This window comes from Haliotis asinina, chromosome 9 (genome assembly GCF_037392515.1).
Source record: "Haliotis asinina isolate JCU_RB_2024 chromosome 9, JCU_Hal_asi_v2, whole genome shotgun sequence".
NCBI classification, from domain to species: domain Eukaryota; kingdom Metazoa; phylum Mollusca; class Gastropoda; order Lepetellida; family Haliotidae; genus Haliotis; species Haliotis asinina.
Window position 1 is genome coordinate 4,653,910 of NC_090288.1, and position 126,062 is coordinate 4,779,971.

General features: G+C 38.7%; 3 protein-coding genes across 13 annotated transcripts; 1 reads left to right on the forward strand and 2 right to left on the reverse strand.

The window, feature by feature from the left end:
* Nucleotides 1-2,962: 2,962 nt before the first annotated feature.
* On the reverse strand, nt 2,963-9,791 carry LOC137296020 (protein CFAP276-like). 2 transcript variants are annotated; one of them, XM_067827648.1, is made up of 4 exons: nt 9,649-9,791; nt 7,904-8,136; nt 6,404-6,522; nt 2,963-5,759 (listed from the first exon to the last, which is right to left on the reverse strand). In XM_067827648.1, the coding sequence occupies exons 1-4, from the start codon at nt 9,724-9,726 to the stop codon at nt 5,689-5,691; spliced, it is 501 nt and encodes a 166-aa protein (XP_067683749.1). In that variant the 5' UTR covers nt 9,727-9,791; the 3' UTR covers nt 2,963-5,688. The 2 variants fall into 2 exon arrangements, with proteins under 2 accessions (XP_067683749.1, XP_067683750.1); XM_067827649.1 differs by having other exon boundaries at nt 2,963-4,111; nt 9,649-9,752.
* Nucleotides 9,792-11,834: 2,043 nt separating this feature from the next.
* Nucleotides 11,835-77,104, forward strand: LOC137296025 (endosome/lysosome-associated apoptosis and autophagy regulator family member 2-like). 9 transcript variants are annotated; one of them, XM_067827659.1, is made up of 25 exons: nt 11,862-12,137; nt 25,647-25,770; nt 29,984-30,185; nt 41,398-41,412; nt 42,098-42,245; nt 45,291-45,380; nt 45,943-46,048; nt 46,731-46,880; nt 47,197-47,285; nt 47,736-48,021; nt 48,907-49,124; nt 49,633-49,697; nt 50,012-50,206; nt 51,165-51,383; nt 51,720-51,852; nt 54,582-54,623; nt 55,825-55,925; nt 56,821-56,909; nt 57,189-57,228; nt 58,322-58,564; nt 59,101-59,170; nt 64,872-64,954; nt 69,350-69,521; nt 70,478-70,544; nt 72,241-77,104. In XM_067827659.1, exons 1-24 carry the CDS (start codon nt 12,048-12,050, stop codon nt 70,511-70,513), a joined length of 3,006 nt encoding a protein of 1,001 aa, XP_067683760.1. In that variant the 5' UTR covers nt 11,862-12,047; the 3' UTR covers nt 70,514-70,544; nt 72,241-77,104. The 9 variants fall into 9 exon arrangements, with proteins under 9 accessions (XP_067683764.1, XP_067683762.1, XP_067683757.1 ...); XM_067827655.1 differs by having other exon boundaries at nt 70,478-70,498; XM_067827661.1 differs by lacking the exon at nt 41,398-41,412 and having other exon boundaries at nt 11,861-12,137.
* A 2,206-nt stretch (nt 77,105-79,310) lies between these two features.
* LOC137296236 (muscle M-line assembly protein unc-89-like) lies at nt 79,311-114,201 on the reverse strand. Of its 2 annotated transcripts, XM_067827975.1 has the most exons (9): nt 114,089-114,198; nt 111,156-111,261; nt 104,626-104,694; nt 93,960-94,025; nt 93,416-93,562; nt 90,311-92,770; nt 87,681-87,762; nt 86,262-86,418; nt 79,311-85,263 (listed from the first exon to the last, which is right to left on the reverse strand). In XM_067827975.1, the coding sequence occupies exons 1-9, from the start codon at nt 114,130-114,132 to the stop codon at nt 84,978-84,980; spliced, it is 3,417 nt and encodes a 1,138-aa protein (XP_067684076.1). In that variant the 5' UTR covers nt 114,133-114,198; the 3' UTR covers nt 79,311-84,977. The 2 variants fall into 2 exon arrangements, with proteins under 2 accessions (XP_067684076.1, XP_067684077.1); XM_067827976.1 differs by lacking the exon at nt 104,626-104,694 and having other exon boundaries at nt 114,089-114,201.
* Between the last annotated feature and the right edge of the window lie 11,861 nt (nt 114,202-126,062).

Sequence of the window (126,062 nt, forward strand, 5' to 3'; positions counted from 1 at the left end):
TGGGCACACTTGCTCAATCTTTACGCTACAATGATTGTAACTCCCACTCTCCAACATAGGCTTAAGATAGGCGTAGCGCCAAGATCGCTTTGTGCAAGTTTTCGTCAAAATTCGTGAGACGAAGATTATCAGGCAGCCATTAGATCACTCTGCCTCCTCCCAGCTCAGTGCCAGTGTTGATTGGTTGTGTTCAGAAATGGTCAACACACCTGGCTACTTCTGACCTCTACACACAGTTTTCAAAATAATTCTTTCATATAGTATTTTCTGTTGAAACTACAGTTCTGTCACTTTTTATCAAATAGTGTTGCATGCCACGTGATTAAAATTTCTAAAAAATTGTTTTCACTACGGATAATATTGTATTTTGCATTAGTTTCCTTAACAGACAATGCCCGAGCTTTACTATTCACATAATACTTTTAAAATGAATTCGTGTCATGAGCTAATTGTACATTTTAGATACTTTGGAACTAAAGCGGTGTGATTTTTAGCTATAGTTGAATAAACGATGATTATTATGTACACTGTCGTTTTGTTGTGTACAAACACATGTACGAGGGTGAGTATGGTTCATGATCTCCAGTTTTGTACGTAATTGCATGTCAAGTTGATGTAGCAGGGAATCTCTAAGGAATTTCCAAACAAGGAAGTGGACGAATCATAAATGCTCGCGGCCGTGAGCACGTGTTTCCGTCGTAATACTGGTGCTCAGCTCGGAGTATTTGGGTGCTTTATACGAGGTGCCATCCCATGCCCCCAAATTAGTTGACCTTTTGTGATTTTTATATAATAGAACCTCAGCTGTAACATGTTTTGGAAACTGACTGGGCCCGGAACAGACAAACAAGAAATGATTTTGTGAACAGATGACGGTACTGATGACAGCCTTCCCATTGGGCTACCCGTAAATCTGGAATTTATACACATATGCGCGTTAATCAAGCACCACCTACTTTTTGATAAGATAAATAGGAAAACACTAGATGTTGTTGTATATGCTTTAGCAAAGACATTCTACATACTGAAATAGTAATGACACATTTTATTTTACTCTGATTATTAAAAGCGAATTTGAAGTTTGGTAACGATTTAATGGCAGACTGTGAAGATTACCTCTGAAGGTGACTATCAACAATGTTCGAAAATATTGCCATAATGACTACTCCATCTGAGACATTCGGGTTCTCGGTGTGTTTATTGGGGTTGCTTGAACGGACTTGGATCAAGATGTTGGAATTGCCCAACTAACGAAGGCCGAAAAACGTGAAGCGATCGTAAAATATCCAGTGTTACAACTGCAAGTCAGGGGCATGGATTTCGGATGCTCTATTGAAAATTCCTCAACTAATTTGGCTTGAAGACTACAACAACGGTTCGAAGCAAAAAACACCTTAATATCATAAAACTGCTCTTAAATGTTCTCGGGATTCTAACTTTATATGGTTTAGAGTTGGACACTCACAGTGCTTTGTTTCAGTGAGTGAGTTTATCTATATGGCGGCAATCTGTAAATAATTGAGTCTGGACAGGATAATCCAGTGAACAACAGCATGCGTATCGATCTACGCATTTGTAAACCGATAACAAATTTCAATCAAGTCACTGACCACCTGGTCTCGCTTACGACAAACATAGGTCAGTGAAGATCAGTTCTAACCTGGATGTTCACTTGAATGCAGGAACGCAACATCAGAACTCAACATTGTTTTACTTTTGGGTCTGTCTCCAAAATTTTGTCAGTGAATTTATGATAGACATTTCAGACGAATAACTAAACACCATGTTGTCATTTTCATAAACATAACAGCCAAGTGATTAAACGTTTGTCACATCAAAAGCATAGGTTCAGTTCCGCAAGAGTATGTAACGTGTGAAGCCCTTTCGTGGTGACATTACTGGAATGTTGCTAATAGCCTCCATAATAGCACTTACTAGCACAAACCTCGTATTGGGCTATGCCAATCACCGTATGTGAAGTGATGGGGAAACAGCTGAGCGGATTGACGCGTCACTTATATTGTGTGTAAATAGGTAGGTACGGAACTTAATAATGACAAAGGGCAAAATACTTTGAAATAATGAAATCTGTATACTTCGTTTTGTATTTTGTTGATCATTTTTAACAAAGTGGCTGTAATAGTCATAAACTTCCTAGGTGTACCACTAACCTGTAAGATCATCCTGACAGGGCACTGACGACCAGAAAAATTACTTTCGTGAAATTTTGTCTCATAGATAAGACGACCCCACTCTACAGACAGCATTTTTGGTCCTCAAAATCCGGCCTATGGACGGTAATATTCGGTAACAAGCTCACTGTTCAGTCTTGATATAACAGGATCACTGTTCAGTCTTCATGTAACTGGATCCCTCTTCAGTCTTCATATAACAGGACCACTGTTCAGTCTTGATATACTATTAGACATGTGAAGGTCCGTGGTAGAATAGGCCTTCAGCAATCCATCCTTACCATAAAAGGTATGCTTGTCGTAAGAGGCGACTAACGGACTTGTATGGTCAGGCTCGCTCACTTGGTTGACTCATGTCGTATCCCACTTGCGTAGGTCAATGCTGTTGATCACTGCTTTTTCTGGTCCAGAATCGATTATCTACAGACGCCACCATATACCTGGAATATTGCTGTGTGTGGCATAAAACTAAACTCACTCGCTCACTCACTCTTGTGGGGATTATTGTTCAGTCTTGATATAACGAGATCACTGTTCAAAGCAGTGTTAAAACCAACTCACTCACTAAGAACCTGATTTGGAGGAATTATCTCAATCTTCAACCTGTCGTTTGGCCCTTGTAGGTAGGTACGATGGGAGAGTTCATTATTGACCTGTTTGGTCTGTCTATCACCTCTTACCACAAGCATGGGTTACTGAAGACCAATATTCTAATCCGGACATTCATGGGTAACCAATAACATAAACAGAAATGAAAACAAAATAGGAAATTGTATGGAATATTTTTAATGCATTCAACTGCTTACACAGTCAGTATCAGAACAAACATCATGGTGTAGGATAACATGTAGGAGGTATCACAGCTGATATAACAGTACATATACACCAGTACTCACTTGCTGGATCAAACTGACTTAAGAACAACAAGCTTCAAAATGATCAATCTGCATTGACACTGGATACACTTGATAATACTTTCTATGCCAATTCAGCCAAGCTGTTCCATTCTGTTTACTAAACAAGAAAATAATCTGTGTTTGGAATACTGTTTGGTCCGCTGTGGCACATTGCGTTTGGCAAAGTTTGGGTGATTAACAGTATTACAGGATAACCTGACACTTACAATCCTAGAGTGTCTACAGACTTCCAAACAGGTGCTATTTGTCATGTTAGAGTTCCAACTGAGAACACAATCATGACTTTCCTTCCAAGAATTTTACCAAAACCTCTTTCATTTCAATTTCCTTTAAGTTTCCATCTATTATTTGAGAACACCTCATTACCACTGAAAGAGAACATCAGGTCATGGTGTTGCTAAGACTTCGTTTTGGATCATTTTCCAAACACAAAAATAGGCTTGAAATGCTTTTCAGGGTGACAAAAACTCTGAACAAGCTGAAAAACTTCAGTATGGATTTTGCAATGACTTCTGATAGTGTGCAATAAAAAAACGTAAAAACTGTTGAGTATGAAAACTTGTTTGAAGGATTAATTACTGATCTGGTATGCCCGGAATATATTAAAAGCTTGCATAATCAAACAATTGTTGATGTAAATATGTGGTATAATATATGCATGTATATCACAGAAAATAAATGTATGTAAGAGCAATTCTTCCAAACAATACAAAACAAAATATACATATGTACATAATCTTTTTCGTTATAAGAATTCAGTATCGCATAATAATCACACTTAAATTTACAAATAAAAATACCGGGTTACGGTTTCTAAAACCCACAAAACTTTATTAAAAATGTTGAAACGGTTAATTTTTTTACATGATATTTTTAGTAGAAATTAAGAGATCTTGTTTATAAGCTAGAGGCAAATGTGGACTGCTACAAGTTATGTACTGTAGAATCCACCGTCGTGTTTCCTGGAATAGCCGCCATTGGTGCCAGCGCTGTGGGGGCTCTCTACAGTGACAGGGGAGATAAGTACGGTGGGATTAGTAAGTGAAGAGGGGCAACTCCATCAAACAGGCACCTGACAACCAGACCACAGTTTGAGTTTTATGGGATGAAATATATCCAATACATTTTCTTTAATTAAATTTATTTGTTACATCTTGATATTGAAGGGTCAAAAATAGCTGAGAAATGTTACATTTTTCTCAAATAGTTTAGAAAAAATCTCTGAAATCAAAGTCGATTTTGACAATTCTTTTATGAAGAATTCTGTTCTAGATTCAAATTACTAACTGAACTGTTAATTAAGAAGGTCCAAATCAAACATCTTGATCAAACGAAAATTGTTTTTGTTCTGAAACATCTGCAGAAAATCAGCAAATTTCACTCTCAGTTTTAAATTCATTGAAATTTTCTTTCTCTTTTCTCCATCTAATTTTATTGATAGGATTTAATACAAAGGCAGGTTTTCATGTTGTATCCCATTAGACTTCATCAACTGATGGCTGATGGGTGAGATGCTTGGATGAAGGGGGCCAAAGAAAGGAAGTCAGTCAATGCAACTATTGAAAGGAACATTCATTATGAGAATAATTTTACTCCAAACAAACAGAGATTTCACTGAACTTTTTAGGTTTCAAACTATCAAATACATATTGATAATGAAACATTTTGAGTATCTTTTCAAAATTTTAAATCAAAACTGCTACAAAATTTGTCCTAGTTTTTCACTCATGTCAAAAAAGTTTGAAAGAAGGCACAAAGTTAAAACTAGTTCTACTGACTAGTAGCATCTAGCTCAAAGGGACATTAAGGACAAAGTTCACATTGGAAATAAGTTCTTGAATGTCCATGCAAGTCGTCTACAGCAGTTAGTACTATGAACAGACAAGAAACTGAAAGATGAAGGAGGTTAAATGCAAGAGGTTATCAAAGCCATGGATGTTTGTTACACTGAGCTGCTTGTATCAATCAGTGTGATTAATATACAGCATACCCTGTCTGATGAGGTGACCTTGAAGCATTTTCAGTAATATCATATTTCATAAAATTTCCTGAATAAAGAGTTTACTGTGATTTTTGTTTAGATGATCAAAAATTAGTAGTGCTTGTTGTTGATTTCATCATGAAGGTGAAAATGCTGGTTTCAGATATACTACTCAAGAATTTTAAAAACACCTGATTTCTGTATGGTGATAGTTATTACTGCCATGGCAATGCAGATTAGTAAATGAGGTTAGTTTTGTGCTGCCGTTAGCAATATTCTAGGAATATCACGGCAGACACCAGAAATGGGTTTCACAGGTACCCAAGAGGGGAATCGATCTTCAGTATGACAAGCAAACACTTTAACTACCCGACTGCCCTACTGCCTCTCATGACAGTTTAACTAAAGTTGTACATAAAATCAGGTGTTCAGGAGGAAAATGTGTATCCAGCAAATGGATATCTTAAATGATGTGTGGATGTGTCTGGTACAAATTTGCTAGTTTCAGTTAGAGCTCCAGCAAGATACTGGGTGTGGCCAGTTTCAGAAGATGTAAGCAGTCAGACAGAGGATTGTGAGTGTTTAGACAGAAAGAAAATCAAGAGCAAAAAAATCCTCCATCAGGTTTTCTAGAATAGCCTTTGTTTGTTGTCTGTGTATGGTGGCTCTCTGAAATAGACATCACAACATCAGCAAATAAAAGTGAAGTGAAGAGAGGTTCAACTTTGTGATCAAAATTACTGCATTCATATCGTGACATGCAAGGTGTGTGAAAGACTGCCTGGACAAGTTTCTGAGAAATTCTGGTTTTATAGTGTTAGCCAACTGAGATACACCTCACAACAATTCAGACATAGATATCACACTCTGTATTTTAACTTTAACCATGTTGGCCTTGGTTTATTATCCCATAAAAATTCATAAACCCAAATATATTCATAAAGTATTTCCAACATACATTTCAAAATCAAAACTACCAGGTCCTCAGGTCCACCAAAATATGAGATTAAATCTTAACAATTCTGCTCACCCTTGCTTCTTGCTATTTCTAAAACTATCCATAGCACATATCAAACAACATCCTATTTATTTTTAAGACTGTAGTTCCTAATGTATAAATGTAAACAATCAAAACCATGTCAAAATTTGCAATGAGAAAATCTGATAAATATATGGAAATATTTTTCTTATATTAAAATATGAAGATGTAAATGAAAGACTTGTGAAACTGTTTTTGTAAAATAAAGATACAAATATGGTGATTAGTGTGATGCAAACTATTGTGACATACTGAGAAAGAATTTTCAACTCACCAATTGCATTCTTGATACAGTGGATGCTCTCCCTCTTCGTCTGTTCTGAGATGCTGATCGGATGGTCCATCAAGGGTGCTTCAGGAATCACTACAACTGTTCTGTTCTTTAACACTCTCCTGTAACAAGTTACAAGCTGACATATCCAGTATGGACACACGTATATCACCTAGGGCTGGAACGGTTTCAAATTTTCTACCCAGATACCCCACTACCTATTCCCTACCCTACCTGGACACCTGTTACGTTCATTCCTGACATTAAATTTGCAAGACATGGCAACCCATTCTTCAGCCCAGAGGCTATAATTTTGAGTTTTTCCATATCTGTATTATATTCAAAAGAGGAGACAGTAAATTATGTCTAAATCCTCAAAGACAATACCACCTTGTAATCATAAAGGAATGACAGATTACTTTGTTTAATCTCTCAGTCAAATGATCGTAACCAGTCAGTTGTGTTGAGAATACCAGGGTCATTACCCACCCGGCCCGGTTATCTGGGTTACCTGTCCCAGCCCTAATATCAATAGTCTGGACACCAACTGCAGACCTTCTCTTGAAGGTCATTTTGTTCAGCAGCTATGATTTTACTGGTCAGTATCACCAAACAAACTGATCCTAGTCAAAAAAGACTGGCTTTCAGATTGCATTTTCAAGTTAACTAACTGGAGTCCTCAATAATTTCTCAACAAGTATGATAATACAGAAGAATGTCCTTTCAAAATGAAAGAAATTTTGAAATGTCCTGTTTCGCCGATTATTTCCCTTTAAGCAAGACCCATTTATTTCACGCATGTTTCAGGCATGACTGGTAAGTGGAAAACTGTCATATCATAACCTTTTTATCATATCATTCTGTGCCAGTGTAGTAGCCAGGCAATACAGCTGATATGGATTTTCAGCGCCTGGGCTGATATGCCCGATATACATTTTCTGCTCAAGTGGTCAGTATAGACATGTGCTGATAGCCAGTACTGCATGTGCAATAGTGTCCATATTATTGATAGGTATATGATAAAAGCCATTATAAAACTCTGCTTTAAGATTTATAATAGGATGTAACTATATCAAGTAATCTCAACAGTGACAGTTAAAAGTTTATTTATATTGGTCAGGCCTCCATGAAACTGACTTGAATGTTTGCTATTGCTCTGGTCAACACATTCACAGGAAAGGGAAATCTGTGTAGATGTTGTGTGAAATGCTCCTTATGCATGAATCAAGTGAAACAACATTTGTATCAGTTTCCACCAGTGATGTTAGCTGACAGAGGCAACAACATTCCATGAAATAGCTAACAGAGCAAAATGAGTTAACAAAGTCAACATTACCAGGCAACTGATGTGAATGAGCGTGGTTACCAAGGGTACAACTGACTTTGAGGAGCCAGACAAGAGTGGCATTGAGACAACAACTCAGTGTGATGTAATGAAAACGTGTACATTCTGCCCTGATACAAAAAGTACTGTCAGTGCCTTTGATTAATTTTATAACTGACCCGTGTTCCCTGCCAAGAGTCTCAGGCTGGAGAAGAGTTTCATTCTTATCCATGAGGAACTCTGCATGATGGTTATATTCTGACTTCAGTACAAAGTCCAGGCTGTCCTGGGGTGCTACAGGGTCGTAGTGTTGAATCTCTCGCCTTGTGCTGCTGAGGGTGTGCTTCGTGTTCAGACGGTTCCAAGGGTCCTGCTTCTGGGCCAGATGTGTTGGAACACCATACGGTTCTTTCTGAAATGGGAGTAAAACACTAGACTTAGATGTATAGAACATTTATCTTACCTACATGTGTGGTTAGTGATAACGGAAATGAATGGGATTTAGATTTTTAAAATCCTTCATGATTTAAACCCAGTCAAAAACATGGAAGTGCACTGAAAAATGGTCTAAGTAAACATAGTCTCAGTATTTTTTGTTACACTAGTAGGAGGTAATCTTAGAGTGACCTATGAGTGAGTGAGTGAGTTTGGTTTTACGCCGCTTTTAGCAATATTCCAGCGATATCACGGCGGGGGACAAGAGAAAATGGGCCTCACACATTGTACCCATGTGGGGAATCGAACCTGGGTCTTCGGCGTGACGAGCGAACGCTTTAACCACTAGGCTACCCCACCGCCCCAGAGTGACCTATGACCAACCAATCGAACGCAAAATGGTCAAACAAATTTAACCAATCAGACAACGGCTACTGTTTAGGGTTTGGCGGGACATACAAAATTACACACTGTTGACAGCGTTGTAGCGTGTTCCGTGTGCATTGTGCAAAAGCGAACATAAGGAAAATAGCATTCGGAATTGTTTGGGTACAGACATTTTCTAGGTAAAACTTCAAAAAGGTATGTACAAATGTCCACTTTCACGATACGGTAAGCTGTGTTCTGATTGGTTAGTCTGAAAGGTTACCTGACATGACCTCCTACTAGGGTTTGATAGACTCAGTAGAGGAGTGTAATGAATAATACTGAGACTAAGTTTACTTAGACTGACTATGAAAGAAAATGCTTTAAGTGCATATGTCAGTCTAAGAAATTTTACTTGGAAAGGCTTCCACCCTTATCCCCTCTTAAGCTTCATTCTAGTCAAACGATACACCAGAATATATGTTCCTCATCTGACAAGGATGAGTTTTAACATGTTGTTTTAATTGTATCTTAATAATATTAAAAGACATAACAAAATTTTTAAAATGCCACTCCAAGAAAATGTCCTTCATAGTTAAAGTTAGGTGGGGATACAGGCGGAAGTCTTACACTCAGCGTATCAATGGATGAGGCACATAGATGACACCACCCAGGATTTGTTATCAATAAATACACAGTATAATTTGTGAGCTATGCTGAGATCAGTTATCCAACGATAAAAAAAACAAATAGCGGTAGCTTAAAGACAGTTCAACCCTGAAACGGGTCAGTTATTATCTCCAAACAAATGTTTGTAAGCAAACACATGTATGACAACACTGTCAACAGTAGTTTGCCAATTATTATGAATAAAATATATGCATTATTACTTGTTGCTATGGGGGATACATTCTGGTCACAAGAAGTTGAGCAATGTTCAATTATGCCCTAATTGTAACATAATTACACAAACAAGTAATGCAGACACTGAAATGAAAAAAAAACAAACAACTTGGGTGATAACTTGTGTTGAGCGTGTTCTGAGATTGAAACTATTCAAAGTGATGACAGGCCAGCATAAGTTTGAACAGTTTCGGTCTTTCAATACATACTATATACTTACCATGGTTTGTCGAGGTCCAGCGAAATTTTCATCATTCTGCAGCTTTGGGAAAGGGTATGGATCGCGTAGAGACATCATCTTGACAGAGAAGTGAAAGCACAATGCTGACTGATCCACTCACAACGTTGTATTAAATACTATAGCAACCAAGAGAATCATGGGTAATCCATGCACTCGAAAACAAGTCCTTTAATGATACATTATTTTAACTCGTTGCAAATTGTTTAGTTTGCTGTCTTAAACGATATGTTTCAACGATATGTTTCAGACAAGATATTGTTATTCCTATGCCTAGTTATTTTGGATGAAAATAAATATCATCCGGAATTTACCGAACGATGACGAGATTCAAACTACATACACCTAACAACTAATCTTAGCTTATGATGCGTCCCAACGTCTTCTGGTGAAATTCTTCATCAAGCTTAACTTCTATTCCCAAAGCGCGTTTGAGTCTTCGTAAAATTATGATATAGTCTTCCTGGTCAAAGACACCCTTTGTGGTTAATTAAAACCCCATCGGTATTTTCTGTTTCCTTTCCGCTCAGTAAGTGTCACATCGAAATGAAGTGGTGTGTTATCTTGTCAACTACTTTTCTATAAGAATGAAGATTTTATGGATATCAACTTCTTTATATGAGAACACAACGTTTCAGAGTTAATGCTTACTCCTTCATCAGGTGATGATGAAGGAGTAAGCATTAACTCTGAAACGTTGTGTTCTCATATAAAGAAGTTGATATCCATAAAATCTTCATTCTTATGCATTTCACTTCTAAATGCCCTTCAAAGACTTGATACTTTTCTATATACTTTAACATGTACTTACTATACTGAACCCACATAAGGGATAAAGGATAGTCAGGGCTATCAAACCACGACCAGAGATTTTGCAAGTTGCCCTTCCTATGTCTTATCCTTTACTTACCAAAAGTAAAGGCGGTCCGAAGTAGCGAGAATCACTACTGGCTGTTTCAGATAGACCTGGCCAGGTATATATTATGATAAAGAATTTGTATTTCCATAGAATTATCTCCCAGGTCCATCACGTCAACATTCAAAATGCCATTAAAACACCAAAAAAAACCCCGGGGTATCCTAATTCAGTGGGGCGAAATAATCATCAGTCAGATATCTCCCCTCATTAAATTCCCTCCTGAGATGCCATATTCCAGTTAAGTACATCAATGTTCACGCTGTTGATCAGTGGATTGTCTGGTCCAGCACCGATTATTACAGATCGCCCCCCAAAAATGCAATATTGCTGAGTGAGGTGATAAACAAACAAACAAACAAATCACCCGTTCTTATTGTTCAGTTCTGTAGTGCACTCGGATACAGAACTGATTCTACAAAATGAACCGTCAGTACATTTTCAAGCTAACTGTTGTAAACGGAGCGTCTATATATGCTATATACAGTAACTTAGACTGAAGCAGTGTCTGTTTTATTCATGTCTCCTGATATTATTTGTTATTGCTGAGTTATTGTTTCATAAACCGTTTCATTAACTGACATGGCTACAAGCGAAGTGACCGTCCAAACAAGCAAAGAAAAGCATTTACACATGAATTCAGATTATTAAATAAACGAAGCCAAATGAGACAGACAAAGACAATGGCACTCACCTATATTAAATAATGTAAGTGTGTGCACAGAGTGCTTTCTGCGCCAAGCCCAAGAGGTTCTGTTAAGGCGTCCGGCTTCGGATCAGATCGTTCGAATCCCAGCACGAGACTCGGAACTTTTGTGGCCGCCACACGTGCATTTAGGATACGATGACCACCCGTTAGATTCCCCTCATAAAAGTAGGATGTTGAAGTTCAATTATAATTCAGTTCTTCTTATAATCGATCCGTCATGCTAAAATATTTTGCATTGTGTTAACGGACATAAAGTTTCGTATAACACAGGCGGGTTTTTATATACTCGAAAACTCATTGTGGAACGTAATTCGAATTCCCATAACGCGCGTTTGTTGTTTCCAATAACAGTAACAGGTAATAATATTGGAATTCGAGGGAACGAGCATCCCTTTAGACTGTTGATAAATTACAGCTGTCATTTATAGGCTGGAATCGTGAAGATCGATCAAATTTGGTAATATGCTTTATTTTCAGTAGACGCTTATTGTAAAGGAATAGTTATGAAAGGAGTGGTTAAGAAGATAGTATTATATATTTTCCCTTCTGCGCAAGTCTCTAGAAAGGGAGAGCCGTACTTTATTTTTAGCACGGTTTGGCAAGTGTAGGGCATCCCTCTCATATCGTCCAGTGAAATACAAGCCTGCTCGTGAGCGTTGGGTGTCACATACTTCCCTGCTTGTATTTCGGGGGTAAATGCAGAAAGACAAGATATCTACAGCCTAAAGTGGACCTAATTACTGTTATTTTGGTGCAATGTTTAAAACCAACTTGTGGCCATTTGCAATCGCATATTTTCTCCTGGTAACGCATACTGTTGCTGACCAGGTGCCAACTTGTCAACCGGTAAGATTTTAATAAATTATATATGTTTTTTTTATTTCCTATAATTAACGGCAGATATCTAGAGGGCGTCTTGTGATAATATGCTTACTTAAAAACCACAAACTACGCATTTTGCAAGGCCCTCAGTCCACAGATCCAGTGGATGCAGAATTTCTGCTGTCAAAGTCTTGTATATTTTGAAGTCCATATAAGCATAAGTATGAACGAGACAAAAGTCTTTTCTCTGTACCATACTGATCCATGACTCTTTACATGTTAACACTATCCCATAGTCTTTTCCTAATGTACAGAGTTGAGGTATCATAAGGACAAAAGGACTTGTCATATAGAAATTTAGTATTTAAAGGATCTTGCAATGTGTTGCCATTACTAAGACTACCCTAAGTCTGGGAGGAAAAGCTCAGGTACATGGGTCAGTCAGAATTAAGTATAAAAGCAAAAGGATCCTTTTAATCAGAGAAACGATTCATGGTTTAAGCACTATAAGAACGCCAGTAGAGGCTGGGATGGATAGATCCTTGTCGTGTCAGCTGTGCTTTATAGGACACCTCATTCACACTAGAACACGACCTTATTATGTATAAGTATGACCAGCCATATTTCCCTGATACTGCGTGTTTATAGCATAAAGGACTTGTTCTCATTCTTCTCACAGATCAGGAACAACTGAGTCATCTTACTAAATTATAAAAAAAATATTATTTTGAAGTAAAAGTAATTATCCAAGAGTTTACAACATGTTACACAACAGACCTTTTCATAGTGTAAATAAACACTGCTGTCTGACAGTGTGTGATGTTCTAAAACTTACAATATGGTCATGTACCCTGATGAAGTAACAAAAATGTTTTTAATGATGTATATACTTTTTACACTAACCATATCAAGGTTAAATAAGCAGTATTTCAAAGCACATATTTTAGGCATATGTCCAATATATGACAAGAAATGTTGTGGATAAGAGCTTGTTCATTTGACGAAAGGGCAAAACGTTGAAGAGAATTGTGTATGTATTATTAAGAAATTCCTAATATCATCCATATATTCTGCTTATTACAAATTTCTAAAATATTGAGATTTCTATATATTTTATTCTTAGTGCCTGTTGTTTGCTCAGAGTTTGATATTCAAGCACTGATTAAACAGCGTTATATCGAGGGCTGTTTAATGATTAGTTCTTATAGAGACTATGGCTTAAATACCAAGCCATTATACACAGATAGAAGCTTCTAGAAAGTGATAGAGTAATTTTCATTGTTCATGCTGCGCCTCCAGAGTTGAACTTTGACATTTTGTACCCTATTGTTCCCAATTACAGATCTTTATCCTCAATTTGCATTGCTGTTGTTGAATTGCTAGCCTGCTGACTCATGTGTAAGCGTTGCAACCTGAAAATATATGAATACTACTCAGCTGTTGCAATCAATATTCATCTGCTTAAAACTCAACTTGACATACTTTCTTAGGTGTGACAATGATCCTAGTACTGCAGGATTTGAGTTCAACCATATCACTGCATATGTTTGGAGTTCTCAGACTGCATTGGATCGAATGCATTCCTTTATTCTTGTTACCCGAGTTTACTGTAGTTAAGCATATAACAATGTTTTATTTAGCCTAATCTTTTACTGACCAGAAAATTAATAAAACAAATATTTGGCAGGTGTTATTGAAATGATTTGAAAGCTTCTACATCATGACGTTTGATATGTTAAGCCTATGTATCATTATGGTTCACAGAGATGAATAATTGTCATTAAATTTTTATTGTTTTGAAACATTGAGGAAAAAATGTATGGAAAGGTCTGAGACAATTAACATAATTCATGTGACTGGTAATCCATTTATGCATGGTTTACTGATAAAAACAGCACTCTGAACAACATGTAGAAATGAACCTTAAATAAAGACATAACTCTTTGTATTGTGCAGGTAAATGATAACGTTATTTCCTCACAATAGTTTATAAGATATTATTGCAGACAAATGTTTCATGTCAATACTCATTAATTATTCTTCCCATTCGTGATGTTTCTGATTATTGATTGTTTTATTCAGCCATATTATATGTGTCCTCGCACTGACACAGTTGACTGACTCTAGTGAAATGAATTGATTGATTAATTGTTGGCTTAGCAGGAAGATTCCATTTTACACAGATCCTGTATGTACATGACTTGAATGATGCCTCACATTTGCCAGATACTTCTTTGTCAGGCAGCTTATAATAACTGTTCTTATGGCTGGGTGGATTACAAATCCATAAGCTGATTCCTTCGCAGTAGGATAGATTCATCAAAAAAAAGTTAGCTGACAGGGCACAGGCACTATGTTTATATCATATATTTAAGATTAATAGTGTTATTTCATCGGATCATTCTTCAAAATGTATCAAATATATTCATAGTCTGGACAAAAATGGTTAGGGATATATGTAGATTTTTAAATTATGAATAATGATTTATCAACTCTTTGACATACTGTTAAAATATCAGTCATCAAAATATCCTTAACTTATTTTGTCCAGCATATGTTAAAATTATGTTAATGACTTGCTAAGTTTTTATTAAACGGTCTTTCATCTTTAAATTTGATAATGAATGTAGCATGTGCTATATTTGGCATTACATTTTTTCAGTAAAGTACAGATTGTAATACTTTCGTTAGATTGATGTACAGTATTGTACTGGAATCTGTACTTCATTGAGAAAGTATAATCCTAAATATAAGATATGTTACATTTGCCCACTTTCTGAATGGCATTGTGTATTTATTATTATTACCTACGAGGGCGAACATATCAGGGTTCATATTTTTAATACAATGCCCAAGGGCAAAATATCACTCTGTCATGGTGACATAACGTCATGAACAAGTAGCCAACCTGTACATGTGTTTGAAAGTAGATTTGGGTTTATTTTCCCCAATTTGATGACTTTGGTAATAAACGGAATATTATATTTGTGCTCATATGATACTATGTATAGGACACAAGTGCCTAAATAATGGTATATCCCTCGCTCTCGCTCAGGAAATACCAACATTTAGGTACTCTTGTGGTAAACATAGTATGACATGGGTACACACATAATATCTTCTATTTATTTTATATTTCAATGGATCTTACGATAGTTGTTTTCCATGATGTATTGAGACAACTATGGCAGCCTTCTAGATCATTGTTCTCACTCTGGTTTCTATTAATGAGTAATTTCGTATCAAATAGAACTGGCTAGTTTCATCTAATGAGTCCATTGTTCGGGTGATCAAGGGGTTAATCTTGGACAAACTGACCAATGAGCCTTTGTTCAGTGATAATGATCACTGGTGGGCTTGATCCAGTGGGGTCAAGGATGATTTTCCCAGTGAAAGAACCTCAGGATATTAACATGATTAAACTTCAGATTGGACATTGTCATATATGATTACCAACACTGAACAATATCTTTTCATATTCTCTGTCTTTTATTTTTAAACTCGACAAAAGGCCAGGGTTGTGTTTCTTTTGCCGGTCAGTATATGATCCACCAGTGTCTAACTATTAGATCTGTACTCGGCCCAACATTAAGTTGACTTTTACTACTAATCTAAATGCCTTGCAGATATTTCACTAATTTGAAGCCAAGTGTAGTAAAAGTCAGCTTGGTTTAGGAAGTGCAATTTCATATAACACTGATGCCAAGAGCCTTTTGATGCATGCTGCACCTATAACTTCAGTATGTTCCTGTACAGTGTAGCATTTTGTGAAAGAATATGTCTGAAGAAAATGAGCAACAATAAAACAGGATCATATATCACACTTTACATTTTAAATGAAATAGCCATACCGGTTCCGACCTGTGAAGGTCCAGGCAGGCCAGAACAGGCCTTCAGCAATCCATGCTTGCCATAAAAGGTGACTATGCTTGTTGTAAGAGGCGATTAAATTGATCAGATGGTCAGGCTTGGTCACTTGGTTGACATGCTTCATCGGTTCCCAAATGCACAGGTCAATGCTCATGCTGTTAATCATTGGATTGTCCTGTCCAGACTTTATTATTTAAAGACTACCTCCATATATTTTTCTCTATAATGATTGTGTAATAAGGGACAAAGGGTGTGTGTACATTATCCACTTCTCATAAACTACTGAATGTAATTCATTTAGATTGCACATGTGCTTTAAAATTAAAGGGGCTCCAGAGATGTGCATCTCATGCTTTGATTTTGTATTTCGTTTATTTTTTCAAATTTAATGCCCTTTGAACTTGCAAAAAATTTGTTTAATTTCTCTCTGGATATAGTGTTATAGGGGAAGTGTACATTATCCATTTCTCCCCCAAAACTACTTTATGGAATTCATTTAGGTTACACATGTGCTTTATAGGGACACTAAAGGTGTGCATGTCATATTTTGATTTTAATTTTGTTTGAACTTAGTTGAATTTGGTTCCATTCACCCTGTTCATCCCATATAACATGGGGTGTACTTTATCCACTTCTCAAAAAACACTGCACAAAACTCATTTAGCTCATATTTTGTTTTTTGTATTTTATGGGGATTTTTATATGATTAGAGACATTTGAACTTTGTGGAATTTCTCTCTGATGATAGTGAAATAAGGGATTAAGTTTAACTACTTTTCCACAAAAACTGCTCAACAAAATTGATTAAGCTTATACATGAGTGTCACTGGGACTCGAAAGGTGTGTGTCTCATAGTTGCATAGATGTTTATTGAATTTGTTTAGTAGAAATTAATCACCAGAGCAGTTTCAGTGTAGGGGACACTTCCTACAGCATCTGTGTCCCTGTACAAAATTTTGTCTTGTTTTAATTTTAGATAGTGAATGAGTGAGCTTTATGCTGCACTCAATAATATTCCAGCTAGATGGCAGCTATCTGTTACACCTGCAAACCAGGGGCATGGAGCTGTGATCCTCCATTGAAGATTCCTTTGCCAACTTGTCTAGAAGACCGCAACAACTGAGGATAAATATTCTCTGGGTTCTAGCTTTTCATCATATATATTGGAGACTCATGTCAGGCTCATGTCAGGCACCTTTATTGCTGGATGTGCTCCTGACATTGCTTGATCTAGTGAATGGGCGATTTATTCATATGGCGTCAATCTGTAATTTTGTAAATAATCAAGTCTGGACCATGCAACTGGCATATGATGACGTGTATCAACCAAGTCAGCGAGCCTGACCATCCGATCCCTTTAGTCATTTGTTATGACAAACATGGATTGAACATGGAATAGAACATCTGAAATTGTTTCTTTGTGTCATTTTCATAGGTTTCAGTTTATATGTGAGACTACTGGACCAGACAGAATGTTACTTGATCCTGATTTCAGACTAGTGTCTCAAGTTTCATACTCAGTGCTAAAGCAGGGACTTGAAGTGACCAGGCAGTCACCTGTCTTCTACCATATATTGATTATCAAACATGGTGTCTGGACTGTTTCAGATATTTGAGAATACAAGGATATTGTCATGTTGTGCAGGGTTTACAGAGTATTGTTTCTGTTTGATGAAGGATTGTTGATCAACATTTCTCTAAGAAAGTGTTTGAAAAGTACTATATGAGCAGCTGTAAATTGGCATTGTTTCAGTATATCAGTGAATCGTGACACCCATCGAAGTGCTTCAAACATTCTGGGAAAAACTGACTGACTAATATAACTGAGTTACTGTATTCAAAGCTACATTTACACACTAGCTACAAGTCTAACTGTATCTGTTGGCATGCAAGGAAACAATGAATATTTGGCTTAGAATTGGTCTACACCAAACCCATGTTTGTCGTAAGATGCAACTGATGGGGTCAGGTGGTCAAGCTCCATGACTAGGTTGACATAGGTCAGCGTATTCCAAATGTATAGATGGATGCTCTTGATGTTGATCACTGGATTGAGACCAAATAATATACTGGGATTGCTGCCATGCAGCTGGAATATTGCTGAGTGTAGCGATAAGCAATAGACAATGAAAGATATGCTAGGAACATTGTCTTCTACCCTCTAAGACTGAGTCATTGAGCGAATGTGGGTATTATGGTTTTGACTGTGTTAAAGGGATGCTGTGTGACAGTGTTCCTCTAGCATAAGTGAGTTTTTCTTATGTTAATGAACCCATGTTGCTGGTATTAATATGTCAGGGCTTAAATGTTATAACTCTTTGGACTTGTGTTTCACTGCATCATGAAATCAATATCAAACAGTTGTTGAATGGTAGCCTAGTGGTCAAAGCATTTACTCGTCATGCTAAAACACAGATTTGATTCCCCACATGGGTAAACTGTACAAAGGTCACTTCTGGTATCCCCTGCCATGGTATTGCTGGGATATTGCTAAAAGCAGTATAAAACACAACTCACTCACTCATGGAATACATAGTTTTTTATGCTTGAGTGCCTTGCTCATCAGATCTGGTAATGGCAGAGATATTTCAAATGGTCTGTCATGTTGGACAGTTTTTCATAGATATTTCAAAGCTTACCAATATCAAACTAGGATATTGCTAAAAGCAGTATAAAACACAACTCACTCACTCATGGAATACATAGTTTTTTATGCTTGAGTGCCTTGCTCATCAGATCTGGTAATGGCAGAGATATTTCAAATGGTCTGTCATGTTGGACAGTTTTTCATAGATATTTCAAAGCTTACCAATATCAAACTTAGAAATTTGATTTACATCTGTGCTATAGCTGTTATGGGATTCAACAAGTACACCTTATTCCTTGTCCGGTAAATTCTGGTAAACATTTCTACTAATGAATAGTCTGTGTGTTTATTGATGTGGCAGTTGGCAACTGAAGGTAAGGTTTTGCTCATCAAGTATCACTCCCCAGGCATGGAAAGATAAGAACCTGGTGAATGATGGAGAAATGTTGCTAGCAGGAATGGATTCTTGATTAAATCAATGAATTCTACACACTTTCCGCAGGTTTCATTTTCTCTGAATGATATTCGCCTAGCAACTATATGTACATTGTATTCTTGATAAGGCTGGACAATGACATTCAGTCTGTAACAAAATTTCTTATTTTCAGTAGTGAAAGATTACAATGATTTGTCTGGAAAAAAGCATCTATTTGAGTGAATGTCTCGATCACATCTGTTGAAGGCCTTCGTCTCTTTCATATGAATGCAAGAGAGGTATTAGGCAATGGTTTTGTGAAGTAGTCTTCCCTATGAAAAAAAAGAAATTGATCTCTGAAAACAGGAAAAGTGACTTTGCCAGGACCAATCAACAACTCTCAGCAGCATTTTATTTTAATATATAAAACATAAAAATGGACATTTTGTATTTCCTTATATAGCCTGAATATGCTCAAAGTACAGCCACTGCAGTGAGTGTGTCAGATTGTTTTTATGAAACGAGTGTCAGAAAAAATACATATTTCCCTCGCTCTCACTCGGGAAATATGGATTTATTTTGACACTCGTTTCATATGTGTTAATTTCTTTATTATCCATTTGTATCTAACTTTTTATTTCTAAACAACTAAGTCCACGTGAAACAAAACCAGCTGTTGTCACTTGACGTAAAGGTCAAGGTTGCTTAAGAATACAGTGACATGACACTATGGACATAAACTCCCTGTGTAATGCTACTAAGAAAAGAACGCGATATATTGACAAGCTACTCTTGTACGAAGACAAAAAATACAAACACATTTTGAATTGAAATTTAATCTTTATCAACATAAGTAGCTGTAAGAATTGTATAACTGGAAACATTATTAATGGGAAAGTTTTTCCTCATCAGAAGAGTCAATGAGAGGAGAGCGAGCAACACTGTGACGGTTTGTAACAGCTCGGTCTCACTCACTTCCATAAGAGACTTGTCAAGTTTGATGTGGAATGTCCCCCCTGTTTATTAAACCTCCGAAGATAGTGTGAACAACATCACTAGACAAGGCTTTGCTTGTGTTTGTGTACAACATGCATTGGGATGATTTATTTCGGACAAACTGCGGATGATGGAACGATTGATCACGTGCGATGCGAACATGGAAACATGGCAGGCTGATTTCCGGTTGAAGACAACAGATTTCCCACTTTCCAGTGTTGTGCATCAGAAAGGCATGAATAATTGTTATAAATAAAAAAAAGTTATGAATGAAAAAATTAGTTCCACATTCCAATTGGGTCATGGAGGTCATGTTTGGATAACTGACCAATGAAATTTGTTTTTGGGTTTATTACATGAGTGCAACGTATGATTCTTATGTACTCTGTTATGTTTCACTGTATGGATAATAAATGTTCATATTTCCTGAGCGAGAGTTAGGGATATACCAACATTGGCACCCTGCTGCCGCCACATGTAGAATGCAACATCACAGAAGAACCACGATGTCATTGTTCATGAATTCACGTTACAATGACAGAGTGATATTTTACCCTTGGGCAAAGTATGAAAAATATGAACCTTGACATGTTCGTCCTCATAGGTAATAAATATATGTATTATAGTTGCCCCAGTGGAATCCTGATGATTACATCCCCAGCACCTCAGTCTTGTCTTGCAGTCAGTGTGTGTTCTCTGCATGACCTACTGGATCATGTGATACCTTGATTGTATGAGATGATGCTGGTGCTATCAGTCACTGGTTGAGACTTGATTCATTACAGGCTTCAGTTATGTTGCTGTTACTTGCTGAATCTCTGAAACAATGTTCACTTATTTATAACCCATGCTTTTGCACTAAGCAATACAGATTAGTATTCACAATTTGAAAACGCCATTTCACCTAGATTCTACCTCTACATTATATATTTGACAAATGTAATGGAAATGCAGTTAAATAGTGAATCATTGTACCACAGTTACTCTAAGTATGACTGTTACCAAATGTCCCATCTCTGTAGATAAATGATGGTTATTGGTGTTGTCTTGCAACAGTTGTGTTGTATCGAAGTGTGGACTTGTGAAACTCAGTATGTTGAGACCAGGAGAAATCTATAGATACTGGAAGTAGGTCAGAATTCTCTCCCAGTGAGTCCCAGGATCTCTAGTATTCCACATTGCAATCTCCTGTTATACTGCTTCTCTTGGATGAATAATTAACCAATCATACCAACTTGAACGATTTGCTGGTGTTTGGCATGCTGCAGTCCACGTGGCACGTTAGACAGCAATGGCTCAGGCATTATCCTTCCTGTTGCTTCTTTATACTATTGGATTAAACATGGTCCGTTGTCTGGACATTTGTGATACAGTGAGTATGTCTGGTGTTTCAACATCATTGGACTCTCAGTTCAGTACTTTGTGTTGTCATTATGGCATTGTGAATTCATTATTGGTTGTGAGCTTGGTCATGTTCTGTTTCCAGTACACATGCAGGTTTAGATTTACATACATCTGCTAAGAAGAGCCTGGAGAAATCCAAGCACTGGTTACTATTCATTGTGTCATTATGTATGCTTCAAACATTAAGCCAGTTGTTTTCACTTTCACCTAAAGCACTCTCCATGTGGTTTTGGGAAGTATTAACATACCAACTACTGCCAGTGGAAGATTTGTTGCTACTTTGACTTTCAAGGGTGCTTACTTTGGAATCCTAGATAAGACACCGACACACAGACATGGCTTGTGGTAGTGTTACAGCCGTGAGTCTGATAGTTGTGGCTGTGGTACAGACAGGTGGTGCTTGCAGACAAGAGCAGTAAGGCATCTGGTCAATGTCTCCTGTCTTGTGTCTGTAGGATTGTTTCACTCCAGATTCCGAACATTGAATGAATGGAATAGATGTCGTGGTTTCAAGAAGCAAGCTGCAGTGTGTTGGCTTAATGGCTAATCAGGAGTGTTGGTACCTGACACTTGCTGAGAATATTGCAAGCAGCTCTGGGCATGTAAAACTGTTTAGGGGATTATTAAAAGATACATATGCATGCAATGGCTTCATTCCAGGCACCAACACTGGCGACTTCAGTTTGCAAATTGTTCATGTTGATAATACAAAGGTCATAGAGTTTGAATTTATTCTTATCTAATAAAACAAATGAAGTATCCTGATGCCAAAACAAGGCAGGTTTAATTTGATTGTGGCTTCCTTAACTGGAAAAATCATGCTCTGACAAATACTGCCATACATTAAGTAGGAGAGCCCTCTCTGTGTGTGGTGATGTATGGAGCTGTTGCTGGTTTGTACTTGGCAGGCTAATTAACAGTTATTATACACAATGAGATGCCAAATTAATGCGGTAAGGTAACTGCACCAGACCACCATGTATTGAGCTTGATGGTTATTTCACTTCACCAGCAGTAGGCGGTTCTATTTTAAGATGAAATTTCCATGAAACTGGCAAATGACTCTTGTTTTTAATAGTGGCAGGATTGTCATTGGTCAGAGGTCACACTGATATGATGGTGAGGTTCTCATGTTTTCATTCTTTTCCAAGAAATTAAAGGCAAAGCACGACCAGGATGAAACAGAAATGGTATCCAGCTGTCAGATATGTTGCATGCTAGCCTTTCAAGTGAGGGCCTAAACACAAGTACATTATACCTTGCATGTTCTTGATGTCCCTTCTTGTGTACTCACGTGGATACTGGTGTTATTGCTAGTGGTAGGTATTTAGTAATGTTTTAAAAAGGTACAAACTATTTCATTCTGAACTGCTGAGAGGTTTGGTTGTCTTTCTGGTACATTGTTATGGTGAGGGATGATGGTATTTTCAGTACATTTTAGCCTTTATATGGTTCAAGTAGTGGAAGGCTTGTAGAGTCCAATCTCACTGAACTAACAGGCAGTTCACTAGTCCCTGGCTTCGGGTCAGTGTGTTGCGGACTGGTTCTCTGTTGGTCTGTTATTTTAGTCTTAATTTGAAACCTGAATCTTGTGAAGTTTGCTGAAAAAAGTTCAGCTAAAACTTTTGCCACGGGGTGTGCCAGCAGATTAATAACTATTCTGGGTTTTGTTCAGCGTTTATATATTGAAACCCTCCAATGAAGTATAAATCTGATCTTTATACATCAATAGGTAATTAAGTTGAACAATAATTACAACAAATATTGATGTAACCATGGTGACAAAACTGGGAGCTGGGAGCTTAGTAATGAAACTAATGTCCAATGGCCAAGCGGATGTTATGACACTCAGGGGATGCATCATCGTTGTCACTTTAAATTGAATCACTGATGCTGATGACTAGATGTACACAACGCTACAGAATAGTGTTTGAATCAAGGGACCATTAAATCTGTAGGTATATGGGATTGTGACAAGAACTTTGTTGATTTCTAATTCAGGTTACCAAGTAGGTTTGTGATCTAATTTTGAGCATTTTGTGAGTACTGAAATGACATTATACGAATATTGCTATGAGATGTGGAAACTCACTCACTCCACTCATTCCGCTTATTCCACTCACTCTATTCATGCACTAACTCACTCCACTCATTCCACTCATTTCACTCACTCTGCTCATGCACTCATTCCCCTTATGCACTCACTCCCCTCATGCACTCACTCCACTCACTCCTCTTATTCCACACGCTCCACTGACTCAACTCACTCCATTCATTCCACTCACGCCATTCACTCCACTCACTCCACTCATTCCACTCATGCACTCATTCACTCATTCATTCCCCTTATGCACTCACTCCCCTCATGCACTCACTCCACTCACTCCTCTCATTCCACACACTCCACTCACTCCATTCACTCCACTCACTCCACTCATTCCTCTCATTCCACTCACTCCTCTCACTCCATTCTTTCCACTCAGTCCACTCATTCCCTTCATGCTCTCGCTAACTCCACTCATGCACTCACTCCATTCACTCCTTTCATTCCACTCACTCCACTCCACTCATCCACTCACTGCTCTTATTCCACTCCACTCATACACTCACTTTCCTCATGTATTCACTCCACTCACTCCGCTCATTCCACTCATGCACTCACTAACTCCACTCATGCTCTCACTCTACTCATTCCATTCACTGCACTCATGCACTCACTCCACTCATTCCCCTCACTCCACTCATTCCACTCACTCCACTCATGCACTCACTAACTCACTCACTCCGCTCATCCACTCATGCACTCACTCCAATCCACTCACTCCACTCATGCACTCACTCCACTCATGCACTTACTCCACTCACTCCGCTCATGCACTCACTCCTTTCAACCACTCACCCTACTCACTAACTCACTCAAGGGAGAACCATTTTAGTACAAGAGGAAGTTACCAATACCCCACTTCCATGTATAGCATAGGAGCAAAAACACATCTCTGCTCAAAACTTCTCAGCACTGTGCACTTGTATATGTGTAAACCAGGATTCATGTGAGAACCATGCAAACATGGTTAAGTCCTTGGTACTTGAACCTCCAGTAGCAGTGCAACAGGATATCCCAGGATATAGCTCCTGTGTTGATAGCACTTATTGTTTGACTGTGCTGGCAGGAAATTAACATCATGGAGATCATGATTAACAGACTGCTGGTGGAACTTGGGGCTTGCTTGATATATCTTGGTTGATTGTTGTGGTCAGTTGTAGGGTTGTAGTTAAACATGTGGCAGTCTGTAACTGCCTCCATGGTATAGTGGAGAAACATGTGATAGTCAGTACCTATCTCTATGGTATAGTGGAGAAACATGTGATAGTCTGTAGTCTGAATAGTGAACTCATGTTACATCTGATAGTCTTGATGAGCTCAGTCATCATCATCATCATCATCCATTCAAATTATGGTCAATATTAATCACTGACATAGAAGTGAAACCACTTGTTTCCCTTTTGTATACTTAGATAACTTATGTTGTAACTTAAAGTGGACATGAAAGCATTAAATACAATGTTTATTTTTAAGGAGAACAGAGAGCATGTGATTGGAAGCTATGTTGTATCTGGATGTGATATCCATCTTTTGTATCACAATAAGCAATGTAGAGCTAGAATGAGTAATAGTATGAAGTAAGGTAATCTTGATGTCAGAAGACAAAATTATGTGTTTTTCTCCTGAGAATACATCCTACCATTGCTCCCTTTTGATTCCAAAGAACACATCCTTATGATTCCAAAGGATACATCATTCTGATTCCAATGGACACATCGTACCATTTATTTTTTCTGATTCAAAAAACACATTTTACTATTGATTCCTCCTGATTCCAAAAAGCACTTTCAATGATTGATTCCTTCTTATTCCTAAGAACATATTTTGCAATGGATTCCTTCTGATTCCTAAGAACACATGCTACCACTGATTCCTTCTTATTCCCAGAAACATACTCTACCTTTGATGCTTTCTGATTCCTAAGAATACATTTTACCATGGCTTCCTTCTGATTCCAAAGAACACATTTTACCATGGCTTCCTTCTGATTCCAAAGAACACATTTTACCATGGATTCCTTCTGATTCCAAAGAACACATTTTACCATTGATTCCATCTGATTCCAGTGAACATACTTTGCAATGGATTATTTCTGATTCTGAAGAACACATTTTACAATAGATTTCCTCTGATGAGGTATTTGTGTTTGTCTTCCAGAATGACTTCCACTATGAGTACACAGAGTGTGACAGCGAAGGGATGAGGTGGCGGGTGTCAGTGCCAGAACACAACAAGTGTGTAGGGGGAGCTCCCAATGCCCCTGTGCGAGGAAAGGACTGCAGTAAGTATCTTCCTCTCACAAAACCAGTACAAGTACTAGGGGTGAAACGGTTACCGTGATACTAGTAGAACTGCAGTATAGTATTTTGCCATCAGTTCAGCATATCTTAATGCAATCCAAAAATCCGGTGTTTTCATGCCATCATTTGTTTCTTGTCAAATAATGACAGTTTTGTTCATTCAAAATAGCAAAGATTATGGTTATTTGTTTTCCATTATATTAAAAAGTGTAAGATTTGGAACTTGTAAATTCTCTGCATTATGATCATATCTGATACTGCGAACTGAAACAAACCAAACCAAAGGCCTTGTGCTGCAATTTGTACAGAAATGTGGTATGAACGTACCATTTCACCCCTAACACAGTGACCCTAGTTCTATTTTCAGCAATCCTGTAGACCTACTAACCTTGTGCTTACTGCCCAGGAAGAAGGATGCAGGAAATAGATTGGATGGTCCAGCTAATTGTGTTGGTTCATTATGTGTGAAGATATTCTGATAGGGCATTGCTAATTCAATAACTGATTTGTCTAGTCAGGACTTAATTAGTTCCAGGCTGTTCTCATATTGCTGGGTAACAAACAAACTTATACAGGCATTCTCTCACCGTACAATCGGAACTGGTCATATATAAAATTCACTGTTAAGTTGAAACATGGTTTTGAGTTTTAACAATTGATATATGAACAATTTAAACAATTTAAAGACACCTTTGAAATGAGAATTTTTGGAGACCACTCCTTGATATATAAACGGGATTTTGAATTTTACTAATGCTTAATGCTAGGCTGACTCTAATACAGACATCTTACCTGAGGTAATGTCAGTGTCATCTTATGTTCAGGTCTCTATTCAGTATCATTTTCTTACTGAATGTTTCAGTTATCTTTATTTTTATCAATGCCATTGGACCATGACCAGAAGGAATTTTGAATCTTGTATGACTTCTTTGACAATGCTTAAGAAAGGCTGTTTCAAGAGCCTTTAATGTCCTCTAAATATTTTCCCCCCCCCCCCCCCCCCCCCCCCCCGTCTTAACACTGTAGCCAGTTACCATGTTAGTGTTTGTGTTGACCTACTTTTTCCATTATTTCAGCCATTGATCAGATGTGACAGACATTTGCTTTAAACAATGTCTTTAAGAAATTCATGAAGCCACAATTGCCAGCTTGAGAGTTGATGTTTCTTTTATGCTGATGTGGGCTTGTTTATTCATTGTTTTTCCCTCCGGTTTTGAGAGTTGTCGTCACTTCGTGAAGTTTCTGTCTTCTGTCATTATGAATTGTTTGCAATGCCACTGAAATCTTAAGTTGTTTGAGTACCAATACACAGTCTATTTAATATTAAGTATTCTTTGTTCATTACTTGACACAGTGGGATTAGCATGATTAGAAGAGTTGGTGCTCGGAACAAATATTTAAGAACCTTCAGTGCCTTGATCAACCCATTAGATCTTTACACCAACAAATATGTAATGAAAATAATTTTGTCTAAATGCTTTCACCTAGTTTCTTGATCCATTAGAAAACATGAATAATAGAATGCAAGTGGTTTTATCTGGAGCTGATTAAACATGTCAGGTTATGTTGTAGTTTTGTGGTGAGTCTGTACCTTTTAGAGTTATGAAGGTATCAGTGCGTGTCACTGTAAAAATTCTATGATATATTAAGTTTAAACTTCAACTAAAATTGTTGGGTACAATGTGTGAAGCCAATTTCTGGTGTATCCTGCCATCATATTACTGGAATATTGCTAAAAGCAATATGAAATGTAAGTATCTCATGGATAATCAGGGTCTTGAATTTTGAAGCTCTCTTAATGTTAAGACAGTCGTAAGTCAGTGTTAATGTATGGCACTTGCGACTATCTTAGCGCTAAGAGAGCTTCAGAAATCTAGGCCCAGGACATTTGCATAGCACTGATTTCCACACCTTATGAACTTGCTCTAAGCACATTTTGATATCTCCCAAAGAAATAGGTCTTGAGATGAGCTTTGAAAATATCAAGTGAAGGAGACTGTCCCAGATCTTGGGGAAGAGAGTTTCCCCCCACGCAAGTTCATTAATACACCAGTCAGGGCTTTGTGTAGATTCTCTGTGCCACAGACTACTTAGACTTGGAGTTTTGATCTGTAGCACCTGTTGCGTATGTCATATGTATGATGTTACATGACAGAATACCAACCTTTACAGGAAATTGTATTACTTGTGATCTATGGAGGGAAATTTCTAAGTATGCCCTGAGCTGGTGTCTTTTGTTGTTGACTATGTTTTGTGTGTTTTGATGGCAGCTAGTTGGATTTAAGTTCAACTGAGGATGGGATCATTCCTGTAGCATAACTGTTTCTCATTTATGGAACTTTATATCAATATGAGTCAAGTGCTGAACTGATGACTTTTGATGTTTATCTTTTACTTTTAATAAGGCAATAAGAGTTTGCCTAAGATTCAAACTTTGTAACCACATACATATCATACATCATGCAATCCTTTTAGAGTTTTGATTTAGAACACATTGCCAGCAGTCATTGCTTGTTTTGAAGGGCTTTGAAATTAATCCAGTGACAGTGCTTGGAGACGTGTTTGCCACTGAGACCTGACTGAGTGCTTATAATTCAGTGGGCATTAAAAACAAGCAAAGCATCATGCACCATCTGTGGAATAATTTCATTATGTTGCTGTTTTGTCATGGAATTGTGATTCTGAGTTTTCAAATATTCATGTATTGTGATGCATATTCATTTTCATATGAAAAGCACCGTTTATCAAATACTTCTTAACCATTCCTAGTGTCAATTATAGGATGCGTGATTGCACAATTCGTGCTAATAATGATCAAATCGTGCCTCATAGAATTAACAGAGCGCACACTGTCACGCATAGTAATTTGCTCCCTAACTACCTAGCAAAAAACATACAGAAATTTTGACAAGGTATGACTTTTTAATTCGGAGTCGGTCAGAGTCAAGTTCGAGTGACAACATGTAAACATAACAGAGTAACCTCCCTTGGTTAAAACCAGTATCGGCACTGGGGAAACGAAATTCCATTCATATCAGTATGAAAATAGATAACATTTTTTGATGAAGTTATGATTTGATTAATTAATTAATTGAAAATGTTAGACTATGAACATAGTGCTTGTTTACAGCACTTGCAAAACACAGTTTTGTCGATCTGTTTTAGAACATCAGTTTGTTTTAGCTTCGTTTTCAAAATCAGACAATATCATCACTTGAAGTTGCAGACGACAAATGAATACGAAATTCTTATTTACAACGGTTTGTGGTAGTGTTGCGTGAATAATGCCACGCAAAAGAATGAAAATGACTGACATTTTTAGCACAAAATACCACTGAGAAAGCAACAGTGTCTGCTATGTCTCCCCAGACCGATACATCTGTTAAGGAGACGTAATCGAAAGGCGAGCAAAACCCCAAGACTGACCCCAGTCAGGGGGACTCTAAAAAAAACAAACCCAAACCAATGATTTTTCATAAAAAAATGGTTGCAAGAATGGCCATGGCTCTCTCAAAATGAACTTGGTGCTATGATATGTGACTATTGTAGCCAATATGAAATGAGCAATGGTTTCACTGGTGGTGGTTGCAATAACTTTCGTACATCCACACTATTTGGGAAGACAGTAATACTGGTATTCCCCCCTACATTTTCCAAATCCCCCCTCCTTTATTTGTAAGGGGGCGACAAATCCCCCCTACATTTTCAGTTCTAGAATAGACACTGATTCCTAATTCATGATTTTGAAAGGCAAAAAGCATGTCATGAATTGAAGGAGTCATTTTGTTCAGTCATGTCATGACGTCAGTTGTTCTCACAAGCTGTAATATGAATTTTTCTTTGTCTAGTGAGGTATATGATTTGTATTGTGTGTTTGTTATGCACATATCACTCAATTTGTGACTTGTGAAAATCTGGGTTAGAATTGGTCTTCTGCAACCCATGCTTGTTTTAAGAAGCCACTGACAGGGCTTGCTGTCTTGATTCACACACATTAACAAATATAAATGCCAAGATCAATCCTCATGATGTCAATCACTAGATTGTCCGTTACAAATTTATTGTTTTCAGACCTCCTACATATGGTCGTAATATTGCTGAGTGCAGCATTAAACACCAAACAGGAAACTGACTTGGTCTGGTTATTGGGAATATTCACACCTAGAGTTGCAAACTATGATTCTTCTGTTTCAGCATTCACATGCAATGCAGGTCAGTTTCTGGACATTCAAGGGGACCAGGAGTGTCACCCCTGCCCGGCAGGCACCTACTCCCTAGGGGGAGGAGTCCGGTTTGATGACTGGGACAAACTCCCAACAGGGTTCACCATCTCATCAGAGGCCTTCGGTGGAGGCTTTATGTGGAGGAGCCACAAGCGGGATGTCAACTGCAGCAGGTAAGCAATACCAGAGAGTTTTTCTTATTTATAGTGCTAGCCCACTGACATCCAAGATGCCACAGATACACTCATATAACCCAGTCAGCTCTGTGACACCAACCAGTCCTTGTTTTATCCCCTTTCTCCGAAAGGCCAGGCATGTTAACTGCAAATATCATGGATGAACTTTAATACTGACACCCTTTCAGTCTCTATCCACAAGACAATGGAGGCAGTTTACCTCTGTGTTGAAGCCTGAAATACCTGTAGCCAGTGAAGGATAATTTTGATCTGAATCAGATTTGTTGTTTTCCTGATGTACAGAGCTTATGCATTTGCTTACATCTGAAGAGTGGTTTCAGATGGGGCTTCATCTGCATTACAGTGATGCTCCATAGTACTTCTGCATAGCGTTTGTTTCCCCATAAGATTGATGGACCTCTCCTTGACTCTGTAGAAGAAATTTCTCAGGAGCTAGGTGTCTACAATCTCATTAAGCACCTTGAAAGATGTCATCATGTTGCTTCTGCTGATCACATGAAAACATAAAAATGGAAAATATATTGATGAGTCTACTCATGATTTCATGTTACCATGGATGCTATCAAAACTGGATTTATTGATCATTCCCTCAGCAAGCTTTCTTTTCCTCTGTGAATGACTTTGTTGTCAGATAATAGTACTTGGTTGTTTGGGAGCAGTACTTGGTTGTGAAAGAGCAGTACTTGGTTGTTAGGGAACAGCACATTTTTGTGGTTGTTAGGGAACAGCACATTTTTGTGGTTGTTAGGGAACAGAACTTGGTTGTCAAGAATTGTAAGGGAACAATATTTACTTGTCAGATAAAAGTATTTGGTTGTCAGTCAGGAAAGGGTACCGATAGCTGCCTTTCCTCGGTTACGTTTAAAACTACTCATTCTAAAAAGTTTCTAATAATTTCCAAACTGACATCTGTAACCCAGTAATATTTGTTGTTTTCTTTATGAACTCAATAACACATTCACAGTCTGATATGTTCAGAATAAAATAATTAGCAACAGTTTGCAGCAGCCTGTTAATGATGTAACAAAATGTATGTCAATCCTGAATGGGAAATAATACCATTGGTGTTAGTCAGGATAGATTGTGAGTTACTGTCAGCTTTGGACAGTTCAAACTAGCATGGAAGACTTTTGGAATATTTTGGTGTGATAAAAACAGTTAATTGGATATCAAAAACAGCTTTAGTAAGACGATTAACTGGTTCAAAATTGTCGCAGCCTTATCTCCACATGACACTGATACCATTCAAACACAGCATGACACGATGCTGGTCACGTGTTGTTGGAAACTGATGTACGTGTCAGACACATCTGTTCCTACTGTCCTGGTGCCTACAGACTGGAGCAATGTCACCGAGACCTCTATGTGATTGAAGCATATAGGACAAGATATTATAAACATGTTCTCAACTTGTTTCCATTTGCCTGTTAATTCTGGAAGATGAAACATAAATGCATAGCAATTCAAAAAATGAAAATAATTATCTAGTTAATATTTATGTGGCAGATTTCTGTAATACAGAGGACTTTCGTACAAAGACACATAGAATATCAAATAGAATTTTTAATTGCCCAATAAGACTATTTAAGAGGGATTCATATTAACAATTCTTAGGCAATGAAAATGAGATAGCAGCCATGTAACAAAGAGATCATGTTCACACACATCTCCAAAAGGGTTAACACACATTTGCCACAATAAGACATTGTAACAAGCATGTAGTAGAGTGGTTTATCCATCTCTGCTTACCAACTGAAGTAAAGGACCCAAAAATTTCAATGACAATAACAAAATGAAACACATTTATTTCCAACTTTTACCCCAACCTACATGTATAGCATAAACTTACGAGTGAACTATTTTCAATACAGCAGCAAGATCAATCTGCAGTTTGTTACTATTTGCAGACATTGTGATTTAGTTGACTGATATTTGGGTATGTGATTTAGTCTTTATATTTGTGTATGTTTTATCAATAAGCATTTCCATTGTAAAATCTATCTGCTGTTGTTGGTTGTAGCCAGTCAGGGAAACAGATGTTGGCACTAATACTGGGCCTGTGTTAAGGGAGTGTGTTGCAATCCATATTTGCTGCTATTCACATGGTTCAGGGAACATGCAAGAAACCTATTTCACAAGCTGGGGTGATTCAAAGTAGTCAGTTGACTGAAATTCCACATTTAACATTCATCATCATGTTAGTGTGTTTATTCCGAAAGCTTTGTGTTTCCAGCAATGTAATCACCTTGATTCCCCTTGCTGTATTTAAATGTAAAACACATTCTGTGAATTTGTCACTTGTCATTTTTTGTGTCTGTATGTTAATATGGTTATATTCATTGGCTTATCAGTAAGATCAACGTTTCTATGGTAACACCGAGAATAAAGAGCCAATCATGTGAAATATGCACTGAACTGGTTACCTTTCATGATTAGCAAAACTATGGGTTTTAATTAGACAGTGGTATTAGTTATTAGTACTGATAACAATTCTATCTTCCAATACGCTCAATACATTAGACTGCATAGACTACAATACACTGAGACTAAGTTTACTTAGACTGTGTGTCATTAGAGTTGCTCCTTTAGTGCCTGCATATGGACATAATAGGGTTTTTCATGACTGAAACATGCCATATATGTCAGCCTACGAAACATTTTCTTTTTTCATACAAATTACAGACATAGCCGATAAGTATCTATTGCTCTAAGACCTGCCAGAGAGTTTAAAATTTTTTATGAAAACTGTAGACAAAAGGCGCAAGGATGCAATTGTATATATGATCCAAAATTATTCTTCCATTTTGTGAAGTTATAAACAGTTAAGAATATGGCCTGGAGTGGCTGGGATGTCAGTGATGTCATTAGAGTGTAATGTCATGGTAATCTGTGATGTCACAATAGTCTGACATGTGATCCATTTTCATGGAAGCAAAATCTGTTTTGAGACATTATTGCCTGACCAGCCTGAAGAACTGTATCAGCAGATGACAATGTAAGGTATTATCAACATGTTTTGAGTCTATTTGAATAAAATGGCAACGGACTACCTTGTGTCAGCGATTTTATGAGCTAAGTCATGGCATTGTCCATCAGTGATTATTGTGTGGTACTACAAATTTGCATATATTGATGGAGTATATAGAATGGAATATTCAACAGTAAATCGATACCACAGGTCGTCAGATGTGTAGATGAGGCATTCAGATGAGATATTCTTGAACTGGCCAAATTAATGGCCATGTTAATTAGTGTCTGTGTGACTAGTAGGGTAGTCCCCAGACACCATGCTGGTCCTAGAAGGAGGCTTATCTCCCGGTCATGTGATGTGACAGCTGGTCAGTGAATACAGGCATTATTGTCATTATACTGGGGTCTCTCAGATACGTGGGACATCTGATGTGCAGGCTGCAGCTCAGCTGAAAACACAAATTCGATACAGTATAGGACACATAAGCATAACAGCTAAAGCCCTGAAATTCTACTGATTTTTTTTTTCAGGATACATTTATTATAATTTAATGTTTACAGTATCGTACAAGTGTTACGTTTGTGATTGCACTTACTTTGTAAAGTAAAGATTCTATTACTTATGTTGGGTTTAGTGCCATCAAGGATTAGAACCCACATCCTCAGGCAGCTAACCACTATCACACAAAGCCTGAGCTGCCTAACCCATTCAGGATCCGCGGCATCTCACTGCTGCAAAGTTGCATGTAACTCTGACTTGTGTGACAAAGAATCTGATATTTAACTAAGAACATGTTACACTAGAAACTGTTTCTTTTGTAATGTGTGACAGTAATGTGAAAGTGTCAGTATAAATCTATGTGTTACCATACAAAATCATTAGCTTAATGTAACTAATGGATCTAATAAAATATTTTAGCATCGTAACACTTTTCAGTGTTTACCTGTTTATCATTACAATTTCTTACCAAATGTTGAATATTTAATATTTTCATTCAGCTTTTTGAAAACCACCTGCCATGATCATGATGGTGGACTGGATGTGTTTGTTCTCTCACATCGACAGGTGCCAGTCTCATGATTAATAGACTAGAGGATATATGACATGATAACTCCAAGCAGGTGTTACTGCCATTATACAGTGTATCATACAGGTAGATTATCCAATAACTACTGAACGTCAATTGGCAGGATGAGATGACATAAAGTCAATATGTTCACTTGCATGTATCCCTATACTTAGTGTTCGACCAGGGTTCAACTGAAACTGGCAATGATGCCTAAAAGAATCAATTAGAAATATCTTCTTCGTAATAATTTGGTAGCATAAGTTATGGAGATAGACATAAATTAAATGGAAACTTAGCTCTGATCCACAAAGTGTTTTTACCACTACAACATTCATAAGCATATTATGAACTATAGACTTTCTGCAAGGTGTAACTTTATGGAAGCTTTTTGGATTGGGACTCTGGAGATATGTATGCATGTGAACATTCTTAATGCACAATAATCATGAGGTAAAGTTTGGTATTGAGACATAATAGGCTTAAACTGTGAATCAGTGTAAAGGAAGGCGGCAAACTTTGAAAGTTACAAGTTACGTTTAAACACCATTCACTAAATATAAAATGGTCATTTGTTAACAATGTTAACAAGTAGAAGTAATTTGAGTACATATATGTCTGCTATCAGTTTGTGAGATCTGTAAGATCTGAAACAAGTAGAAGTAATTTGTGTACATACATGTCTGCCATCAGTTTGTAAGATCTGTAAGATCTGAAACACAATGCTAACATTAGAAACAGATGTAGCAATGGAAAAGCTTTACCAAAGAATGACCAAAGACAAGAATGCCAACAACAGATATATTTGTCTTGGCCAAAGTGTCACTGTATCAGACTGTCTCCCTGGGAATCCTGTCCTATTGATTTATAGCTCGTCATCCTCGTGTGTTTACAGCAGCTCAGTGATTGCCTTCAGTTGCAGCACTCAGCCCATCAGATGGGAACTATTGTCATGTTATTTTACACTCTCACACAAACAAGGAAATAATATTACTTTGGAGGAGCCGATATTCCTACCTTGTGAAAGGCTGGTCCTAAGCAACTTCTCTTTAGAGACTTGTAATGCTTTAGACCCATTAAGATGTTCTTGTTGAATGTGTTCAGGGGACAGATTGATTTTTGAGTAACTGACTAATCGTCTCACTGTGGAGTGATAATGGTTGTATGTGACATGTTTTGTTGTATACAACACATTTAGCTGATGATATTTGAGTTGTAGAGTAGTTTAGCTATGAATATATATACTGTGAGTATACATTCTGTTTTGTATAAGTGTATAAAAGTACAGACTGAAGAATGATTCTATGTGTTCATAGCTGGTCTAATCCTGATCGTGATTCGTGTGTCTGCCTGATGTATTGTGGGACTGGGTCTGCTGTGACACAGCATTAACGCTGAAGGAACAAGTATGATGATGGTAATTATGAGGTGAAATGAGACGATAATGATGAACAATAATCACCAACATGGGGATGTGTGTGTGGATATGGAATGGCTGTTGAGTCTATTTGTCTGATGTCATTTATTAGCTGAACAGGCTTAAACATTAGGAATTTATTGACCCTTACAGTTTGGAATGTTAAGCAGTAGGTTGGAGCCTAAGTCCAGAAACATTCTGTTCATTGTAGTTAACGGTTGGTAATGGTTCATGAAATAAAATTCAATTCTGCTGAAAATTTAAACAAAGATCTCGTCTCTGTAATGAAATTTTATAATTAAAACGGTTCAAAATTGTGTTCATAAAATAAGATAAAAAGAGAATTTCAATATCATGTACTTTTAATCCTTGAAGGTTATACGTTTTTCAGTAATTGGCAAAAATATCAAGTCTACCTGTCAACATAACTTTATTTCTATCAATTCTTCTCATAATTATGATATTTTGCATAAAGCCTCAGTCTTTCTATACTACAAAGCACAACAAATAAGGCCAAATACATTTATGTCACTATCAGGCATTTGTACTATTTTATGCTATGGAATGTATGTAAATATGTATTATGTTCCGGGATATTTTGTAGTCCTAAACTTTCTGTATTTTGCACCAAAGGCCTTACACTGACTAAAATCTGTCAATCTGTCTGTCTGTCTGTCTGTCTGTCTGTCTGTCTGTCTGTCTGTCTGTCTGTCTGGTATAAAAGGGACACATGCAGAGACCTTCTACATCTTCAGCATGAAACTGTGGTAATCTAGACTTGTCACATAGTCTAGGCTTACAGGGGCTAAATATTGCTATATTTGTTGCAGGGTCTGTTTGACAGACTGATCCAATTGTGCCCTGAGATATGTCTGGGCTGCAAGTCTGAAGAGGCTTTTGTACATGAATGTCCAAATGTTTTCAGTCATTCATGTTCATTGTCTCAGACAACTAAGATTGTTTGAATGATTCTTTGACAATGGAAGGACATATGCTGTACTGTGAGATTAAATGTGTGTTATCAACTCAAGTGCTGTTCACAGATAAGCCCGAAACAATTGTCTGGGCAGCAGGTGGTCATGTTATTCAGAACTCAAAGGATATAGAATATCCATATTCAGGGCATAGTTAGTGGCACTTCAGACCCTAACTGAGATTATATCATAGTTGTGCTAGAACATTTCATATTTCACTTTGTGCAATGAAACCCAAACCATTCTGGATCATGAAATATGGTAGTTGAACAAGCTCTGTTCCACAAATCAGCTTGAGAAAGAATGTTTTAGTGGAAAGCTTTTTGTTGTGTAATATACAATTTCATAGAGTATATATATGTTACTCTAGAAGTTTAAATGAATATGCTGATGTTTGATGTATTGATTTACCTGCATGAAATAAGTAACTGTGTGGTACACTTCTTTTTTTCTCACAGATTTGCGGCAGTGTGTAATCATTTAATATGTTAAGTCACTACCATTGATTTCTGGTCGTTCTTTGTCAATCCTTTAGATGATATGTTTGAATTATTCTTACAAGATGTAAATGTTAAACCATTTATTTTGGCCCAAGTATTGATTAAAACACGTTTTCTGGTAAAGTTATAAAAGTATTTCCTTCTGTATTTAGAAGACAGCTTGTAATAGCATGGAGGAAGTGGGGTGGGCAGGGATTGAGGAGGGAAGGAAGGAAAGAGGCAATCATTCAGCCCCTCTGATTCCACCTGTAAGATGAAAGGTCTCTCATTATCAGTTATCATTATCAATTTAAGGGGAACGTAAAATTAGATGTATTATTGAAAAGACCATTCAATTTTAGCAGTAATTCAAATAATAGATTTAGTTGTTGTATCATTCCAATTGTTTAATTAGATATGTTTTCATGTTGGTTTCAAATATATATTACTAACAGTTTATCTGTTTCCATCTTCAGTGATTCAAATATCTTGTCCTAATAAGTATGTGTGTGTTTTGTGTGTGTGTTTTGTGTGTGCTTGTGGTCTGAATCTGGGTTTCTTGTTACTGAAACAAGTTAGAAATAAACAAACCCAAACAGCAATATTTGACTGGTAGAAATGTACAAACATGTGGACATCAGTAACATTTATGATTTAAATTTGAAAGCAACAACAACCATTACAAGCCAATCAAGGAGTGGTTGAACGGAATTAATTACTGAATAATTACTAGGAGTCCATTTAGCTCAGCTGTATGCTGTTTCATCCATAGAAGTTTCATGTCATGTGCATGAATTGAAAATTATTCATCGAGCGCATGCAGTCACAGTTGGACCTAATTGCCCAATTACTGAAGTTACACATGTTGCCAATGTACACATGATGGATTATTTGAAACAACCTTGTCATGGAGCGCCAAGCCAGACCCAGTCCATCATGGCGGGGAAAACCAACTTCCTGTTGTCAAGGCCATGAATCAGCATGATATTGGCTGCTGTTGTCAAATACCAGCATTCAATTGAAGCCTTACTGGATTCCAACATGAACCGCAAAGGTTAAGTCATTAGCGTCATTTTGCATGATTGGTATTAAGGTCTGTCTATCCTTTCAGGATAGGAAATTGATCCACATTTTCAACTGTCTACATTAATGATCTTCTACAGAATTGCTGTGTTCCGAATGGTAAGAAAAGTCTGTGCCAAACATTTCTGAGACTGAACTCAGCCTTCAGCAAAAATGTTATTCAGTATTAATAGCCAAGCTTACCACACTGAAAGAAATTTACTAGAATTTGGCTTTGGACTGTAAAGATGGTCATCTAAAAGCGAATGCCGGACAAGCAGACGTTATTTTTTTTAACAGTTTTTGTCTTGTGCAGACAATTACATTGCACCAAGGTACTGATGAATCTCAGCTATTTTGGGCTAATGGGGTCCAGTGTTGGTATGTTGTTGAATCTAAGTGAGTTTTTAGCAGCATTGGGCAGTATTCCAGATACAGCATATGTCACTGTCAGTTCGCTGTGGGAAGATGCCCACCACTGGTGAACCCAACCAGTTTAGTCATGCTGCTGACAAATCTAGAAGTATTATTCAGGGTAGACCAACGTTTTGCCCTCCTTCACAACTTGGCACAGTAAGTTGCAGTACCTTAAACAACTGGGCCACCTTTGTTTCATGAACTTTCTGAGCACTGAACGTGACTGGCAGTATAAAACCACCTTGAATATGTATCATCCTGTATTATACACCCTTCCCCATTTTCATTGCAGTTTTCAGTTTGCATTGTATATAAATATGTTAATGTTTATGAAGTAATCAGGTGTCAAAATGTAGAGATACTGATTTGACAGGTAATGGGCTAATTAAAACAGTTGATTTCAGTATAATGGTGAAGGTGACAAACAGTTTGGTAGGTGAGATTGCCGCACAAAGGGTGAAAGCACATAAGTCCAGCTGTCAGGACACCAGATGGAAGTCTGCTGTAAGTGGAATGCCCAGTGTTACATAACTGTACCAATTACAGAGAATCTAGGTAGGAGCCATGACGGTCATGTTGACGTTGTAAATGAAGCTACAGTAACTACCAATGTGTTGGCAGTAATATTGCATTAAATAACTGCTGATTGGTGAACTATAGGAGTACTGTTGCAATACTATACCTTAAAACAATTTAGTTCGAGCAATTAGACATCTGTTCCATGGAATCCTCCTATACCAGGGATAGGGTGGTTTGTCTTGCTGACTTGGTTGACACATGTCATTGGTTCCCAGTTGTGCAGATTGATGCTCATTCTGTTGATCGCTGGACTTGATTATTTACAGACCAGCGCCATATATTGGAAACATTGCTGAGAACGGTGTAAAATGGAACTCACTCACTCTACACTACATTGTGACACATTTAGAAGGTTTTGCATATCAAGAATTAGAAGGTTTTTAAAAAGTAGAAAATTGACATTTTGAGCAATGTCAGCTGGTATTTGATGAGTAGTTCAAATTTCAATTGTAATGTATATATGAGTATGCAATGTGTGATTATATCTCAGGCTTTTGACTCAGGTTTTTTTTTATTACTGCAGCTATATTCTAGTAGATAAGAATGCTATTCAGTATTGTAGTACTATTAATACTGTATATTGTATTACAGTACTTTGACTCACAACTGACGGTACTAAAAGGGGGGATAATTTTGTATTATTTGACAAATACGCTAAACAAACAATTGTATGAGACGTTGATCACATTACATGTGAGATTAACAATCAGTGATATAACTCTTGTTAATGTCAGATATACAGGACAATATATAATATTAGAGAGTTAACTAAATAACAATGTTGAAAAAAAAGGGTTGAAGCATTGGTGTAAAAATGTTCACGTACAATGTCTGAAGTCTAATATTTACCCCCTTCTTTACTGGCTAATCAAATCCTTGAATATACCACAATATGTTCCTTCATCATATATATGCATAGAAACTGACCACAAGACTGTGCAGACTGGTGTTCTTTTAGTTATGTCCTGTTCTCATGGATTCTACAATAACTACCATAAAGTTGACTCATGCTGTGGTGATAAGACTAGGTGTACCATCAGTCGGTCTGTGACAGCTGTGTGGATGTGGCCTGCAGACGAGATAGAGAGATGTTAACTTGCTGTGACTAATATGTGCAGTACAGCAGGTGCTTGTTCTCCCTTTGTCAACCCTCCCTCATTTACATACATACAATGATGCACAGCTGACCATTGTCTCCACACTACCTCAGGTGCATGGAGTTAGATTAGACTGTTAGGTTAAATTTTGCCTATGTGTTTCTTTTTATATGTTTGGTGTGGTTGATTAGAAAGAATATGTGGATTTATTTGAAAGGATCCTGTGATGATTTCAATGAATATAATCTGACTTTACTCATGAACAGTGTAAATACAAATGTTGACCATGTTGTTTTATTAGTCTCATTTTGTCTGTCCTTTCAGAATAATCTCATAATGTGTAATTTATTAAACAGTTTTCTATTATGATTTTACAAGGATAACTCTGAGTGTTATTGTGTTTGTAAATGTTTTAAGTTCTGTGTGTAATGACTACCAACAAAAGACTATTGATGTATATGAATATGGAAACTATTTATTATTATTCTTATTATTTAATAATTAATATTATTATTATTTATTCTTAACTGGTACAGTTATTAACATTTCATAATGACCAAGATTACCAAGTCCATTATAAAATTAAAACTTTTGAATTGTCATTATTGTTGGCAGTATGTTTGAAGTAAGTTTTATTTTAAGAAACCAACACACCTCTATTTAAGATTCAAACTACAGGTGATGCTATGGTGTGCCCATGACAGCAAGTCTGTCAAGTGAACTCAACACAGCAGAGTGACTGTTTAGGCAATGAAATACCAGATACGTGATTATGGCCAAACTGCTGCTGAAAGAAATGCATACAAATGTTTTTGCCTGACAGAATGGTGCTCAGTTTCTAGTCAGCTGTTGTGCTTTAGTTGAAAGGATTGCATATGGAGGCCTAATTCACTGATTCAGCTGTTTTCTTATCAAATATTGTGCATAGTCTCCCAGCTAAAATTAGATGTTGGTACAGTTCCTAATGAAATTTAACAAAACTTTTAAAACAAATTCCTAATGGTATGTTGTGTTCATACCTAGCATCATGATTCGGTCCCACTGTAAGTCAAGGCCAAAGTTTAAATCTGGGGAGGGAATTTGAGAAGTCTGAGTGATATAATATGACTTTGTGTTTATTGAACAGTGATTCTGTCAATGGGTGAGTAATGTAGGTCTTGATATTTATTTTTTTAGCCGATATATACCCATTATTGTACTACTAAATATATATGCTTGCAAACTTTCATTTTTGTCCTGTTACGATCAGAGGATGCATTCACTGCCAATGTACTTCCCTCACAAGCGTTTTGGTGTATGTTAAGTTTATTGGGATGACAAATGATATTTAACATTCAAGGTTCAGGGTTGTGTTTAAGGGTGCACTGACAATGTTTATATTGCACTTGCTTCCTTTTTTGTTGTCTGAAAACACTTGTAATGCTAAATTTTGATGGGTTTGGTGTTTCAATGTGTTCGACATGATCATTTGACATGGAGGCTTTTGAAGTTCACCCTAGTCCACACAGTCACTAGGTCCATGGTCACAAGTCAGTTATATATACTCGATTCACATATGAAGAGTTGCGTACTTGTGCTCAGTTAGTGGGTGTATTTTCAATCATAAATGGGGTTTGGAAACTTTGTCAGCTGTGTGATACTGTTTGTTTCTTCCCCTTTCATAAAGGAATCGTACAAAAGTGAGTTACTATTCAACAGCGGTACGAGCAGTGTCACTGTCATTTTTCATTGATTGAAACTGATGTAGCTTGTGAAATATGGTTAATAACTCATTCATTTGTCAGGAATGTTCTTCAATAAACATGAAAGTTTATGTCATGCTGCAGGTCAACATGGCAGTTGCGGTCCAACTACATTGCTGCCGTCCCTGGAGACTGCACCACCAGTCTCATCTTCTCCACAAAACTTGTCAAAGCGGGAACTGTGACCTTCGAGTATCAGTCACCCAACCCTGATATACTGTTCCACTTCACAGTAAGTTCAGACACTCCATTTTGCTTCACATTCACTTTCCACACCGTGTAACAGTTTATGGTCATTTCAGAAACACTCAGTTTCACAGTCAGTTCACACAAACTGTTCCTTTTCAGGGTCAGTTCATTCACAGTTCCACTCCATGGTCAGTTCAGACACTGTTCCACCTCAGGGTCAGTTCAGACTCTGTTCCACCTCAGGGTCAGGTTAGACACTGTTCCACCTCAGGGACAGTTCACACTTCCACTTCAGGGTCAGTTCAGGCACTGTTCCACTTCGGGATCAGTTCAGACACTGCTTAATGTTGGGGTCAGTTTAGACACAGCTCAACTTCAGGGTCAGTTCAGACACTGTGTCACCTCATTGTCAGTTCAGACACTGCTCCACCTCAGGGTCAAGTCACAGTTCCACTTCAGGGTCAGTTCAGGCACTGTTCCACTTCAGGGTCAGTTCAGACACAGCTCCACTTCAGGGTCAGTTCAGGCACTGTTCCACTTCGGGGTCAGTTCAGACACTGTTCCACTTCGGGGCCAGTTCAGACACAGCTCCACTTCAGGGTCAGTTCATAGTTCCATTTCAGGGTCAGTTCAGACGCTGTTCCACCTCAGGGTCAATTCAAACAATGCTCCACTTCGGGGTCAGTTCAGACACAGTTCTACTTCCCGTTGTCGGTGTCTCATATGATAAGGCTCAAATATTGCTGAAATCAGCATAAAAACAGTTCTGTTATCGTGTATCTGAAAAATGAAGCAAAAACTGAGCACAAAGTATTCCTTCTTAGCTCTAAATGTCAAGCCAACATCACACCATTATCAACATGATTGAGAGTGATTCTGGAGATGTCACCCCTTCTGCCCTCTATTAGAAAAAGTAACTGATTCTAAAACCCACAATAGAAACCTAATCCCCAGCTAACAGAGGAACAAAATGTGGATGTATAATCAAATGTTTGTCTTGTTCATGGGCATATTGATCCGACTGCATCAGAAATAACCGCTTCTTCAGTTGTTGATGTGTTCCACGACAGATGGGAGTGACAGTCTCATGAATCTTCACTTTTTTGGACTGAGATTTTTGGGATTCCATTGTGAATATAGAACACTATGAAACTTTCAGTCCATCCATCATATACATACCTGCATCATCATTCTCAAACAATGTAACACTAGAAATCCTGTACACGTGCAGGGGGAATTTCAGGATATAGGTTTTTTTGTTCTACATTATTCTTTTGTGCATATAATTTAACATGTATTCAAAATTAATGTTAACTTCTTTCAGTGGCATTTTCATGTTCCATCTATGTATGCTTTAGAATGGCAAAAGAATCTGTATTGAAATGTTGCTTTCATGAATAAGAGAAGTTGTTATCCATAAAGTTTGTTATACAAAATCAAGGTTGAAAGTCACTGGTTAGGTGTCTGCAATTATTGGGCAATATGCTGATGCAGCATAATATTCACATGCTAGACTGCCTGTCTTCCTCATTTAATGCCTGAGGGGTGGTTGGGTAGCTTAGTGGTTAAAGCAGGAACGCTCACTGCACCGAGGACCCAAGCTCGATTCCCTTCATGGGTACCATGTGTGAAACTCATTTCTGGTGTTGCTGGAATAATGCTAGAAGCAGCATAAAACCATACTCACTCACTCACTCACTCACTCACTCACTCACTCACTCACTCACTCACTCACTCACTCACTCACTCACTCACTCACTCACTCTAATGCTTGAGATTCATCTTTCTGTTACCAGTTAGTAATACTGATGGGAGTAGGTGTATCATAGAATAATGAAATGTAATAAATGTTTTCAAAGCCATTATTGCCAGTTTTAAACATAAAAAACAAATTGTTCAGATGGGGATTTTATGTTTATAAAATACATCTAAAAATGAGATGTTAAAATATTAACCAATAATCCTGAAAAACTGGAAGGTGCTTCTCTTTGCAAAATCAAATGAAGTTGTGTCAACGATCAATTGTATATTTTCCTGGGATATTTTTATGGCCTTATGCTGGACGTTTAATCAGCTTTATATAATTGAATGGCTTCCTGCCACAGATATGATTTTGTCTTATTTGTTATATCTTAGCAGGCAATTAGCAGTCAGAAATACAAAAATACATTGCACATCCTTCACATAGTTGTGTGGGAGATCTGCTGACAGGGATTTATCTCCCTTGCTGATATTAATCGAGTCCAGCTGTATGTCAAACACTTGAACATGGCCCAGAAAAGAAATATGCATGAAATAGTAGATATAGTAATACATGTAGTAATAGTCTTGTTCAAGAGGTTGAACTGTCTTAATATTTAATTCTGATTACTGTATCTACTGTTTCCAATTAGATCAAGTAAACAGTAAAGGTCTAAATTCCTTGTCAACGTCATACTTTTGAAAATATTTTTATTAGGATATCCTTCATCGTGAATACTTAGACTTACATACACTAGGGAAGGGTTTGGTAGTCTAATGGTTAAGGGACCTGCTCATTATGCTGTAAACCCAGGTTTGATTCTCAGCACATGGGTACAATGTGTGAAGTCCATTTCTGGTGTCCTGAGTTGTGGTATTGATTGAATATTGCTAAAAGCTGCATAAAAGCATACTCACAGTATATTTAAGGAACACGCATGATACACTGAAGTATTGACAGCTATGTTCATTGAGTGGCTTTTTAGAACCTGGGAAGATACTGAAAAACTTTATGGATAAGAATTTCCATATTTCGTGAGTGTGTGATGTTTCGATACAGATTATGTACCAATTTTTCTTATCAACCATGAAATGATGTTCATTGATTCAAAAGCCATAGCTGAAATCCCAAGGATGAAAATATGCCAATTTATCACCTGTAGAACAAGCCCCATGTGATCTAATATACAGGTAGTTATGATTTAGGGTGAAGCCATCTTCTATAAATAGACTTCAGATGATGCCCATAGACATATCTGTCTGTTATTGTGTTATCTATATAAGTAACATAGATGACTGGTCCTGCTGTCAGAAATGTGTTTATATATATTTCTGTTGGTTCCTGCAGGTCCAGAATGACCAGTGCCAGGCTATAGAGGATGAATCCAAGGGCACCTGGCCACCCAACACAGAGGAGGGCAAGTGGAAGACTCAGACGGTAGGTTGTGTCTTCCCTAAGAAAGTGAAATTCCAAATATGACATATGTTGCATTTGACCACTTTCTAAATGGCATTGTGTAATCAAAGCTTCGTCTCTGAACATACATTATTTGGATAGTAACAAATACAGTGCAAGTCACTCTAAACAGGCATTCATTGGAACTGGCCAAAAATACTGTTTTAGAGTGTGTGCAGGTTTAGTAAATTTTTCCATCCATCCCCTTGACTGGTCTTGCCATCTTGACACAGTGAATGACTGACAAATTGTGACACGACAAATAAATTATGATACAAATGCCACGTCACTCATCAATTTTTCTCACCTACCTAGGCCTAAGGCTTATCCATACTCCTTTTATCAGGCAATGTCATGAGCATAATGTCAATGGTAATCTACTTCCAAGATACCGGAAAACTATTATTGGGACACAATTTCCATATTGAAAATTCTTAATAATTTTTCCAGCAACAGTATTTCAGTTATCAATCTTTTGAGACAGTCTTAGTGCTCATTGATACCATATGGTTGTTGTTGCTCAAGATGTGTGCTTTGTTTACAGCTGAACCTGAAGAGTGGCATGAACGTGCTCCAGTGGCGTGCACTGGGGATGAAGGAACGTACCCACGGTAGAAGTCCCATCCTCATCAGAAAGATAGAAGTGACTGGTATGTAGACCTCACTGTGGCCCAATATGCCGGAGTGAGTGAGTTTAGGCTTACACTGCACTCAGCAATATTCCAGCTATATGGCAGCAGTCTGTACATAATGAACCAGACAATCCAGTGATGAACAGCATGAGCATCAATATGTGCAGTTGGGGACCACTGACATTGTCAACCAGGTCAGCAAGCCTGACCACCTGATCATGTTAGACGACTCTTACAACAAGCAAGAGATTACTAAAGGCCAGTTCCAAGTCACACCTTCACGGGCCCGAGATGGCAGAAGTGGAGTTGAAGTACCACCATTATACTACACACAGCAACATTACATACTGTTCTTTATTTTGAAAGAGCATGTACCTCGAATGACAACCATGTGCTGTTGATAAGATCTACTGCTTGGAAATTCATGTAATGATGCATGACAGCTTTTCACACTCCTATATCTTGATGTTTACAGTTCCACTCAAGGTTGAAACAGTTCTGTTTGTTTCACATGATCAGTCTGACTTAACACACATTTCTTGGTAGGAAAATCTACACAAAGTATCATAATCAATATACATATCTCTATTGCTTTAACAGGCCACATTCTTGTGATCAGTGACTTTATATTTCATGGTGGAGGTTTTCCTTGAGTCACAGGTTTTCTTATGGAAACTATACCTGTTCCTGTTCCCTACAGGTGTGGCATATACATCCGAGTGCACCAAGTGTCGGAGTGGCACCTACAGCAGTGGGGGCACTGAGTTTTGCGGTTACTGTCCGGAGAACACCTACTCTGAACGTGGTGCTGCCCAGTGTAGTCCCTGCAACCAGGACACAGAGTACGCCAGTAAGTTCCTCTTGCGCATGTTACTAAGTCTCATTTATCAAATGGAAATACCTCAAGCATTTTTTATATTGTGGTAACTTAAAGTTTGAGGTTTGATCATAGGCACTTTGAGAACATTCAGATTGAGAACATTCTGTTTTGATGTTTGATGTGAACATTTTGGTCGATGGTTGATCAAAGGGACTTCCAGAACATTCTGGCTGATGGTTTGATCATAGGTTGTTTTATGCTTATCCTGACTCATGGCACAAGCCCTCCCAACCATAACATATGGTAACATATTTTGTGTAACCTATGACATTGCTTCATCTTGCAGCTATGGGTGCCAGCAAGTGTGAGACTCGACCTCCATGTTCTGATAGAGACTACTATGAATACCAAACTCCATGTGATGAAAACAAACAGGTGAGGCAGTTTTCTCACTGGAGTGCTAAGTTTGTGAAGGACTGTATTAGTAGTCATTGCTTGTTCTTCTGCTTGATTATTATTTCAGAACTTTACTACATGTTATGGTCAGTGTAAAGTCTTTTTCCCTTAGTTTACTTTATGCCAAAAAGTTTCAGTCATTTCACAGTTAACTAGGAATTATGTCCAGTTTTTTGATAGATGGCGTAAAATTGATTGAAAAGTTCACTCACTCACTCACTCACTCACTCACTCACTCACTCACTCACTCACTCACTCACTCACTCACTCACTCTAAAACATTCATACATTCATCATCTTTATCTGTCAACCCACATGTACACATTGCTGACTCCAGTTACAGCTTTTAGCAATATCAGGTATTATTCTTGATAATATTGTAACATTTTGTGACAACCTACCTCATGCACCCCTATCATCTGTTTCCAGACTCGCAAGGAGTATGCATGGATCACACCCCAGATCTGTAACCCCACTGCTAGTGGTGCTGTAACACTTCCCGCTCAAGGTGCCCTTGAAGACTGCCCACCCTGTAATCCAGGCATGCACCTGTACAACAACTCAGCCTGTGAATTCTGTCCAGTCAACCAGTTTTCTGATGGCTCCAAGCCCTGCGAAGCATGCCCTGCATCCACATCCCCAGAGTACAGCCTCGACTACAGATGGTGGTCCGTCATGCCACCCAATGTCACCAGCGATTGTCTCTCCATGACAGGTAGGCAGGGGAGATAAATCTACCCTTCTTAATCATACGTTTGACTGTTGCTGTTGAAACATGTTAGGAAACCGTTCACAACTGGATTTCATTATTGTGTTTTGCTTTTGTGATCTGTTTGTTTAACAACACAGGGTTTTCTCCTGTAGTATTTGAATGTTAGGTACCCACGATTTTCAAGTTTTATGATATGACAGGGTCATCTGGCTTTAAGTGAGTGAGTGAGTTTAGTTTAATGGATCACTCAGCAATATTCCAGCTATATCGCAGTGGTCTGGAGCAGAACAAGATTCAACAGCATTAGCATCCATCTGCTCAACTGAGATACAGTGACAAGTCTCAACCCAGTCAGCGAGTCGGACCACCCAGCCCAGTTAGCCACATCTTACAACAATCATTGGTTACGAAAGATGAATTCTAACCCGGAATTTCACATGTCATTTTACTTAAATGTTTTATATTATCCACTGATTCATGTTATGACTGTCTGGAACTTTAGGACAGGTTCAAAGTGTGACTGGTACATTAAGTTACAGTGATAAATTGTGCAATCAGTGACCATATTGTCTGTATGTATTCTGCATTTAGAGCTAGTATTAGTCATGATATGGCTGAAATATTGCCAATGTAACTCTAAATCTTAAGTCACTCACTCTGTCACTCAATCAATAACCCCTTATGGGAGAATGGTGAGAATGGTGTAATACCTGGTTGATTGTACTTCCTTGTGTCTCCATGTCAAGGATCTTTGCTCATGTCAGTACATCAGCATGGGGAATTTTTATTCTGCAGTTAGCTGGAATGTTGCAGAGTGTAAAAACAACAGCCATTTACTTTAGACAACATACTACAAGTGTCAGTACTAAGAGTGATATTCTTTTACAGCTGAAACCTGTTCCCCACAAGCAGGGTGGTTATTGTCTAGTGACCACATCCGTACCCACTTCAGCCATGACAAGGATGTCTTCCTCATCCTCACCATGCACATCCCCGGCTTCAGAGGCCATGCCAATGTTGTCAATGGCAAAGCAGACATTGTTGGACACATCTCCTTCAGGTTCGAAATGAACTGTACAGGGGACTGTGAGCTGGTTTTCTTGACAGTAAGTGAACAGAGATGAAGGTTAAGTCTCCTCCAAAAGCTAGAAGCTTGTTCCACAAATTGATCTCAACACTACAGTGCTCGAATGCCCCCATACTGTTAACATTATACGATGAACATGTCTCCCCTTACAGCCCTTGATACAAAACCTTAGCTACAAAAGTCGTAACTCTCTGTTATGGTATGGATGTTATGCTCACCTTATCTCTACGACAGTCGTTAGTCCATGTTAATGTATGAGAGTTAAGGTCTGCTTAGTGCTCTGACAGTTGTATTAGTCTGTGTTTATGTATGAGAGTTTTGATCACCTTGGCACTGAGATCGCTTTGCACATTAGCACCCACTGGGGTCATGGTGTTAAAACTGCTTTGTGAAAACAGGTCCAATCTGAAGTACTTTGAAGCATGTAAAATGTAAAGGTTTTTTGAAGCTCAAAATACTGTTTTGAAGTTTTAACATTTATCTTCCTGTTCTTTATAACCATTGTTAACATTTACGATCTTTTTCAGGATGATAATGGGAAGAATTCAGTAGCAAAATCGTGGAAGGGAAGTTATGAAAAAAATGAATATGTGTAAGTCCACATTTCCATGGAAATTAAGCAAACCCAAGGGCACACTTATACATATAATTCTTATTTCTGACACTCAGTCTAGTTTGATTCAGATTTCTGGCATGCATGCTTAAATCCATCATTTCTAAAGCCACTTTATATATATTCACGGTCTTTCAACTCTCACATGCAGTGTGAAGATTTCTAAGTTTTGTGTATGTGAATCATTTGACCAACAATAGCGAGATTAAGGTACATTTTAAGTATAGGAAAGTGTTTTTTAAGGCACATGGCATTCTATCAGGTTTGTAGTGTGTTATGTTTGGCTGCTGCAGGTACAATGTGCGCAGCAACAGGTCTCTGATAGCCACCTGGGCCTTCCAACCGTACGACTGGGAGAACCTGCCGGAGGCCAAGCCAGAGGAGTACCTCAACAACATCGCCAAGATATACTCTATCAAGGTCACTAACACCATCTCTGGTGGAGCTTCTGAGTGTAAACCTTGTCCAAGAGGAACTGCTAAAGACACGTAGGTCTTGGATACATCATACTCCTTGGTTTCAGGATTGGAATAAGTTTGTGACTGATGTTTTATTATGTGTTTGACAATATTAAATCTGTAGTCCCCATTTCTGCACTCACTCTTGTATAATTTCAACAATGAGAGACACCAATGAAATAACATGAGAGTTGTTTGGTGAGGTTCAAGTACTGATTGTGACATGATGTCCTGCTGATGGAAGGAACAGTTTGCCCAATGATAGGTGGTGTTCGAATGTCCAGTCATGAGTTACTTCCCTTTGGTATGCCAGAATCCTATGAGTAGATTCATGTGTCATATAGTCACACACACCCTGATGATTATTGCCTGCAGTAAATATCTCCTAATAGCATGACTTCAGGCCTTCCTTTTGAATTTGCTGACTGCCCATGATATTACTGCTACTGTTCCAGGCAGCATTTCTGTTCACTGACTCATAACCTTTCTTTATCATACTGATTGGGGAGTGCCATATAAGATGCTATATCGTATCAAGCGTGGATAGACTTTCACTCAATGCCACATGTGTATAGTGTGTGAAGCCCATTTCTGATGTGTTATTGCTGGAATATTGTAAAAGATGACTCCAACTATACTCACTCACTCACTCCACAAGAGAACCAGCTGACTACAACAGGAAGTTAACAATATCCCACACTGATGCTTAGCATATGAATAAATACAGATCTCTACTCAAAACGTTTTCTGTAGCACTGTGCACTTGTGTATGTGTAAACCAGGATTCATGTGAGAACCATGCAAACATGGTTAAGTCCTTGGTACTTGAACCTCCAGTAGCAGTGCAATAGGATATCCCAGGATATAGTTCCTGTGTTGATAGCACTTATTGTTTGACTGTGCAGTCAGGAAGTTAACATCATGCAGATCATGATTAACAGACTGCTGGTGGAACTTGGGGCTTAATCAAATAATGATTGTGTTCCAGGTGTATTCCATGCCCTGATGGGCAGTACATCGACACGAGCACAACATCCTGCAAGGCATGCCCCCCCAACACTGTGGTGTCCAGCAGTGATGCCTGGGGGAAGCAGGCCTGCAAGGTGTGTGGATCAGGCCTGAAAGCTGAAGGAGGCAAAGTGTGTAAAACAGACTGCAAGTATACAGCAAGAGATGGCAAGGTGTACGACTTCACCGGCCTTGACAGGTGAGTGTTAAAGTTGCCATTGTATTATTAGTTCATGATGTGTATCAGTGAATGACTACTGCATTTGTGTACTATAAGATGTTGAACATTTCACTAGAATGTGTGATGAAGCACCAATTTGGCCAACCAGATCATCACTATTTGTGACATACACAAACTCCCAATCATTATGATGATTGATGGTATCTACTGTATTAAAAATGGTTGTTCTTTTTTACGTGTTCACTGCCTGCAAGGTGTACAAATTTAGCACCAAATTCTTGAAGTCTTGAAGATGATTAGCGTATACTGATTGAGTTAGTGATAGTGATTTATTTATTCTGTGTTTGTTTCCAGCATCCAGTTTGTGGTTGGCAACAAGTTGTTTACGTCCAGCGGCACCCAGTACTACCATGGCTTCAACATCAGCTTGTGTGGTAACAAGGGGACACAACTCCCAACCTGCTACAACAATGTCACTGATCAGCCGGTGAGCACAAGAATTCAGATGCTTTCTTTGATCAAGATAAAATACAAGCTGGCAATTGGAAGTTCATTTGAAAATAGAACTTTCAGACCTTTATAGTCTTGAATGACAGTTCAAAGAGAATGTATCATACTAATGAACCTATGAAATGCATTACTTTGGAAGAGTAAGTAGTAGTGTAAGTATTTTGTGATGTAGTCTCAACTTGCCATAGTTACCAGACTCTGTCTGTGTGGCAAATCTGTCCTGGTTTCTGCATGTTTACATTATGTTTGACACATGTTGCACCGTGTGAGATGTTTGTAGAAGCACTGTTAACATTATAAAACATTTGAATTCTTACCCGCATCATCAGTATCCTACAATGGATATTATATGTGCAGTGTATTGTTTTATGTTTGTTAAAATCTTTTTCAGTTCAATTTCAATGTTTTTATTGTAAAAAAAAATCAGTGTTCCTTGTTTCAGGATCATCTACAGTGTAATTGGTTGACTCTCATTTGTAAGATGTGAAATCTTACTGGTAGACAATGTGATATTTTCTTGAAAAAAGAAAACATACAAGGAAAAGAAACTTATTGACACTCACATTCATACTCATACTGCTGTGAGTAGAAACATGAACTGCTAGCTGTTACTGTGTGTTTACTTGGCACTTATACTTAAGCTGGACTAACTGAACAGTGGGTGACAGAATGATCACTTCATGTAAAATTTGTAGAGTATATTTCTGTCTCAGAAACTTATTTTCTCAATAGAATGCCTCAGTTCACACACTTTCTTAAAACCAACAAACTGTGGTTTTAGCCCCTGACGCTGACAGTTATACACAAGGAATTTAGCCATTAATGGTTGGAGGTCGAAAGCAGTATCTGTGACAGTATTTGAATCACACACAAATATGACAAGTTCAGATTGAATATTTCTGAAGAATGAATAGAGTAGTGTTTGTTTCAAGAAAGATTCAATATGGGTTGGGCAAAGTAAGCAAGAGATAATTATGTTTGGAGGTGAGCAGAGATTTAATAATGGCAGTTTCCCCAAGAGGGATTATGATTATTTTCATCCATTTAGAGATGATTTCTTTGGTATCTGCAAGAACCCAGAACCTTAAGAGTAGGTGAATTCCTTTCAAACATTCACTGTAGATCTACCCTACTACTTGTTCGGAAATCGTTAGTACCAGTATTTCCTGGTTTTCTTGAGCATTTACATAGGAAACTATGTATTTGTATCCTACATGATGTATGATATGGAGGTGTGTGTTGGTGTAGATAATGTGATGGTCTGCCAGGGTATATGTATGACGGATGTTGTAGCAGGTGGATAGGTGGTCATGTAAGGAGAAATTGTCCTTAGAGTAGCTGTAATTACCAGAAAATATCAATGCCAACATTAGGAAAGTACCATTGAGAAAGTGGTTGAATGTAACAATATTTTTTAGATTACTTTCTTTCATTAGGTACAGATTCTAGAACGTTTGTAGATTGTAGTATTTGAACGGTAGAATTTTTAAGGATGTCATCTTCTGTAAGAGTACACAATGTACTCTTGCTCTTTCATCAGGTGAACAAACATGCATCAAATTTCCATCATCGTCTTTCATTTATTGTTGTGATTATGCATCACTGTAAGCAGAAGGAAATAGAGATTTTATGGCATCTTCCTGGAATTTTATGGCATCTTCCCAGAATTTTAGGTAGGTGAAGCATGCTAAGTTGAAGACAATGGAGAATTGTGGTTGCATCTCCTAACCCAGCATGAGCAAAATTCAGAAAGTGAGGGAGAGCTCATAGTGTATTTAGATATTTCATGATGGCGTATTGGAATAAATGTGTAAACACAACTCACCCTGGGGTGAGTGAGTGGGGTCATCATAGTGTTACTCCATTGTATCACAACTGCTAATGTAGGGCTTATTGCAAACAGAAGAGTTGGTCAAAGTTTAGTCATTGGTCACTACAATGTCCACCTCAAAGGTAGATGATAAAGCTGAACACCAGACTGCTCCGCAGCTGTCAACACAAAAGATGATCTTTTGACTAAATTTGGATATTCTCTCAACCATCCTGCATTTGATACCAAATGCCATATCGCCATGGAAAGTTTTCCTTTCAGTATCAAGCAGATAGTAAGAGAAGACACCACACCTTATTAGTACAAGTACCATCCATGACTAACCCCTACATGTAAATTGTACATTCATTCGACATGCGTACTAGTAACAACAGCAGATTAGTTCAGCAACCATAACATACCAACATTCTGGGAACAAACAGATTTCATAACACTGTTGTATTTTGATGTTTGTGTAGTCTGTTTTGATTTTTGTTCAAGTGTCATGTGATGATTCTACAAATGATTTAGAATATCTGTACTACTGTATCAGTCTAATCATGTTAAGTAGGCTTCAAGTACTGTCTCTTGTTCCCAGCCATCCTGGAATAGTGCTTAAAATGGCATAAAACTTAACTCTTTCACTTTCAAGTTCTGAGTAAGTATTCACTCTTGGAAAAATGTAAGGTGCTTTCAAATATTGACAAAGATTTTATTGAGGGGCATGTGTAAGTTTCTGTTGTCTTTTGGCAATAATTGTACTGACAGACGTGTAAGTTGGTAATATTGTCAAATATTGCTAAAATGTTAAGTAAAGCTGCTTGTAAATACTATCAAAATCATTTGAGGGACACATGTAAGGTGTTTTAAAATATTGACGAAATTTAAACCCACAGGTCAAGAAATCTGAAGACATAGAAATTTTGAGCCATGGTGGAGTATGTTAAATTTTTACTTCATTGTTCTCTGCTCCTATTGATGGAGCTGTGGGTAGCTGCTGGCTTGTCTTGAGCTATCTTCACTGCATGATGTATATGGTGTTTGGGTACTTGGATAATAGATGCTCATCAAAGTGTTGTTTTTTCATTAGTATTCAAATATATATATTTTCTCCTGAATGTTCCCTGCTGTATGTACAGAGAAATGTTTTCTCATTCTGTCGTTGTTAAGTACCTTTCACAATTCTTTCTATGTCAAACTTTCTGCCATTGATTTTTTTGTCATCTACTTGGAAGAGAACTTTTACTTTATGGGATGTTGTCTTTTGGCCAGGGTTGATGTAATCTAAAAATTGTTTCATCAAATATGTTTAGGTCATATATTGATATCTTCACACCCTTTTTATTGACCAAACCATTGTTGTTTTTCTGCACATTGTATGGAATCTCTTTAACATGGCTTTCTTGTGTATGGAACAGTTGCCATCAACACAGGTAGTGGTAGCTGGATGATGTGTTGCCATGCGTTACGATGCAGTCATTACAATAGCCAGTTTCTTTTAACAGATAGAGGGTCAGAATTGCACCTTGGGATTTTTTTGTTTTTAGCCCCAGTGTTGACCTATATGCCTTTCTTTGTCCTGTGATGGCAGTGGGGTAGCCATAGTGTACGGTTAAAGCATTTGCTCATCATGACAAAGACCTGCGTTCAGTTCCCCACATGGGTACAATTTGTCCATTTCTGGTGTCCCTTGCTATGATGATGCTGAAATATTGCTAGAAGTGGCGTAAAACTCACTCATACCTGGCTGTCTCTTTCGCTGCACTCTTTCCTCATTACAAACAGTGTACTGTGTCAATATTTTAATAATAGTTTGCTAAACAACTTTTTTCAGTTTTAACAAAATTTGTGCAAAAGTTAATAGTGATAGAATGATGTTTTGATTGATCGGCATTTCATTTAGTATTTTCTATTTATTATTTATTGAGTTAGATTGCGATTCATTGATCTGCTTTTCAGCCGAATGGAGTATAGTAGTTTGGCCATGATTCAACTTAAGCTGATGATGAAACTTTCTGAAGTTTGCAGTGTCAGAAATACAAAACAATGAGAGAACATGAATGGTTCATCTCAGCTACCATCTTCAACCTGGACTTGATCATCCTGCAGTGTTTTAACTCTATGATGCTGTGGTTTCAGAATTATGGACTGCCAACTGATGTTCAGGGTATGGTTTGTCGGTCCACCCTGGTACCCCAGAGGGATACAGATGCTCCTGTTGTCTCCACCCAGCCTGTCAGGTGAGTTGGGATAGACACAATCCTCAGTGGGATACTGACAGACATTGTGTTGACCTTTCTGGCATAGGCAGTGGGTGTACTGTACAAGTTGTTAGACATTTGGCCAAATAATGACAAAAGGAAGTTAACTGAGTAGATATATTCTCACTTCAACATTTACTGTTTCCTGTATTTTGGGACATATCCATTTCACAACCCTGGCTGCTTTATGTTATACCCAACCAAAATAGTACTCTTAGACTTGGCTTACCTTGTATCATCGTGTATCAATTGGATGGATTGCCATTGTTTTTTCAGTTAATAGATTTCATGGTCTACACAAGATTCTAATTTCACCAGGGTGATATGTCTGTAATACTATTGAACTCAGCATTCACCTCAGCAAGATTGCATCATTTCTTCAATAAAATTGTTGATAGGGATTATTGCATACATTTACTAGTTTGAAGTGACAAAGTTATGTGATATTTGGCAGAACTGTCTCAAAATTCATGTTAATTTGTTAATTTGGATGAACTAGTAAGAAATGATGTCTTCTGAGTGGGACCCTTTTTTCGGTGCAACATGGCTATTACTGAAGGTTGCACAGGTGCAGATGGGTGTCGTTTCCTTAATACGATCCCTTGTAAGAGATCCATGCATGAGTATGTTTCCATTTCATGGACAGGTTTCTTGTTCTGGCTGTGAGAAGAAGGGGTGTAACCTGGTAGTTAAAGCATTGAAGCATTAGCTCATCACGCCAAAGACCTGGGTTTGATTCCCCACATGGGTGCAATGTGTGAAGCCCATTCCTTTTGTCCCCCACCATGATGTGGCTGGAATATTGCTAAAAGCGGCATTAAATCATACTCACTCACTGACTTATTGATGATCACCCACACTGTCATGGTTTCAGTCTTGGGGACCACCTGGTGAAGATTGTGTCCAACGACAGCAGCATGGCAGACCTTTTCAAGGAGGAGGGTTTCCTTGCGACACCTGAAGGTCAGTGAGCTTGACACAGTTCACTCTTTTCATTATTTCTTCAGGTTATAGTGTTGAAAATGGTCTAAGTAAATTGAAAGCTTCAAGTTTGTGGCAAGTCAAAGCATGTTATTTCATGAAATTAGAACTTGTAAGAATAAGGCTACAAATCAAACAAACTGGTAGATATTGTGTGGAAACTGAGAGAACACGATATAAGGCTATTTTGTATATAGTCAGATATTTTTATTGTTTTGAAATAAATTCAGTTGTTCATGACTTTTCTTGCTTGTTTTTCAGAATTAGAAAGGGATATTCATTTTCACTACAAGTCTGAACAGTAAGTAGATTAGAAAATGTTAATTAGCTGAAATGATGTTTGATGTGAGGTGGGTGTACTGGTCTGGGCAAAATTCACCAAAGTGATCTTAGCACTACAATAACCATTATTGACTTAAGATGGTCTTAGCCCTAAGATCACTCTGTGCTGGCCTCTGAACTGCAGCCAGACAGGGCAACTTAAGTTATATCCTTCAATCTGAAGACCTGATATCATATGCTTCAATCTGAAGACCTGATATCATATGGGGATTCACGATTGGAGCTTGTCTCCAGTAACCATGCTTATCTTATGTACAGACTTTGTGGATCCTGTGGTCATGTTGATCTAGCCTGGTGACAAGCAATGTTACATATAATGCCAGCTTTAGGGTTGACTCAGTTATTTACAGACCTCTGTCATGTAGCCAGAATATAGATGACTGGAGCATTGACACAACATTCAATACGACTGGCCACTTAACTTTTGATAGCTTATTGTTGAACCCTGTCTTTATTGCCATTAGGTTAATTTGAAACAACTGACTCTGTGACTTTGTGGTGATTCCAGATTAGAAACAGTCACCAGTAATCGGTGCTATTTGTACATACTGACGTAATGGATGGAGCTTTGTGAATTGTTGAGTTTCCAAGCACCATCATATGCTGCTCAAAAATAGTAAAGGACCACCAAATTCTTGCTTATTCCCATTGGGAATATGTCTTGACACATTGTTGTTTGTTTGTTGTTTAACTCAACACTCAGCAGTAATCAAGCTACATTGTGGCACCTGTAAATTAATTGAGTCTGAACCAGACAATCCAGTGATCAGCAGTGTGTCAATCAAGTCCGTGAACCTGACCATCTTATCCCAATAGTTACCTCTTATGACAAGCATGGGCTGAAGCCCAGTCTTAACCAAATCTCTTGGCTCTCATGACACTTTGAGCATAGCCATGTGAAATAATCAGGTGGTCAGTAACTTTGTTTATTAGTTCAGCTGGAATATTGTTTAATACTTCTTTAGATTGCAGGGTGAACCAGATGTTATTGCCCAGTATTCTTCTTGTAGTATAAGAACATCCAGACTCTGATTGTCTCCCTTTTTTGCCAGGTCAACCCCTGCCTGCCCCGAAGGCCGCACCACCATCATCAGTCTGAGATGTGATGTGAAGCAGGACCTGCAAGGCGTCATTGACCTGCCCCCTAAATGTTCTGACGGCACCTGCGATGGCTGCACCTTCCATTTTGTGTGGAAGAGTCAGCATGCTTGCCCCATCTGTCGGGACGAAGACTATGAAGTGATCAATGGGGAATGTATTCGGGGGGAACAGACCATCCATTACTATCCTCCAAAGTAAGTCTGCAGCTAGAAATATGTTTGATACAATAAGGGAGTACCTTTACCTAAACTGAGAATGATATTCAGCCCCATCTGCCCCAGATGTCGGTGAAAAGATCCCACATTTGAATCACAAGGCTTATTTCTTCAATGTTAGGACAGTTATAGTATAGAGGCTTCACTGCTTAGTTTCAGTTAGTGGTTGGACTGTAATGTTACAATGTTCAAGAACATGTGTTATTGGATTTTTACACATATCAAAAATTAGAACAAAAAATTTTTCCACAAGTTCCAATTTCATGATGTGAACAGTCTTTGTGTATTGGGAAAAGGTGCTTTGCTTATGTAGGGTAAGGTATGTAAGGTATTTGTGCTGCTAATTATCAGTGAAGCAGATTGTGTAAAGCATTATGTCAAATAAAAAAAATCAAAGCTTATGAAATACAAAATCTTGAAGAAAATATCATGTTTTATTGGTCATTTATTTGCTTAAGTGATCCTGTTTGAAAGTCAACAATGAGCTGTTCTGAGATGAACTCTGTTATGTGCAGACATTGCTTGCTGAGTGAATCCCACAAGCCAAAACAGATGAAGCAGAAATGTACAACCATGCCATTTGCTGTGAGTATATCGCTGATATATCTGAATCTACTATGTACTATTTTGTCACGAGCATATAACAGATATATCCAAATTTTTTACTTACCTTACCACAGGTCTATGGCATATAATACCTCAAGCTTCGCTTAATAGGAGATTTGACGGAGTTGAATTGCATTCAATCTTGAATGGCTACCTCACAATCTACGACAGTCAGGATACGGAAGTATTTGGATCTCCCCACTGCGCATGCATGCTGACTCCACGAAAAACTTCACTTATACTTCAAGCGTCGTTTGATCTAGACGTGTTGGATTGCAGAAAATTTTTTCCAGATCTAATAAAGTTTCAACTTATTTCGCCTTTACACTTATTCCTTTCACTGTTTCAGGGATTTTGAGTGTGGTTTGTATACTTTTCAATCTTAGTGTGGATTTTAACGTATATTTTACGTTTTTTGTACACTTGTCGGCTACCTCGTGTGAGGCATGTCGTCGTGTCTCTTTTTTTAATGTTACCTCCATATTTTTATACGGATTGGTTTTCTATTGGCTGGTGGACTTTTTCTACAGATATTATGTCCACTAGGGTTAGGATTTGTGTTACTTAGTGTTGCTGTTAGGCTAATTTTGCTGTGCCTTCTTCGAAATGACAGTGATTTCGCTTGTCTATTGCAAACGTGTGTGGAACAGTCCATTTCTTTATAACGGGTGTTTTGTCTTCCACCCTTTTTATCGTTTTGTTATTTCGATTTTTTACAGCTGTTGTGCATGACACGTCAGTTTTGTGAGGTTTGTAGAGGTTTGAAGTCCGGCAGGACCCGCACCCTTTTTGCCAGGACTGTGCTGTTGGATCCTGCTCCCTTCTACAACGGTGTGCAGCGTGCTCGGGCCTGTTGATTAAAAAAATCAAGGCGTACTTGGCAGTAGTAAGAAAAAGGAAGACTCAGAAGTTTAGGAAGATGTCGCGGTCTCCAGCTTCTTCATCGGGTAATCAACCTTCGGCGGAGATTCCAGTAACAGCGTTAGAGACTGCTGCTCAGATGGAGGCACCCTTGATCCAACATCACTCAGCGCTTCAGAGAGCAACGGCGATGCCGACACCGATGTCAACGCTCACCATCTAGATGGATGGATCGCAGGGGCAGATCTCTCCATGGCAGACCCAGGGATAGATGGTCTAGGTCTCGATCTGTGTCCCCACGGGCCAGTCAGTCGACACTGTTTCATGGATTGCTGATGAGGAGCAATGCTTTTCTCTGGATTATGAGGAACATGAGGGGTCATACCTGCCATTATCAGCGATGTATGATTGGATAGCGGATAGGCTTCCGGATTGCCCCTCCCCGGCATCGGGAGTCAAACCGGTGCTGATGATACCACCTCATCCTATGGTGGTGGATGCCATTTCTTCATTGAACGAGGACTTTGCTAAATTATCCTTGAACGCTACAACCAGGGTGCCCAAGGCTAAGAAGCAGGAATACAAGGTTCACAGTCTGGACTTCGTGGATTCAGGGGCAGTGTTAGACAAAGCCATCAAGAGGCTGTCCTCTTTCACTTCTTTCAAGGTTCAGGATTCTAAACTACAGGCAATTGATACAGAATTGCAGCGCATCTTGAAACCGTTAGCATCTGCTACGTCAGCAGCGGCAGTGGATTTAACAGAACTTAATGAATAAAGGCTGGAGCATTTGTCGTCGTTTTTCTTGTGGCAAGGCAAGGTGTTGCATGACCTGTTAGGACAGGTTAGGACAGCATTGGCAATGACGACGGTCGTGCGCAGAATGGGTTTTCTGGATGCGTGCACTTGGCAGGAGGAATTTAAGCGGATGTTGATTAGGACAACCAGGGATGCCCCTGCCAACCCCAGCAGAGAGAAGGGAAAGACATTGAGGGAGTTACTGTCACGACTGGGAACCTCTTCCCCCAGCTGTGCAAGTTTTTCCAACACCGGTAGGTGCGAACTGGTCACATCCTTGTAGATCCTTATGTTACAATTTGTCTACATCAACTTCAAGCGGCGAAAGTTTTTTTGCGCGCTTTACTCATCTAGTCATGAAGATTTTTCGAGACTACTGCAACATACCACTAGAAACTACACCTCCAATCACAAGAGATGATGGTATTATCTTCGGGGGGAAAGTTGTCTACATCAATTTCAAGCGGCGGAAGTTTTTTCGTGCGCTATTCTCACCTAGACATGTGCTCGCCAAAGAGCATGATTAATGACACGCCTAAGGCTAGCAGGGGTATCACTGTGAACAAGATTCAGTTATCAGTGATCAGTTATCTGCTACACCGGTGACGTCACGTCTACAATCTGATTGGTCCCCAAGAGACAACGCCCTGGAAGGGAAGCCAGTGATGTTACATCTACAATCTGATTGGTCCTCGAGGAACAACACCCTGCGCAGAATGTGAATGGAAGTTGCCAACATTTGACTTAAAATCATTTTATGATGGGAAGATGTCGTTTACACATTTGACTAGCAGTCTACAGCGTCAATTGTTTCTTCAGACGGCATAGAGATCTTCTAACAACAGACTTAACGCTGCCTATCAGAGGGCGTGCAACATGTATGGCAGTTTCTGATCGGACAGACAGCTACCTATACATAGACTTCCTTGGAATATCAACACATTCATAATGAACAATGTTGATGATCTGAAGTTGAAGAATGACACATCTTCACAGCTCACGAGCTTATCTTGAGAGATGTCATCTCAGTTACAGTTAGCCTTCACTATCAGCTAGTAACTCAGCTTGGATGACTTGAGAATCTAACTCCACGGGATTTGATTCATCACATCGCTGTCCCAGGTTCGGGGGGTCAAAGTTCTAGCCAATGATTAAAACACATTCTTTTTCTCTCCGTTATCACTATGTCAGTGATAGTCTACTCGATCTGCTCACGTCACCTCAGGATATGACCAGACGAAGACGCCTACTACTACGTCTATGGCTGCGATTTCTGGGTCATGGTTTCATGTCCTGACTGGTTTACGACTTTGGGCATCTTGAGACCATATCTACTATGGTAGACTCGCCAATCAGTGTTTGCGCAGGAACTTACATATTAGAGCCGGCTTTCAACATCCATCGTTAGGTAGACACAGGATGGGATGAAGTGCCCATCTAAAATGAGGTTGCAGAAGGATTTTGGAAAAAGGAAGATCGACTCAACAGTAGCCTTCTACGTAAACAAGGGTCAACAAGGCCTCGACCTCTACAACACCTGACATTTCTACCCTTCGACTGGTCGACAGTCTAAATCTCCATATAAAGTATCTCACATACCAGGAGAATGCAACTGCACGGGAGACGCCTTATCTCGCCTTCTTCGTCTATCACCAACCGAGTATAGGTTGCATTGAGAGACGTTTCAGAGTGGGACCAGTTGCTACACCATCCCCACACTTGGACACTACACCTGCATCCGGCGCAGTTTCTTCTATGCAAAAGACTTTGAGGGCCAAGGGGTACTCATCCCAAGTGGCGAAGACCGTCGCCCGGGGGCACAGAGCTTCCATTCAGTCACTCTGTGATGACAAGTGGGCTACATTTGAGAAGTTCTATGCCCAGAAGTCGCAAGACGCACTATCAGCATCACCCCAATTCCTGGCTGAGTTTTTTACGTTACTTACGTTGCTAGAGCAAACTCAGGGAGTACTACTGGGACCTATTCATCGGCTTTGAATGCGTTGTTGGCTGTCAGAAATGATAGGAAGGTCTTCCGGAATTGATCACTATGTTGGAGGGGTTTAAGCTGGAGGACCAGAAGGTGAAGTTCCGGCCACTAGTGTGGGACCTCAATGTTGTGCTTCAACGCTTGAGGGGTCGCCCTTAAGAGCCAGTGGACAGGACGTCGTTTGACCATCTAACCAGAAAAACACTGTGTTTGGTGGCATTAGCAACAGCGGCGAGATTCGTATGCTAGATGTAACCAGGGTCCGTTTCGAACAGACCAGACAGGGTGCAGCACACCTGGGCCTCCTCTGGGATTTCCTGGCAAAGAACCAGCTGCCAGGTCAACGAGACAGATTATTCACCATCCCGCCTCTTTTGACCATCATCGGACCAGAGGATAGAGAGGAGCTATTATTGTGTCTGGTTCGGTCTCTTAGATGGTACATCAAAAATTCCGCTCCTCATCGAGGAACCAGGAAGAGATTGTTCCTGCCTTTTTCTATGACAGCGAAAGCTGAAGCCACCAGAAACACTATAGCTTTATGGCTGAGGCAGATCATCTTGGCGGCTTATGATGCACAGAATCTTCCTCACCCATCGGCTAACAACCCACATGAGAGTCGGGCGTTAGCCTCAACGATGGCCTTACACAGGAATTGCTCTGTTCCGGACATTATGGCTTGGGTGTTTCTGGTGATCTTCAACAGTTTTTGCTAGTCATTATTTGCAGAACTAAGCAGTAGAAGATGTGGAGGGGCTGCAATCTTTCGGACCATTAGTAGTTGCGCAGCAACTTACTCATCCTGCCACCCTGTAAGGTATGATGTTACTTACCATGGTCTAAAGGGGTCTTGTACTTAATTAATGAATTAAGATACTGTACCCCTCCAGTGGTTAGTACGTGACCTACTACTCTGATTCTGGTTCCAGTGTCCTTTATGAGAGTTTGATTCGGCAGACCAGCATACAAGGGAATCAGTAGTGGTCTGGCTGCCCGGAGGCATATGTGGGATTTGTTTTATACGCTGACGGTCCTCTGGAATCCTTCACCACCGTCCAGTCTGTGGTATCCATATGTGGTATCCTATAGACCTATGGTAATGTAAGTAAAAAATATTTTAGATATTTAAATACTTACCTTACCATAGGGCAGTAAGTCCCTCCCAACAGTGAACGCTCCTCTCCACTATGGACTCTTCGGACCAAGAAGTAAAAGTGACGTTTTTTGTGGAGTCTGCGCGCATGCGCAGTGGGGAGATCCAGATACTTCCGTATCCTGACAGTCGTAGATTGAGAGGTAGCCATTCGAGATTGAATGCAATTCAACTCTGTCGGATCTCCTATTAAGCGAAGCTTGAGGTAATATGCTATAGACCTATGGCAAGGTAAGTATTTAAATATCTAAAATATTTAGATTTTAACAAATCTCTGATGTATTACATATTATTACCCTTAAGATAAATTTGCTGAATTCAGATTGGTTAATAGTCAGAGCATAAGAAGTTGTATAACACAGGTTGTACAAATTATCTTGACCTTAGATGGAATGTGGCTGCCAAAGGGTTGATCACTTCGAAATTTATGAGTTCGCATATGCAGTTATAAGTATAAATAAAGTAATGAAATTGTTGCCAAAATTTCTTATTTGTTGGTGTCATTAAATATATAGCAAAACTATATTCTTCTATGTTTCACTTGTCATTTAAACATACCTCGACTTCCATCTGCCTAAGGGTGACTGTTGTTTAAAGACAAGCTTATTTAAAAGATCATAAGGGTAATAAATTCGTCACACAGTGTTTTGAAAGGGTGTACGAGACCGTAAGACCCTTGTAAATTCTGTATTTCCTTTGGCTCCTACATGGGTTGTACGAGGCTGTGCCTCATGAAATATGGAATTTACAAGGGTCTTCTAGACCCTTTATAAACACTGTGTAACTAATACTGTACCTCAGTGGTTCATGTTACAACCAAGTTTTGTTTGTGTTGCCATGACAATGTCATACATGTTACCATGGCGATGTATTTACAGGTCCAGGTGGCGCTGCCAGTTGTTATTGGTGTTGGAGTGTTGCTGATGCTCCTGCTCGTCTACCTGTGGAAGAGGAACAAGAGGTAACACCTTCACCATGCTGCCATGCTGTCTCACTGCTGTCACCATGAGTTGATTGAAAGGAAATAGCCTTGCTGAAGATAACCGAGGTTTTCACATTGTTTTTCAATAGTCACTTAGTAGTTGGATGCAGCGCTATATAAATTTTCAGTATCATTTATCATATCTTTCTTATTCTTACTCATGCTTAATTGCTTATTATTGATGCTGAGATTCATTCCAGTGATATGCCAGCCGTATCTCCGATGTTGTGTCCAGGGTCGGGTGAGTCCCCTCCCAAGACTCAGAAGAGACCGTCTGTTAAGGCAGGGCTGTCACAGTCCAAGAAATCTAAGTCATTGAAATCGAAGTCTTCATTTGTAATATCATCGCAGAATCATCCCTCTTTGATGAAGAAATCTTTCGGGGAAGAGATTGTCCCCTTAGAAGAACGTCAAATGTTTTTGACAAGTCTCCGTTGATGATACAGAGTGAAGACATCAGTCGCATGTCGACTGCAACCTCGGACATTGCAGACAACTCTTCAACACAGTCATCAAAGCACGCATCCCATGCATTCGACGCAGACGCCTTCATGCAACAATTCACAACGCAGATGATGAATCTTATGGAGCAACGATTGGAAAAGGAAGACTACTGCACACGTCAACGATGTCGACTGCGGATCAGCGAGAGCATTCATCTAGACCTGCACTCACGTCTGATGATGAAGAAGATGTGCATGCACGCACGCACTCCAGAAGATCCAGGTCACAGTCATCAGGTCGCAGTACAGAGAAGGATACACCCATACCAAGTGAGTGCACTCGCATGAATAGTTATACTCGGGTGAGTGACGTCACACGCTCAGGTGAGTGCACTCGTTGATGGACTGGTCAACAGAGAAGGTCTCCTTCAGTCTCCCCTATTCATAGAAGACGCCGTATGCAGTCATCCTCCCTTGCAGACTTAGACTCACACAGTCGGGATCGTTGGCGATCTATGAATTCGTCTTACTCTAGGATTTGTCACCGGAGGAAACCCTATTTTTGGACTCAGAAGTCACATTGTGGATCATGAATGGTTTGGACTTAGTCTCACCATCCAAGGATTCCAACTAACAGCACACTTATAGAATGAAGCAGCTCCCTTGACAAGATTGAAGAGGTAGCAAGAATGATTGCCCAAGACTTTAGAGAAGTCATGATGATCAAGTCCATCGACACCTTGACAACGGTGCTCAAGCAGACAAGTCAGCGTTACACTAACAAGTCCAAGTTCTCCAGAGTCCAGAGATCGAGAGATAAGAAGTTTAATACCAGAGTGTCCAGGAGGTAAACATTGAAGATCAGGGTCAGAACGACTGGAGTTTTCCACCCACCCCTTTCCATACTACCGTGAATGTCTTCAAGCTGAGTTAGTAGCCTGATAGTGAAGTCTAACTGTAGACTGAGTTGACTTCTCCCATGATGAACTTGTATGCCGTGAAGATGCATCATTCTTTGTCTTCAGATCATCAATGCTGAACGTGTTGACATTCCAAGAAAGTCTATTTATAGCTAGCTGGCTGTCCGATCAGAAACTGCCATTCATTGCAGTAAGCCTCCTGATAGGCAACGTTGAGTCTGCTGTAGAAGATCTCTATGCCGTCTGAACAATCAAATGACGCTGTAAACTGCTAAACTAGTATGTAAACGACCTCTTTCCATTGTTGAATGACTGTGGGTCAAATGTAGATGACTTCCTAACACTGGAAAAATAACATCACATTCTGCGCAGGGCGTTGTCTCTCTACAATCAGTTTGTAGATGCAGCGTCACTGGCTTTCTTTACAGGGTGTTGTCTCTTGGGGACCAATCAGATTGTAGACATGACGTCACCAATGTAGCAGACAACTTGTTCTAATCTCTCTGTTATCACTATGTCAGTGATAATGTCTACTTGATCTGCTCACGTCACCTCAGGATATGACCAGACAAAGACGCCTACTGCCTACTACTATCACTACGTTGAATCAGATTGTAATTCCGGAGGACAGGTGGGTCAAGATTCAAGAAATGATAATGCAAGCTCTACTCTCTACATTAACACTTTGACAATGGCAGTGTCTACAAGGTCTCCTCATCGTCAGCGCAAGATATCACTAGAAGAGGAAGACTGCAGTTGTGTCCCATACAACGATTCTTGAATCTTCATCTCAACTACAGAGGACAGATTCTGCTCCCAGACAGCCTGGATCCTTTTCTGCTGTGGGTGATCGAATGTGCAGGAACCTATATGTTAGAGCCGGTATTCAACAACCATCTCTGTGTAGATGCATCTCTACAAGGATGGGGAGCTGATCTAGGAAACGAGGTAGCAGCAGGAATCTGGAACGAAGAGGAACAAGATCTTCACATCAACCAGTTGGAAATTAAAGCGGTCATTCATGCCATCCACCACTGGTCGACAGCATTGAGAGACAAGCTATTAATGATCCACATGGACAACTCTACAGTAGCTTTTTACATAAACAAACAAAGGTCAACGAGATCACTGTCTCTACTACACCTGACGCTTCAACTGTTCAACTTAGTCGACAGTCTAAATCTTCAAGTAAAAGCATGTCACATACCAGTAGCCTGCAAACGCCCTATCTCGTCCTCTTCATCCATCTCCAACAGAATAGATGCTTCATCGGTTCAACTAATCAGTCAAGCTTTCGGATCACCGCAAATAGATCTATTTGCAACAAGATTCAACAAACAGACAACAACCTTTGTGTCGCCAATAACAGATCCCTTAGCCTGGGCAACAGACGCTCACACCATTCCATGGGAAGGACTAAACACATACCAGAGTGGAAGAATCTTTTCATCCACTTGCACACAAAGCAAATGCAAGGCCAACCATCGGTATTTCATCTTCATGAATGGACCGCATTAAGACTTGTTTGAAATGCAGAGGATATTCGGCGAGAGCAGCGTAAGCAGTCACCTTACCCTAACAGAAATCCACTCGCACACTTTATGACGACAAGTGGAAGCGTTTTGAGGCATATACCAGAAAAAAGGGATTTTCAGCGAACAAGGCGACTCATCCTCAAATAACAGATTATTTATGCTAGTTACGTCATTTTAAGGGTCTGAAAGGTTCTACATTATCTACATACTTAGCAGCTCTCAGCTCAGTCGTCACCATGGGAACAGGGACCAAGCTGACTAAAGTACCAGAGCATCTTGCCTTACTGCGTTCGTTCAAGTTGGAAGATCAACATCACAGAGTTAGAACTCCAGCGTGGGACCTAAATATTGTACTCCAACATCTTACAAGTGATGCGTATGATCGGACTTCAATTGAAATGTTGACTCAAAAGACACTATTTTTACTTGCCCAGGCTAAACCTGCAAGAATGTCAAAAATTCATGCTTTAGACTTTAATCGAACGAAGTTTGATACAAGTCACCAAGAAACAGCTCATTTGGGTCTAAGATGGGATTTCATAGCAAAGAATCAACTACCAGGTCAACCGGATAGACAGTTCCGTATACTGGCCTTGTCTTCAATCTTAGGACCTCATGATACTCAAAATTTGTCATTATGTCCAGTCAGAGCATTGAAAATATATATTGCACATGCCAAGTCTAGAAGGCAACGTTTCAAGTGTCCATTTATCTCTTTATCCACTGAGACACCTACGGAAGTATCCCGCAACACTATCTCAGTGTAGATCAGAACTGTTATATTGAGAGCCTATAAAGCAGCAGGATTAGATCCTCTGTGAGCCTCCAACCCAGACGAAGTCAGAGACTTGGCCTCTACACTAGCGCTACATGGAATTGCTCGCTATCAACTATAATGGAGGGATGCTTTTGGAAGTCAAACACAGTCAAACCAACCATTATCTACGAGACATAGCCACAGAGGACGTCTCTGGCATTCATCAGTTTGGGCGACTGAAGCATGAGTCAGGATAAGGAAAAAGATGTAATTTTCTGAATAAAATTGATATTTTATACTTATCCTGACTCATGACGAAAGCCTTCCCAGCCGCCCCTCACAGACATGCTGAATTATCGTATATTTGTGTCGATCGATTATAGGAGAGAGTGAAGTATCATTGCAGTCAGCTGACCGTGTGCATGGGAGGGGAGGTAATACATGGGTGAGTGTGAATTTTACATCCACTTCTTTTAGAAGGGAACTTCACGGGATTTCAGGTGTTCCACTACCTTCGCCAGGAAGAGGAGATAAGCAATTAAGCATGAGTCAGGATAAGTATAAAATATCAATTTTATTCAGAAAATTACATTTTTGTAGTTGAAGACCTGATTACCCTATGTTGTATTTCTCTAATAAGATCTGTATTGAACATGAAAAAGCCTTTCTTGGTGAGCTGTAAGGCCCTCTGTGACCTGCTGTTGTGTGTTCTTCCTCAGACTAGAGTACAAGTACATGAAGCTTGTGGAGACGGCTGGGGGGCGTGATGGGGAGCTGCCAGGAGTAGAATCATGTGGGCTGGAGGAGGATGACGAGGAAGCTGTCCACTTCCCTGACAAGAACACCAGCATATTCCAGAAGATCAAGAACAAGATTACCAGTGGCAGCAAGGTGAGTCACTGGGTGTCTTTGCAGATGAACATATTTTGAACCCAGAGCTGCTCTGATTATAAGCCCCAGTTTCAAATGGAATCAACTGGTGAAGTTTCCTCATGTCTGACAATGTCTTAATCAACTTATCAGATGGTCACAATGGTAGCTGAATATAGCTGTCAAACTAGGATGTGTGACTGTCAATGTTGATCATAAGTTGTTGGCTTGCTCTGGTTGAAAGAGGGGCCCTGGCATAGCCTTATGGTTCAGGTGTTCACTCCTCATGCCAAAGACCGAGGTTTGATTCCCCACATGGACACAATGTGAGAATCCCTTTTCTGGTGTCCCACGCTGGGATATTGTTAACGGTGGCGTAATGCTAAGCTCACTTAGCGGTTTCAAAAACTGGATTGTTCAAAGGTTGTTATGATATGGCTGTCATAGTACTACATTGCTAATCTCACTGCTGAATATGGACTGTTGGGGCGAAATTCAGACTTTTATAGTTACAACAAATGTAGCCAGACATTTTACCATTTCTTTCAATTTTATCCCAGCTGTAGTATAGATTCTAGTAGTTTTGTTAGGTTGAATCCTGTTCGGATGCTTCACTGAGGGTAAGGGTTTGAATCTCAGATTGGACTCAACCTAACAAAAGTATCTGAATCTTTACATTTCTGAGAAAGTGTAATCCCAAATATAACATGTTACATTTTGCCACTTCCTAAAAATGGCATTGTGTATTCATTTCAATTTGTAATGAGTGTACTGTTTGTTTTGTATGTGCCTCATGTACCTACCTGTTTTCAAGTTTATAGATTCATTGATGCAGATCATTAATATCATTTCCCGTTGTTTACAAAGTGTTGCTACTGTGTTGTATCAAGTCTTCTACAGTTCAGATACAGATGTCAATCATTCTGTCCTTCATGAGGTGGCCTCCATACTTAACTTAATATGAACACATTACTCAGGTTTCAGACGATGACTTTGCTGTAAGTAGTTGGTAGACCTCCCCATCACCCAAACACTGCCCAAGAGGTACATTCTCAGCTTTCTACAGATGTGATTCCTGTGCTGTCTGCCATTATATCAGGAATGTAGACTTCGGTAACCATGGAAAAAACTGAATTAGGGTTTGATAAGAACCTCTTGTCTGTGTGTTACATTTGGAATTAGGAAAATATTAATTAATCTTTCAAAAGATGTTTTAGTCACTCATGGATTTGTAATACCAGCAATAGACCGAGTTGATTAAACACGTCTCAGGTGTTTCTTGACATATTTTACTCAATCCATTTTGGAACTTTATATTTATATTTATATTAAAATTGATGATGGTTAAAATTTAATGAACAAAAGGATATAAAAAAAGATATGTATTAGAAAGCTTGTGTTAATTTTATGCAGCTATTAGCCATTTTTGAAACCTGTTTTGTGAGCACAAAAAGATTTGTATTGATTGTAGACTAACAGACCCTTTATTATCCCCATATCTACTCTGCCAGGTGATAGCATTTGTTCATGTTGGTGGAGGTTTTCATATCATTTTCTGTTGTTGCTCTGTTGACCACCTGGATAGTTTCATGCTTTCATTAATTACATGTTACTCAGCTCACTTCTACTGACAGTTTAGATGGGCATATGCTATGGTGTGTTCTCCATTGCCATTGCTACAAACCAAGAAGTGATGCTGTAATTTCTGATCAGGTTCGAATGTGGTCACAGTTTCTGCTATATTGTATCTGTAACTTTTACTCCTATCAGGCTTTTCTGCCTGTGTCATTACAAATTTTGCACTGCAGGCTATGTTCGGTTGAGCTGCAGGACCTCATGGCTCTCTATTATTTATAATATTGGTATGGATCATTAGAAATGATGTTGCGTGTTGTGGGTTCAGGGTTTCTTTTTGTTCTTTTTCTCATTTTTCTGAAGACTGCCTCCATGGTGTAGTGGTTAGAGCATTTGCCTGGAGGGCAGAAGGTTTAGGGTTCAATCCCCGGCCGTGTCATAACAAAGACGTTAAAATATCTTGTTGGTCCAAGGCTGGTGCTTGTCATCAATGGGTACAACAAGGACTGGTCAGCTCGGAGTCAGTATAATGTGTCTGAGTGGGGTATTCCTTTCACAACTGTGGCTTGGTATTTCAGTGAGCTTAGTCTAATAAGTGCTACAAAACCAGCTGAAGTCTGTACTAGTACAAGCAGCCACACATACACACACATGAAGCCACACATACACAAACATGCATGTCATCATGTGAGCAAAATATTCTTTAGTACCTCATTAAATCCCATTTTGCCTCACTTCACCTCATTTTTCTGAAAATAGGCTCTTTTGTACCGGTCAGATGAAAGTATTCCATTGAACTACGTGGTTCAAACCATGGCATGTTAAATTCTAATGTTGTGAGAAGTCTCAATATTCATGAAGAAAGTTGGTATGTGAAACATTTGTAGCTATTATATTGGCATAGGAGGAATCATTCTAGAAATTCAGACTAGTCCTGATGAATGGAGGGGCTATTCTTCACTAGCTATCTACACTCAGACTGTGAGTGCCTCCATACAAGTACATAAACTGTTGTGTTATCCCTGTGTAATGGAGACGTGGAACCAGTTGCTACATACATATGTGTTTGTGTCAGTTATTCTGTTGTTAGTTGTAGGAAGTAGGTTATGTGTTATTATTGTTGAGTTATAAGTTATGTAATATTCTTTTGATGCTGATGTTGCAGGATGATGACAACCCTTTTATTGCTGTGAAGATGCAGGAGAAGTTACCACTGACATAGTTTTCTGACTGAACATCTGGATTACTACAGTCAAGGACCTACCAAGACTACAACTCATTGATTGTCCAATCAGAGATCAGCACTTTCTAGCACCTGCCTACATTCAGCTAATCACAGATTGCCGAATCATTGATCAGCTCAATCAGGCACCTGTCTACATTCAGCTAATCATTGATTGATGAATAATTGATCAGCTCAGTCAGCTAATCATTGATTATTCAGTCACTGGGAAGCTCAATCAAGCACCTGTGTCTTCACTCAGCTAATCATTGATTGCCTACATTCAGCTAATTATCAATTGTTCGGTCACTGGGAAGCTTGATTAGGCAGCTGCCAACATTTAGCTAATCACTGGTTGTTCAATCTCTGGGAAGCTCAGTCAAGCACCTGTCTACATTCAGCTAATTATCGATTGTTCAATCACTGGGATGCTCAATCAAGCACCTGTCTACATTCGGGTAGTCATTGATTGTTCTGTCGCTAGGAAGCTCGATCAAGCACCTGTCTACATTCAACTTATCGCTGACGGTCCATTTACAGTTCTCTGCAAGCCTGTTTTAAGTAGTTCTGGGTTTCTCTGAAACATACCACAAAGGTGCTTGATTGAGTACAGGGCATAAAGACAAAGATGCCAAGAATATAGGAGGCAGTACAGGAAAATCAGTACACATTTCACTATTATTGTCCAAAGTTACAGTATTTTACCTAGACTTACCCTTTTATGTATGTGAGCTCACTCAACCTAACTGCAGAATGATTAGGGAACTTCACATGTATATGGAACTTACAATATCCACAAAATCTCCAGTTTCCAGAATTTGGTGCAGGTTTTACAGAGTTTATGCCTTAAGACCTCATCAGATTGTTTACAAGGTTACTTTGAGAAGCATTTACATTCTGCACAGTGAGTCCTCAATAAGAGATTTTATGATTATATTGTAATAACGAATACATCTGACTAACTGTCAGTGTATACCAAAAGTGTAACCTTGTCATCTATTGCATATAACTATTTACATGCATTTACTTGTGAGACTGCCCATGACCTTTGACCTGTTGACCTTGGCTAAAAGTATATTATCATGGACTATGGTATCGGTGACAGCTGTCTTCATTGCCAGCGTTGCATACCCTCAAAACAATGTTGTAACAAAAATATTGAATGTGGGCTATATGGCCAAAATATGTCTACAGTTGGAATACTTGCTGTACCATCATAGTTTTGTTTCTTTAGCTTTGCAACATTGACAGCATCTATAATCTGTCTCTCATGTTATATCCATTAGCCTGACACTGTCACATGCATAATGTGCAAGAACTAGACATCAGTATTTTATGTTAAAATGTCTTGGCCTAGACCAGAGTATTTTATGTGTAATATGTCTAATTTACAAAAAACCCAAAAACATTCCAAGTCATATCTGGGGCTGTGGGGTAGTCTAGTGCTTAAATTGTTTGTTTATCATGCCAGTGACCCATGTTTGATATATTCCCTACATGGGTACAAAGTTTGAAGCCCATTTCTGGTATCTCTTGCCAGTCATGTTTCTGGAATATTGCTTAAGTGGCATAAAATCAAACTCTCACACTCAGTCTTACATCAAGTTTGGCTTGTCCAGAAAGGCAGATAGAGTCTTGAGTGGAGTGTTGATTTTCCAACAGATTCACTTTAGTGGCTGGTACTGTATCTTTGTTGATGTATGATGTATGTAGGTATGCATAATGTCTATCTTCCAGTGAAATGTGCAGAATTCCATACATATGAAATGTGATTGTTTACAATGCTTCTGCAAAGCCAGGGAACTTACTATTTTAGACTATTGATTATCTGTGCACACATTTCTACCTGAGTGAAATCCAGTGAAAGTGCTATCAGTGACTCTTTTTAGTTAACACATAGATATTTAATTGTACATTCCAATTTCTATTGACATTTTATGTACACTCTGAGAATCCCACATGGTGGATCTCACATGGTAGGTGTTCTAGAGATAGTTAAAAATGAATTTGTATTTTTATTTACTTTGCCTCTATCTACTTAGTATATTATACATTATTTGCTATTTTCACTGTTTTGTTCTGTAGGTGTGACAATGAAATTCCAAAAACTGTATGTTTCTTGTTTGCTATTTGTGTTCATTATTAAGTGTAATATTTATTGTAGACATGCAAGAACCTGTCAACAACAGCCACCCCGTTTTCAGGATCAGGTTTTACTTCTGTTTTAGTGGTTTTATTTTTTCTATTAGTTTATTGATTTTTCTGCTCAGTTGATTTGCTCAATATGTTTATAGTTCAGAAATTTATTGATAAATGTGCAATCTTATATGATTTCCATGGTATCTGAAAGAAATGGGAAAATCTGATATGTTTGTCCGTTTTAAATCCTTGTATTTTGAATGGCTGTGTGAAATTCCATGTTGGTATAGGTCCTCAGTATCTTGGGATGGTCATTAGTGGTGATGAATTGTGTCAGGTGGTCAGGCTCAGCTACTTGGTCAATTGCATGTCTCCATACCCTGATGGAGGGGGTCGTTGTTCATAAACATCGGCCACTGGATCATCCAGTAAAGAAATGGATAGCTACAGGATGCTGTCATAAGGCTCTAATATTGCGAATAGCGATCTTAATCAACAACAACTTTAATATTTTGACTAACCCTCTTTTCCATGAATTAACATCTAACTGTAAAGGATTACTTTCAGCTCTTGAAATGAATAATTTCAGTGGGGTAGACTAGTGGTTAAAGTTTTCATTTAAAGATATGGGTCCAATTCCCTACAAGGGTGCAGCATGTAAGGACATTTCTGGTGTCCCTGTCTATGATATTTCCAGGAATTTGCTGAAAGCATTGTAAAACCATACTCACTCTCTCTCTCTGAAATCAACAAGTGTGAAACAGTGTATTTGCTATGACATTGATTTTGAAAGTAATGTTTATTCCATACATCACAGGAGACATACTCAGGCATCTACTGATAGTGTATTATTTTTGTGCTGTCATGTTAATTTCTGAAAGCACATATTTGCATGTGTTCTCTCTTTTTTTGTGGATTAACTTAAGGCTGGATTAAAGAAGTGTTCATTTAAAGATATGTTTTAGTTTTAGATAATATTTGTTCAGTATTGCTGTTATTACACTCTTTGATATTTAGAATCCATTTATTGTTTATTTATTCTGACTGTTTTTTCACAATAGCAACTATGCTATTCCTATTAATGGCATAAGCGCAAACGACAACTCCTCAGCAAAAATCATTCTACATACTGTTTAGCATTTATTGCATTTTGTGTGCCAATGGCCTGCCTAGAAATCCACATATTGTTTATTAAGTATTTATCAAGTAATTTGGAAACATGATAGTGCTTACTATTGTTCATTGAATCAGTCTTCTCTTGGGCTGCTAGTTGCCATCTAGAAATCTGTATATTGTTTAATTATGTTTGTAATGTGAGAACATGATAGTGTTTACCATTTTTCATTGTATCAGTGTCAGCATAATAGACAAGCTTCTTACAGCAATAGTCTAAACGCACAGTGGTAACTTGTCAGGTCACGCCAGATCTCCCCACACCTAAATATCAGCCTTGGGTGTTTAATGGTGATCTGCAGTATCGTAAAACAGACAAATTCATCTTCGAAATTGTGAATTTGGGAATTATGTTACTTACCATGCCCTCAGGCAAACTTAGATCAAAGAAATTAATATTTGTAATGGTCGCACCATCCTTACCAGAGAAACTGTCTGCTGTAATGGAGTTTGTGTAACCAGAGGGATATGTATATTCTAAGACAGATACTCCAGAAGCCACAAAATATGCATAACTTCATAAAACATCATTCAGTTGTTACTACTTATTAATATATAAAGATGAATATATATATACAGGTAGTAACTGTTCATATTGAAACTTAGTGTTGAATGTTATTCTTGGTAATATAGGAGCAGTATTGTTTAATATGGTTTTAATATGTAATGGCAGATGACACTTTTAAAGGAAGATCTGACAGCTTTCACATTTCATTTGGTTGTGATTGTCAGTGTGATTAGTATATCTTATACATAGTATCAGGTATTTCTCTACAGTTGTCAAAACTTTGCAATCAAAAGTCAGTATATTTTTATTTTTACTGGTTTACTGCAAAATATTGGGCTAGGATTAAGATAACTGGAACCACTCTTTTGGCTTTTCTTTCAAAGAAATCGGGTGGAAAATACCATCACCATCATCTTCATCGACATGACAAGGCCGGTCTGTACACTTGTTATTTCCTATCTTCTGTGGTCCTTAATTTCCGTCCTCAAACAATTTTTTTTCTTCTATCTTTGAATGAACAGGCTAGGCCTTCATAATACTGCATGGCCCAATAAATCAAATTGCAAACCATTTTTGCACAGTATGTTTATTCCTTCTAAATTGTAATTCATTTGCCCAGTCTTTAAATGAGGAAAGGAAGATATGTGTGGCCTAAATAATTCTAGCAAATTGGAAAAACCATATGAATGTGGCATTTGAACATGACATGGTCCAGGAATGAATACACATTCTAATGTGCAATGTATTTTGTGGTTTACTTTAGCATGTATTAGTATACATATATGTATATTGGGTAGGGACAAATGTGTTCCATTTGAAATCCTGTGATTGTGTTGTGATACATTGTACATAACCATTAATCATGTACTGTAATGTCAGTTTCTGAATTACTTGTCAAAATATTTCTATGTCATAATCAACAGAGATTGTCTTGATGTTGAATCTCCCAGTATTTTGCAAAGTAATAAAAGCTTTTTATTGTAAAAATATCTTACACATACTACAATTTCCATGAGTCAAATCAGCATTCCTCAGAGATTCTGAGGTGGTCAGTGAAAAACAAGCTTCCTGCCTGCATCATGACAAGAACAAGCTTAATAGCATGAGCAAGAAGTCCACATCATCTGGCTCAAAGGCAGAGTGACCACCTGAAGATCCATGCTTGGATTGGTCTTCCTGAACCCATGCTTGTTGTTAGAGGTAACATGGTCACAAGTCATTAAGGTAACCTTATTGTACTGTTGGAAATAGAAAGAAAAACCTTGGGTTTTTTTCACATTTATCTCAACAGTTTATGTAGTTAATATGCAGTGTGAAATATCTGTTAAATAAGTTCGGCCTAACTACAGTTCCAGTGGAGATAGTTCCTATTGTATTACAGAGGGCACTTTATAAATGGCCATATTGAAATTATACTTTCACGCTGAAAATATTACGGATGTAGCTACAATGGAGTCACTAATACAATTCAACACCAGATTATATGATATACAGAGAACTTGATCGATACCTGTTGTATGTTAAATGAAACAAAAGACTGATACGTTTTTGGCTTGGCGGGTGCTGGTTTCCATTTTGTGCCAAACTGTCATATAATATATATTATATCATGCTGCAAGCTAGTTCTGTAATCAACATATTTCCTTGTATTGAATTTATAAGAAAGACACGAAATGAGCAAAATATTTGATATTCCATTTCTCTGTACAATTAAGTTTCTCTCCTTTAAGATTGAACAGATCCTCAAACACCAATTTCTACAGAAATGGCATACCTCCATGATACAGAGCTCAAAATCTTCCTTTTCATCTTATTCTAAAAAACAATATAGAATTTGAGAGATATCTGTTTCTGCCAAAACATATATATTGCCTGATTTTAAGACTCAGAACAAGTAATCATCACCTCCCCATAGAAGTTGGCTGTTTTCGCAAATGTTCCTGGAGAATATCGTCTGTGCACGTTAAGTAACTCGTGCAGATGCACTCCATTATCTGTTCAAATGCGATGCTTTATTACAGTGTAGACAAACATATTTCATTCTTACCTGAATTCATTATCCTTGTGGAAAGTCATCAAACTGTTCTCTGAACAAATGCGCAATATTAAAAATCTTGCTATCTACATTAATATAATATTTAAATTGACAAAAGATATTTTAACTTTTGGTTGTTTTTAGCTTGTACCTGCCATCTTGACATGTATATATTTATATATATTTTTATTTGTTTGTATTCTCATGTACCACCATTGGTAATAAATTGAATTGAACTATCACTATAAAAAGAAACAGGTAGGAGAGATCGTCTCAAAAGCGAAACCAGGATGGGTGAAACTGGGAGATAGATGTATCAGTTAAGATGTGATGATCCAGTAGGGGAATTATATATGTTAGGTCATACTGGGTACTTCACTACTATAACAATATCCATTCTTGTCAATCTTTGGATGGTCATGCCACCTATATATTTTAAGACACTTCATGCAATGCTTTTCTGTGGGTATCAAGTATCGTACTCTTTTTACATATTTTATCATAAACTTCATGATAAAAAAGATGTAAATCAATAGATGAGACATATGCAACACAAATGAAAGAGCACAAAATATCTTTGAGACGACAGTCCTCTTGCACTTCCCACTGAATGCCCAGTTAGTCCGCAGTGAGTTATTTCCACAAATCCTATTTGAAGTTGTGTAAATTTGAGGGATACAGAGCAACAGCCTAAGAACAGTTTTTTTTTCCCTATTTCTGACAGTGGTTGAGTGAAATGTTCAAGACGGAGTTAAGGTTGCTTCATGAAAGGAGCCCCAGAATGTTTTTTGATGTTTGGTCCAGACTTGGTCTTTTAATGCTGCATTCAGGGTGACGGCAGTGTGTAAACAACAAACACAACAAGCATGAAGACAAAAATAGCTGACCTTGGCTGATGGATGATGCATAACATCAGGAACTGGATTGCCTGATCGAGACTCAATCATTATAGCCTGTTTGGCTCAGATTGCAATTCATCGGTCCGCTTTTAACTCGAAAACTAATAAATATAAAATAATCCCTGAAAAGCTGATCATAATTAAAACATCATACCAACTCTGTGAGGCTTTTGTCCCAAAAATGAAAAAGTTGTTCAACAAACTATCATAAATATAATGACACAGTTCACTGTTACGACAGAGAGGTGAGCGAGAAAGCATGAATCGTGTATTTAATGTCTTTACAAGAAAATTGGCATGGGAAACAAATCCGCAGGATGAAGAGAGTCAACTGATGCTATAACAGAATAAATGTGACAAAGTTCAGTCTTGAGTTAACATTACTGTGTGATGTGCCTGCAGGCAACAAATGATGATCTACATTTGTGATATCATCCACATCCATGAGAATATATCTATCATCAGATTTCTTTTACCCAATTTACCATGCCAAATCTACAGTGGAAAACAAAACCGCATCATTATTCTTATTATGCAACATAAGTTTATAACCTTCTGATCAAAAATCGCAAATTAAAATTTATAACCTCTTCATGAAAAACTGCAACTTCCTTACTTTTTAAAGAAGAAAAATATAGCAATTGATATAGCTAACATATACCATTTACTTTACACCAAGAGCTTTAAACAAAGCATATATATAATTATAAAATAAGCTCACCCAACACACCATTCTTTGCTTGTGGAAGATGTGATTCTTTTCATAGTTAGGACTGACGGAAACACAACAACATTCCTAAGCAATCATTACATGACCCAAAAAGCAAGCAGGGAAACACATCCCTGAGAGAAACATTCCTTAATGACTTGTTTTGGTGATAAATGATACTTAAATCCATGGCAAATCAGCTCAAGACATGGAAACAATGCCCAGAAAGGAGGCTCAGATCAAGTTCAAATGAATCACCACAAGATTATTGAAAAAATGTTCATCTCATGACGACATAAATGTAGTGTGGGAAGCATGACCACTCCTGACTAAGTTACAAGTTTGAGTTTGAATTAGGTAAGTTTTCACTCAAATCTGAGAAATCACATCAAAATGCATTTCCCCAAATTGACTGATGTTGAACTCAAATGTAGGAGACAATTTAAGTTCAGTAGGTAAGTTATTTAGATTGTTTGGGGTTTTGTATTTTAGAAGTCCAGTTTGACAATTTGAAAACCCCTGATTGTCTAACAGTTTGAAATTAGCGTAAAAACTCAAGTTTGTATCAAGAAATCAGGGCCAGATCCCCACAACTCCTGATAAACCAGATGCGTCACATGGGAAGTTGAGATAAACCCATCCCAAGTTTATACACATCTTCATGTAATATTTACACTAATGATGATCAATAACACACTATAGCCTAAAGCTCTGATTCATGTACATTATATCCCTGTTGCCTCATTCAAAAACACTTTATACATCAAAATATACAGACCCAATGACAAAGGCTTTTTAAAACCATATATCGGCAGAGACAACTGAAGGGGCTGTTCACAACATACTCAAGATACCATATTTCTTAAACTCCTGCATTTGTTTCTTTGAGTGGCATTTTTATCTTGAGAAATACATGGAACAAACTTGGATATGGATAACAACTTCTTTAATTACAAGAGTGTGACATTTCAATACAGATTCTTGTACCGCTGTCAAACAGGAATGTAAATTTAATCTTGCATTTGGGTCTGTTCTACAATACAGGTGTGACATGAAAAAAACAGTACAGCTAACATGTACCTTCATTTCTTTGAGAGGCATTTTAAGAAGTTGTATAGATGAAGGAAAACCACGTTCTTTGGATAGTCAACTTCTTTATTGCAATGATATTGTTTGATAACGGTGTTAGAGCCTACACCGAAACACCACTCAATGCAATAATGAAGTTGACTATCAGTAGAGCGTGGTTTTCCTGAATGTACCTATATATCTAGTGAAATACCATAGGGATTAAGTCTCAGAGCAGAGTTCAACAAACTGTATATCTATGTACACAGTGAACCATCTCAACAATGCCTCTATCCAACCTACGCAACTGTTATACATAAAACCTGAACCGTCATTTCAATACAACAGCTCTTACTGTATTATTATGATGTAACAATCAAAACCACCTCGTAAATAACAGCTCGTGGCCATCAAATCGTTTCAGATAGATTCTGATAAATGCCAGAAATAGGCTTGTGACCAGCTACCCTGATGACAGGTGTCAGCTTAATGTGGGATGATAGCCATAAGTGATCAAAGTTTGAAATATTTGGTATCAGCATTCTGGTGTGTTCAAGGGAAGCAACTCTCCACAGTAAATTGGGGCACCTAAATGGCTGGCTACACATGTTCAAATGAATGTGTAAACGAGCACATTTACTCAGTATTCTATTAAAACAACATAAGCTTGTCACCAATGGAGTGACATGACAGGAAAATTCTGCTACCGCTCAGGAAAGGCTTTGAATATAGTGGATACAATGACAGACAACACTCACAACAACTTTTATCATCAATCAAACACTGAAATACACAAAAACAGTCATACTAACATTTGCTTCAAAAACATATTTCTTAATGCATAAACACTGAAAAGACATTCCATGAAAGCTATTTCTAAACTAAGTACACAATGCCATACATAAAAAGAGTTTTTGGATTACATGGGCAATGTTTGGGACCAGTATATCCAAGCAATTTACAGGCAAAGTGCAAATCTCTAAGTTTAAGTGTATTTTTAAAAAATTATATTCTCACATGACTTAACTCTTCATCTATGTCAATACACTGATTCGTCCATTTGATTTTACTCTTCTGCATACAAATAATCATTTCCTGCTAATCCCTGCAGAAACTGTTAAGGGTGGGTTGGCAGTTACAAAGGCATATATCTCTCCACACTCAATCTGCACAAAAACAACAACTAAATGCAATTCAATACAACAAAGCTTGGAATCTGGTCAAATTATAGCGCTCCACTTTTGCACTATACATTACGTTCTTTAGCATCCAGAGTGCTCTCCCTGCTCTGCCTTCAAAATGTGCTCTCCTTGACATCAGTATAGTTACAAATATGGTCATCAAGGCACAAAGTAGTATGACATTTCCTTAGTCCACTCCTGCCCAATACTGATTCCATACGTCTTCTTTCTTGTGAAAAAAACAAACAATAAAGTTCCACAACAAATGATGGTAGAGTAACGTCTGGTCTCGTTAAGGTCTACACAAGTAATGCAGTGTAGCCGGAAGAACAAGATGTAATCATACGACAATACTGGTTACACATATACTACTACTAACTTTCAATATAAAAAAATATTGGAAACATAAGTTTGTGAAAAAGACAATGGCAGGTCTCTTGTGTGAAACAAGTATCTTGGTTAAAGGGTGTCCCTTCTCAATGTCACCAGGACAAAACTAATCCCACTGCAAATGTACACCTACATACCTCCATTAATGATACAGGAAATTCTCAACATCCATGATTTTACATAAAAGGAGTAATTTTTCACTCCTTCAGACTAGTAATGGATGTTGTATATAGTGGGGTTTTGATTATCGTTGCACATTGAAGAAAAACACTCAAAGTATTGTTGTTAAAATATATCCATGCACACAAAGACAGACACAGACACAGACATATACACTCTTACTAGGCTTGGTGCCAAAACAGCAATGACAATAAGGGGTAGATAACTTCCCCTCATGTTTAGTCATTCTCAATAGTCTATCTTGTTTGACAATGACGAATGGGCAGACCACTTCTGTTATCCTCTTAAAGTAATGACAGTACTGACTCGAAGTCGTGTCACAGATAACAACAATGATGGAATGAAAGGAACTACCTAAGGCATAAAATAAAACACTTGTGCTCATACATATCAAAATGTACCCAATATGGCAATGGAAAATATATGCACATCTGAAGAAACAATCCAAGGGAAAACAAGAATCAATGAAACAGTGGAGTTTATTTTCAATTAGGCAAAGTTTTGTTTTCTTTAAACCTGTTCAAATGTCTCATTATAATTTGTGTTACAGCAACTGATCACTTCCATCATCCTCAGAATTCTGCATAACAGTATCAAAAATATATCCTGGGATAGGGATGAAATGGTATGGAGTACATTGCATATAGCAGTTCTGGAAGTTCTGAAATTTTGTGCAGGTGGATGTAATAATGGTGTTGTCTGTAGGTTGATTTAAAACCTGGGGAGTGTTCTTTGGGTCGATGGAAACACAGGGTGTTGGTTTCTGGGTAGACTCAACAACAGGAGTATTGTCTGTGGGTGGAGTAACAGTGCATGTGCGTGTGGAGATAACTGTGGGTGTGGTCTATGGGTGGAGTCAAAAACTGGGCAGTGATATCTCTGAGTGTGTGGAAACATCTGGGGTGTGGTCTGTGGGTGGATCAAAACAAAGGGTGATGTTTCCAGTTAGATTCAAAAACAGTAGTATTATCTGTGGTGTGGAGTCAAGAACTGGTGAGTGATCTGAGGGTGGAGTCAAGAACTGGGGAGTGATCTGTGAGGGGAGTCATAACTAGGGTGGGACCAGTGGGTGGAGTCAGCACGTGGGGTGCAGTTTCTTGGTGGATTAAAACAATGGGTGTTGTCACTGGGCAGATTCAAGAACAAGGTGGTACCAAGAACTGTGGGGAGGTCTTTGTGTGGGGTACTTCTTACCCAGCTACACCAACATGTACAAGTTACTTCTCATCAAACATAAACACAACAGACCCAAGACATCTCAAGTCTTCTCTGAAGTATGATTACAAAGAATGTATGCCACTAACTGGCCCAAACATGATCAGCACCTACATTGAAGGCTTGTGGTTATGAAGTCAAGTTCATCATTTATAAGGAACTCATCACTTCTGAATTCAGGATGCCACGTGAGACTAATGGTGCAAAGTCATCAAATATAGATGTCTATTGTCAGCAATCACCCACACAAATGAATTTCATCCTTTTCCACTGTCCTACAAACAGAAGAGGGCAAAATACTCATTCAGTGAAAATACATGTCAGTTGACTCTGGGCGCTGGATCAGAATCTCACTAGAGCCTCATAAGTGCAATCAGGTGAGCAAATATATATTCAATAACTTTGGACTTTGCAGGAGGATATTGTTCATAATTTTTTTTCATTAATCCCTGAAGAACATTCCTGTTGTCTATTAGTAAGAACTGACTTTATTCTTATGAATTTTATTTTTATGTTCGCACAGCAATAATGAAGAGACATGGACAAAATCAGACTGACTTTGATCCAGCTTTTTCGTTGAACAGTTGCAAAATAAGTTTTGAGTTTCCAAACTGCAGATCAGGATTTTTCTCATAAGAGCAGCAATGAAAATATTCTGATCTGATAGTAACATGACAGATTAACAAAACTATGTAAATGCCTATCTTTGAAATGCTTATCTCATAAAACAAATACGGCAGTTTCATACAATTGTTTCATTGTGAATGCCAACAGAATGAAATAAGTATTTTCCGATTATTTTCCCACACTATTTCAGCGTTGGTTGAATCCGTAATCCACTAAACAAAAAGAGTCTGGACTGACAAATCACCAACTTAAATGTCTACACTATATTTTATGACTTTGCCTTTTTCTTATCATACAGGGAGAGATTCAAACACATGACTTTGACTATACATAAAACAAAAGCTCCAAGCTTGACCAGCAAATCAATTATAGAAACAATCCCTCTTAAACTGATCGGCATTGCAGTTGAACTGCTGCAGCATGCGCTGTTTCTAATCTAGTGCATAAATGTGAAAGTGCATGGTTTTAATACAAAATTTATCACAAAACATTCACCACATTCACAGTTCCTGTTCAGGGAAACACAACACACATCACAACATCAATCTTATGGAAATCAGGACGATTCTTTGAGAACACGTTCCACATGTTTGATATTGTCCAGGAGATTGTCTCGCACATCAACCCGCAGTCCTCTACGAGATGATATCCTCTCTTCTAACATGGCGCACAGGTCAACATCGGAAATTTGAGGATGCTGTGAAGTTCTCTCCCTTTGGTAAGGGTCATCTGGAGAGGCAGATGTGGATGGCTGGGGCTCGGAATGAGATGGTTTGCGGGTATAGGAGTTGACAGTGGACGAGACATGCGTCGATTTCTCCTTTGATGTGGAATGATGCTGTCTGAAATATGTCCAGCAGAAAACTGAAAATCAACCCTAGAAATAAATACGATTAAAAAAGTATCACCATATTTGCCATTTTTGCTCCTAATAAAACCCATTCCTACTCATATTGTTATTATGTATATTTGCATGATATTTTGACCCTTGGTTGCATCAGAAATTGATTTTGGACATGCACCTGCTACAGACTAAGCTAAGCATCCTGTGCATAACATATGCATTTTAATTTTTGTGAATGCTGTTATTATGGGAGTGAGTAAGTGAGCATTATGCCAGCTATATGGTGACAGTCTGTAAATAATCAAGTCTGGATTAGATAATCCAGTCATCAACAGCATGAGCATCGATCTGTGCAACTTGGAACTGATGACATGTGCAAACCAAGTCAGTGAGTCTGACCACTCAATCCTGTTAGTCGCCTCTTACGACAAGCACAGTCGCCGTTTCATGGCAAGCATGGGCTGCTAAGGCCTATTCTACCCCAGACCTTCACAGGTCTGTTATTGTGGGAAGATTCTATACATATTGCCAGCTGAATAACTGCTAAGTAATGGTAAGTGGCCAGGATATCGGGTTTGGTTATATCAGTAACGGAGATTTTAGGAAACTGCAGCTCAAGTCAGAATCTTGTGTAAAAAAGCATTATAATGAGCTGTGTTCTCATCTTTCACAACCAACCTGCTAACAGTGTCATATTCGGAGAGAAAACTACAGCCTATCATTATGTGGATATGTTGTTCATTGTGTGACAGTGGAGATCAGCAAATTACTGGTCAGTTGTGGTTGTGGCAGTCTGTAAATAATCAAGGCTAGACCAAACAATCCAGTTATCAACTGCATGAGCCTCAATCCACACAATTTGGATATGATGGTATGTGTCGACCATATCTTGGAGCCTGTCAACATTTGTTGTCTCTTACACAGTGTTGGTTCCCTAAAACTTATTCTAACCCGGTTGTTCATGGGTGAACTCTGGGTTGAGTGTGGTTGTCATACCTCCTGTCGAAGTCCAGGTCCTCCTGGGTAGAGACATTTTTATGACTCTTGTGGGTGCCTGTGGCCTCTTTCCGCTCCACGTCCAGTCTCACGTTGATGACATAGCCACTCCCAGGGACCAGGCGAGGGATTTCATCCCCAAACAACTGGGATATCACTAAACACACAAACGTTTTTGTCACTTCTCTGTTAAGAAGGCCATGCCCAAGTCATTGAATGTCAATACTAGCATCAATGAATTTTGTATCACAGGGTGAAAGAACAGGTGGAAACGTCATGAGTGTAAAATACTTTCATGATCATGATAAAATACTGACACAATAAGTAAACATGCTAAAAGGGGTTTTACTATTACATGAAAATATGTACTGACAAATACGTACGGACCTTCTTCGAAGGTTTTTCCCTCCCTGTATAAACTACTCTCAAGTTATTTCTCTCCTTGTATAGACTATTTTGAAACCATTATCTTCCTTATGTAGACTATTTCGAAGCTATTTCAATCCTTGTATAGACTATTTTGAAACCATTACCTTCCTTGTATATAGACTTTTTCAAAAGTTTTTTCCCTTCCTGTATATACAACTTGAAACAGACTACTATGAAGTTATTTCCCTCCCTGTACAGACTACTATGAAGTTATTTCCCTCCCTGTACAGACTACTATGAAGTTAACTTATTTCCCTCCTGGTATAGACTACTATGAAGTTATTTCCCTCCCTGTACACACTACTATGAAGTTATTTCCCTCCCTGTACAGACTACTATGAAGTTAACTTATTTCCCTCCTGGTATAGACTACTATGAAGTTATTTCCCTCCCTGTACACACTACTATGAAGTTATTTCCCTCCCTGTACAGACTACTATGAAGTTAACTTATTTCCCTCCTGGTATAGACTACTATGAAGTTATTTCCCTCCCTGTACACACTACTATGAACTTATTTCCCTCCCTGTACAGACTACTATGAAGTTGACTTATTTCCCTCCTTGTATAGACTACTATGAAGTTATTTCCCTCCCTTTACAGACCACTATGAAGTTAACTTATTTCCCTCCCTGTACAGACTACTATGAAGTTATTTCGCTCCTTGTATAGACTATTTTGAAGCCATTATCTTCCCTATATAGACTACTTTGAAGCTATTTCAATCCTTGCATAGACTATTTTGAAGCAATTACCTTCCTTGTACAGACTATTTTCAAATTATTTCCCTCCCTGCATAGACAACTTGAAGCTATTATGCTCCCTGTACAGACTACTATGAAGTTATTTCCCTCCCTGTACACACTACTATGAAGTTATTTCCCTCCCTGTACAGACTACTATGAAGTTGACTTATTTCCCTCCCTGTATGGACTACTATGAAGTTGACTTATTTCCCTCCCTGTATGGACTAGTTATTTCCCCATCTCACCGGCTCCAACAGTGCTGCCAATCCCAGACTTCCGGTTGGGAGAGTAGCTGAAGGATTTGTTACTGTTCTGCTCGGATCCACTCTGCAACAACACAAAGATGATTACCACACAGCTAACAAAGAAGCTATGTGACAGAATCAGCAGTCAGACTCATTTAACATTCAAAACTGTCGGAGGATACAAGAGAATACTGTGTTACCACAGATGAATCCATATACATCACTGAGCTGCCCTGTCCATTATGTCAAAGCTTGAGGCCACACCTATACCTCAATTATGTACTATTCATCATAATTTTGGTCAGTGGATCTGAGTGCACCTGATTTTCATTTTAACCTTCCTGGGGAGTATGAAACGGCACTTAAGTAACAGAACCTAAATCCCATTACTATCTCCTCCTGTCTACCCTCTCAGGGCTGAATGGACAGATGAATGTTTAAAATTTGGACAGAAGTTTTAAAACTTGCAAAGTGCCTAGCTTGTCAAACACAGAAATTCATCTGTCTACTATTGCATGGTCACATTTCCTCAACATATCTTTCCACTTGGCCATTTGGGAATATGGGGTTTTTTTTCTGATACTTAACAAAATCTGACTTCACCAACATTTTGTTTCTCAAAAGGAACTGTCCAGAAACCTCTCTGTTGATGGACTACACAAACTCAAGCTACAAGAAAATTTTGGGTAATATATAAATTTTAAACAAAGATGACAAAGACAAAACTGATCACTATGAAAAATAATATGTTAAGAAAAGTTTAGTCCAGATTGATTTTCCACTTGGTGTTGATATGTGATACCAGAAATAAATGGTGTATGTGTGGCTCCGTGGACACCAACAGCAAGTCAATGATGTGAGTGAAAATATATGATGACATTTCAAAGTGTCATTGTCATTGGCACTTTGGAGGCACATTTTCTTCTTAAACATCTTAATAAAACATCATCAACCATATCCACACATAATATGACCATTTTTTTAATTTAAAAAAATCATTATTTCACAAGTATGTGTGTCTTATCCGAGTAAGAATTCCTGATTTCAGGATATTAACGTTGTACAACTTCCACCATAGTTTAAGCCTGGGCACTATATGTCTGAATATACTTAACAGCAAAAGGAGCATAATTTTTAAGTAAAAAGAAAAAAAGAAATCTCAGACAGTAAGCTCTCATCATTTGTCCTCTATGTTAAACCCTTGACAAAAAGCCAGTTGTGTTTCTTTTGCTGTTAAGAATATTATCTTAAGTGTAATTATGTTAGATGTTCTTAGAATGACATATCATAAAGTTTAAATACCACATAACACTGCATGTCTTTAAACCTTACACATCAAAAATATACAGGAAAGTTGTTTTATTCTACAACAGGTTGTATTGTATTCAAAGACAGTTCTACTATTATCACAGAAAGTTAAACCATGTCTTAAATGGTGACCATTTTAAGCAGTATATAGGAATGATAGTATATCATAGAATAAGCTTATTTGTTAATTGTTTGACACAGCCCTTACTATCCTTGATAATCTTCATGGTATACGTTACGACAAATATACACTATACCTTGGGTGCATCTACTGCTCGGCCAGATAGTTTTATTACCTCCCTTTGCTGGTTCCTCATTTTCGCAGTAATCAGTACTTAAGCCAACACTACAGCCAAGCTTGATGTGTCAACAAAGATAGTGGTTCCAGCCACAAAGGTTTGGTTGCAGTGCGATACAGAAAAATATGTACAAACACTCCATCTACTTCTTTCAGAGTGCCTGTGCATTATTAAAGATGCCAAGTTAAAACAGTTAGATAAGTAAGAAATGAAAGTATGATGTGATTGGTATGATCAACTTCCAAGCATAGACACCAGACTGCATATAAAGTCAGCCGAGGAAAGTAATAAAATCATCAGGCCGAGCCATAGATGCACCCAGGGTATAGTGCCAATTTATCATTCAGTATACCTTGGAGATTATCGAGGATGAACACTTACTTACATTCCAGCTTTGTGATAGCAGCCAGCAAATAACTAAGTCTGGGTAAATCTAGTGACTGACATGAGTAATGATTGGGATACATTTAATAAATCCCAATGCATTAATCATCCTTTTAAAATCATTCTATTCTAGTTCTCCAAAGTCAAACACACAAATAGACAACTATTCTTATGTTTTCCACATCATAAACATCTACTATAGCATTTATTCCACATAATGCTTAGTTTCAATTAGGCTGATCCATGGTATGTCAAAAGTTGTATTTTTTAATTATTGTTCAACCATGGTAATCTAACAAACATAAAGGTTTCTGTGGCTGTTTAATCATTAATCCAGTGGTTAACAAATGTAACATTTGAGATCCCACTTTCTTTTGAATTCAGTACTTTCCAACGATTGAGTTTTAGTGGGGAATTGACCCAAGGCACCTAATCCCGAGCACACACAGTTTGAGATATCACTGAGGCAATGAGGCTTCCATAAAACTCAAGTCCAACAACTGGATCACGTCTAGATCGTGCACTTTGTGTACTCCTCTAATTTACTCCTGCCGCAATGCTGAGATTGTGATATGACATGACTTTCCTCCAAACAATACCTAACACAGAGAAAAACTAAAAGGTCACGCTCATACTTACAGCTTGGTCATTGTCCTCTGACATGGAGCGTCGGAAACTGCCAGGGGATCTGCCCTTGCGAAAGTCCTGCCCAGAACTGTGCCTGGAGTCATGAGAAGGTGATGACTGGTCCATCCCAGACAACCTCTCCTTGGAATTACGTCGACCTTCAGCCCGACGGTGCACATTTTTACCATAAAACCCTCCCTGGTAAACTGGATCTGATTCCCAGATGGATGTTTGAGAGTGTGGTGACTGGTGAAGAGGAGTTCCTTGAGAATGATCAGGGGAAAGGTCACGTAAATCAACATTGCCTATTTTAGATTTTGAGGTGGCCATACCTGGTCTCATCATCATCCTCCGTAATGCAATCCCCCTTCCGCCTCCCCGGCCACACCCCTTCTTACCACCCCTGTTCATTCCACAGTTCTGAAGGGATCTCTTGTAACTACGCTTGACAACAAAAGCATTTTTCTTTGGAGCTGTCATCCTTCGAGAAACTGGGAGAATGTTCTTCAGGGAGACTGCTCCAGTGTCACTCGCAAACTCTGTAGCATCTCGCGGTTTGAGGAATGATTTTTTCGCCTGCATTTTCGGCTGCAGGTCTGACCCATCTGGAGCATCCCATTGATTAGACGACTGCTTGGGTAGCTTCATGCTGGACTGATCTGGTTCAAGGCCAGACATCTTTGTAAGTACGGGTGGATCCTTATCTCTTGAAAGATCGGAAGCCATTTCAGCATCATTAAATATATCAGAGACACTTTCATTTGTGGTCGCAGTATCACTTTTAGGGCCAAGAGGGCTCAGTCTAACAATAGGAGATGATTTCTTTGTGGTCAGTCCACCTCCTCTCCCCATCCTTCCACCCCTGCCTCTGCCTCTCTTGGCTACCTGAAGCCGCTGTGGTGCTGGATGCAAGCTACCCAAAGCTGAGGTTGAAAACAGTAACTCACCCACATCATCTGCTCCATCTTTCCCAGAATAATGTTTACTGCTTTTTATTTGTGACAACACTGTCTTCCCGTACTTCTTAATGTTCATCAGACCTGCATGGACAACACTTGGTTCTGGCAGGAATCCATGGCTGGCAGCATTCTTCTCGGCTTCGATGGCTGCCCTCATTGCTTTCAGCTGAGCCTCAAGTCTCTGTAGAACTGCAGGGCTGTGTTTCTTTTTCTTGTTCCATTTATGAAATCTTTTCTTGCGAAACTTTGATCTTGGAGAGTTCCCCTTATTAACTTTCTTGACATCTGTCGTTTCGGGTTTTGACACAGTACTTTCTTGCTTAGCCTTACCTGCTTCTACCTGTCTGCCTGCTGTCATCTCCATAGCATCCATAATAGGCTCAGCCTTGAATTTCTTACTTCTCCTTTTTGGAGACTGAAACTCCTCAGCAGAATCTGGAATGGGAGGAATCATGTCACCGTTATGAATATCCAGCACAGCATCATTTAGCCGAGGTTCTTGAGACAACTGTTCCCTCAACACCGCAAAAGCATTTTTCTTGATATTTTTGGTATTGCTGCTTTTGGCAGAAGAGTCTGTTTCTCCACCTAAACTATCCCTATCAACAATAGGTGAGGCAGCACCATCATTCTCTTCAGGTTCACCAACAAAACTAGTATTCAAGGCCTCAAAAGAATTGTGCATGGTTGCCATTTCAGCAAGCCTCTTCAGATTCTCGGGGCTCCTGGGACTTTTCTTCTTGGAAGACATCAACATGTTGAGTTTCCTCTTTTTCTTCTTAACACTCCATGGCTTTGCGGGACCTTTGGGTTTCAAATATGATTTCAGAAGTTCATCATCATCCTCACTATCAATACATGGACCTTTGGCCATTACAGTGGAAGCAGAAATATCCCTGTCCTCTTCATCATCTGCAACACCATTGGCCTCCTGTCCTGACAAAGCCTTCTGCGTTGCATCCAGGAAATCATTCATGTCCTGTTGCTTTTGTGAACTACTTGAATCTTCTGCAGGTGGCCTTGACCCAGGTTTTTTGATCTTTGGTTGAGAATTTGTGTCCAAGCTAGCTTTCCGTTTACGAGTCCTATCTGGAGACAGTATTTTATTTTTCAATAATTTCTTCACCTCTACATGCTTAGAACCATTCAAGAGGTTACCTTCACCAGATTTAATGCTGTTCTCAAGTGTTTCACCATCAATACTTGCTGTACCCTCACTGCCGCTCACGATGCTCGACACAGTAGATAGCTGAATTGGGTCCGAAGTCTTACCAGGGACATAGGTAAATAAGTCAACATCTACCTCTGGAGTTGCCTCCCCTGTTGCAGCAACTTTTTCCACCTCTGCCTCTTCAACGCTGTCTTTAGTTACACTTTCAACAACCGGATGTTTACGTGGCCGACCAATTTTCCTCTTCCCTTTTTCCCCCAAATCAATTTTTTTAGGTCGACCAGGTTTCTTTTTCTGGCTTTCACCTTTGTCACTGTTCAGTTCCAAGGCAGATTCACTCATCTGGCAAGAAAATACGTAAAATCATGAGGTAAGGTACATGTCCGTGTTGTTTACATGCCATCAACAAACACCTCACTATGCAATTGTCCAACTGTCCATGGATCTCACAACCAAGTGATTGATAATTCTAACCTGGGCCTACATTTTCAAAGCTCTCTTTGAGCTAAGATGGTCATAAGTTGTTAATGTATGGAACTTATGACTATCTTAGCATTAAGAAAGCTTAAAAAACTCTAGGCCCAGGATCATAAACATTCTAAAAAGACATCAAAACTTCATTAGTCATGTTCGATACACTCAAATGACATTTGGTTTATGTTGTTTTATAGCATTATTCCAGCTATATGGCGGCAGTCTGTAAATAATCTGGACCAGACAATCCAGTGATCAACAGCATGAGTATCAGTATACGCAACTGGTATACTATGCAGGCAACCAAGTCAGTGAGTCTGACCACCTGATTCCATTAGTTACCACATACAACAAGCATGGGACACTCAGATGAACTACACTAAACTTTGAATCTATGTAAAAACAAAAATGCATACATCATATACTGATGTAGTACATGAATGTCTATGGAAAATAACATACAAATAAAGAAAGAAATTATTAAACGTCAAACACAGGATGACATCTACTAACATTGCTATTGCCCAGATTGAGGACGTCCTTGTCACTGTTATCTCCCTTGGGTTGAAGTGCTTCTTCCTTGCTGGCTTTTTCTTCCTCCAACACAGTTTCTTTGGGTACCTCCGCTACAGTAGCTTCAACCTTGTCCTTTTCATCACTCTAAAATTGACAGTTACAATGGTTACAACCTTGTACTTGAAAGTAATGGCAGCTTGCCAAAGTCACAGAGTTCGGTCATTGTTCGAACTAATGGGCCACTTGCAAGTGCCATGAAACTACACTATTCCTTGAATAATGAGTGAGTAAGTTTAGTTTTATGCCACATTCAGAAATATTCCAGCTGAATGGCAGGAGTCTGTAAATAATCAGGTCTTGATCAGACAATCCAGTGATCAAGAGCATGAGCACTGATCTTGGATATGACGAAGAGTGTCTACTAAATCAGCGAGAATGACCACCTGATATTCCTTGAATTATGTTAACATGGTAACCATGGCAAAACCATACTTGAGAGCCAGTTTCAATCCCTGAATCAGCTGGTCTTTCTATGACTTACCTGACTTTCCTCGAGCTTATCCTGGCCTGGGGCTTCCGCGGTGGATGAGGTGCCATTCTTGGCTTTCTGTGAGGAAAAGAAACATCATCTGCTGAGAAGCTCAACAGCTATACAAGTCTGTAAGTTGTTTAACGTCTCATTCGGCAATATTTAAGTTATATGACGTGAGTCTGTGAATATCTGAGTCTGGACCAGAAAATCCAGTGACCAACATCAAGTACTTAGACGCATCTAGAACATGAATACCTCAACCGAACATCGTACAAATAAGTGAGTGAATGAGAGACTGTAGTTCTACATCAATTTTACCTAATATTGCAGCAACATCATGGCAGGAGACACCAGAAATGGGCTTCACACATTGTACACATGTGGGGTATTAAACATGGGTCTGTGGTGTGATGAATTAAAGCTCTACCCACTTGACTACCCCCTAACCCCTCATTAAAAAAATATAAGCAACCATCTGCACTATGTTCAGCTTCAACAATTAATACTATACTTAACATGGAAGGGAGCCACCATTTCAATTCACTGCTAACAAACACATGTAGACATCTTCTCTACATGAATCATCATGACTCTAGGACTGCCTGCATCACTGAGTTTGGTTTTATGTCGCTGTCCATCAATATTCCAGCAACATCACAGAAAGGAACACCACAGAGAGGCTTCACACACTGCACCAAAGTGGGGATTCAAACCCTGGTCTCTGGCATCACGACCCAATGCTTTAACCACTAGGCTACACCACCCCACCTCATGATTCAAAGATGTTTATCATTCAACAATTAACATCAATAACAACCATACATAAACGCCATGTCACATGATCACAAAACGAAAGTAATTTCCAAATATACAAAAGAAAATTTGAAATGTAGAACAAATGAGAGAAATATTAAAATATAAAGTTAACCAGAATCTCAACTGGTCAGACCCACCACCAAAGAGACAGTTAAATACAACACAGTGATATTGCTCACAACTGCAAACTAGCGCTATCTAATTAATTCAACATTCAAGTACACAACTAAATGTTAACTATGGTAACAAAGAAGTTCTCTAATATATGTCAAATGTCAAAATAATGTAACTTAAACACCTGAAAATGTTTCAGTACTGAGTAACACCTCAACATCTGCAACAGCTGGATCTAATGAATCAGCTTGAACCAAACGATGTGTCTACTATGGTGTTTCTAGTGATAAAGAACAATGAACGAAACTCACTTATCTCCATATTCTAACAAGGGTCATCACAAGATGACATATCCCCCCCCGCTCCCACATATTTGAAAGGACAAATCATCTGACAGTCACTTAATGTTTTTTTAGACTAAGTTTCAATTGTTTCCATGGAAATCATGAAAAATATAAATCCCATATATCTGTAAACAGCAAAAGGCACCACCTCAAGATCTGTCTCATATATCTGCCAAGATCTGTTGAAAGATATCAAATGGTTTTCGAGTTGTGCTCTGGAAACGAAGCCCATCCCTCCATTTGGAGACTAAGTCTGAATTGTTTCCATGGATACCAGAAAAAATAAACATGCCAAAACTTTGTAAGTAGCAAAAGGCACCACGTAGTGATCTGCCAAGTTTTGCTGCAAGATATTAAATAGTTTTCGAGTTCTGCTCCGGAAACGAAGCCCATACCACCAAAGTCCAAAACGTTTCCATGGAAACCAAGAAAATGATAAATCACAAAAACCTGTATATAGCAAAATGCACACCACTTTAGGTTCTGATTGATATATCTACCAAGTTTTGAAGAAAAATATTGAACTGTTTTTGAGTTCTGCTCCGGAAACGAAGCCCATACCACCAAAGTCCAAAACGTTTCCATGGAAACCAAGAAAATGATAAATCACAAAAACCTGTACATAGCAAAATGCACACCACTTTAGGTTCTGATTGATATATCTACCAAGTTTTGAAGAAAAATATTGAACTGTTTTTGAGTTATGCTCCAGAAACGAAACACACCCTACCATTAGGCTAACACCAAAATGTTCCATGGAAAAACAAAAAAAATAAAAAGGCCAAAAATCTGTAAATAGGCACAACCATAGGTTAAGATTATTATATCGATCAAGTTTGGTCTAAAGATATTGAACGGTTTCTATGCTCTGGAAACAAAATGAGTACAAAAAAATGATTGTTTCAACTGTTATTCCTTGTTCAACATGGTCAACAATACATAAAGATATTTGAAATGAGGTAACTCCATTGAATATCATGTGAAAGATCTGGGGCTCCTTTCATGAAGCAACCTTAACTAAGGTTAACCTTAACTCCCATTCTTTAACAATGTACCATGGATAACATTTGTGACTTACGATCACCTTAGTGCTTTTTGAAAGGAGGCCTAGAAAAATTATATGGCAGATATGTCTTACTCTATACAGATATGTTCACTTAGAGATTGGGCTTGGGTGGTCAGCAATGGTCAGGCTTGCCGACTTGGTTGACACGTCATCATATCCCAAATGCATAGATTGATGCTCATATAGTTGATCACTGAACTGTCTGGTCCAGACTCGATTATTTGCAGACCGCCACCATACAGAAGGAATATTACTGAGAGCGGTGTTATGAAACACCAAATGAACACTTGTGTATCCGATGAATCGAAATGATATTCCTTTATGAATTCATTATTCACAATCATATGAACTCTAAGCTTTTTCCAAACGAATATGTCTGTTATTCATCAAAGTGAGATATGCAAAAGGTAATACATGTACAGTCAGGCCGCGTTAGTCTGGACCCCGACAATCCGATTCCCGCGATATCCGAACAATAGCTAGCTGTAACCAATCTTGTTTACTATGTAAACTCATTACCTGTTGATTCAGTAATCCGATGCTTCACTCTCCGTATCCGAACGTTAATCAGCGGTAACAGATTAGCTAATTACACATAGTTTTGCTTCATTAATCCGGCGGTACATCAAAAAGGTTCGGATAATCTCTTCACACCATGAGCCCATTCAGTGGTAATTGTTAAGTGACACTTGCGAGGTGAAGCTGTCGTTAGTTTGTGATTTTGATCAATTAGTAGGTCTCACTTTTGGTTAGTTGGAGTAATACCTGTCATGCTTACTTCCTGTATAAAACACTGATCGTGTCAAAATGAGATCACCTGACGCTTGTCAGTCATAATGGCAAGTCCCGCCCCTAGGCGTAAAAGATGTGAAATTACTGCCGCACACACAAAAAAGAAAACCCTAAAGCCAATTTTGATCTTATGTGTAAACATTTTGGTCAAGAATTCGGACATTCTATCGGCAAGAGCACAATTTCGGACATCCGATATGTTTTGTGATTGGCTATGATAATTTGACAGACAGATGCAATCACGTGGTTGACACGTGATCTTACTTCGTGACAATGCTGCCAGTCACAAGTGTGCCAATGTCAAACTGAACAATGTGAAAGTTAATTTCTTGCCCCCAAACACCACATCGCACATTCAGCCAATGGATGCTGACATCATGAGAACTTTCAAGGCCCGCTACAAGAAATATCTCATCAAGCATTTCATCCAGTGTGCCGACGCTTCATCTCCGTGAAGCACTGAGAAAACTGCCTGGTCCGAAGTAAAAAGTTCCACCATTCAGAACTGTTACCGTCATGTAGATTTCTTTCACAAGTGAGTTTTGTTACGTGTATGTATAATCTATCCAGACATGACTGTATGCATTGATTGGTTATTATATGAATATTCAAGTTATTATGTCTACAAACTGTAATAAAGTCTTTTGAAACCTGTATACGTTCGTATGTTTTTGTATTGCCATGTCAAAGGGAAGTAACCCTACTGTAGTTGTGTTCATAAAAGTTTGTTTCAGTAGTCCGTACGTTTCACAATCCGAACGTTTGTGATGAAAAACAGAAGCGTTCGGATTAACGCGGCCTGACTGTATATCCAAGCTCGGGTAAATTGTAGTGCAAATGGAGTTGTGCAGCATAGAGACCAGTCTTTTTATATGCGAGAGAAGTCTGATTGATTGTAAAAACAAAATGTTAGCCATTTAATTGTTAAAAATGATTTCAATGAGTCAATAACGCAGGTCTCAGAGTCCATGGATTACGAGGTATTATCTGTTCAAGACTGCTAACATTAATGTGAAATTGGTGTTATTGCGGTAGGTGCGAAAAGTGGACCCTTGCGAATGTGGTAAGCGGAAGTTATACACGTATGGAATGAGGTAATGTCATACTCTCACAGTACCTCCATTGTTACTGTAAACAGCTTTGATGAATAAAAATGGGACTGAATTTAATCAAATAAAATTTGTTTTCTGACACCATACATTCTCGGATAAGTGTGTTTACTATAGCACGGTGTGTTCCATCACAACAAACAATGTAAGTACTCGACTGATGGCATGTCTTGTCTTTTATAAGTTACTATGATATTTCGCTGTTGGTATGATTTTTATTGAGACAGCCCTGCATGTTTTAAGCATCTGAAAACAATGGATATATACGATAAACACTGTCATCTGCACTGAAAGTCACTAGTTTATGTTAGTTACCAGAGCACAACAGTGGATTTGTTGATGAGCTATTTTCCATTTCGTGAAGGGGTGTGATCGCTGTTCAACTTTTTTTTTGTGGGAGCCAGCATTATAACCGAATCACAGTATCGCGAAGTGCGTTATTGCAAGGGATGTACCATATTGCCCACTTTATCATGAACCTGAGTTTATATGTCTTATCTGTTGTTGCTTTTGTTAGAATTTTCATAACATTTAATCTACACAAATACACTTCTGGCGTAATGGGTGAATGAAGCAGGGGAGGTAACTGTAAGTATTCCATATGGAATAATACCCTCCTGTTCCTTCACTCTGCTGAACCGGAAGCTGGAAGGGGGAATGGAGATGAAGAACAGTCTGATATACAAGTTGTGCTTAAAATGTTGAATAAAATAAAATATTTCACATGAGTAATTGTTCAACATCAGTCTAAGTAAACTTAGTCTCAGTGTATTTCGTTACACTCCACCACTGAGTCTAACAAAACCTAGAAGAAGGCCGCGTCAGGTAACCTTTGAGAGACCAATGACCGTCCAATCAAATGCGAGACGGTTAAATTGATTTAACCAATCAGACAACGGCTACTATTTAGGGATCGGAAGGACTTTCAAAATAATCAGGTCACTGACACAGATCTCTCCACAAAAAATACTTCGCATATAACACAATTATTTGACCTGCAGTATATACGCTTTGGGGTTTCTGTTGACATGGTTACCATTTGCTTAATATTTCTGCAAGAGGACATCCTTGAATATTCCCCAAAACACCATTTTTCACTAACCATTTTCATGGTTGTACGTACGCCGTATGCATCACCCAGAAGCGAGCGTTCGCTAAATAGCATTTGGAGTCATGTGGGTACGAACCTTTTCCAGATAAAAAGTTCAAAAGCTATGTGCGAATGTCCACTTTCGCGATTTGGTAAGCTGTGTTCTGATTGGTCAATCTGAAAGGTTACCTGACACAACCTGCCATAAGGCTTTGTTAGACTCAGTAGAGGAGTGTAACAAAAAGTACTGAGGATAAGTTTACTCAGACTGTGTTCAACATAGGATTAGAAATATAACAGCAAAACCCAGTGAAGAAATGGATGTGTACCTTTGATGGCGGCAATATTTTAGTTTGACATGAAAATATTTTTTGAACTGAAGTGAGGAAAGTATGTTACCAACCTTTGCTCGCTTCGCTCACATATGAGAAGACTGGTCATATTCTCTATGGTGCTCAACCCTATTTGCACTACATTGTACCGGTGATTCAAACCAAACAGGACAATATCATGACAAATTAACATAGTCAACAAGGTCCAAACAGGTCAAATAATTTATTTTGTTATCATCTGACTAAATATAAGGAATAAACCACCAACAGCATTCATGGAACAATTATATATATATATATTCATAATTATTACCCAATGCATGATATGTGTATTATTCACCACATTGTGGATGCACTGTAGTAAGTGATCAAAGCATTTCATAACTTCCCTCAGATAAGGCACAAACATACCTCTGATAGCACTACTGATTTATGATGTCAAGTTCACCTTGCCAAACCCAACCAGATAACTTGACATAACACTGACAACCTATGATCTTCAGTAAACATGACTTCACAGCACTCTGAGAATGAGGAAGCACATACATAGTACTCTAAAGGATTGTAGGTACAGATCTTGACCATGGAACCTCTATTCAGTTTTCAGGAATAGCGTCTAATTTGCCAACAATCCGATGAAAGTCTATAACCAGCCGGCCCCAATGACTTTGACTTCATGTTCACTGTTTATAAATTTTACATTTCAATCCCAAACTTTACAAATGTTAAATCAGAAACATGGGTATAATTTTCTATATCAGTTCTATATCAATTGACTTCATTACTATTTCATTCATTATTTTGCACGATGAGCATACGTAACAATAATAATACCAGCCCATCTATTTTGCACATTTATCCATGCACATTACATGCTCAAAGCACTGACACATTACCCCTGGTCAATGAGTACAGAACACTCCCTGTGGAGAATACAACTGGTCCCCTGTCAGGAGCTTAAGGCTCAACTTCAGACAACCATTGTATCATACCAGGTACCCACTTTTACTGCTGGGTGGACAGGGGCAATTTTGACCAAACTCACACTTGAGTAAAGTGAGACCACATGTGTCAATAAAGGCCATGACAACTCTCAGGAGTCAAGCTGCCAAGCATGGTCGCCTATGCAATAGATCTCCGTGCCCAACTTTGCTTAACTTTAGCTTATTGTGACCAGTGCTCTATGTATACCTGGTGTGTGCTATGTAAATGAACACGACACTTTATCATTATTTAAGTTGGAGTCACCTTTCAGTGTAGGTTCTAAGACTATGACGCAAGTGATGAAACATTCCTCTCACTGAAATAAAGAAGTTGTTCATCCGTGTCTTGTTGTCCTTCCTTACTAGTACAACATTCTCAATGCTATCAAAGAAGTTATTCTATATTTTTATGGATATTTTAAACATCCTTTCATATCTTGTCATGTCATGTCATCTACACCAAAACATTTGACCGTTTTGGGTAAATGGGTTTCTTTCTATTACAATGAAAATTTAAACTGGGTCATAAATTGTGCTCATGGTTCTACAAAACACAATCTCCCTTAGAGAGTTTGCCAGATCTTTACAAAGAGTAGTATCATTGCGAAGCAAACACTCAGATCTTAATGCGATTGGCTAAAATCAATATACCACGGGTAGGTGTTACAACATTCAAGGTCATGGTGCTATAGAAAAAGTGGAAATAATTTTTGAGCTGGTGCCTGATGTTTTCTGGAAAGGTGCAAACTGTTAGTAGACAACAGATATGAAAGTTTGAATAAAAGAAGAGAGAAGGGAGACAAAATCCCAATCTAGTTGTGATTTGAGTAAGTTACTGTTACCATGAAGCTATAGAACATAGCTGCCATCATCTCTACATCAGCTGAAAACGGGGGAAGAAAATATGTTAATACTGACTCCAGAAAACAGAGGCCTGTACAAATCATGAAATCCTAAACCTATTACACATTAACAACTGAAACACATTCCAACCTAAACACAACCTAACAAAAAAGCAGTAGAGATACCCAAAAAATGTTCTCATCACCATGTATTGTAACTCATTCCAATGATAAACGATAAACAAACGTGAAGAACAGTTTCGTACAAGCAGGGATTTACCTTGAGTCCTGTATTTAGGGGTCCTCGGTACTCATACACTTATGACTATCTTAGCGGCAAGAGAACTTCGAAAATCTAACCCCATGACTAAAAAATTGGGGTCCCAGACATTTAAATATTATTAAAGGACCACTAAACGTTTTTGGTAATATTCTAATTACTTTATAATCATACTTGTATGCATTTTGAAACTTAATAAAAAGAAGCGATCTGCAAATGTATAACAGGAATGTAATATGTAGACATTTCAAAATGCAAACATTAAAATCAAAGTTATAGGAGCAATGTCAGGCTAATACCTTCTTCAAGGAATGTATCCATCAATATCCACAAAAACAAGTGATATATAATTCATCTGCAGATTTCCCAAGTGATGTGTCTTTCAACAGTCTAATATACGAAAACGTGATGCATCGTTTCAGGTTTTTCACATTGCTGTATAGTTTCATTGGTTACCCAAGATAGCACACCTGGCAACTAATTGCATAATGTGTGTCATTCTTTTTAAAAAGTTATTTAGTTAGTCAATAATGAGCAATCAATCAATGTATTGGCAGTTAATCCTTTGAAAGAAGGGTGTTGTTTTACACAGACACAGACACGACAAAGTGTATTCAGTATAGATTAGTAAATGTACATACATAAACACTACCTTTTGACAAATAGCCCATTTAAATCCCCATAAAACTAATTAATCAATCAGCGTGTTATCGGTTAATCCTTTGATCAATCCAGACACAAGAAATGCCAAATGGGGGCCTTTGTCGGGTAATCTAAGTGGCGCTACCACTAATTATACCTGTTATAAATTCATTAAATGAGCATCAAGTGAATGATGACAAATAATGTGTAGGTTTATACCACCTAGCACGGATTACAACCTAGCGACACCAAGTGATTTTGACAGAATCGTCTATGAAAACAAGGGTTACAACTCGAAAACTAGGCAAAGCAGGAGACAAAACTAAATGATAGTAGATTGTGAGAACATATAGCTTTCATTTTTCTCAACAGCTTTTGCAATTTCAGGTTTGTACAAACCTGTAAACGAAATAGTTTAACCCCTGAAATGTAGATGAATACTGCACAGACCCTCATTTCTATACCTACTATTACGTCACGGAGACACGCTGTTCTGATTGGTTGAAATTTCGTTTGCGGACGAGAATTGTGCACGGTTGACAAAAAGGTCGATTTAAGGTATTTAAAGATCGAAATGAGCAGTTTCATAACGATGTCAGCAAGTGATTTTGCATTTGTACCCCATTAGAGTATATGTGGCCTTTAATACTAAGTCATAATATTACTGCAATTCAGTTACTGTTTTTGTATTGTGTATTATGATCATCACAGTTATTTAATTGTAAATCATATCATAACCCGGCTACTAGCAGAATCTGTGACAGCTTAATGTTACTTGATCAACATTTAAAAAAAATGGTTTCTTTGGACATTTTCTGACTCCCTGTGGATGCGTGAATCTATTTCGTTGCGGCTGTTGCCAATGTTTTTGCATATAGGACTCAGGAATTTCCATCCTGTAAATGCCTGTGCAAGGCAATGTAACATTTTGGTTTTGTCTTAAAATGTTAGGTCCATCAATAACAAAACATAGACTTGATTAAAAGAGTTATCTCCCCTTGGTTAAATTCCCACCATTTTATACAATCACACATGAAGTGTCACAGCCACTTTCATTTACAACAAAGACCTTATGGCAATTTTTTGCATTATTATTTCATTGTTTATCAATTTTTAATTATATTTCATTTACACTATTGTTACATGGTAAGCATGCCAGGGAGAGGTTAGACGTCACCCATTATCCCAATTTTTGACAGCACTGATGCTTAAAGGGTTACAAAAGTAAGGAATGGAGCCTAGCCTAAAACTATGTTACTGTGCATGAATCATGACTTGGAACACATTTTCTCATAAAATATTTTAAAAACATGCAACATATTCACAACTCTGTATTCGCATCTTTGGTTAGCCCAAAACAATTTTCTTCTGCTAAAATACTAATATGTGACTTAAATTAGTCCTGTTATCATTAAACCTCAGCATGAAGATTTGAGGACACCTCCACAATGTCATGTCTGGTGAGCCTAGAGCAAACTTTGATTACAATCTTACTGGATACTGTGTGGGTTCTGAAGCAAATCAGATGTCAGTTTTCTAAAACGTTTAGCTTAATTTCTTCATCATCCTGCTTACAAAGTTTTGATTTATGCAACAATACAAGCATACTTCCACTGATATGCCCTTTCCTTTCGATTACTTACTTGTTCACAGAAACAAAATGATTACAAAAAAACGATGATACAGACGTATTTATGGATAGAATATCACCCGACGTGAGCTTCAAGGTTCAATAAAGGTGCCATCAGCTGTTAATAGACAGGCATCATGACAATGAAACATCTAACCTCTTTAGATTGTAGAACAGTGTCATATATGATTTATCTGGATGTCTTTCAGATGCTTTAATATTTCAGTTTGAGACTGTGTATTAGAGTGCAAGTCTAGTATTGCTCCTGACATTGTATTTCAAAATGGTTTCAAAATAAAGCTGATGTAGTTAGTGGGTACACGGAGTGGATCGTACTGAAACAGACACTTAATGCTTGGAATAAATAGAGATGGGGCTAGTTAATATCTTCTACAGAGCACTGGTAGTGGTTGACAGTTAAGGGGTGGATAGAATGTGGGTGGGAGTGGTTGCTAAGATGGAAGGGAGAGAGCCACACAGGTGTGGGAGGGTGGAGAAGAGAGGGGACACAGCAGGTGTGAGAGGGTGGAGAAGAGAGTAGACACAGCAGGTGGAATGTGCGGGAGGTGAACACATACAGTGGAGTTTGAGGTGCTTTGAGGTGTTGGAGAAGACTTGTATTCTGAAGAACTAACCTGTATCAATCCCGCTTCTATTTCCTCCAATCTACTTGAACCAATAGCACTAGTATCACTACTCTCAGCCTGAAAATGTTAAACAAAGCAATGTATCAAATGAGAGTTATTTGCCTTGGTTACTGCAAACTGTCAGAAATGTTGTGTCACTTGAGTCAGGAGAGCTATTACTGCAAACTGTCAGAAATGTTGTGTCACATAAAGCAGGAAAGTTATTACTGCAAACTGTCAGAAATGTTGTGTCACTTGAGTCAGGAAAGTTATTACTGCAAACTGTCAGAATTGTGTCACATACAGCAGGAAAGTTATCACTGCAAACTGTCAGAATTGTGTCACATACAGCAGGAAAGTTATTACTGCAAACTGTCAGAAATGTTGTGTCACTTGAGTCAGGAAAGTTATTACTGCAAACTGTCAGAAATGTGTCAAATAAAGCAGGAAAGTTATTACTGCAAACTATCAGAGATGTTGTGTCACATAAAGCAGGAAAGTTAAACATGTTTATAGAATACTAACTTTTTGACTATTGCCAGCAACATCAATGTCTAATGTGGTGACAAGGCACAAAAACGAAACAAAGGTAGCAGACTTAGCCATTCAAAAGGGTTACAATAGCTGTTACATTAATTACATTCACCTCTGAAATGAGGAATGGACAGTGTACGATACTTTTCTTTTGCTTGTTAGTTGCACAACATCGTTTACAGCAATATTCCAGTTATACAGGACCAGATAATCCATTTGGGGTAGGATGACTTGTAAACCTAGTCGGTTAGCCTGACCATCCTATCGGGGGAGTGAGTCCATATGCCTAGCATTAATGCTGTAAATGTTAAATGTAAAATAAATTAATCACACACACTCCAAACTTGTTTTTCACCAGAATGGCAGCACGGCAATATCAATTTAAAAATTTTAAGACTCAAAGAACAATAGTGTTTTCACAGAACTCGTGGTGCAAATTCTTACGCAGGTAAACCCTGATTGAACACATGCAGTTAAGCATGGACAAGCAACACAGATGACTGTTGTCTATTTATTGGTATAGCAGGATATCAAATCACTGAACTCACCAGTGTCTTATCTGCAGACATCAGATCAAAGTCCAACACATAAAGCTTTCATGAAAAAGACAAAGATGTCTAAAGACATGGGGTGAATGGGTGTAAATTATCAGACAGCCATGCTGAGATGGTTTCAAGTACCGGGGATTTAATAAGTCCGTTCAGAGGGTGTTTATCCAGCTCAAGTCTGTGGCTAAATTCCTAGTAAATCGCAATGAAAATCCATCCCATTTCATGACCATATCAGAGATTCAGACATATCTGCTCTTGCAGAAAATTTCCCTTGCTCCAAATCAAGGCAAAAAACAATGAAAAGATTAAATACTTCATTTTAGATTACCAACCTGAATATTGACAATACAGCTAAAATAACTCTAATTCATATAAATAAGGACTGCAAACAATTCAGATCTTGCACAAATCAATCAGCATCCCCCTATCTAAATCAGAGAGAACACAGCAAGACACAAGCATTGGTTGTATTACAAGTAAAATAAAATAAACATCAGGAAGTACTTAATCATTCCAGATTCAAAGTAAGCTTGGACCCAAGAAACTGGTGTCCATATCTGAATGTACAGACAGCAAAAATACAACTAAGATTTTCACAGGATCACCAGATATGTCACAGAGAGGATGAACTGCATTGGAATGCAAAATGACCACACCCATGTTGAGCTAGGAGATTGAGTGTGCCACCGACAAACAGTTTGATGAGGTGTAAAACTACATTTTGAATAATTTCAGTTGATGAAATTTATCAGATTTCAACAAATATGCGGTGTGTAATTTTTCTAAATTCAAATTGGGAGACGAGAGCACATATATATTTCAACCATGCAATTTCAATATCTATCATGCCATGACACACAAATTAAGTGAGTGAGTGAGTGAGTTTAGATTTATGGCGCTCTCTGCAATATTCAATCTATATGGCGGCGGTCTGTAAATAATCGAGTCTGGACCAGACAATCCAGTGATTAACAACATGAGCATCGATGTGCGCAAGTGGGAACTGATGACGTGTGTCAACCAAGTCAGCGAGCCTGACCATCCAATCCTGTTAGTCGCCTCCTATGACAAGTACAGTCACCTTTCATGACGAGGATGGGTTGCTGAAGGCCTATTCTATCCCGGGATCTTCATGGGTCGCACAAATTAAGACGTATTTTAATTCCTGTCATCCTACATAAATACATACTTAAATATGATCAGTTTGGTGTATCATAAAAAAGATCAAGTATGTAGCAGTGAAAAGTCGAAGAGCAGGTTTCCCAATACTTGCACAAGTCTCTAAGGTAACAAGAAGTCGAAGTCCTCAATATCCCTGACAATGGCAAAATACTCTTCATGACTACGTCTGCTAATTAAGATGATGTATGTTAAAGGTCACATGCGACGTAAAACACAACTTTGCAGATTCCGATATCTTTCGGTATGCACTTACAGAAACAAATCATCAAAAATGCCAATTCAACCTATAAAGTTGAAAAAAAAAAATGGGATGAAAAAAAAGCCAGCGAAATCGGTGTTCAAACGATTCACTAAATTTCCCCCAACGTTGGGGGAAAAAGTGGTTTCAACAGCTGTGCTGCGCTGCGCCCATCACGCATGAATAGGTTCGTGGAGCTTGAAACAGTATCAATGCCCAGAGTATGAGGTCGTGAGCAGTAGTCTAATCTTGGTTGTGTACACAAACAAGTAACTAATCTACATGTTACATAAAAAAACTTGTTGATTGTGGTAAGCAGCCTCTGTCATAGAGAAAGCTCAGTGTCTGGTTTATTCACACCTATATGTCTGCCTGCCTGTCTGCTAAAGACAACATGCAATACACAGATTCAATCACTGACCACATGCAATTTGAACTTAAAGGTCACATGCAACGTAAAACACAACTTTGCAGATTCTGGTACCTTTTGGTATGCACTTACCGGAACAAATCATCAAAAATGCCAATTCAACCTACAAAGTTGAAAAAAAAACGTGATGAAAAAAAAGCCAGCGAAATCGGAGTTCAAACGTTTCACGAAATTCCCCCCAGTGCTGGGGGGAAAACTGGTTTCAACAGCTGTGCTGCGCTGCGTCCATAACGCATGTGCAGTAAATAGGTTCGCGGAGCTTGAAACAGTATGCATGCCCAGCGTCTGAGGTCGTGAGCAGTAGTCTAATCTTGGTTGTGTACACAAACAAGTAAATAATCTACTCGTTCCGTAAAACAACTTGTTGATTGTGGTAAGCAGTCTCTGTCACAGAGAAAGCTCAGTGACTGGTTTATTCACACCTATATGTCTGTCTGCCAAAGACAACATGCAATACACAGCTTCAATCCCTGAACACGTGCAACTTGAACTTAACACCTATCAGACTATACGACATAAAGAAAATAAGTTGATGATTTATGACTCGTGCACCTGAGTCCCGTGTCTGCCACATTATGTAATTAGGCACGTGTGATACACGTAACATGTTTTTATGTCTGTGGGTTGCAAACAAACTACATTCATTTTTTTCGGATGACTGGATCTGACGGAAACTGGTGCAAACTCTTGTCAGTTTCAAGTCCTGCTTTGTACTTGGACGAATGACAGATTCCAGCCACGCAGTAGTTTACCATCTCTACTGACATGATTTTTTATTTGATAGAGCGCAAATTCAGAGAACATGTTTTTCCAAACCCAACATCTCTATATACATTCTTCATGGATAACGACTTCTTTTCGTGTATATGATTTTGTTTGACAACAGTATATGAATCCATGCTGAAACGACGCATCAAGTACACAAAAAGAAGCTGTTATCCATAAAGAATCTTACTTTCTTGTCACTGGCTATACTTCTAAAATGCTCATCAAACAGATCATCTTTCTGTACACACAATGAACCCTCAGCATAGCAGCAAATGAAACAGCCAATCGGAAGCCGTCATTACACTTGAGTGCATATCCACCCGCTATGACTGGGTTGGGTCTCCCGAGAGCTTTCGTTTCGGGGGAAGTAAGCATAAGTACAAAATATTGCACTTTTGAATCGCGATTATACGCTTATAATTTTGTTTATTTGTTTTTTCAAAAGCAGCAATGTATATTATATGTCATGAATAAGTGATAAATGTGTTTTAATTATGTTTGATTTTTTGGTTGCATGTGACCTTTAACACCTATCAGGCTATACGCTATAAACAAAATAAATTGATTTATGACTCATGCACCCGAGTCCTGTCTCTGCCACATTATGTAATTAGTCAGGTGTGAAACTTGTACATGACATGTTTTTATGTCTGTGGGTTGCAAACTAACTACATCCATTTTTCTCGGATGACTGGATCTGATGGAAACTGGTGCAAACTCTTTTGTCAGTTTCAAGTCCTGTTTCGTACTTGGACGAATGACACTTTCCAGCCTAGCAGTAGTTCACCATCTCTACTGAGATGATTTTCTAATGGATCAAACACAAATTCAGAGAACTTGTATTTACAAAACCCAACATCTCTATACACATTCTTTATGGACATCAACTTCTTCTAGTGTATATGATTTTATTTGACAATGGTATATGAATCCATACTGAAAAGATGCATCAAGTACAATAAAAGAAGTTGTTATCCATAAAGAATCTTACTTTCTTGTGACTCGCCATACTTCACAGTGCCCATCAAACAGATCATCTTTCTGTACACACAATGAGCCCCCAGCGTATCAGCAAATGAAACAGCCAATCGGAAGCCGTTGTTACACTTGAGTGCACATTCACCCGCTATGACTGGGTTGGGTCTCCCGAGGGCTTCATTTTGAGCGAAATAAGCCCAAGTACAAAATATTGCACTCTTGAATTGCGATTGTATGCTTATAATTTTGTTTGTTTTTTCACAAGCAGCAATGCATATTATATGTTATGAATAAGTGATAATTCTGTTTTAATTATGTTTGATTTTTGGGTTGCATGTGACCTTTCAATGTTGTGGTAATGAAAAGAACACTCCGGAAAAGAACACTATAATCACATTCAGTTTAGGTTGGAAACGCAAAAAATAGAATTATGTCAGGGGCTAATCTCCAAAACACACATCTAGGGATCATGCTTGACATATATACCAAGTCTTATGATCTGCTATGGACAAGATAACATCCTCATACTCAGTCACAGTCATGTTTCCATGGAAACCACCAAATAAAATAAAATTCACATCAGGGTCTAACCCTCTGACATCTGAGGTGGAATATTCTGGTTTAGTTAGCTAGATTTGATAGCACACCTACCGCAAACACAGGACATTCAATCAGTCCACCATAATAGGCCACGTTGAAACAATATGATCCCTTGCTCACATTTAATCTACAACAAACGATAATTATCTACAATAAAACTAACTTTAGTTGTTCGCACCATGGGGCTTTTCTGTACAGTCTGTCATCAAGTTGATACAATAGAGACCAAATGGTATACTAGCCACTACTTGTCCATAATGATATAGTAGCAACTTAATAATATACCAAAAATCATGAAGTTAAGACAAATATCGAAAACTTACCAATCACCTGTGCATAGTACTACTATTGGCACTATCACCAAGGGAGACAGCTAAGGACCCACCTCTACATCAATAGTACCAACATACAACTAAATTTGCCAAAATACTACAATACAAATTGTCTGGTCCAGACTCGATTATTTACAGACCGAGGCCATATAGCTGGAATATTGCTGAATGCAGTGGTAAGGTAAACTTACTCACTCCATTGAAGATCTACTATCATCTAGGTTAGGTCTGGAAAAGGTCAGCAACCCATGCTTGTCGTAAGAGACAACAAAAGTGATTGGGGTGGTCAGGCTATAAGATTTGTTCGACACATGTCATCATATCTCAAATACGCAGTTCATGATGTCAATCTGTGGAAAGTTGTTCAGTTTGGCATTTCACAACAAACAATGTGTTAATAACAGGATACAAGACATGCATGCTATTACACTGGGAGAATGTGACAGGTCTGTTGTAATAAAGAGAATTCGAGAGAATAACAAGTAGCCATAAATGGGGGCAAATCACAATTCAGTCATCTTGTTGATGATTTGTCATTCAACATAAACTTGGTGGAGCACGTAAGCAAAAGTAGTGTCCATGTGGACCTCTTACTGTGACATTACATTTCCCTTTTCTTACAAATTATTGTACATGTAGTCCCCTGACTGTTGTAATTCATTATTTCTTACAATTTATTGTGCATGCAGACCATTTACAGTGGCACTAAAAATTTCCTTTTTTAAGATTCACTACATATGTTGTCATTTACTTCAATTCAGGATTATTAGCCACAACCTGAATTTACAATGGGCCACTGCCCTTGTATCAACACAATGCGTAAAATGGCCCATGGAGCCTGCCCTTCCCAATCCTTGCTTTAAACTTTACAGTTTATAAGCACCATTCGGTTTAATTGTGTGGGACTGCTGCTTCATGCCACTCACCACAGAGGATGATGCCTGCCGGCTTTGTTTGATGGCTTCAACAGATATTTCTGCCTCAGTTACAAGAATGGAAGATGCTGGTGGTCGAGGAACAGATTCCAAATGACTGAAAAATACAAAAAAACATTTTTATAGTGTATTAAAAGCGAGTAATTGGTATTAACGCTGCTTTGAAAAGTGTTCCATTTATATAATCGTGTACCCAACTAAGGTGGGACGAAAACTGAAATGCAGGTTGATACTTTCACTGCAGTGTGCAAAATTTACGGTGGTCCTATGATTCCTGACAAGTAAATATTCATCAGAACCACTAAATGATATGCAGTAGTCCTCGTGCTCAGTGACAGAGAAATTTTTATTTTAAATTTAAAGTGAGTAAGTTTAGCTTTATGCTGCATTCAGCAGTATCCAAGCTATATGGCGGTATCTAAATTATCAAGTCTGGGACTACACAATCCACTGATCGACAGCACAAGCATCGATCTGCGCAATTATGAACCGATGATGTGTCAACCAAGTCAGTGAGTCTGACCAACTGATCCCATTAGTTACCTCTTACAACAAGAATGGGTTACTAAAGGCCAATATTCTAACAGGATCTTTGATAGTATCTTCTGCCATGCCTAAAGGAAACAGCTCTGTGCTGCAAATTCTAGTGCATTAGGCAACAGGCCATGTTTCCATATTGAAAGTGCACCAGGTTCACTGAATAGAGATCAACATGACCGCAGCTCTGAACAGTATTCTGGATACAGAATGGTTAGTGCTTAGCTCCAAATAAGCTTTTCACCATGATGGTATGTGAGTGATTGTTTTTTGTCACGTGTCATCACAACTACATAGATATATGCTTGTGCTGTTGGTGACTGCATGGCCTGGTCCAGATTCAATTATTTACCATGTTTACAGTTTGCATTGCTGGTATGTTGGCGAGGGCCACAATAAACAACAAATAAAAAGGTTTTTTTTAATTTCAAGTTCATTACATATTCACAATCATGCTACCAGTGAAAAAAATATATTTAATATATTTCAGGCTCAACTCAAACCCTATTTGGTTGTTGCATCGTCACTGTATATTGTCTGACCAAGATGAGTCAATTGACATGCCAAGCCACATTTTTACCTTGATTTACAAATGAGTCTAGGTCAATCAGGAAATATTAGGGCCCCATAACAAAATGAAACTGTGTAGTGTACTGAAATGCAAGATTTACTAAACATTTTCACTGGACAAACATTTTATTTCTTGTTAAGATTTTGGCATAATGAACAGCATTATGCAACACATTATATTCTGTGAATCATTAAATTTTTGCGAGCATGATATTTTTATATCATGACACAATTTGCTGGTAGAATGCAATGAATAATCAGCAAACAACCTGTCCTATCTTCGCTTTATTATTCACCAGTAAATATATTTAACAATAGATCTAGAAAATACATATTTAGCAATGACAACAACGTGAAGAATGACTAATTACTAGCATTACTCGTACTCACGTGTCACATGTCAGACAATGGATACCTGAACAGAAGTCACTCAAACAGTCCGTCCGTTAGTCCAGACAGATGCCAACCACGCAACACATGTTTCTTAGAGACTGTTAGAAAGCCCGAGACCATCCAGTGGATAGGTTTCATGACACTTATCTAGAGATCAACAACTTCGCTGATACTGACTAAACTGGTCCTTCATCAGTGCCAATTTATTAAAGTCATTCCATTTAATTTAATCCCTTTGAACTGTTTTAAGCTTATCTGGCCTATGCAGCAAGTGCTGTTTTTAGGAAAAAATCCCTGATTGCATACATGCGCATATACTCCACTGAATGGTGTTCAAGATTAGCGGCAAACTCTAGTATGTAATTGGATTTACTTCAGATAAAACTTTCAGATGCAAGTAAGCTTTGAAAATGTCAAACTAAACTATGTTTTGAGAATTAGGCAAGTCACAAAAATATTGTGACGTAAAAACATCTGTTGGTCGCCACTCGCAAAAATATGACGCAAAAATTTCATGATTTACAGTAATCTGTGTTCATTCCATAAATTTGTGCTTCACTGACCTGCAAACCTTTTTGTTACCCTGCCCTGCTCTTTAAAACATGCAACAGAAGTTGTAGTCATATTTCTTGTTATGATTACACTAAATTATACCATGCATATCATTTAATGCAATTCTAACTGCATCTGACATTGTGATAGATGATAAAGTCCTGAAATGAAAACCAAATTTCAGCATTCTATTAAATCTTGAAATTATTGTCTGTAACAGTGCTAACAATTTTGAGTTCACGAAGAAAAGTCCAATATTTACAAACTTGCAGTGCTGATACACCTTCATGTGTTTGAGTCCTACTATAATATTTGCATCATCTGAATGTTCAGACACATCTATATTTACTGTAAGTAATACAATAAGTTTTATGTGGCTTTATAAGACTCACCAATTAACTAAACAATATTTTTTTAAATTGAGTTTAATTTGTTATAATATTTCAACTAAATAAAATATATGCCATGCAAGGTTTCATAATTAACATTCTTTGACTTCCTCTCCCACCATTTCCTCATACGCATGAAGAGGCAAATTACTTTCAGTTTTTGTTCTGCGTGCTAAGTGCTAACAACAGTATTTAACAATTGCTTTTGGTTGAGAGCTTGATTTAATAACAAGCAATCATAGGTAAAATTTCAGGAACAGCTTGGAAAGTTATCAATACTTGTTCGGCCCCGTCTGTACTTCGCAAAACAAACAAAACTCAAATAAACACACGTCCATTGACCCACGAAAACAGGTGTCCAATCTGGATTGGTCACAAACGTAAACGGGGACCTGCTTAGTGCGAAACATCAGTTCACTACTTGGCCGAGCCTTGTCAAGTTTTGCAAAGGAAAAATCTTTTTCAGCATTCTCAATTACTTACTCAATCACAGAGTCCGCACCGTTTTGCATTATGGGTTCTGGCATAAAGGACAGTTTTGTGTCTTTTTCCGAAAACGCATCACTGCCCACGCGCCATTTTGTAGCTTCCGCCGGAATTTCGTTAAAGAGGAGACAACTCTTATCACCCTAATATCTGTAAATGGAAGCTTCTCCATTCGATGGTGATTACGAAGGGATCTGACTGAGTTTGAAAAAGATTGGAATAAAAATATTTTTTTACTATGACACATAATTATGCAGCACAAGATGTAAAACTGTTTTAAATGGAGACGATAGAACCTAAGAACCATCGTGAGTCGAACGTAAAATATTGACTGCCCCCCAGTGAATTCTACAGTATAAATAAAAGAACCTAACTCCATAGAACTGAGGTCTTATCGGCAATACATTGTGATTTTTGCATCGACCCAAATAGAGTTTTCAAATGGCACGTTGTTCAATCGAATTAAATTAATAGGGCGACTAGCCGATCTCTTATTTAACGTGAACATCATTACAAAACATGAGAGAGAAAGAAAGAGAGAGGTTCGTTGAAACTCTTCGAATTTTCGATATCTGAGATGTTTCATTTGGGTACCGCCCATAATTTACATCTAGGACGGGTGGTGATGATTTTGGTAGAGTAAAATGTACAATGTTAATGTACAATCGGTTAGCAAGATGACTGAAGAGTCAGTGACAACGTCATTTCGAAAATTAGCTGAAAATTGCATTATTATTTCCCACCATAGTAATGTGACGGGTCAAGCGGAAGTGTCCCGTACTTAGTAGTCATCTGGTCAAACCACGTGGACATTGCTGATTGACCGACTTTGAGAAATAACTGGATCAACAATAGGGTTGCCGAAGGATATTGCATGTGCCCTTTGAATGTGATTGTTAACTCTATGTCATACACTGTTCTGTATTATTCAGTCACGGTCATACCGGCCTTCCACAGCAAAGCAAGTAGCTCCACATAGTTACGCCCCTTAGCCATGTCTGGATCCGATGATCTGTAGGTTTAAATCCCAGATTGTCCTTGATGTTTGGTTGGCATTAAACTCGGGCCTGCATAAATGTCCGGGGGTTCCTTCCTTGAGGCAGCCTTTACTAAGGTTAACTCCCATTCTTTAACATTGCACTAAGGTTACCTTAGTGACTTATGATCAGCTTAATGCGTTTGTGAAAGGAGCCCCAGAACTTATTAAACATCGGACATTCTTTCTGCTCATTTATGAGTTGAGGTGAAATGGGGTGTGCCGTCTTGATTAAAAATGTTACGCTCATTTGATGCAGCATGTGTGGCTGCTTGCACTACTGGTTGTATAGAGTGAACTCACTGGGATACCATGCCGCAGTTAAGCATGAATGCTCTACTCAAATACAACATACTGACTCAGATCCGATCAGTCCTTGTATAGATTAATGTCACGGAGGTTGTTGCATATTTAGAAGTGATCCTTGAATTAACGAAATAACCTAAACGACCATCTCACTCAAGTCTCACTCGTTCGCTCACTCACGTCACTATTTTGGGGTGGTGGGGTTACCGTATAGTTAAATCGTCCGGTCGTCGCGAACCCCGGGTTCGATTTCCCACATGGGTACTATGTGTGAAGCCAAATTCTGGTGTCCCCTGCCGTGATAATGCTGGAATATTGCTAAACGCGGCCTAAAACGTAACTCACATATGATAAAAGGTGGATTGTGGCATAATGGACTAGTTGCACGAATGGTAGAATTGGGGTCAAACTAGCTGTACGAACGGTAGCATTGGGGTCAGACTAGCTGTACGAACGGTAACATTGGGGTCAGACCAGCTGTACGAATGGTAGGATGGGGGTCAAACTAGCTGTGGGGATGGTAAGACTGGTGTCAAACAAGCTGTACAAATGGTAGGATTGTGGTCAAACTAGCTGTACGAATGGTAGGATTTCTGTTCAAAGTAGCTGTAGGAATGGTAGGATTTATGTTCAAACTAGAAGTACGAATGGAAGGAATGGGATTAAACTAGCTGTACGAACGGTAGGGTTGGGATCACACTAGCGGTAAGAATGGTAGGATTTCTGTTCAAAATAGCTGTACGAACGGTAGGATTGCACGGGGTCAGTTGGCTACAAACAAACGGTAGGATCAGACTCAAACTAGCTGTGCGAACAGAGGACTTGAGTCAAAACTTAGTCTCGATACAGTATGACAGTAAGCTCACCTAGACGAGATCGATCACTGGCACAAATGCCCCCAAACCATCACGCTGTCCCCCGCGAATCGGTTTACCACACGAAGAGAACACTGTGACACACTAGTGCCCTACCGTCGGTAAAGGGGAACGTGAAGCAATGGGGCACATTTCCCTAATGATCTGTGCGAAATAACAAACCTCTGACTAAGTGTCTGCTAGTGGATGTTGTTGTCATGAAAATTGTTACGGAGATGACGTAACGTCTGATTTGTACATCATCTTTGTGTGACGTCACACGCGGTGCCCCAGAGTCCAAAACCATGGAAAACTGCAACGGTACCTGCCTGTTGTGCATGGTTTCTCAGACTGTCTTACGTCTACAACCCATGGAAGCTTGCGCTCATATGGCCTGCTCCTCATTTCGCCAACACCTCATATCGCCTACATTAATTATAATAGCCCTACCATAACATACCGAAACATTAGTCTCATTAACCTATTCAGACAACGACCTACTTAATTTTCAGCCGATCCGAATTTTCTCGTGTGAAAGTGAAAAAAAGACACTACAAACAACTCTAGTTAAACTGAATTTCAAGTCCTTGTTTCGTAAGAAAATTGTATTTACAGATGAATTTTAATTTCAAACTTAAATAGCGCCGTCTTTCTATAACTTATGTCGAGGTTCAGGCAGCATACCTTAACTATGGAATCACTGACTGCCCGTTTGATGAGGTCGTAAACGCGATTCACAATAAATCTGTCTCACTGGTTACACCTGTTATGTGTTTTCTGCGCTTATTAAGCGTATTTCTGTAACGCACAATGAGATTGATGCAATATCAGTTCTGTACCAGACCGCCAAATGTTTCTAGCGGCAGAGCCTCCTTCTGAGATTTCCACGATTTGCAGGTTTCCGATTGTTTGCTGTACGACGTGCTTGATAGGATTAGAAGGAGCTTAGTGTTGAAATTTATAAGTGCTTAAACATATCAGATCATACTGATTAATATTTACGCATCCAGTAAAATGGCACAGTCTAAAGATTCCGGACTGGTTATCGCACTAAGGTGAGCAAAGGGACGGAACCCAGTAAACAGGACACGAGGCTGTTCTGTAATCAATGTGTTTTAGACATGAATGGGTATTACCTAACTGATTGTGAACATTAAATAAACTGATCTGCTTTCTTTGATCATCTTTGTAAAGACATAGAGCCATATGGCTTCCGCCAGTTCCTGATTCCAGGAAGGTCCATGGACCAAGACGTATGATGGAAGAGACTTCCTGTGCGTGGATGACGACGTAGAAAACAAGACCCAAACAAGACCAAGCAGACTTATGTTAGGTTATTTAGATTGTTGAAGGGCACTGTAGGTGCAAGGACTGGAGTAGAAGCCCACTGATCATTGTGATGGTATTGGCATTTTAATATGTTGAAGATATGTCATTATTAGTGAGTGATAGATTTAATATTTAACGTCACATCGGCAATATTTCAGCCATATCGTGTCGGGAACAAAACACTGAAATGGAATATATGTGTATTATGAAAACCTGTCGACAAAGGACAGTAAAACAACTACAGTATCACAATTAAATTTTTAATTTGAATTAAAACTAGCATGAAGAGTTAAAACTAATATCAATATTTAGACAATACAATATAAAAAACAGGCTATAGATCGCCAACAACAGAAGGTAGATCACCATACTAGGGACCATGGGGACTTGCAGTACCTTTGCTACCAGCATGGACCCTAGTTAGATTCACACCATCCCTTTAGCAGCTGGCGAGTGTACAATATGCTAGCCAAAATTAAAATGTCATTATTAGCTTATAATCACCATGCAAGAGTTTGTTTTCATTAATGTAAGAATACCTTAGTGGAGGAGTCTACTTTACTAAAGGTAAAACATTATTTTTATGAAGTGCAGTCAACCCAAATTTTCTTTTGATACGGGTGTTGGCGAAATGAGGTGTGGGCGATATGAGGTCAGGCCCCCATGCATGTGGAAGTCGCTGTGGCTGAGAGGGCTGGGTGGCTGACTTTGCTGACGATTAGGTGCCTGACTCTGAGGGTGCGGGTTCGAATCCCAGATGGGACTCAACCAATAAAGTACGAGAATTTGTTCTTTACCAAGAAACTGTAATCCTAAATATGACCTGTGTTACCTTTTACCACTTTCGTAATTGCATTGTGTAATAATAGTGTGTCAGATTGAGTGTAATTGTTCAGCCCATACATGGCATCACTCGCGTTGCTGACGCGTTTGTGGAGAGATACTCTTTTTCGGATTGAACAAGCAATTCTGAAGCGTTTTCCTATTTATCTTTGTCAGAGATATACGGTCTCTTTCTTTGTCTTTAATTTTGCATTCCAGTTCACATGCGATCGCTAATACGTGACTCGTTGCACGTGCTTGTTGTGTTTGTGTTAGATTGTTGAAGGGCACTGTAGGTGCAAGGACTGGAGTAGAAGCCCACTGATCATTGTGATGGTATTGGCATTTTAATATGTTGAAGATATGTCATTATTAGTGAGTGATAGATTTAATATTTAACGTCACATCGGCAATATTTCAGCCATATCGTGTCGGGAACAAAACACTGAAATGGAATATATGTGTATTATGAAAACCTGTCGACAAAGGACAGTAAAACAACTACAGTATCACAATTAAATTTTTAATTTGAATTAAAACTAGCATGAAGAGTTAAAACTAATATCAATATTTAGACAATACAATATAAAAAACAGGCTATAGATCGCCAACAACAGAAGGTAGATCACCATACTAGGGACCATGGGGACTTGCAGTACCTTTGCTACCAGCATGGACCCTAGTTAGATTCACACCATCCCTTTAGCAGCTGGCGAGTGTACAATATGCTAGCCAAAATTAAAATGTCATTATTAGCTTATAATCACCATGCAAGAGTTTGTTTTCATTAATGTAAGAATACCTTAGTGGAGGAGTCTACTTTACTAAAGGTAAAACATTATTTTTATGAAGTGCAGTCAACCCAAATTTTCTTTTGATACGGGTGTTGGCGAAATGAGGTGTGGGCGATATGAGGTCAGGCCCCCATGCATGTGGAAGTCGCTGTGGCTGAGAGGGCTGGGTGGCTGACTTTGCTGACGATTAGGTGCCTGACTCTGAGGGTGCGGGTTCGAATCCCAGATGGGACTCAACCAATAAAGTACGAGAATTTGTTCTTTACCAAGAAACTGTAATCCTAAATATGACCTGTGTTACCTTTTACCACTTTCGTAATTGCATTGTGTAATAATAGTGTGTCAGATTGAGTGTAATTGTTCAGCCCATACATGGCATCACTCGCGTTGCTGACGCGTTTGTGGAGAGATACTCTTTTTCGGATTGAACAAGCAATTCTGAAGCGTTTTCCTATTTATCTTTGTCAGAGATATACGGTCTCTTTCTTTGTCTTTAATTTTGCATTCCAGTTCACATGCGATCGCTAATACGTGACTCGTTGCACGTGCTTGTTGTGTTTTCCTCACATTTTTTTTCACGTCGGTCGCCAAAACCACGTTCATAGAGCCTGCATGTCATTGTCGGGTGTATGCCACAAAGATAAACTAAATTAATAACCAATTAATTATTACCAGTAATGTAGGTACAATTTCTAATTTTGTTGAGCATATCTGAGACTATACATGAGGTTTACCAGGCTGATACTCGGTTTTTCCAGCTTAAATATTGTTTACCGCTACGTGGACATTTACGAGAGGCTTGTGTTTAGGTCTACAAAATAATATATTTAGTCCAAAAATGAGAGTTATCTTATCTAAAACTACATTATCTTCAAAATATGAAAAAAATGAAAACAGAGCAAAGCTAAAATTCAGGATCTTAGGAAATCTAGATATTGACAAATCATTCACGACTTGAGCTGAATGTGCTGAAGCACACAATACAGCGGCGACAATGGTGAGGGCGTGGGTTCAAATCGGACTCAACCCAACAAAAAGTACTAAAATCTGTACTTTACTGAGAAAGTGTAATCCCAAAAATAATACTTGTTACATTGTGACCATTTTCTAACTGCACTGCGTATCCACAGCACACAATGCAACATAGTCTTATGGGAATCAAATGGCACAAAACGTTTTGGTGTTATTGGTACTACTTCACAGTCAGTAAATTATAAACTGACGACCAAAAGACACTCTACAACAGATTTAGTTTAAACACAACGAAAGATAGATGCATGCATGAAGTACTTAAGATCTCAGCGAAATCAACATCTATAAAAGCAGCGATACGGTCACCGATACTGGAATGAAGGTTTCACGAATTGTATATATCATAATAATTTATACAAATTCCGGGCACAATGATAGTATGTTCGCCCCCTCCATATTAGGAAACAAACTCCCCGGAGCAAAGAGAAAAAGTCAGTCGTCTGATAACGTCTCGTGTGACACATCGTCGTTCGTCTTATAAGTGTGTGAGAGAATATGTGTGTATGTCGCTTTTAGTAATATTCTAACAATATTTACATAGTTTTAGTTTTAGCATTTATGGATAACGTTTTGCTATTTCATTTTTATAGTGGTAACGTTTCTTTTGTCCGTCAGTGTATTTCAGAAATCACACCTTGTATAATTGTGATTGCAAATATATTGTGGGGTCTTTTCCTCTGAATACTAGTATTGTACCTAAGTGGAACACTGCTTCCTAGCGATGGCAATTATTACGTCAAATTGTCATGAAAAACGAATGTTTTTCCTCACAGAAATCCACTCTGAAATTTCTTGGCACTATAAGGAGCTTGTTCGGTGCAGAAAACTTCACTAGAATAGCACGCACTACAGAATGTCAGCTTTGACAGAAGTTGGATCTATTTTCAATGCAGAAAACCGTTCTGGAAGAATTTGCGACACACAGTTTGGCATTATAACAGAGTGTATATTGTGACGTATCTAAACAAACTCTTGGTCGTGGACAAACAGCCAGTCGGTGGCAGCAGAATATTGGTTTCATCATTCCACAGCACGTTGTTCCAACTGAGAGGAGGAATCTGGAATTCGAGAAAGCATTTCCTGTTTATGCAGACATTCGTTTAATCGTTTAATGGCACTTGATGCAGGATACCAGCATGTTGATTACCACAAGCGCGTTAATCAGTTGGAATAAGTGTGGTTGTGTGTATCTTACATGCAGTCGAACTGAAAGAACGACAAACTGTCTTCCACTCAGAGCGGTCAGTGTGATGGCCTGAGATTTGGTAATACGTTCACTCGTCACGCTGAAGAACCAGGTTCGACTCTCTTGAACAATGTGTTAAATACTGCACAGATATCACGGCGGGTACGCACGTGGAGATTCGAACCCGAGTCTTTGACGCGGTGTATTCCGCTTTAATCATTTAGCCTCTCCACCAAACACGGCACACTCTTCACTGCGAATTGTACTTATGGCTCCAGTGTTTCAGTTTCTAACATGGTGCTGATTAAAGCCTGCAGACCAGCACTGTAGGCAGTGGCGCATGCTGAATTCTCCAGGTTGGCATCAGTGCCACAGGTATGTCGGTGTTTCGCTGTACACAGGTACTCGACTAGCCGTATCTGTTCTGCAACCCCTAGAGGAGTAAATCTGCGCTACTGTGCAGGCGTGTACTTGCGTCATGTTCATTGTATGCCAGACCCCAAAACGTCATCGTCGGCAACGCTGGCATGCACAGTCGATGCAACCGATCTAGGTCTGGTTGAGGCAAGTGCCCTCCTGATTGCGAGGTTGGTCTGCTGGCGTCAATGACATGAGACATCAATCACATTTTTCAAATGTCATGGGAGTTCTTGGATGAAAGTCAGTTAGCAACAGGTGTTACAAAGTGACCTATATATGCTTTCGTGTATGGTGATATTGACACATCACGTGAACATGACAGACCGACAATAAGAAGTAACTGGACCAACAATTTTGACCGACATTAGGCTCAGAAATAAGTTATTTAATTTGCAAAGATATATCGATAAATCTCATTTAAATCATTGGAGCAATGAAGACTTACGCAATCATTCTAAACTTGAGGTGATATTCTTACCTATAGGGACAGTGATCTAGAGTAAATCCCCAGAATTCGGTTTACAGGCGACGATCTCATAGTACGTGACTACCTCTAGCGCAATTAGTTGTACAAGAGAGTACGTACATCCTCATTCTAACAGACAAGCCATCTTTAACCCCCAGATACTTAAACATTAACATGTGACATTCTTAGGTCGCAGACGATTAGGCCGGCCGATAACTGATTACAGATATTAGTAGCTGTGCCTAATCTTGGCATGGGGTCTAAAGGCAGTTAATATTAGGCAGAATTTTATTTGTACAAACTCACAAAGCTCTTTCGGTGTGGGATATGCCATATGTTTATTATTCTGTCCCACTGACGCCTGGTCAGCCTTTCAGTAAGCGAAACATCATGTTAAGGCCATAATACACTCTTCAAAAAAGGAAACGCAAAACCCAAATAAATATCAATGAAAATTTGGGTGAGTGAGTTTAGTTTTACGCCGCACTCAGCAATATTCAAGCTATATGGCGGCTGTAAATAATCGAGCCTGGACCAGACAATCCAGTGAGCATCGATCTGCGCAGTTGGGAACCGATGACATGTGTTAACCAAGTCAGCGAGCATGACCACCCGATCCCGTTAGTCGCCTCTTACGACAAGCATAGTCGCCTTTTATGGCAAGTATGGGCTGCTGGAGGCTTATTATACCCCGGACCTTCACGGTTTATGAAACTTTGGTGTTATTCAGTGTAGATCAGTGGAAAACAAAGATATATGAATGAAATTTTGTGGAGCAATGCATTGCTATCTTGTCCCATATTTCAAGAGAGTAACAGTCATCACAGTCATTAGTGCTGTCCACCAGGTGGTGTTGAAGTCAGTACCTCGTATGACCACTTTCAGCAGCTACCACTGCCCGACACCTCCTGGGTACAGATCGAATCAGTCGTTGGATGTTTTGTTGCTGAATCCGTCTACATTCCTCCTGCAGCATGTGGAACTACTGTTGAAGATTCTGTGGTGGATTACGGCGTCGACGTCAGATTGCCTTGGACAAGCACAAGTTCCAATCTGCGGGTGTATGAGACTCCTCCCCACATCATAACACCCTCACTACAAAATCTGTCCACCTGCCAGTTTGGAGCAAAACGTTCATAACGTCGTCTGCAGACACGGTCTCTACCATCACGTCGCCTGAGGAGATAACGGGATTCATCGCTACACCATATGCGCCTCCAGTTTGCCAGGTTCCATGGCAGCACCGTGTTACACCATCTCACTCGTTGACGTCGATGTACTCGTGTCAAGGACGGGGGCAACTTTTGGACATTTGATATTCGTGCTGCATGACATCCACGCTCATCATGACAATCCTGATTGATGAAACCGTTCAAAAACTATTTTGGTTGCGTTTGGTCAAGCGTGATCTTCTAAAACATTCCAGAAACAATGTGCAACCCTTAAAAAATGTTTGAATTCACGTATGTGTACAGAAGTGTATCATTTTTAAATTTCAATTTTGCGTTTCTTTTTTTAAGAGTGTATTTGGATGACATTCCTTTAATAATTTTTGCACACACGCATTTCAGTTACATTCATAAGATGTCAGTCAGTAACGATCTACACCACCTCTGGTACGACCCGTGAAGATCCGGGTTAGAACTGATCTTCAGTAACCAATGTTTTTCTTTTAGAGGCAATTAACAGGATCGAGTGGTAAGACTCGCTGGCTTGGTTGACACCTGTCATCGTATCCCAACAGATAATAGCTCATGCTGTTGATGACTGGATTGTCTGTTCCAGACTCGATTTTTATAGAACAGTGCCACATACATGCGATATTGCTGAGTTCGACGTACAGCTAAAGTCCCTCACTCACTTGTCGTTAGTGAAGACAGATGGTCAGTTGGTCAGGATCGCTGACATGGTAAACACATCGTATCCCAACATGCGTAGATAGATGCTCATGATGTCAATCAATTATTTACAAACAGCCGTCATTGAATGGGGCATTAACTACAAACTTGACATCACAAACTATTATACTACGTTATTTGAACAATATCCCCGACTCCCATATACGATATATCGGCATTGCTGGTTCCCAGCTCCTTATGCGTGAAGTCAGCTTGCGCCAAATTACAATATGAGAGACGGGCCTAGCTTAGGTTGACATTTCAATAGTCAAACGTGAGTGAGTGAGTGAGTGAGTGAGTGAGTGAGTGAGTGTGTGAGTGAGTGAGTGAGTGAGTGAGTGAGTGAGTGAGTGTATGAGTGAGTGAGTGAGTGAGTGAGTGAGTGAGTGAGTGAGTGTCACGAAGCTGTTAGCAATATTTCAGCAAACATCACTGCGGGGCACCAGAAACGGGCTTCACACATTGTGACCATGTAGGCAAACGCACCCGGGAGTTCGGGGTGACGAGACAAGGCTTTAACCAGAAGACTACCTCACTGCTTCCAAAGATTATGTAACTACTCAAATGGTCGATCAGCGACTGACTGGTGCTAAACGCCACAAATGGAGAGCTTTCCAAGCAGCTACGAGGAATTACGGAATTCCTCGAAGGTCGATGGCTACCTCTGACTGGGCGTGTGACAAAATCTCATTGAGACCATAGGCGGATCCCATCCCCCACCCACACCCCACACCTCCAACCGCCAACACACACACACACACACACACACACACACACACACACACACACACACACACACACACACACACACACACTTTCTCAAGTCTCGATTATTTACAGACCGTCGCCAAATAGCTGTAATACTGCTCTTAACGCCGCGTTAAAAAAAACAAAACAGACAACCATTCAAAATATCTCATTGAATATACCAGACATCAATGCATGGATGAACTCGCAACTAAATGCACAAGCAACTTGACTCTATTCAAACGAAAGACACAAGACACTGTGAATGTATAAAAAGTGCGCACTTGAAGTGAAAACTACAGGTAATGGCTCACGTTTGCGATCGTACTACAAACATAAGGTATTGTTTCCGCCCTACACATCAAGTAAACAACTGCAGAAGGCTGCCATGAGTTCACCAAACAACAAAAATCACGTAACTATTCAAATTCGTGGAGGTCAGGTGGCGATGGGGTAGGTGAGTAGTTAACGCGTGATGACCGGTGTTCAACAGGGGCTCCTTTCACGAAGCAACCTTTACTAAGGTTATCCTTAACTCCCATTCTTTAACATTGCACTAAGGTTAGCTTAATGACTTACGATCACCTTAGTGGTTTGCGAAACAGGCCCAGATCAACATATTCAATTATGACGCCATAGTAGTTTGTTTGAGAGGGGTTCTCGTTCCCTTTAAGGTCGATAGGATAGCCAAGTGGTTAAAGCGTTCGCCGATAACCCTGGTTCGATTCCTCACGTGGGAAATCCATTTCTGGTATTCTCAGCAGTGACATTGCGGGAATATTGCAAACGGCATAAAAACTGAAAAAGTTCAGTCAGTGCATTTGTGAGAATATATGACTCGTAACATGTGAGCATCTTATATGACGATTTAATTCAAAGAGGTTGAATTAGATGAACTTTGTTCCCACTGTTTAGTCATCAATAAGTAGAACACAGTTTCAAACAATACCAGATATGTAAGGACGTAAACACCACGTAAACAAAATAAATAGTATACGATATTACCAGTTTCATGCACGGCAGATATGTTCCATCATTATGTACAAATTTCGAAAATCTTGTTCAGTTTGTCCACACCATC

Bases quoted from the DNA above. Each gene is read 5' to 3' on its own strand.
- LOC137296020 (XM_067827648.1), bottom strand. From the start codon at position 9,726: ATGATGTCTCTACGCGATCCATACCCTTTCCCAAAGCTGCAGAATGAT. The intron at 8,137-9,648 runs GTAAGTATATAG...CTCCCATTTCAG, and splicing joins CTGGACCTCGACAAACCATG to AAAGAACCGTATGGTGTTCC. The intron at 6,523-7,903 runs GTCAGTTATAAA...AACTTGTTACAG, and splicing joins ACTCTTGGCAGGGAACACGG to GAGAGTGTTAAAGAACAGAA.
- LOC137296025 (XM_067827655.1), top strand. From the start codon at position 12,048: ATGTTTAAAACCAACTTGTGGCCATTTGCAATCGCATATTTTCTCCTG. The intron at 45,381-45,942 runs GTAGGTTGTGTC...CTTTGTTTACAG, and splicing joins GCAAGTGGAAGACTCAGACG to CTGAACCTGAAGAGTGGCAT. The intron at 51,384-51,719 runs GTGAGTGTTAAA...GTTTGTTTCCAG, and splicing joins GACTTCACCGGCCTTGACAG to CATCCAGTTTGTGGTTGGCA.
- LOC137296236 (XM_067827975.1), bottom strand. From the start codon at position 114,132: ATGCCAGAACCCATAATGCAAAACGGTGCGGACTCTGTGATTGA. The intron at 104,695-111,155 runs GTGAGTGGCATG...TAACATTTTCAG, and splicing joins GGCAGGCATCATCCTCTGTG to GCTGAGAGTAGTGATACTAG. The intron at 93,563-93,959 runs GTAAGTCATAGA...TGTCAATTTTAG, and splicing joins ATAAGCTCGAGGAAAGTCAG to AGTGATGAAAAGGACAAGGT.